The sequence below is a fragment of the Trichomycterus rosablanca genome, chromosome 19 (assembly GCF_030014385.1).
Source record: "Trichomycterus rosablanca isolate fTriRos1 chromosome 19, fTriRos1.hap1, whole genome shotgun sequence".
NCBI lineage: Eukaryota > Metazoa > Chordata > Actinopteri > Siluriformes > Trichomycteridae > Trichomycterus > Trichomycterus rosablanca.
The window spans coordinates 2413729-2522442 of record NC_086006.1 but is presented as its reverse complement, the minus strand read 5'-3'; the positions used below and the strand labels follow the sequence as shown (position 1 = coordinate 2522442).

Genomic DNA, 108714 nt, shown 5'->3' with positions numbered 1-108714 from the left:
GTACTGATATACAAATAGATGCAGAGATGATTATCCATCAGGTTCTTCGATCTCTACAAAAAACACTTTAATCTGACCACTGGGTCTTTTCTTACCTCTCTGTCCCTCCTGCATGGATGCTCGTTTTAAGGTTTATGGTGGTGCCGAGCCTCTTCCATTTCAAAATTATTAAGGCCAGTGTGGTTTTGGTACCACAAATCCTTAGATATTGTTTTATTTCCTTTCCCTGATTTACACCTTGCCACAAATTTCATTTTACAAATCTACAGACGGTTCTTCGGACTTCATGGCTCGGTGTTTGTTCTGACAGTGAAGCGTAAATTGTGGAGCTTGATAGACTTGTGTTTGCGCCTTCTAAAATTATGTCTAATTAATTGAAATCACAACAAGTGAACTTAGACAGTTTTATACACACCTCAAGAAAATAAAATACACTTGATCATAATTTGGAGTGCCAAAGAAAAGGGTCTGAATACTGTCAGTATATACATATACAGTACAATGAAATTCTTTCTTCGCATGTCCCAGCTTGTTTGGAAGATGGGGTCAGAGCGCAGGGTCAGCCATCGTACGGCGCTCCGGAGCAGACAGGGTTAAGGGCCTTGCTCAAGGACCCAACAGTGGCTGCTTAGCAGAGCCTGTATTTGAACCGCCAATCTTCCAGGTAATAGCCCAAATCTCTACCCACTAGGCTACCACTGTCCACTGTTTTGCGAATAAGAGATTGTTTATTTGTCTATTCAAATTGTTTTTTGCATTTTTTGTACTATATTCACACTGTCTCAAACTGTGCTGTACAGTTTCATCTCTAATTGGACAACACGTGACTTTGTGTATAATTAATTGGTTATTTTATTTACTTTTGTGTGGACAGGAGAAATTATATTTTCTTGACCATTCTGATGAACTGTGCATGAATAATCTGAATCAAGTTTTTCTGGATTTCTTTGACCTCTGATGAAATTGTTTTTGTGCACAGAATGGGGAAATTTCTGATGCTAGAGTTAATAAGCATCAGTATCAGTAAATGAAGCTTTAAAGTTCAATTAAAAAAATAGCTGTGTCACAGCCTTATCATAAACGTGGTATTACCAATTACTATGTTATTACATCACCTTAATGCTGGTCATCTTAATCTTGATTTACACATCAGCAAAAAAAAAAAAGCCTTTTTCTTTTGCTTAAGTTCATTAATTTTGCTGTTCAGTTGTACCATTCTAATTATTTAATTTCATTTAATTTAATTTCATGTGTGGCACCAAAACTAGTGCTTAATGTTACTGCTTTAAATGTATATCTTTATTCAACTGCCTGTAAAGTGACGTGTCAATAATAAATATTACACTGACAAAGCCGTCAGTTTGTCCAATTTTAATGACAAAGTGTAAATATTTTAGTAGGAGCACAGAACAACAGCCACACTGTTCTCTTTCATTCACCCATTAGTAGCCAAATAAAACAGGTCTGTCATTTTTTAATGGTTATGTACTAAAGCCTTACAGCAAGAAGGTCCTGGGTTCGATCCCCAGGCGGGATGGTCAGGGTCTTTTCTGTGCGGAGTTTGCATGTTCTCCCCGTGTCTGCGTGGGTTTCCTCGGGGAGCTCCGGTTTCCTCCCACAGTCCAAAACCATGCAGTCGAGTTAATTGGAGACACTGAATTGCCCTATAGGTGAATGGCTGTATTGGTGTATATGTGTGTGTGTGTGTGTGTGTGTGTGTCTTGTGCCCATTAAAAAGCTGGGATAGGCTCCAGCACCATGCGACCCTAACTGGATAAGCGGTTAAGACAGTAAGTGAGTGAGTGAGTGAGTGAGTGAGTGTACTGAAGCATACACTCCCTATAGGGGCACGGTCACGTTCTGCAATTTATAAGGTTGCGAAATCAGAAGGCTGTTTGACACCAAGACTTTGGAAAAATACTTATTTTTCTCTAATATATTTGCAAGAAGAAGCCAGAGAAAGCTTTGTGTGTCTGTAACGTGCGGATAGAGAGAATGGTCTCTGGTTCAGCTTTCAAAAATCAGTATAGTGACATAAAGTATAAAGATTGTGATTTATCTGTAAAAGAAACTGAGAGTCTGAGATACGTAATAGCAGTTGTAGCCTAGCGGTTAAGATACGCTGGTTTAAGTCTCACCACTGCCAGGTTGCTGCTGTTGGGCTCTTGAGCAAGGCCCTTAACCCTCAAATACTCAGACTGTATAAGGTCACAGTACTGTAAGTCGGTTTGGATAAAGGCGTCTGCTAAATACTGAAAATGTAACAGTTTGTTTATTAAGATTTTAACGTCATGTTTTACACTTTGGATACATTCATGACAGGAACGGTAGTTACTCATTACACAAGATTCATCAGTTCACAAGGTTATATCAAACACAGTCCTGGACAATTTAGTGTCTCCAGTTGACCTAACTTGCATGTCTTTGGACTGTGGGGGGCGGCACGGTGGCTAAGTGGGTAGCACTGTTGCCTCACAGCAAGAAGGCCCTGGGTTCGATCACCAGGTGGGGCGGTCCGGGTCCTTTCTGTGTGGAGTTTGCATGTTCTCCCCATGTCTGTGTGGGTTTCCTCCCACTGTCCAAAGACATGCAGGCAAGGTGAATTGGAGATACAAAATTGTCCATGACTGTGTTCGATATAACCTTGTGTAAGTGATGAATCTTGTGTAATGAGTAACTACCGTTCCTGTCATGAATGTAACCAAGCGTGTAAAACATGACGTTATAATCCTAATAAACAAACAAAAGATTGGACTGCGGGAGGAAGCCCACATGGAGAACAAAATATAAAACTCTGGTATTACACAGTTTCTTCTACTCTAAAATAAAGACAACAGAACCTCTTTTAAAGCCATATAATGGTTAAACGATTTAGTGTGAATAATAAATCAAGTGCGAGTGTGAACCCATCCTTGGAAACACAAAATCAAACAAAGTCTCTTTGTTTTGGAATTTCTAAAGTGCAGCTATAAATGATGCACTAACAATTGATGTTGCAAAAGAGAGAAAAATTCCTTTCCACTCCACTCGTAATATCGGTGCTTCCTGTTCAGATGGAGTGTAATGAGTTTATCAGACGGTGTGGTTGCTGTTTGGCAACTTTCCACTGTTAGACAAAAATAAAATGAGAAGTGAATCACTCTAGTTTGATAAGTGGCTTGAGGACGCACATTTTTAATATTATGTCACCTGCTGAGGTCAAAAGGTTTTATGCACTTGTTTAATGTCACGGTGGTCTTTAAATTTCTGTGTCATTTCTGTGACTGTACTTTTCTGTGACTTGATTATTTCCCCGAGATCTCCTCACAAAAGGGACCTTGGCTGCCCGGCTAACAAACCATAGCCTAAAAAATTCATTTAAAATATTTATTTATTAATGTATTAGGATTGTAATATCATGTTTTACACACTTTGGTTCTATTCATGACAGGACAGGTAGTTATTGGTTATACAAGATTCATCCGTTCACAAGTTCACCTTACTTGCACTGGAGCTCCTGAAGGAAACCCACACAGACACGGGGAGAACATGCAAACTCCACACAGAAAGGACCCGAACTGTTCCACCTGGTGATCGAACCCAGGGCCTTCTTGCTGTGAGGCGACAGTGCTACCCAGTGCTGATATGAGTTGCATATGGTGTAATGCATTTTAATTAAATCTTTTAGGCATGTATGTAAGGTGCTGATGTTTAATATTTCATGTCATACATCAAGCATAAGAATTGATTACAGCCTCTGACATCAGGACATCATCAGTAATAATGTTTTAATTAGAAAATGAGGTAAAAAAAAAGTCCAAGCGTTTGGTGATTTAATGTTTAAAACTCATGCCGAATCATCACATTACAGTCAATCCACTTCCCATCTTATTTTCAGAAGTACAACTGAACTGTGTCAAATATTAACCACATTAAATAATGATTTCATTATACTGTTTGTGAAAAGGAAGCGCTGATTTTACGTTTAGACTGAAAAGGAAAATTCCAAAATATATGTACAAGTTTCGAAAAATTCAAAAATAAATGTAAAAATTAAAATAACTTTTTAAAATGAAATGTTCCAGGTTCCTATGTTTGATTTATATATTTCCCTTTATTTATTTAGGTCTATCTTATGTCATTTCCATTTTATGTCACTTTATTCTAGTCAGGTTTGGATTTGGGTTATAGTGTCAATAATTAGGATTTAAAGTTTATTTATAATAGAACATTTGTCTCTTATGTGACACCAGAATTTAAAGGCTTCAATTTGATTTACTTAAATAATATTTTAAACTGAATTTATACTTCAGAACAGTGAATGTGAACTGAATTAATACTTTGAGGTTTAAAAGCATTAAAATCATTAATTGGGCGGCACGGTGGGTCATGGGTAGCACTGTCATCACAGCAAGAAGGTCCTGGGTTCAATCCCCAGATGGGGCGGTCCGGGTGCTTTCTGTGTGGAGTTTGCATGTTCTCCACGTGTCTGCGTGGGTTTCCTCCAGCAGCTCCGGTTTCCTCCCACAGTCCAAAGATGTACAAGTGAGGTGAATTGTTTGACATTATAAACTTGGGAACTGATGAATCTTGTGTAATGAGTAACTACCGTTTCCTGTCATGAATGTAACCAAAGTGTAAAACATGACGTTAAAATCCTAATAATATAAAATAAATAGGAGTCCAAGCGTTTGGTGATTTAATGTTTAAAACTCATGCCAAATCATCATATTACAGTCATTCCACTTCCCATCTCATTCTCAGAAGTACAACTGAACTGTGTCAAATATGAACCACATTAAATAATGATTTCATTATACTGTGGAAGGAAGCGCTGATTTTACGTTTAGACTGAAAAGGACATTTTTGTTTAAAAATTCTAAAGTATATGTACAAGATTAAAAAAAATAAACAATAATCTAAATAACATTTTTAAATGAATATATTTTTTTCAGTTTAACAGTATTTCCCTATATTTAGGTCTATGGCACTTTATTCTAGTCAGGTTTGGACTAAACTATGGTTTAAAGTTTATTTATAAGATAATATTTTTTCTGTGTCACCACAGTTTAAGGGCTACAGTATTCATTCATTCATTCATTTATTTATCCGCTTATCCAATTAGGGTCGCAGGGGGGTGCTGGAGCCTATCCCAGCTTTTCAATGGGCGCAAGGCACACAGTAACACCCTGGACGGGACGCCAGTCCATCGCAGGGCATACACACACATTCACCTCTAGGGCAGTTCAGTGTCTCCAATTAACCTGACTGCATGTTTTTGGACTGTGAGAGGAAACCAGAGCTCCCGGAGGAAACCCACACAGACACAGGGAGAACATGCAAACTCTGGGGATCGAACCCAGGACCTTCTTGCTGTGAGGCGATAGTGCTGCCCACTAAACCATCGTGCTGCCGCAGGGCTTCAATATGATTTACTTAAATTATATTAAACTGAATTTTTATTTCAGAACAGTGAATGTAAAAGAAATTTATACTTTGAGGTTTTACAGCATTAAAATTGTTAATTCATCTGGAAATAAAGTAAAAAGTATTGAAAATTTCAACCCAGCACATTTTTAGAAAACCCATTATTAAACAACCTAAATTTATAAGTATTTATGTGCACATCTGACATTAACTGAAGTTACCCTGAGAAAACACTTATGTTTGATATGTGTTGATAAGCCTGTTGGTGGGTTTCCCATGATGATCAGTCCTGAACAATGAACCTGTCACATTTCCAGTGAAAGAACCGAACTCATCGACAGGCAGCTCATTCAGAATTTCCATCATTGTGCATTGTTTTGTTTTTTTCTGCTTTTCCTACAATCCTGGACCCAAGCACTTTTGGTTTCCTCCTGTAAAAGTTGGCCAAATATTGTTATCTTTCACTGCGGTTCAGATGAAAAGCTCTGGGCTTTGTGTGCGTGGAGGAAGTGAGAGTACAACATGTAAAATGATTACGCTGGAGATCTATTGGTCATGTTTATTACTCAGCACTGAGTCAGCACTACGTTTCCTCTCACTACTCCACAGCCGGATCATTCACACAATAATAGAGCATTAGGGTGAAAATGTAAATATAAAATTCACATCACTGATAAATGTATCGGAACTTGAATGAATGCACCAGTTTATTATTGATACAGATTTGCAGCATTTCACAGATGCTTTTATTCAAGCATTTACTGAATACAATGCAAGCAATTGAGGGTTACAAGGGACAACAGTGGCAGTTTGGCAGCACTGGTTTGCAGTGATTACTAGTCTAATATCTAAGCTACTGAACTACCACAGCACTTTAATTGAAGAAAATGTACTTCCAGACTGTTAGCAGTAAAAGGTACAGAAACCAACAAATATCATGTATCCGGTGGTGCATCAGTGCCTAGAGCATGTTTGACCCACAAATGTGTGAAGATACCATTAATGTGTCAGTGCACAAGGGGATACTGGGAAATTCCACTAGCAAAACTGCGGCGATTATTATCCTCAGTTTCCAAATGCTAAAAAGTGTAATTAATACAAGTGTCAATGTGAGATATTCTGCTGAAAGCATCAGGTTAAACACTGGAAATCTTTTCTTTGTACTTTGTCCGTTTCAAGAGAATGAACAAATCACAGATTCTTCTTTTTATTGTATATTACAAAATGTCCCAAGTTTTCCAGAACTGGGGTTTGTAAATTCCACCCTGCCACTGCATCTCACAGCTCACAGATGCTTCCTCTGTATTTACTATTAGGGGCTATATAGGGGCTTACTATAGGGGCAAATGCACACAGACTTTTATTGTAGTGGTAAAGTAAAACACAACTGCATATGTACAAGGGCCACAAAATTGTTTACAGTTCTCATATAGTTATAGTTCTCATATAGTTATAGTTCTCATATAGTTACAGTTCTCATATAGTTACAGTTCTCATATAGTTACAGTTCTCATATAGTTATAGTTCTCATATAGTTACAGTTCTCATATAGTTATAGTTCTCATATAGTTACAGTTCTCATATAGTTACAGTTCTCATATAGTTATAGTTCTCATATAGTTACAGTTCTCATATAGTTACAGTTCTCATATAGTTATAGTTCTCATATAGTTACAGTTCTCATATAGTTATAGTTCTCATATAGTTACAGTTCTCATATAGTTACAGTTCTCATATAGTTATAGTTCTCATATAGTTACAGTTCTCATATAGTTATAGTTCTCATATAGTTATAGTTCTCATATAGTTATAGTTCTCATATAGTTACAGTTCTCATATAGTTACAGTTCTCATATAGTTATAGTTCTCTTATAGTTACAGTTCTCATATAGTTACAGTTCTCTTATAGTTATAGTTCTCATATAGTTATAGTTCTCATATAGTTACAGTTCTCATATAGTTACAGTTCTCATACAGTTATAGTTCTCATATAGTTATAGTTCCCATATAGTTACAGTTCTCATATAGTTACAGTTCTCATATAGTTACAGTTCTCTTATAGTTATAGTTCTCATATAGTTACAGTTCTCTTATAGTTATAGTTCTCATATAGTTACAGTTCTCTTATAGTTATAGTTCTCATATAGTTACAGTTCTCTTATAGTTATAGTTCTCTTATAGTTATAGTTCTCATATAGTTATAGTTCTCATATAGTTATAGTTCCCATATAGTTACAGTTCTCATATAGTTACAGTTCTCATATAGTTATAGTTCTCATATAGTTATAGTTCTCTTATAGTTACAGTTCTCTTATAGTTATAGTTCTCATATAGTTACAGTTCTCTTATAGTTATAGTTCTCATATAGTTACAGTTCTCATATAGTTATAGTTCTCATATAGTTACAGTTCTCATATAGTTACAGTTCTCATACAGTTATAGTTCTCATATAGTTATAGTTCCCATATAGTTACAGTTCTCATATAGTTACAGTTCTCATATAGTTACAGTTCTCTTATAGTTATAGTTCTCATATAGTTACAGTTCTCTTATAGTTATAGTTCTCATATAGTTACAGTTCTCTTATAGTTATAGTTCTCATATAGTTATAGTTTTTAGAACATTAAAAAGTAATGTTTACTTTAAAATACATTTCTACAAAATATCATTAAAATTATATTTGTGTATAATTGCATGTATTTGTAAAACTGTATTATACAGTGGAGCTTCATTATTACAGATATAATTAATATCAGGTATTTGATGTAGAAGATATGAACAGCCAGTCCTCGGCTTTTAAATGATTAAATATTTGGTTGGTAGGGAACCTAAGCAGGATCATCCAAACCTTAGTAAAATACACAAAACTGATGACGGCATTTTCTCAATGTACCTAATGTGACTTTTTTAAAACTGAGTTTCATTTGATAAGTGATGGAACAGATGAGTGTAATAATCAGTGACTCAAAAAGTACAGCATTAAAACACCAGATTGATTTACTTTGCGTCCCTGCATGAAACTTCAGTATCTAATCTGATGTTTAAATTTTACGTAAGAGGTGGGGAAAGTTTATTTTTTATATGCTGTTTCATTTGACGCTATTGTAAGTTGTGGAGACTACTGAATCACACAACATCCAATCAAGCTGTTGATTTCTATAAAAAAAATATGTAGGGTGGTTACAGACATAATACTACCACTACTACTACTACTACTACTACTACTAATAATAATAATAATAATAATAATATTGTTTGTTGTTTATGTCAACTGTGTTAAGACTGTTTAGGCTTATACAATTCCTAAATGCATAAAACCCCAAAAAAGAGCAGAAAACAAATATGTTTAAGATAAAAAGTATTATGTAATATACTTAGGCCAGGCCTAATGTGTTAAAAAAAAAAAGATAATTATCAATACAAAAAAGTAATAATAAAGAGAAATAACACTGGAAACAATATTGTAGCTATAAAATTGCTTCATTTACATTTTCTGCATTTAGCAGACGCCTTTATCCAAAGCGACTTAAATTACCGTGTACAGTCTGAGCAATTGAGGGTTAAGGGCCTTGCTCAAGGCACCACAGCAGCAGCCGGGCAGTGGTGGGGCTTGAACCAATAACCTTCTGATTACTAGTCCAGTACCTTAACCACTAGGCTATGGCTTGCCCTTTCTAGTCTTTCCAGTAAAAATGGAAACCTTTCCAGTAAAAATGAAGATTTTATACATACAGTATATCACAAAACATAGATTTTAAAATGGATATTTAAGTAAAATAATAAGAAAAATAATAATAAAACGTTTTTAGAAAGGTTACTGGATTAAAATGTTACTGTTAATCAAGAAACAAAGAGATTAGTAGCTTCAATACTCAAACTCGCATGTCTGGTACTAACAACTAAGGCATTTAAATAATTTTTAATTTAAATATAAACAATTCAATTCATTAAAATGTGCAAAATGTTTGCAGGATCACAAAAGCATCACATTTATTATAGAGTACAGTGTGGTGTCAGCATTTGGACATGAAGCTTACAGTGAAAGTTCACTCAAGTAAACGAGTAAAATGTTTTATTTTTGCGTTTTAAATAGCGAAATAAAACAAAGATAAATTAATGCAGTAAAAACTAATTGCACAATTACAGCAAACCGGATACAGTTAAGTTTACAGCGGTTATTGTGTAAGGCGGCGTCTTAAAAAATACTTCTTCTAATATATAGTGCACTGCTATAGAGTATAAACGCGTTTGGTTTATACCCTTCGTAGGGCACCTTTACAGGGAGTCGTACTATATTTGGGATTCAGCCTCAGTGTGTTATTGTTTTGAATGAGAAAATGATGTGCATGCCGGAGCGAGGCTAATCCTGAGTGTTTTATTCTACAAGAGTATGATTGTAGCCTATCCACGTATGTAACTATTTAACTAAAAGTATCGTAGAGATTTCAAATAATAAACATGTGTTAATGTGGATTAAGTTTGTTCTGCTCGGCTTATTCTAACGGTGCTAGCTAGCGATGCTAATTTGCTAATTATTTGTGCTAGCTAGTAAGATAGCGAATATCGGTTTAGAAGAATTATTATAATAATAATTATTATGATCATATGTCGCATTATTTTGGGAGGTTTATTATTGTGAATAAATGTCTGATATATCAGTGGGGGAACGTCGTGGGATTTAAGACTTTAATGAATGCAATCTGAAGTCAAAAGTGTACAAATTCAATCCAAAAATATTGGGACAGTAGGAGAAATATAAATAATATAAAATAAAGTCAGTAATAGCTTTTAAAAACCGTTTTAATCAGTATTTGAAAACAGGACATGTTTAAACACCGTCAGGACAGAGAATTGACTTTAAAACCTTCTGTAAAGGTTTCGGAACTAAATACACCTGTATACAAATACAAATTTAATGAGATTTTTGCCTCATAAAACACATATAAACACGTATATTGCTGTTCTTAATTGGCAGTTGTAGCCTAGCGGTTAAGTTACTGGACTAGTAATCGAAAGGTCGCTGGTTCAAGCCCCGCCACTGCCACTGTTGGGCCCTTGAGCAAGGCCCTTAACCCTCAATTGCTTAGACTGTACACTGTCGCAGTACTGTAAGTCACTTTGGATAAAAGCGTCTGCTAAATACTGAAAACGTAAATAATTGGAGACAGGTCTGGACTACAGACAGGCCAGTCTATCACCTGCTGCCACACTGTTGTACAGTGCTGAATGTGACTTGGTATCGTCTTGAGAAAACAAGCAGGGTCGTCCCTGAACTTCCCTAAAAAGCCTTTGTCTAGGTGGCAGCATGTGTTGCTTTGAAATGTGAATGTTCTTCAAGTATTGATGTAATGACACCTTTATACATAAGTTATTCACGACTGGCTTTTCAACTTTGCATTGGTAACAGCTGGGTGGTCATTTAACGCAAATGTAAACAGTTTTTAATTCGGACCCGTGAAACCACAGCACACGTTTTCACTTTATGTCAGTCCGACTCAAATAAAGTTGCCGGTCCTTCTGGGTTCTGTTGATGTATGAATTTGTGTAGATGTGTTGTTTACTGACGGTCTTTTTCCTAACACATGTGGTTCATTACTGAGGCTTCTTGGATTTTAATGCTGTGCCATGCCATCATGCTTCAGTTTTTAGCATCTTGCTGTATTTGGACAGTGGTAACCTAGTGGGTAGGGCTTTGAGCTAGTAACTGAATGGTTGAGAGTTTGAATCCCAGCTCTGCCATGCAGCCACTGTTGGGCCCTTGAGCAAGGCCCTTGACTCTCTCTGCTCCATGCAGAGACCACTTCCAACCACTTCCAAACAAGCTGGGATATGCAAAGAAAGATCTGTATATGTATAAATGACAAATAAAGGCGTTCTACTGTATTGTTGGGAGTTAAGAGCTGCTTTAAAAAGCAAGCTTAGAATGTAAACCCTGCCCAGACCCCCAAATAACATACTGTTCTAATATATTTAGAGCAAAGATGTGGTTAAATTTAGTGTAGTTGGTGTACCACCTTACAAATGAACAATATTGGACATTTAGACACATGGACACTGTTTTGATGGTTATATATTGGCATAGTTATAGATTATGACTTCTGTCTTCAACAGGATCGTCCCTATGATGAACTTTGAGGGCCTGGATCCAGCCCTGGGCGATTATGCGGCCAGCCTACATGGAGGCCTGGAGCCTGGTCTGGACTCTTCGCTGGACCCGGCCCTGCTTCAGGCCGTGGAGCTAAACCCGGATGGCCTGGCTGTACCCGTGGCAGAACCTGTGCACCTGATGGAGGGCATGTACTCTGAGCTGCACAGCGTGGCCTCTGAGGTCGGAGTGCCGGTCACAGCCACACACTTCGACCTGCACGAGGAGCTGCTGTGGATCGGGAACCATCGGGTACGAAGTGCAAAGTTTAACATTAGGACAACCTAATGAACAACATGGCAAACTAACGTCTCACGATAGAGGTTGTCAGGCACCCCTGTGATCAGCTGCCCTCGTAGGCGTTTTGACCGGTCAGCAGAGGCCGCAGTAGCTTGAGTGACGAGGAACCCTGTGTTAGCCAAAACAGCCCAGCCACTGGGAGGTGCACTTGTCAGTGGGCTCTCAGTGCTACTTCCAAGCCCTGATTTAAACTAGGAGGGTTGCATCAGGAGGGGCAGCTGACATAAAAACTGTGCCAAGTCTTAAATAGGGAGCAACCAAAAGAAGAAAAATGTAAATTGAGGATACATGCACCCTGTCTGTAATAGTCTCCATTTGTTATATTTATTACATATTTGGTATTCTAGGAATATTTAATTCTTCAAACACTTTCATTCTTTGGCTTTATTAATGGTAAAATATAAATGGGTTTCTTCTTCTTTCACAGGGACACGCAAGCTCCTTTTTCGGGCCCACCATGGGGCGTAACTCGTCCTTCCAGGTTCACCTGGCTGATGACATCCGGCACATTCAGAGCATGGACACGGGCGTCCTGTTTCTGACCAAGAGTAACCTGAAGTGCCTTACACGCGGGGGCCTGATCATGTTCGACTACCCGTTAGTTTCACATCAAAACACACACACACACACCATAGCTATGAGTTTGTAAAGGATTTACGATACTAATGAACACAGTAGATTTCCATAAGAAGGTTAAACAGAGGAAAACCCCCATAACATATTAAAGATAGTGTGAAGAAGTAAAGAAGTCACAGAAAGAGAACAGTTTCAAGTCCTAGCACGGTCATGAAATACACAGCCACATAAATGTATGTGTTTGGACGTTTTAGGATGGAGGAGAGTACCGACATGCACAGTCTGCTGCTCACTGACAGTAACACGGTTCTTCTAGGAGGCCTGCAGAATTACGTCTCTGAGGTGGATCTGAACACTGTCCAGGAGACACAGAAAGTAAGATCATCCGACTGCCTTTAACTCTATAACACAAAAACATGATATTTATTCTTTACACCTGCCAGTTCACAATATCATTCAATGATTATCTAAATCCATCAAACTAAATAAAGGGAAACATAAGACTAGTTGTAAATCTGCAGACAAAGCATAAAAAGGGGCCCCGTGGTAGAGTAGTTCCTCAGTTTCCCTTTTGCTGTTCATAAGAGGCGAACGAATGGGGTGCCTTGTATGTCGTGAGGTGCATGAAGAAGATGTCCTGGTGCATGGGGAGCATGATGTGCTGCAGCGGTCATTGCCTTAACATGTTTTTGGCTCCTATCTTGCATAGACAGGCAATTGGAGAAGCATGCTTCAATCAATCTGCTGGTCAGGGCTTGACCCGAGATCTCATCTGAGATCCCTAAAAGGCGTCGGCTCAGGATCAATTGCGAGATCGCTCGATTCCTGGTGCACAACCACTTTCATCAGCTCGTTGCCCTAACAAAGATACCCAACCTCCTCAAATTCTGGTCAGTGACCGACTTCAAAACCACCCTGATCTAGATCCCTGGGCAAAATATAAGTGTGGAATCAATGATGCAGACCCAGCTTAGAAATGACCCTTAGGTTACCATGGCATCAAAAGCAACCAAAACTAAATAAACATTAAAAGTTGGCATGCTTGTGTGCTGCCACGCGGCGTGTTGTAGGTGTTATGTAATTCACCATGGATGTTCCTGGTGTAGTGATCATAATGCACTTCCTCTTTTGTGGCCACATGTCTGGGAACGGGAGAGAAACATAAAACAGGATGTTTGCGTGTGAGGTCATGAGAAAAAAGCAACGTCGCTTTAAGATCCGATGTAAATGTGGGGGCTTTTCATGGGCTCGGATGATTTATCACAAAAGTTTTTAACCTATGGGGTTACGTTGTCTTTATTGTTGCTGAACGTCTAAAAGCCACAAAAGGTAAATTTTAGAAAAATTATTAGCCAATGTTTCTTAACTTACTGCAACTAGGTTCTGCAAAGTGTTATGGATCGACTGAGAACTAAAGAATCAGTGGGCTTGAAGCTGAAACTCAAAATGTCCCAAATTCAAACTTTAATCAATTTTGTTGTGCATGTAAAATGGGTGGAAACAGCAGTGCCTGAGTTCCGGGGGGTTCGAATCCCAGGCTTAAGACAGTATTTGAACCTAGCCATTATGGGGACACGTGTCAGTGCACCCTTAGTGCTGGTCCCAAGCCCAGATAATAGGAGGGTTGTGTCAGGAAGGGCATCCGACGTAAAAACTGTGCCAAATCGAACATGTGGGCGAATTATCTGCTGTGGCGACACCTAACGGGAGCAGCCGAAAGAAAACATCATCATCCTCATAGTGTAAGGATGGATGAATGACCTGCAGTTTAAATATAACCCTAATTAACACATGAACAACACTATAGGACAAATGAGGTTTGCAGACCAGAATGATCCCTCGTGGCGACCCCTATAAATAAACAAAAGTGATCATTATTTAGTAACAGCTTGGCAGTGGTGAGGCTTGAACTTGCAGCCTTCTGATTACTAGTCCAGTACATTAACCACTGAGCCAGCACTGCACTAAATATAATAGTACACCTCACAATGCCATTATAAAGAAACACTTTAGGCTATAATTAGTTAATGCATCTTCAGAATACAACGAGCAGTTGCGGATTAAGGACCTCGTTTAAGGGCCCAACTGTGGCAACCTGGCAGTGGTGGGGCTTGAACCGGCAACCTTCTGATTACTAGTCGTGTAGCTTAAGAAGACACATGAACAAAGGCCGTTCTGCCTGCATAACCAGCAAAGCAACTTTATTTCATCTCTCCAGCACAGGCACGAGAAGGAACCAGTGAAAGAAATGTGTACACCACTAACCGTATCTCGTGTGGGATGCAGCCCTCGTCCTTTAAAACCTGGAAACCATTGAGTAGGGACTGTGCATTTCATTAATTAATTAATGCTGTTGGAAGAACTTACTCATAGGACAAAACAAAAAAATGAACAGTGTGATGTTGCTTTTGCATACAGGCTTCATTTACTAACATAGGCGCTCTGCTGCGTGCACACCCGCCTGTCAGCCGTTTGTACCATTTGTTATTCATTTATTGTTTAATAACCATAGTTACAAAGTCAATACAGATGGTAATACCTGCATTCTAAATGGACTTGCCTTAGGTGGATTACTAATGCAAATGAAGGCTTTACTCTACACGTTCCCCACACATTCACTGTTATACATTGCTTGGATGATTTGCACTATTATTCACACTTGATTGTCAACCAGTGTTTGTTGTTGATGTGTTTGTTTGTTCTGATGTAGTTCACTGTGGAGGTTCCCGGTGTGGCAATCATGAGGCAGTCCAGCCGTTTCTTCTTCTGTGGACACACTTCTGGCAAGGTGAGAGGAAAGTGAAACAGGATGTTGTTTTGTGTGCAGGTTGTGAGAAAGCCTCATACTGTTTATGTAAAGCAGCAACTTTTCAGGACTGAAATGTGAGGGCTTTCCATAGTTATGGTACATTTTTTTACGGGCACAGGTGGCGTATCGGTCTATTACGCCAGCGAACTACTGCAAGATCCGGGTTTGACTCTTAGTGGTGCTGTCGGCCGGCCTGGTATCATGATTGGGGAAGGAGGCTGAAGCCCTGTTATGGATTGGCGCCCTTTCCGGGGTGCTTTCTGCTTTGCCCCCACAGTGTTTCTTGGTGGAATCAGGCCTGCCGCTACCCTGGCGAGGCAGTTAATGAAAAAGGAACAAGAAATAATTATAAAAGCATGTGAGGAATGATTAGCATAATTCTTGTTATTTTAATTTTCAGTGTTTTATCAGTTTATCTTTAAAATTTACTGCAAATTTGAGAAATATCGAATTTCAGACTGAAACTGAATTTAAAAAACAATGCCGGCGCCCAGGTGGCGCAGCGGGATATTCCGCTAGCACAACAGCATCGAGTTTCTGAACTCCTCGGTTCAAAACTCGGTGTTGCCACCGGTCGGCTGGGCGCCATCTAGCGGTCATAATTGGCAGTGCCTGCAGAAGATACTGGTTGGCCGCCGTGTCTGCAGGGTGGGGGCCGGACTGTGTGTGGGTAGGTGGGTCTTCATACGCTGTGTAAGGACCCTGATGGCCAGTGCTGGCAATCGATGCAACTGTGGAACCAGTGCTTGGATGTCGCAGCAGTTTAAAGCACTAGTCCACCACTGTTGAGACCTGACTGAATTTAAGGCCTAGTTCAGTGCTAAACTGAGTAAACTGGATGAGGAGCCTGATCCTGTACATGTGTGAAAGCCCTCTGTAAAAAATCCACTGCTGGCTGTTAAAAAGAAGTGGTCAGCAGGTTATTGTGTCTTGGAGCAGGCATGTGTTAGCCTGCAGCCCTTAATGGCAAGCAAGTGTTGAGTAAACGAAAGGTCTCTCGAGAGTGTATAGGTAAATCGTATCTAATGCAATAGGGCAAAATCCCCCAGAATGACTGAAATATAGCACTTCTTTCTTTCTTTTCTTTTGTGACGTGACAGGTGTCTCTGCGAGACCTGCGCACCTTTAAAACCGAGCACGAGTTCGACGCGTTCTCGGGCAGCCTGTCCGACTTCGACGTGCACGGTAACCTGCTGGCGGCGTGCGGCTTCTCCAGCCGGGGTCTGAACGGCCTGACGTGCGACCGCTTCCTCATGGTGTACGATCTGCGCATGATGCGAGCCGTCACCCCTCTGCAGGTGCACGTGGACCCGCTGTTCCTCCGCTTCATCCCCACGTACACCTCGCGGCTGGCCATCATCTCCCAGACGGGTACGTGACTCCTCGCACGGAGAGCGCGGTGCAGGATACGATTCAAATGCGTGTTTATGAGCGTCAGATTTGAATGTGAACTGATGTAACCTGATGTAACGTTTCAGCGTTATCTAAAGAACGGAATTTATGAGGTCTTTTTCTGCTGCCTGTGTGCGAGGCTATTTAGGAAAAACAAAACGTTGTTCCCGAGGACGTGGGCTGTGAGGAGTTTTGCATGTTTTTATCTCCACATTTGTACGTCCTGAACGTGCAGCAGCTGATGTGCCCCTAGGCGTGAGTGAAAATATGTGTGTGCTGCCCATGTGATGGTTGGCACCCTGTCCAGGGTGTGTTTCCAGGTGGAACCTGACCCACAGTGACCCTGTCCATGATAAAGCAGTTATCAATTATTTATTGGCTCTTCTCCCCCCCTTTTCACCCAGTCCAGTTGTGACCAGTTGGAACTCATTTCTCTCTCTTTCTCTCTCTTGTTACTGCTGCCGCCACGCCCACCCCGATCGAGGAGGGCAACATGCACCCAGCCGATCGCCAATGGATGTGAAGAGCCACGCGCTGCTATCAGGCGTCTCGACCGGTCAGCAGAGATCCTAATTGCCCCAGCGACGAGGAACCCATTCAGACATTGTCCCTCCCCCAACAGGCACACAGCCAATCGTGTCTGTGTAGCGCTCGGCCTTTCCGACGTGTGTTTCCGGGGAAACCGGACCCGCCTCAACCCTGATCAGGATAAAGCATGAAAATGAGACACATTGTGCAACGGAATTGTGCATTTATTTATAAACTAGAGGGTGGCGCTGTCGTCTCACTGTAGGAAGGTCCTGCGTTCCATTCCCCAGGTGGAGTTTGCATGTTCTCTCCATGTCTGCGTGGGTTTCCTCCAGGAGCTCTGGTTTCCTCCCACAGTCCAAAGACATGCAAGTGACCTGAACTGATACAAAATTGTCCATGACTGTTTGATATTAAAAACTGATGGATCTACCTGTCCTGTCATGAATGGAACCAAAGTGTGTAAACCATGATGTTAAAATCCTAATAAATACATAAATTAATCAATTAATTAAGTTTCTCTTGGCTTCCCCGTACAGGTCAGTATCAGTTCTGTGAGCCCACCGGTCTGGCCAGTCTGGCTGATGTTTTCCATGTGAACACGGTCGGCCAGCTGCTCATGAGCTTCGACGTGTCGAGCAGTAAGCAAGCGCTGGCGTTCGGAGACTCGGGCGGCTGCGTGCATCTGTGGTCCAGCGCGCCCGACGTCACCTTCAACGACTACTCCAGAGAGACCGAGCTGGCGCTGCCGTGCCACGTGGACTCGCTGCCCCAGCTGGACTGGAATCACGAGCTGTTGCCACTTTCTCTGGTTCCCATGCATCTCACCAGCACAGAGCCTCTGCTGTCAGACTGGCCCAGCAACCTGATCATTCCCAGCCCCAGGTATGGTGATTTTATGCAGCTGATGCGCTTCTGCCCTCTAGTGTCCACCAATATTGTAAATACTTGCTCTTTAATTCTCACCACAGCTGGCAGTGCATTGTTCTATTGTGTTTATGTCACAGACACGCACCTTCAGTGGACATAGAGATTTTGAGGACGATGAAGACAGTTGGGTTTATTGGATACGCTCCGAACCCTCGTACTCGCCCGAGAAATCAGGTACGCCACCCAAAAAAGTGCTTTAAATTCACAGCCACACTGCAGAACAATTCAAATACACAAAGGAATGAATCCTCTGGGATCCAGCATTTGAATCTCGACGGTGCTGTCAGATGGTAGGGTGTGTAGATCATCACAGACATGATTGGTTATGTCTGAGGCAGTGGGAAAGTGGGCAAGGGGGATAGCCAAACAGCTGGTCCCATGCCTGGATAAAATGGACGGTTGCATTAGAAAAGGCATTCGGCATAAAGATGTGCCAAATCAGGTATGCAGACCAGAATGATCCCCCGTGGCGACCCCTAAAAATAAACGTGAGTAGCGATAAGGAATGGTAATTATCCAATAGCAACTTGGAGGTGATGGGGCTTAAACTGGCAGCCTTAGTCCAGTACCTTATCCTCTGAGCTACCACTGTCCTAAATACAATACTACAGCTCACAATTCCAGTATTGAGGAACATCTTAGGGAATGCCCTAATCTGTTTCAGAATACAACTTAAACAATTAAGGATTAAGGGCCTTGCTCAGGGGCAGGTAAAACCGGCAACCTTAGTCATGTATCTTAACCAAAGAGCTACCACTGAGTAACTGATCATTTACAATTACTTACTTATTCATCACATCCTAACGTCTCTTTTTCATTCCGTCTGTTGCGTTTGTGTTTGTCAGGTCCCGTATAAGATAAAAGAGGTGGAGCTGGAGTACGACAGCTACAGTCAAGTTCCTGAGTCTCCGATTGGTCGAGAAGAGGAGCCTCACCTCTACATGGTGCCAAAGAAGTACAGAAAGGTATCGGGTGCTATTGGCGTCTGAATATTATTTATTCTTGTTGAGTAGATGAGGCAGTGCTGACACTTTTATACCCACCAGGTCACCATCAAATACTCCAAACTGGGGCTGGAGGACTTCGACTTCAAGCACTATAACAGAACTCTGTTTGCTGGCCTGGAGCCTCACATACCCAACGCGTACTGTAACTGCATGATTCAGGTGTGCGAACGTCACTTCAGAATTTCAAAATCAAATTGTGTTAAAGTAAAGGGATTAAATCATCTCATTTTAAATACAGTATAATGTTTCCAAATTGTATAATAAAGTGCTTTATGTGGTGATTTATTAGACAACAATAAAAGTCTTTGAAGTGCTAACATATATACAACCCCAATTTCAAAAAAAGTTGAGACAGTAAGTAAAATGAAAATAAAAACACCAAGCAATTCTGCCCTGCCACAGATTTGATTTGCATTTATTGGACATTTATGCATTTATGTCTCTTGCTGTGGTTTGGTGGAGTCCTAAAACCCTAAAAAATGGATTTGTAACCCTTTCTAGACTGATGTATTCAAACGTTTTCACCTTTTCTGGTGTTTTCTTTCTCCCTGCTATAGTGTTCCTGTAGAATGTTTAAGATGAATGAGATTTGTGTTGTACTGGAATAGATTTGTGACTTTATATCGAACACAGTCATGGACAATTTTGTATCTCCAATTCACCTCACTTGCACGTCTTTGGACTGTGGGAGGAAACCGTAGCACCTGGAGTAAATTCACGCAGACACGGGGAGAACATGCAAACTCCACACAGAAAGGACCCGGACCGCCCCACCTGGGGATCGAACCCAGGACCTTCTTGCTGTGAGGCGACAGTGCTACCCACTTAGCCACCGTACCGCCCTGTGACTCAAATAAAGCAACTTATAATTTTGAATGAGTACAGTACAAGCAAATGAGGGTTAAGCGTCTTGCTTAGGAGCCCAACCTTCTTTGGGTAATGTCATGTTTTGCTTTTGTTTATAAAGCTTATTGTGACTTTAACCCTTGTGTAGTCTTAACATTCTGTACTCACCTTGTCCTATAGGGTTTTATTTCAGTTTAATATCAGGTTGAAGTAATATTAATAGGATCTTATCTGCTGATAATTATATTGGTGGGTCAGTTTTGACCCTTAATTCAACACAAGTGTAAAATACAGGTTGTCTATTCAGCACATAAACGTTCAAATGTAGAAGTTTCCCGTGTCAGAGTTTTATCTAGATTCTCCCTCATGGAATTACCAAGAGGAAACTTAGGATCTTTAATGTATTTAGTATGTTGTCATGGTGATGGTGAACGCTGGCGCATTTGGCTGCCGCTACCGTTGCCGTATTTTATTTTATTTTATTGTATTTTATTTTATTTTTATCGTAATTTTCTTTCATTTTCATCTTTTCGCACACTCCTGTGGTCACTAGCCATTCGTGCATTTTTGGGTCGTGAGAGTTACGCTGGTGTGTTTGGATGCCGCTTCTCCCCCAGTGAAACTGTTTGAACGAAAACATTGCACGAAACATTTTACTGTATTTTATGCATTGGATTTGGGATCTTTTTTACTGTGCTTGTGTTGCTGATGCTTCTATGATGTGGAGCGGTGTATCCGGAGCAGTGAGAGTTAGCGGATAACTCCTTTCTCTGTCAATGTGGATTGTTTTGAATTGCTCCTTTGGCTGCTGGAATTGGATGGCTTGGAGTCTCTGCAACTTTTCTGGTCTAGACAACGTCTGTGGTCTCATCATGACGATGGAGCGCTCTTTCAGTGAACTCTATGCTCTGGGACATTCACGGTATAAACCTCCAACATCTTTACTGCTCCACCGCGACCTTGGTATTTTGCAAAGGCCTAAATATTCCCACCGAGCCTCAGTTCGGACTTTTGTTTACCAACAGCATGCTAACAGCAACATTCCCTCACTCTGGTCACTGCAACGCCGTGAGGTTGCCAAGGTGATGCTAGGCTCCTCCCACCAGAAGTACGGAATTCTCATCTGCAGCAGTGTTCAAAACCCTCAAAACATCTTTTCCAGCTGACTCAGAACTGTGCCACATGTTTGGTGTTTCCTATGTTTGTAAATGTGTATTTTATTTATTTTTGCTTAGTAAATGTGTTTTAAATTTATTTTGCTTAGCTTTTCTATATTTTTATTGTACAGTGTCCTTGGGTGTCATGAAAGGCGCTTTTCAAATAAAATTTTTTATTTATTTATTTTTAAAGCAATTACTAAGGGATTTCACCATTTATATGAAGACATGCTGGAAATGTACAGGCTTCGCTGTCAGCCGTGTTAATGTGTAACGTTTTCTCTCGGCTGAATAGGTGCTGTATTTCTTAGAGCCAATCAGGTGCCTGGTACAGAATCATCTGTGTCAGAAAGAGTTCTGCTTGGCCTGTGAGCTCGGCTTCCTCTTTCATATGCTGGATCTGAGCAGAGGAGACCCCTGCCAGGTACACGCTGGTTATATGATCAATGATATATGACGATACGTCGCATTATTAAGGAAAATAAGTAAAAATACATTTTTGTATGTACCATGCTGTGTTCTCACTCCAGGCCAGTAACTTCCTGAGGGCATTCCGGACGATTCCAGAGGCGTCGGCGCTCGGGCTGATCCTGGCAGACTCTGACGAGCAGACTGGGAAAGCCAGACTGGGCCGCCTAATCCAGAGCTGGAACTGCTTCATCCTAACGCAGCTGCACCAGGAGACCCAGGAACAGGAGGGGCCTCAGGCCTACAGAGGGACGAGCAGGTGAGGCCGACCCATGCCACGCCCTCATGCTGAAAAAGTTATTTAATAAGTTTATTTTTTTATTTTTATATATATATATATAAATATGCTGGGTTAAAAATATACATACGTGGCATTCTAATTCCTAAGTGATTATGATTATATGGGCACAGAGAAGTCATCAGCTGTATATAAAAGGGATTTTTAGATTAACTTCACAACAAAAAATACATGGAACAGTGGTCTTATGCCAAAATTGGGAGTGAGGGATGGGACTGACACTCTTGGTTCTTCTTCCTCCAAGTCCTTTGTAAGTGGCAAACATTTGCCAAGCTTTAAGGTGGCGATTTTAACGCTGATTTTTAAAGCTTGCTTGACGGTGGACAGTCACCTGTTTTTCAGCAGCTTGTAATCCATAATAAGTCAGATTTTTGGTGGTCGTTGAATTACATTTGACCATACAGCTACATTAAAATGATTTGTCTTTTTAATATTTGCTTGCTCATTATTTTGATGTGTGTGTGTGTGTGTGTGTGTGTGTGTGTGTGTATGCATGCAGCACGCCGGGCTCTTCGGTGGAGTCGGTGATCGGCAGGCTGTTTGGCTGCGAGGTGGAGAACAGCAGTCTGTGCCGCTGTGGGAAGGAGACACTGCGCTCCTCTCTCACTCTGCTCTTCACCCTGCACTACCCGGAGTACAGCTCCCTCGGTATCAACACACTAACTCCACGTTTCTCACGTGTATAAATAGAGCGAGCAAGCTTTGATAGCATTAAAGAAATTATAGCTGGTCCTTTTTACTCAGAAACACCATACTGGGATGTGTGTTAACACAGTGTTTAATGCATTCATCTGTGCTGCTTTTTAGAGAAGGTCCCAGAGTATGACTTTGCTGAAATACTGAAAAAAAGCATCTGTCTGGAGCAGAGCACACAGGCCTGGTGTGAAAACTGTGAAAAATATCAGCCTACAGTAAGTCTTTCTATCTTTTTGTGTCTTTATTTTAGCCAGAGCTGCACTTTAGAACTTTATTTATATTTTATTTCTTTCAGATCCTTGCCTACATATTTATAATTTAGGGGTTGCCACAGTGAAAATGGTCCTTGGCTTGGAATCGGCACTGAGAGCGCCCTGACAAGTTTACCTCCCAATGACAGATATGGTGCTTGTTGTTCTGCCCAGAGAGTAGATTTATTGTCTCATTAGACCAGAAAATCTTTGTAAATGATCAAGGCCGCTGTGCTCCTGGGTCACTCCGATCCTCGGATATGGTTTAATATTCTTGCTCTAATCTGTGCCTTGCCAGAATGTGATCACAGAGACGGGGCTTCATGGTTTGGTTTCCATCCTAACAAGGGGTCTGAATTCTTTCGGAATCCACTCTATATTTAAATCTTATGCCTTAGACTTTTTAACATATTTTAGCCAAGATTCCTAGCGCGTTAATCTCTCTCGACAGTTTATATCTGCTGTATTTGTTGTAATGTAGGTGCAGACCCGGAACATTCGTTGTCTGCCGGATGTGCTGGTGATAAACTGTGAGGTGAACAGTGTTAAAGAAATGGAGTTCTGGAAAGCGCAAGCCGAGGTGAGCTATCCCAGATCTAGTTCTCTGTATATGTACTAAAAGTGGTCTGTAACTTATGCATAATTATTTTATCAATGTTGGTTTTTTTTATTTTCATCAGCTGGTCAGGATCACACTGGGTCTGGCTCCAGTCTTACCAGTACTGGGCTAGCGCTTTGTAAACAATGTTCTAAATTGTATTGTTTTATATGAACTATATGTAAAAACAGCACAACAGCTTGTTACCATACAGTCCAGTTGTACTGCTCACCGTTCTGCTTATCTAGGTATTTTTTGTTTAATTGTTTTATTTGAAACTTGTGTCACATGAAGACTTACACTTTTTATATTTATATTAAATAATGGTTTATTTGTAGACTATTGACAACTCATTACTTTTCTCTGCAGTACGCATTTAACAAAGCTCTGAAGAAAGAAGCAGCAGAGCCTCCAAAACCCAAAGAGCCCCTCCCTACAGAGTGGTGTACAGAGTAAGACTTGTCCGTTTACACTGCACCGGTCATCCCACTGTACACACACGGGTCACTTTGCTGAAACAAGCTCTGAATAAAATGTTAATACGATTAGAATGTGAAACATAATACATAGGACAATGAAGAAGAAACAAAGCTTTTATAATAATTAGTTAAACTTGAACGATTATCTTTGTTGATTTAAACAGTGATGAGTTTTACAGCGTGGAGAGTTTAACCTTAGACACGCGGGCCGAGGATTTAAGGCACGTGTGGATTCCGCTCAGTATAAAGGTCTGTATAAGTAAGACGAACGGCCTGGAGGTATCGAGCTGGACTGAGACGGACGAGGTGAGGAGTTTCCTGAAATGCTCTGTGTTTACAGTAATATACACTAATATTTAATTAATGTAAATGTATTTAACAAGTTGACACTAATATTCTTGTGTATTGCGTTTGTATTTCTCAGTTAAGTGCAGAAGAAGAGGCGGAGGGAGCTGCTGTGTATGACCTAGTAGTGTCAGTGCCTCATGTTCTCGACCAGCGCACGGGGGGCAACCTGGTTGCTCATATTAAAGTGGGGGAGACCTACCACCAGAGGAAAGAGGTCAGACGCACAGGGTTTGGAGAATCCAGTGAATGCAGGAATCAAATCACTAAACTGAAACGTTTTGCTTATACATCTAAATGATTTTTTAAATTTAGGGGGTCACGCATCAGCAGTGGTACCTCTTCAACGATTTCTTAATCGAACCCATCGATAAGGTAAAGACATACAGATCACACACACACACACACACACACACACACCTGCTTCCTTCTTTTCTTGTGGATAAAGATGCATTAAAATGTGCTGATTTCTCACAGACTGAAGCGGCTCAGTTCGACGTGACCTGGAAGGTGCCGGCCATCATTTACTACGCCAAGAGGAACTACCACACTAAATATGACCTACGCAGTAAGAAGCAAAATAAAATCTGCTCTGTGTTTCCCTATTAAATCTGTTTCTATTCTGGTTTCAAACCCGCTGCCTCTACCGTCCACAGTTAAAAACCCGATCGAAGCCAACGTGCTGTTGACAGAAGCCTCGCTGGCTCGTAAACAGAGGAAGAGTCACGCCACCTTCATCCCCCTCATGGTGAGTGAGATGCCTCAAGCTGGAGACCTCGTAGGACTGGATGCAGAGTTCGTCACGCTCAACCAGGTCAGTACGACTTTAGTTTCTTCTTCCTTTAAACTTAATATTGTTTCATTTTGTTAACGTGTGCCATGTGAGCCCAGTAATTTAAGATGGGAATCTCCAGAAATGGTACAATTTGTTTTAAGAATTAAAATGATAAAAATCTTTAAAGACAAAATCACATTCAAAAGACAATCATAACAATAATAATAATTAATAATAATAATAATTTGTACTGAAACCTGTTTCTTAACAGCCTATTTATTGATTATTTTTTTGATATGTTAAACGATGTGTTTTTACTACCTTTATTCCTGAACGTGTTCATAACTTGCTCACTTGTAATGATGGTACAGGAAGAGGCCGAGCTACGCAGCGATGGCACAAAGTCTACCATAAAGCCGAGTCAGATGTCTGTGGCTCGCATTACGTGTGTGAGGGGACAGGGGCCCAATGAGGGGGTTCCGTTCATTGATGATTACATCTCTACACAGGAGCAGGTGAGTGTAACTCACTGAGTGTAAGTCTGTCTGTATCAAGTATTACAGACCGCAGTTTTTAAGTGCTATAGAATCGCTGCGATCAAAGCGTGTCTACCGCTATAAAGAGTTACTGTTTAGCTTATTTGATAATAGTGACAAAAAGTGATGAAATGCAATTATTTCTAAGACATTAACTTACAAAAATTGTTCCTGTGTTTTGTTTTAACTTTCGTTTTATATTAAAATAGTCATTTACTGTTATTCCAGAGTTATAGCTCAGGTGGTGCAGCGGCCTAAAACACTTAATAAATGTAGTTAATAATTGTGATATGTTTGTAATTTTAACTACAAAAGAAACAAATAATTTATTTTGCATTTTTTTTTTATTTGTTTCCTCTTTTGTTCCAGGTGGTTGACTACTTGACGCAGTACTCGGGTATCAAACCCGGCGATCTGGATGCCAAGATTTCCTCTAAGCATTTAACGACTCTGAAGTCCACTTATCTCAAACTGCGTTTCCTCATCGACACTGGAGTGCGTTTTGTTGGTCACGGGTTACAGAAGGACTTCCGAGTCATAAACCTGCTGGTGAGTTTGATTTACACCTTTTGTTGGACGCTTGCTGTAGTAAAGTGGAATTTAAATAATCTTCCGATATATAATGTAATATGTTAATATCAGATGTGTATTGACCTGTTAACTGTATATAGGTTCTAAAAGACCAGGTGATCGATACAGTTTACCTCTTCCACATGCCCAGGAAGAGAATGATCTCCCTGAGATTCCTTGCTTGGTATTTCCTTGGTAGGTTCTCTAAACTTATTAGGCTTTTCTTCGGTGCACTTACGATCAGCATTCAGTCCAGTTTAGATGTTTTCTTGGTGCTTTTGTTCAGACTTGAGCATTCAGAGTGAGACCCACGACAGCATCGAGGACGCCCGCACCGCTCTGCAGCTGTACAGGAAGTACTTGGACCTGAGTCACGGGGGGCAGGAGGATTTCCGCAAAGTTCTTAAGGGCCTCTATGAAAAGGGTCGCAAGCTTGACTGGAAGGTGCCAGAAGCAGATCCTGCGGATGGACAGGGTAGCCCAAAAGGTATTTCATTTAGGTGTATTATGATTTCTTATACAGTCATCACATTCTGACTGGTGTCACCGGTTCTGACACACGTGAAGCCACCAAATGCTACTTTACACTAAGAAGTGCTGATGTTCGTCTAGGCTCTGGTTCTTATGAGGAATCTTTGTAGGCCAGACACTTTTAGCCCTGTACACTATAAATATATTTGCTTTTGCTTTAGTTCACTAGAGTCCAGAATTATTTATTTTATTTATTTTCATCTCTTCTAAATTTCTGTAGATATTCTGTAGAATAGTGTGCTGCTTGTTGAGACCTTAAGCTGCTTTATAGGGCGGCACGGTGGCTAAGTGGGTAACACTGTCGGCTCACAGCAAGAAGGTCCTGGGTTCGATTCCCAGGTGGGTCCTTTCTGTGTGGAGTTTGCATGTTCTCCCTGTGTCTGCATGGGTTTACTCCGGGAGCTCCGGTTTCCTCCCACAGTCCAAAGACGTGCAAGTGAGGTGAATTGGAGATACTAAATTGTCCATGACTGTGTTCGATATAACCTTGTGAACTAATAAATCTTGTGTAATGAGTAACTACCGTTCCTGTCGTGAATGTACAAACAAGCTGCTTTATACGAGGGTTTTTAACTCTATTTATTAAGAATTTTAAAAACAAATCACATCACTTTTCTACACAGTCACCTTCCGATGCATTCTTCCAGCGTTGTACCAACTTTTTAATGCCGTCAGCAAAACATGTTTTTGGTTGAGCTCGTAGCCACTGATGGCAGCGCTGCTTTCACATCATCACATGAACATCTTCTTCCTCTTAAAGCTTCTTCGAGCGTCCAAAAAGGTGGAAATCAGATGGAGCTAAATCCCGACTATAAGCGTCTCTCAGTCTCTCGGACACGACCGATTACTCCTCCCACCCTCATCGCTTATAACTTATAAAAATATTAAAGTGCCCATATATTAAAGATCCTTGTATTACTGCGAAGTTTAGATATGTGATCAAACGCGAGTGTGTTGAGTCGATTCAACCAACTATCAATTACATTTGGTTAATTAGTGGAATGATTAACTGGGTGCAGCCACTGTTGAACCCTCGAGCAAGGCCCTTAACCTTCTTGGCTTCAGGGGCATCACACAAGGCACTCTGACCTCAGCTTCCAAAAAAGTTTAATTGTGCTGTACATGTATATATGTAAAATGGCATATAAGGCTATTTTATTCTGTTCTGTAGTATTCTAAAGAGCCCAAAGGCTTCACACATGTCGGACGGTGCTTGTTCTAGTCTGCAGTCCTGCTCAGCCAGTTTGGAAACTTGAATTTTGACTAAATGTGTATTTTGCATTACAATTACACTGATATTACCATTAGTGTGTTTTCTTGCGCTAACAACAATGACAAGACTTGTATATAAAAAAGATCCTTTGTCTTTGTTAGGTACTGCCGTGTTCCCTCCAGTTCTAGGCTTATAAGCAGAGACTGCACCATTCCCACCAGAGAGACGACTCCCGAATCTCTCACCTGTCCAGCACTCTTCAGTATCACTGACCAAACCAGCCGAGGATTCCTCCCTACGATCTTAGTCAGACTCTAAGTGAAGCAGAAAGTAAACCCTGAATGTGTTGGTTTGAGTAAAATGGACATGCAGTGAGGAAATGACTTTCCATCATTTCCTGTCCTGTAGACGTCATACCGCACTGCTTGAACGAACTGAACATTATTATCAAGTGGAGTGTCAGCAGACAGAGACACAAATACTTTTATACCTGCATTTTGTACCCAGTGTTAATGAAGTTACCAGTGTGAAATAAGTACAATTCTGACCAAACATTTCAGACAAGATTAAACGGAGAGTAAATCATGGTGGAATTTTAAAATTGAGGGATGCACGTTTTCGAGTCCAAAATCCACTTGATATTAAAGTTTAGCGCCGCTCAGGTGGCGCAGCGGTAAAAAGAAACGCGCTGCAACCAGGGCTGGATTCTGAGAACGTGGTATCGAATCCAGCCTTGCTTTACCGGTTCGAAGCTGAGTGGCTATATGAGCAACGATTGGCCGGTTGCTCATATGGGGGGTGGGACAAAGAACCGGATGTGGGTCTCTCTCTGTCAGAATGCGATTGCGTTCTCTGCCGGCTGATTGGAGGCGCTTACACAGAGATGGGAGAGGGTGCCCTTAGGGTGTGTCTCTCCGCATGCAACGCTAGGTGGCGCCAAAACTCGTCAATGTGTGGGTGGCAAAGATGCATCTGGCTGCTGCTCGTGTTTCGGAGGGGATACGGGTTAGCTTCAATCACCTCCGTCGGGGCAGGGTTCGGCATAGACAGAGAGGAAGCACGATGCTAATTGAACAATTGGATGCGCTAAAAAAAGGGGAGAAAAAGGGGTAAAAAAAAAAAAAAAAAGTTTAGCAACACATTTTTAAACACACATTCTATCCATGTTTTGGGAGGTTTCTAACCTACCAATGAATCATCAGAAGATTCATCAAGAGATGCCGTGGCAAGTGAGTCTGAATGTTCTTTTCGAGTGGAACAGGACATTGTTGTTATACTGAATACAAATGAAATGTGTTTTTGCATTTATGTGTTTTTGAAATGTTGTTTTTTGCATTTTTGTATCTGTGAGGCAGCTGAATAAAATGTTTTCACTCTAAATGGTCCTGTATCATCAGTGCTCATCATCGAATAGCATCACATTATCACATTATGGGGTGGCACCGTGGATCAGTGGGTCACCTCACAGCAAGAAGGTCCTGGGTTTGATTCCCAGGTGGGGCGGTCCGGTCCGGGTCCTTTCTGGATGGAGTCAGCATGTTTTTCTAGTGTCTGTGTGGATTTCTGTCCAGGAGTTCTGGTTTCCTCCCACAGTACAAAGACGTGTAAGTGAGGTGAATTGGAGCTATAAAATTGAACTTGAACTGATGAATTATGGGTAACCTATACTCTCATGAATGGAACCAGAATGTGTAAAACAATGATGTTAAAATCCATGGTCAAGGTTAACATCTCACCTTTTTAGAACGTATAAACAGATAAATGGGAGACTTGTCAATATCTATGCTATGGCCAAAAGTATGTGGATACCCCTCCTAAATATTTCATAACAGGTACATAAAATTAATTTTAAAAATAAAATTAGATGCTTTTGTAGACAAAGTTTAGGAAGGTCCTTTCCTGTTTCAACATTACAGTGCGTCTGCATTAATAGAGGACCAAAAGGACATGCTTTAATTGGGTTGCTATGAGGGTATTTAAAAAAAAATGTGCTTAAGGTTTTGCAATGGGATATCACACAAGCTCATGGTCAGATGTCCACACACCTTTTGGCTGTATAAGGTGTAAATAGGGGAGCAACAATCAGCCGAAAAGCTAATTTATTGAATTAAATTAAAGCCCTGGTCTGGAGACTACATGTAAAAAATATCAAATCATTCATGTAACTCATCAACTATTACCAACAGCTATTAATGTTTTATAAATGTTTAATAGCACATTTCTGGCAATCAGGTTGTACAAGCACACTATGCAGAAACCTTAGTGTGGTCGAGTGCTCAACAGACACAGTTGGCTGTGTCAGAGGTGGTAAAGATCTTCTTACTGCTGCAACATCGATTACTAGTGTCTGGTCAAGGCTCTGGCACAACCGTTGAAGGACTACAGAAGGAACAGCTTGGTTCTCTGTGTGTTAGAGTTGTCCATTTTAGTGGCCAAGGCTGGAGTGCAAATGGCAGAAGGTGGAAGGTGCACTTGCAATGCCCAAGCTTGGGTAAAAATAAGAGGACTGTGTCAGGAAGGGCATCCGGCGTAAAAACTGTGCAAAGTCTGACATGTGGACCAGATTCTCTCTAATGACCTCTAACATAAATATACGAGCAGCCGAAAAGGAAAAAAAATGCAAGGGGATTTCTGATGTCCACTGTGTTTTGCTCTAGACATCCTCTTGCACCTTTTTTTGGCCATTTTCTCATGACTGATGTCATTTCCTTATTTCCAGTTTCTATTGTTTGTGTTACAGCTTTTCACTGTACAAAACCATGAATATTTTAGAAGCCGGTACAAAGAGCTGCACTGCTGTAGTGTCCTGGACAGATGCATGGATGTGTGTCTGACTGATGGCACAGGTCCAGAAACTCGTCACATACACTACATCAACATACACTACATGGCCAAAAGAATTTGGACACCTGACCATGAGCTTGTTGATAATAACAGTTGGTAGAAAAATGCATGCTATTGAGTAATACTTGATAAAAGAAATGTTATTACACCACAATGTCATGTTATTACCCAAAATCTTAATACTATTGATCAATGACGGAAACATACTTATAATAATAATAATACAAATATTTTATTTAATAAGTGCCTTTCAAGACACCCAAGGACACTTTACAATAAAAATAATCAAATACAAAGACAAGAAACGAATAATTAAGATACAGGTAGATTAAGACACTGTGAGATGAATAAGTAGTAAGAAGAAAATATTATATAATCTAAAAGATAAAGATATAGAATTAAATATTGATAACAAAATACAAAAAGTATATAAAATATTTCTAAATGAAATAAATAAATAAGGATAAAGTACAACTTTGTGTTCACCCAAACACACCCTAGCTGGAATAGGTGTGTTTTTAGGCTGGTTTTGAAGACTCTGAAGGAAGACTGTTCTAATTAAACTTACCTGAATGTAATTTAACAGAATGAAAATGCATTCAAGTAAACTGAACTTATTCAACTGACTTCAATAAAACTGAATTTAACTAAAGTAATTTGAGTACAATTCTACAGAACTGAATTAACACTTTATATAGATTTGAACTGAACTAAAATTAACTAAAACTAAACAGAAGTGAATTTGATTGATTAAAGTTTGACTGAATCCAGTTCAAATTGAACTCACTTATGTTGAATTCGATATAAACTGAATCGAAGTGAAATAGAACTAAAGTGAATAGAAAAGAATGGCATTAAACTGAATTAAACTCACCAGAACGCAATTTAACTGAATGGAACTGCAGTAAAGTAAACTGAACTAATTCAACTGAATTTAACTAAAGTAATTTGAGTAAAATTCTACAGATCTGAATTAACACTTTAAATAGATTTGATTTATTTTGAACAACGGAACTAAAATGAACTAAAACTAAATTTTTTGAGATTAATTTAAATAATCACTTAAAATTAAATCAAACTAAACTGAGTAGAAAATAATTGAATTAAACTGAATTAAACTCACCTGAATGGAATTTAACTAAATGGAACTGCATTAAACTGAACTTATTCAACTGACCTGAGTAAAATTGAATTTAACTAAAGTAAATTGAGTAAAATTGGCAGTTGTAGCCTAATGGTTAAGGTACTGGACTAGTAATCGAAAGGATGCTGATTCAAGCTCCAACACTGCCAGGTTGCCACTGTTGGGCCCTTGAGCAAGGCCCTTAACCTTCAATTGCTTAGACAGTTTAATGTTACAGTACTGGAAGTCGCTTTGGATCTGTTTAATGCTCAAAATGTAAATGTAGATTCTACAGAACTAACTTAACACTTTAAATAGATTTGATTTATTTTGAACAACGGAACTAAAATGAACTAAAACTAAATTATTTGAGATGAATTTAAATAATCACTTAAAATTAAATCAAACTAAACTGAATAGAAAATAATTGAATTAAACTGAATTTAACTCACCTGAATGTAATTTGACTAAATGGAACTGCATTAAACTGAACTTATTCAACTTAAATAAACTTGAATAAAAAACTGAATTTAATTAAAGTAATTTGAGTAAAATTGGCAGTTGTAGCTTAGTGGTTAAGGAGCTGGACTAGTAATCGAAAGGTCACTGATTCAAGCCCCACAACTGCCAGGTTGCCACTGTTGGGCCCTTGAGCAAGGCCCTTAACCTTCAATTGCTTAGATTGTATACTGTCACAGTACTATAAATTACTTTGGATTAAAGCGTTTACTAAATAATGTAAATGTAAATTCTACAGAACTGAATTAACACTTTAAATAGATTTGATTTATTTTGAACAACTGAACTAAAATAAACTAAAACTAAACAGAAGTGAATTTGATTAAAGTTTGACCGAAAACAGTTCAAAATAAACTCAATTATGTTGAACTCGATATAAACTGAATCGAATAAAAATCGAATTAAAGTGAATCGAATAAAAATCGAGCGGCTACTCAAACCTGCGCGCGCTCCCCCTCTCGTGACGTCACGCTCCCACAATGCACGCGCTGCGCGTAGCCGTAGCGGCGCTTGTGTGTTTAGAGGGAAAAAGCCGCAGGCCTGTTGCACCAAATTCTGCTTTAATACTGATTATTAATCCGGATTCGTTTAGTTACGGGCCAGGATCGGGTCTCATCCGTCAGGAGCAAGTGCACAGGGCGAGTTTCTGTTCCAGTAGAGCCTCTGCGTGGTCTGATCTGATCTATCTGGACTGGTGCAGCTTTAAAGTTTGCGGTAAGTGCAACTTTCAGTGCATTTAGGATGAAACCTGATTCATTAAACTTGTACCTTCGGTTTGCATAATTATTTCGCAGGGTTTAGATTGTGCACAGTTTATTTTGTGATTAAATCATGAGAAAGGTGCATGATGGAAGTTTTCCTCTCGAGGTCTGATGGTTGAACAAACAGTTAGCTGCGCCAAACAATACAAGTTGATTTAATGTGTTTTTGCTTGAGCCCTGATGGAGTGAAAGTACATTTCGATCGTACATTAGTGCTAGATGTGCTGTGTGGAGGTTTGGGGGTGATTGTGGGGTGCAGATGGTAGATTTGATGGTAGTTTAGAGGGAGTTTAGCTGCATGTTGTTCCTGCTGCTGCAGCACTGATGAAGTTTTTAATGCTTCTGCTGACTACAGAAAAACTGCAGCTTTACTCTAGAAAACACATTAAAACCTTCAGATAAACCTGATTTTTACTTTTATTAATCACTCACAACCTCTCTTTTATTTTACATCTTATACACAAGAATTTATGTTTAGGGTTTATTATTATTTTCCTTCTTTTAAACCCAGATTGTGTAAATGAATATCATTAAACTGATGGATTTACTAATCTGTAGCTGTTGTTTCATTGTTTACATTTCTATTGTAATAAGAAGCCTTGTTTTTGTATTACTAACATAGTCGTTGAATTTGCTCTAATGTTTAATAGTTTAATTATTTTAATAACAAGCTTAATTTATATTGTATTTATCAATCACATTTTTCATGTCTGGTTTTACATTTTTCTATCAGAATGTTTTTAATAATTATCATTACTTTTATACTATTCCTATAAAAACGTCTAATATTTAGATTTTTTTTATTTTTACTTTTATTAATCACTCACAACCACTCTTTCATCTTATATCTCATTCATAAGAATTTATATTTTGTGTTTATTATTATTTTCTTTCTTTTAAACCCAGATTGTGTAAATAAATATCATTAAACTGATGGATTAATAATCTGTAAACTGCTGTTGTTTCACAGTTAACAAGTTATTTAAATAACAGACCTTGTGTTTGTATTTCTAGCTTCTCTAAATTTTTGCTCGTCTAATGTTTAATAGTTTAATTATTTAAGAGCTTATTACAGTTAATATTTTAGGGCATTTTAATAACAAACTTAATTTTATTGTGTTTATTAATCACATTTGCACTTTTTATGTCTGGTTTTACATTTTTTTTATCAGAGAATGTTTTTAATAATTATCATTATTTTTAACTTTTATACTATTCCTATAAAAAAAGTCTAATTTTCAGATAATTTCATTTTTTTTGATTGATTTACTTATTTAGTGATATATAAGTGATATACAGTGATGAAAAGTTAATGTATTAATTTTTGCAATTTTACCTTTGTAGCTTAAGCTTTTACAAGATTAATTACTGATGTTTTAAAACCAATTTAAAATATATTTGCAATATTATAATACAGTAATCTTAAAATTGGTATTATAAGTCTTATAAATACTTTTGTTCACATTTGTTTACTTCTTATATAAACCGAGTTTGTAGTTCATCCTTTTATTTTAGTCCAGAGTAAGTTTAAATTAATCATTTCAATTGAGTGGAAACTTTGATTAATTTGTAGTTTTATTTTACTAAGATTAGAGTTACAAATAATAAAAAAAACGCTTTCATTTAATTTTAACGAATTCTTAAAGTTTTATTTAAAATGTAAACATTTATTCAGAAAAAGCCTGAATTAATATTGGGTTTTTTTAATTAAGTATCTGTAAATGCTAATTTGAAAATACATTTTTATATCATAATTAATTTACTAATCAGTAAGTAAAAAATGATTAATGCTGGTTTGAAGATGTTTGTTTAAATAATGTATTTTAATATTGTAATCAGAAAAGTTTATTTGATTTTAAAAACACTTTAAAAAATCAGATGAATAATTCTAGTTATATTATTTACAATAGTATTTTAAGGATTATTCAGCAGTTTGTTTTTAGTTATTGCTGTTAAAAAATAAAATATTTTATTGTTTCTTTTATTAAACATTTTTTTGGATTGTTTTGATAATACAAATTTTTAAAATAGAATTAAATTTTAATCTGGATTTTATTTATTTATTTTTTTTTAATAGTGATTGTTTTTAACAATTTGGTCATTATAAAAAAAGTTAATTTTTATTACAGAAAAATGAATAGAAAAATTGTTTATATGAAAGAATATATGCAGTTGTTTAATTCAGTCTGGAAGTGTTTAAAATGTTAATCTGTATATTTATAATTTTTTTGACGCAAACTTTAGATTTCTCAACATTTTAAGTTGTGTTTAAGTCTGTTTTTGTGTAGTTTTACACTTTAGAATGTAATCGCAGCTATTTTTATTGTCCTTGATTTGTTCACTTGGTGTATCCTGGAGGTTTACAGTTGATTGAACAGGTTATTCGATCAGGATATCGATTGATCACGCACATTCATGCTGCTTCCCTAAACTGTATAGTTGGAAGCATGTCATTTCCTTTATATAATTGAATACACCTGTTACCCATAAGCCCTCGCTGCTTACTAATGTAGATGTAACTGTCTTCTGCTTTTCTAGATGTCCAAGCCCACACTCATCGGAAACGTCCCACCCGTATGAGACCATGTTCCATGGACAGGAGCAGCTGAGCAGCCACTTACAGACCCACGACTCCAACAAGCCGGATCTGCAGTGTGAAGAGTGCGGCAAACACTTCAACACTCGATTAGGTCTGAGACGTCATGTGGCCACCCACGCCACGTCCGTGACCGGCGATCTCACCTGCAAGGTCTGCCATCAGATCTTCGAGAGCATGCCTACCCTTCTGGAGCACCTGAGCACACACACCGGGCGTCCTCCTCCGGACGGAGCCGTGCGGGAGAGGAAGCACCAGTGCGATAGCTGCGGCCGCCGTTTCTTCACACGGAAGGATGTGAGGCGCCACGCCGTGGTGCACACGGGCAGGAGGGACTTTCTGTGCCCTCGCTGTGCCCAGCGTTTCGGCCGACGCGACCATCTTACCCGCCACCTCAAGAAGAGCCATGCCCAGGAGCTGGATGCCCTCAGCTTGGTACCCTCTAGTGTTGTGAAGGAAGAGCCTAGCCGCACCCTGTGCATTTCTGGATCACCTAAAGATGCCTCAGAGGCAGTGTCGATGGGCATGTTTAACCCTCAAGGCCTGCAGAGTGTGTCTACCTCAGGGGTCACCCACCATCATTCGATAGTCCCTGCCCCCCTACAAAGCCCCATGAGCGTGGGCTGCTATTTTGAGCCAAGCAAACATCAGCCCCAGCAGTACCACGAGCCTCAGCGCTACCAGCCTGCATCAGCTAGCACATACCTCAAGGCCGAGATGGAAAACTTCCTGAACGAGCTCCAGTGCGGCCCGATGCCCCCTCAGGCCACGGTTGCGACCTCTGCCTCCAGGCCAAACGACCTTGTTCCCGAAAGTCTGGGCAGTCAGAGTGCCCACTTCACCCTCAGGAACTCGGCCTTCGCTACGGCCGAGCCTACAGCCACCGCTGCTAACGTGGACCTCTCGCCTCTGCTGGGCTTCTTGCCGTTCGGGCTGCCGCCGTACAGCGCCCCCTTGAGTTCGGGAGGCATCGTGATGGGGTACTCGACCACTGCTACAGCCTGCTCGCCGACTCCTACCTCTCAGCTCTCCGGGCCTCTGTCCTCGTTCCAGCCGCTGCACGAGCCTCAGGCCTCCGGGCATCTAAATCAGCTGTCTGGTTTCTCTCCTACATTACCTCGATTTCACCAGGCCTTTCAGCAGTGATGCTCGGCTCGTGGATGTGTTCTTTCCAGACAGCGATGATGGAAAGCCGAGTGCTCAGTGAACTCGTTTGATTGAAGGCTTTTGTGTTGCATATACAGGTCACATGATTTCTGTAGAATAGGACGATTTTGCTCTGGATTGAATAGATTTTTAGAATAGACTGAACTGTAGGTTGTTTTTTTTCCTTTGTAGGCCTTTCCTATATTAGATTGTAGTAATTTGTGATTGTGTTTAGATTAATTTAGCAGTGAGAAGTCAGATTTTTACTGAACTGAACAAATGCAGTACTGTGCAAAATAGGGACGCATCCATTCAGTGCTTAGCATGGTTCTGTGGGCATGTGCGGATATGAAAAAGTCATAGTTGATTAGATTTATAAGAATAATATAATGCCATATATTCCAGTTGGTTCTGAAGCTGGGGTCAGATCGCAGGGTCAGCCACAGCAATGGCTGTGTCCCAAGTGCAGCACACTTCCCTCTAAAGTATGCCAGTATAGAAAACACCACCATTGGTTGTGTCTTAATTTAACATAGCAGTATACCATTTGGAATACAACCAGATCATTTTGGTCTTCCCAGCCAGGGAAACAATACATTTAATCACACACTTATACATTTAATAATCAGAAAATATCCTGATGTTCACATGCCATTTCAGCTTATGTTTATATATAATTACACAATGATGTGTAAGTGCATAATTAGTGAGCGACAACTTGTCAGTGTGTTCTAATTTTGCACTAAAAGGCAACAATGAGGAGAAATTACCTCGAATAGATAGATTAGCTAGTATTCACCAGGATTTACTGACTCAGTTCAAGATAACATGCAAAGCTATTAACTGCTTCTTTACACCACCCAGCAGTGGATCATACTGCTCTCTCTGTATTCGGACGATAGGTGTTACTGTCACAGTGACCAGAATTTGGCCTGTGACCAGTGCTCACCGCACCACCCATGCCCCCCAAACCCCTAACACTGTTTTGACTGAACAATTTAATAACCATATTGCTGGGCTTTATTTTGCACAGTACTGTACCTCAGAATATTCTTTACAAATCCAACAGGATTATTACAGTATTTTCTCATCGTACAAGCACTTTCTTCCGTCAGAAGCACTTCTTTGACTTGAGAGTCAGTTTGAACTGTGGTTTTATTTACATTTCAACTCGCAGCTTTCACACCATACAGAACCTACCTCTTTTAGTGAACTTCTCCAGCGGGGAGCTTTAGTGCTCCTTTTATGTGATATTGATTAGAAAAGCAAGCGAATCTCCATAAGCAATTATGTAGTGTACGTGGATGATTGATATTTTGGGGATTTTAAAGAGTTTTGCAGTAGTGATAAGTCATTTGTGAGAAGATTAAACTGTCAAGTGTTCGCAGAATTGTGCTCATGTTGTTTTTAGACTCTTTAAGGTCTTAAAGTGTGTATGTGTGTATGTGTGTCTGTGCGTGTGTTCTGTGTTGCTGATCTGACCTTGTTTAAGGTTACACCACCAACTGAAAGGAAAAATGTTTGTTAGTTTGTGCTTATATGAGGAAAGAAATCAAACCAGCGCAGAAAAATTCAAACAAAGTGGGGAAGGAATTTCCAGCGCTGCTAACTAATTAAATTAGGAAATTAAAGAACTTGATGAACGTTTTATGAAGTCAGAATGTTGTCCATATCTGCTGTGAAACATACTATCAGTCATTAAAATGTAGTTTTCTCAAGAACTACAGTAAACTGACAGTTTTAACACTTTTGGTTCATTATTTGTGGTTTAAAAGTGTTTTTCATGCTGTTACACGTTCATTGTGAATGTTACATGAATCAGTGTCTTTATTCAGAACTACACTCTGAACCAGGGCAGAATTCGGTTCTGTAGATGAATTCAGTTTTCAGAACAAAGTTTGTATAGACTGGAAACCAGTGTTACTGTGATGTGTTTGGACTTAGACGTAACTACCTCAGATGTAACTGCACACTGTACTGTACCTCCCAGTGAGAGGACTTTCTTTTTTTAAGTGGGTATCTCACTGGTGTAAGATGGTTTACATCTTATGTTCAACAGTGGCGCTTGTCTTTCGTTCGACCTTTTGTTCAGTTTTTATACCAACGTTTTATGAACAAAGGTTTCATTTATTGTACTTAACAGTTTCATGGATGATAGAGAAATAAAGTATCTTCTACACTCGCCACTTCTCATGTCTTATTTGTTTTACCAACCTGTTTCTTAATACATATGACATGCATGTCCAGAGTCTGGCTTTGGAGAGAATGTAAAAGTACTGGTACTCACATTGATTTTACTGCTTCATGAAAACAACATTTATTATAAGTGTTTAGTGTATAAAAATATAATGCAACTGTTTAAATAAAAGTTAAATAAAGCACAAATAAAAAAAAATTTAGGCTACTTTTTCACTTTACACAAAGACATGGTCTTGTGGAAAGCCATCTTCGAAATGTGGCAGCCAACTCATTTGACCATGTAAAGATATTCAACAACTCGTTTAACCAAGTAAAGAATGATGGATGAATAGTGTTACAGTGTTATGCAGTGAAATGGTCTTTGTAACTGATTAAAAGAGCCATAGGTTTAAACTGTGATTTATAGTTATAACACTTATTCATTATTTACACTAAATAAGCTCTGGACACTACATAAACAAGTCTGTGGACACTCAACACAAGCATCTAATTTTAGAATCGTGAGCCTTTATTAGGACTTGGTCTTCTTTTGCTTCTTTACATATCCACACTTTTCTGCCAAGGCTTTCCATGAGCTTTAAAATACTGGTTGTGGGGATTCATAATATCCACTAAATATTAGGTAAAGTCTTTCAATACTCGTCCCAATACAACCTGAAAAACAAAGAAAGGGTTACGGTTTTAGATGAGGTTTAGGTCAGGTTTTGTGCACACCAAAGTCATTTCCACACCAGCCTTGCTGGGGTGCTAAATCTAATAAAGATATTTTTTAAATTGGAATCACACAGTCCTTTAGAATTTAATTGTTTCGGTATAATTAAGGTTTTCCTGTGCTATGACCTAAAGGATATTTGGGCTTGTGTGTTTATCAGTATAAATTTTACTACCTATATTTGACATACAAGATTGCAAGGCTGTATGTTTTAATATATGCATCTGTTAGAAATGGTTATGGATGATATTGTTTAATCCATTAGTTAGAATTGGTGTCTGTGTTTGGTTATGCGTATCATAATGAATTATTAATGAATAAAATGTGTAAGCTGTGTTCAGATTTTATTTACATAACTTTGTAAATAATTAGTAGGTGTGTGTTTAGAACAATTGTTTGTTTAGTATAATTTAAAGATAGAGCATTGTCATGTTTTTCTTCTTGGGTTGAAATTTTAATGGAGCATGTCTGAGCATGAGCAAACCATGATCATTTATCAATGCTTGGAAATGCTTGCAGTTACTTCATCTTTACATAAAATGTCCATATATCACGCTAAATATTAATTTAAATGCCACTTTTCATGTGAACAAACTGGCAAAGAAAGGAGCACCTAAAGTGACTGGACGCCAAACCTCTATCCAAAATGGCGCCCTGCTATTTTTTCTCTATACATTTATATATAATTTAAAAAATAATGCCCTTCTTGTTTTGACAAGGACTTTGTAATGTATTTAAAATTCTATAAACATCCCAGACATTACATTTGATGCTTTCAACATTATTTATAAAATGGCGATGGTCCATAATTAGTGCACTCTGTAGTGAATCTAGTTCTGTTTTAGACGCACCCCATCTCAAGGACCTACGGGGTGCATCCTAAATAACTTCCTATTAGCAAAATAGTGCACTAGATATAGTGTACAAGCCATGAATTCATACCAAGAGTAGTGCACCTATGTAGGAAAGAAGACGCTAGTTTGCCGGAGAGGGCGCTGTAGATTTGGTTTACTTTTGACCATAATATAGGAAGCTAAAGAGATGTATTTATTATAGTGGCTGTTTTCGGAAACTTGTAACGTACAGTAGTTATTTTTGTTTGTGTTTTAAGGTTACAGATGATATTTGGCTGTAAAAGCTGAGTGTGTTTATAGCAGACATGGCAGACGAGGCGTTATTTCAGTTCCTCCATAATGAGCTGATTCAGTATGTAAACAGTGCAGAGAGCGGAGAATCTGTAAGATACTTTATTATACTATTACATTCCATTATTATTATATAACTTATTACTAATATATTACGTTACTGATATGTATTTTATTATTTGATGTATTATTATGAATTGTAGGAGCTCTAGTATATGTGACAGCTGGTTGGATGTGTTGTAATTATCAGTTATTGCATTAATCTCCTTTTAAAATAGTTTAAATTTAGGAATGAATGAATGTTTTTGTGTGTACAGGACAATGGACGGTGTGTTTCCAAGCTTGAGAATATGGGATTTCGGGTAGGACAAGGTCTGATAGAAAGGTGGGTATTATTTATCATACACACACACACACACAGCTAAAGTATAAAAATCCATGTACAGTAAAAGGAAACACATTTAACCTTTGTCTTTTGTTTTTAATGTTTAATAAACATCCTATCTATTTATCTGTCTGTCTGTCTGTGTACTTATCCATTTATCTGTACATCAGCACATCTATTTACTTTTACTTGTGAATATGAACTAAAAAGTGTGTATTTTAAGCATATTACTTCACTATAATAAAGTATATGCAAGGTAACAGAAAGAATTAGTGCTGCTATTGTTTAGTTTCTTTAAAATGCATTGCTATTGTTTGTAAAGGTTACACACAACAAGTGGCAGTTGTAGTAAAGGTACAAAAAGCTTCTACATAAAGTTCTTGCGAATAAAATGTTATAACACTTAATTAACAAAGGCTTTCAGGTTGTAAGTATCGGCAGTTCACTGTTATTTTAGAACCTCTGTGCCTTATATTTGTCTAGTCTGATTGTGGAAAGTTGTAAATAATGTACAGCAATGTTTAATGGTTTAGGTACTGGATTTTGGCCCCTGGCCCTTAACCATCAATGTCTCTTGACAATTTTAAGTTGCTTGTTGTGAAAGCCACTGACCTAGACACAAAAAGTTCTATTTACAGTGTGTGCAATCCTTGGAGTGTCTTTCTACCTTAATGTTTTAAGTTTATAAAAAATAACTGACCAGACTTGTGGTCACTGTCCTCACAGGTTCACCAAAGACACGGCACGTTTTAAGGACGAGCTCGATGTCATGAAGTTTGTCTGCAAAGATTTTTGGACCTTCGTGTTCAAAAAGCAGATTGACAACCTGAGAACGAACCATCAGGTACGTGTGCTCTGCCCAACTTCTGTTCTTATCAGTACTGATTTAATACTGATAGCTTCTTATTAAATCTGCAGTCTTATTAAATCTGATTTTAACTATAAACATAGAAACAATGCACCTACTATTGCACATCTTTTTGATGTTTATTATCATATTGCATCAGGTGAGGATGCATTGTCACAGCCATTCTAAACAGCAAAGGCACAAGACATTAGCAGATATCATATATAGAAGTTCTGTATGATTCTGCTGTTTGATGTAATGAGAGAAATAAGAGATACTATGGTATGTAACACATGTTTTTTAATATTTTGCAGGGTATTTATGTGCTACAGGATAACAAGTTCCGTCTACTAAATCAACTGTCTGCTGGTAAACAGTACCTGGAGCATGCCCCAAAGGTACTCTTGCTTTCGAACTTTAACATGATTACTAATGGATTAATTATCCTATTCACATACAATAATTTGATTTCATGTAAAATTCCAGAAATAAAAACAGTGAAGGTACTTTATGTGCCTTTAGCAAGTAACTTTTACACATGTAGTTAAATACAATTGTCATAGCTAGTGAAGGTTGAATTGTAGTCAAATCAAAATCTTCATCATGATGATTTCTAGTGAATAATCAGCTATATAACACAGGCATACAAAACACAGCAGTTTGTGCCATTTAAATTATGTTTTTGTTTTGTTAGAGTTATGTTTATGGCTTTCAGATATTAAACGTGTAGGTTTATTAGGTACGCCTCCCCTGTATTAACTGTAACTGCTTATTTATTCAGGTACACCAATTATATATACAACTACACCACTGACTGCTGCCCATCTGCTGCTTATTATTATTATAAAAACCACAGTCTTTTCCAGGCATATTTGTGCATATTTATCTCCTCTCTAATATCACCTCTTGTTGCCAGAATGTTATTTTTAGCAGTTTGCTTGTCATATTTTGTTAAAGATATGTAGAAATTGATGTTCAAAGCTCTTTGAAGACTTGTTAGGCCAAATACAACCATATGTGATGCATAAACATCTATGTGTTTTGTGTTACTCATTAATAACCTGGCTCACAGGTCACAAAGCCCCAGTTTACATGCTCTGTACATTGCAAAACGTAACTTGTGCTTTTCTTCCTCATTCATACACTATCTGCAGAACACACACACAACCTGGCCATTATCATACCAGTGTCACTACTGAACTGCGAATGGCCACCACCCAAATAATATCTGGATATACACACACACGTGTGAGGCTTCTGTACAGGTTGTATTTTGTTGGCTCATGTGTACTTTTCTTTATTGTGTTGTTTGCTTCTTTATCTGCAGTATTTAGCATTCACCTGTGGCCTGGTGAGAGGGGGGCTGTACAATATTGGTGTGAAGAGCGTTGTCACAGCTGAAGTATCCGTCATGCCTGCTTGTAAGGAAACAATGCATTTAAAGCATTTTACATCATCACATTATTACATATGAATAATAATGTGTATATATTTGGTTTTATCCTCATCATGCTCTTTGTTTTTTCTTTTCTCAGGTAAATTCCAGGTCATGATCCAGAAAGCGTAATACACTGCAAAGAACAACAACTTTATAATATATTTGTTTGTTTTAGTTCTGTTTCCAATTTGCATTTTTATTGTATTGTATAATTAGTTTATTCTTTTAATTTGTACCATAGCTTCAATGTATTATGGCTTTGTCACATTAATCTTGTAAATTGTTTGCACTGGAAATCTTTAAAAAGTCTATAAAGATGTTTGTGTATGTTTTTATTTCCAGCTGTAGTTCACAGGGCTGTCACATATCTAATAACTAGATGATTTAGCAGAAATTAATGTTCCGGTTGTTGTAACCTATAAAATCTGTCCCAACATACAGTTACGCTGTAATCAGGACCAGCTTTATCAACTTAAAGACCATTAATATATGACAAAAGTGAGTCTAAGTCAAGCTGTCATTCCTAAGTGGATGGGACACCTGATAATTGCTAAAAAAAAAAAAATGCTAAAATGTCCAGGACCTGAATTTGCTTTCATATTGAATTGCAGTTATTACAGTTACCACACATAGTGTGTGTGTGTGTGTGTGTGTGTGTTGTTGTTGTTGTTGTTGGAAGAGAGATAAATCCTCAGGAAAGTATAGCTGGTGATTACTCTCATATAAATATCGTAAAGTGTCTGGTGGACTTTTAATGCCAGCTAATCTATTATTGAAGTGGGTGTGAATAATTTGTGATTCTTGAGTTAAGTTTTGTGAGCATTCTTAACTCTGCTACCTGCCGAATTGGATCCTGTTTGGACCCAGTTATGGAGCTGGCCTTCTTAATACCTTAATACAGCCCTGTAAAGAAATGTTCTGCATGTTGGGGCTGTATTTGTTTAGTTTATAAAGGACATGTAAAAGGTTAAATGGAAAAGAAATAAAATGTTGTTGACTTTATTAAAAAATTACAGTATTAAGGTATGATAAAATAGTTGCAGGGGTTTGAAGGCATTTATCAATTTTTTGTCCCACAACATCCACAGAAACTACATTCATCCTCAATCTCTCACCCACTGTACTGCCCAGTGTCCTCTTTCATGCAAAACTAAAAATATTTTTTTCCTAGTGTTATATAAATCCAGTTGGGCGGCACGGTGGCTAAGTGGGTAGCACTGTCGCCTCAAAGCGAGAAGGTCCTGGGTTCGATCCCCAGGTGGGGCGGTCCAGGACCTTTCTGTGTGGAGTTTGCATGTTCTCCCCGTGTCTGCGTGGGTTTACTCCGGGAACTCCGGTTTCCTCCCACAGTACAAAGACGTGCAAGTGAGATGAAATGGAGATACAAAATTGGCCATGACTTGTGTTTGACATTAAACTTGTGAACTGAAGAACCTTGTGTAATCAGTAACAACCGTTTCTGTCATGAATGTAACCAAGTGTGTAAAACATGACGTTAAAATCCTCAATAAATAAATATAAATCCAGTCAGACACGGATTATGGGAGATTTTTGTTTTGAATAATGTAATAAAGACACTAAGCTTTATAAGAAATGAAGCTATAATGCTTTTGTAATTATTTATTTAATTCGTGCATAAAGCTATAGATGATATATAAAGAATGTATGCATATATTATAGTGTTTTTAGTTTTATATACAAGAACAAAAACAATAAACAATACAGCGTTAAACCCAGTTTTTAAATGTCCTGAAATGCTGCAGCTCATGGTTGTAATGGAGAAAGTTAGTCACGTGGTTCAACGTTTGCCTCGGCGTGAAACAACACGGTAGCCAATAGGAACGCGAGCTGGTCTTCATTTGCGCTGCTATTGGCTGTTTTTTAAACTCGGACCAACGGCGCTGATATTCAAACCGTTTTTTCCTCCTCATTCGGTGTAACTGTTGAATTCGGAAGAAGCTCCTGCACAGACGAGATTTCACCCCGTTTTATCGTTTTTGGAGCGAATTTTAGCGGTAAAAGGAAGAATTAGATTTTATACGTAAGTAGAATGAATAAAAACGACCGTTTCTATGGTGTTTATGCAGTTTTGTGTATTGTAGAGTAATCGCTTCTTGTTCGGGCTAACATTCCACTTAGCACAATTAGCATAAAGCTGTTAGCAGTGCTTGTTGTTTAGTTGGACTAATAAACTGTTTTTGTAGAGTTTTATTTATTATATTAGTAATATGCAGTTTCAAGCAGGTAATCTATACACTTATAATAAATATATAAATATATATATCTGCAGCTGTGACCCATACAGGGCCTCTAATCAACATCATTTATTGTTATTATTTTTTCTACTTATTATTGATTAATTATGCTTATTCTGATTACATACACTCGTAAGCGATTTCAGTAATGTCTCTAACTGTTATTTTTCTGTATATGGACGTTTACACGGCTTACATTATTGATTTGGTGATTTAAATGCATCTTTAAAGACTTAATGCAATTTCATTATTATTTATTTTTGGTAGTAGGTATGATGAACTATGTCTAAAGTGTCTTTTTAGCCCTTGTAAATAAGGATAGTTTGGCTACACCCATTAAAGAAGTATTTAAACCGGGACAACAGTCTCATTCGGGTATTATTCAAGGGAGGGGGTGACTGTCCAAAACTGTCACTTTTTATGCTGAGCTGAAATTTGTGTAGATGGTTAAATGTAATAAAATAACTCTGCTGTGAAATAAAATGCTTCAGCATGGGGGTTTAGTCAAGCAATTTTTGTTACCATGCTTAGAAAAACAGGGCTGAGGCTTTCTTTCTTATACTTCTGTAGTTGCAGAAATCATTTACATCCCAAGACTGTAGATGAGATCAAACATATATTCATCTAAAAATAACTCTGGATTTTGACTTTAAGGACGTAATGCCATTTCATTATTATTTATTTTATAGAAGTTATTTATTTATTTGTAGTTATGATGAACTATTTCTAATGTATAGAAATCTTAAAACAGACAACAGTCTCATTCGAGGAGTATTTAAGGGAGGGGGTGGCTGTCCAAAACTGTCACCTTCTTTATGCTGAGCTGAAATGTAATAAAAACAACAAAATTGTTCATTTAAATGTGATTAGTTAAGCAATGCTTATGTAACTATGTGCCTAGAAAAACAGGGCTGAGGCCTTGTATATAGAAATCTTGAAACGGACAACAGTCTCATTCGAGTGTGAACAAAGATGTGTGTTTCACTTCCTTAGTTACAGAAATCATTTAAATCCCAAGACTTGCATAAAATGTGTGTACCTTATTGGTATATGTGGATGTATGTACATGAGATCAAACAGATATTGATATACAAATAATTCTGTGTAATGATCTTAACTTGTTTTCCTTCTTTTAGACTCTGAAAATGGAGGTGCAGCAGCTCGGAGACTCTGCAGATCCATACTCATTTGACGCTCCATCTTACGTAATGCATGATTTTGGTTTAGACTCTGAGGATAATGCAGATCAATGGTTTGGTAAGTGTTTAATATTAACATTTAAATAAGCAGGAAATTTAACACTTAAGGTTTGAAGGTAGGGTTTATTGTGTGCATTGATAGAATCACTTTCAGGTTGGGCCAGTTATTCTTATGACTTATTTTACTGGTAGATTTAAGTTTCCTGCTGACTCTGATACTCATAGCTGATTTTTTTGACCATAATGAAAGTTTCATTAAAAAATAACTGAGGGAACTTGTGTGTCACATTAGCTATTTACTACCATGTTTGCTGAATAACATTGTTTTGTTTGTATTAGACATAATGGTTACTCCCACAAATGGTGAAATGGAGCAGCTTGCAACACCCATGAGGGTCCCAAAGCCTTTTGATGGGACACACAATGAGGATTTGCCAAAAGCTGTAGTCTCACCCATGGTTCAAGCCCCGGCAACTGGTAAAAACCTCTGGTTTTCATCTATTAGTAGTGCATCAGTTGTAACCACTAAGTGTTCCCACAACCCAACTGCTCTGCTTATTATTTTATTTTTCTTAGCTTCATCTTCAGATAAGGACAGTTCTGCCCCTGCACACCCTTCTAACATTGTGACTTCATGGGGTAACAGCCAACCAACAGTTGCTCCTGGCCAGGCTCACAAAAAGAATGTTCCAGCACAGCCCCGCAGGTACAGCGGATATTCTAAGTGATGACTCTGCATAATTGGTTACATTTACATGTTTTTGCTAGCAAATTGTGCCAAGTAGATAATATTTTATGGGGGGTGTTCTGACTCGACCATGATCCTGATTGTGGTGGAGCTAATGCAGAGAATGAATACATTTTTATGGCTGTTTCCTGAAAATACCTTCAAGATTTGTTTGGCTATGTTCTCATTCCAAAGCCTTTTTTTCTTGAAGTCTGTCCTCTTTAGATTGGCTACATTGCTCAAGCAACTTTTTAATTTATTTGTTGAATATATATATATATATATTGATCTCTAATCAATAATATATTCAGCATGGGATGCTTATAGTGGATTCTCTTGTGATTTTATGACATTTAATTGCTAGCACTTGTTGGATATTTGCCAAATCGCAAAAGGATGCAAAGATGCTAATTTAATGTATAATTTTATTCATTAATTACAAACAGATGCTTGTCAAAGTTGTGCTAATAGTAACTTAGTTAAATGTAATGAAACAAGGGACAAAGAAACCCATGTACGCATCTAATCTAAGTGGGGAGATGTGTGTGTGTGTGTGTGTGTTTAATAAACTTCACTTGAAATTGAAGCCTTCAAACCACTGTGACTAAGCCCTGTATATTTATTTGTAATTCTTTTTTTTTTTATACAGGGTTTCAAAACGTGTTGTGGTCAAGACTGACAAACCCCAAGGTCCTTCAACACCACCAGTAAAGAAAAAGAGAAGGTAAGTCCATGTTTGAAGTTTAGACACGTCAAGTCATTTATCTGAGTGTTCAGTCATGTAGCAAGTACATCTTGCTATTTACAGAGTTGTTCCGACTCCTAAAAGGACAGTTTTTCGCCACCAGCGAAGGTAAAACTGATTAATCTGTGCGGGGTTGGTTCACAGTGGTGAAGCTGTATAATTGAACGTCACTTGGCATCACTTTTTTTTTTTTTTTTTTTTTTAATTAAACTTAATTATTTATTCACAGCAATTTAAAATTGAAACATATACATGTCACAAACCTTGGTATATCCTTGTGGGAATATATGTGATGCTAGTGTTGTAATTAAAGTGATGTGAAGAGAACATGGAGGATGAGTGATTAACTGGACATATTTTTCTACAGGAGCTCGACAGGCACAAGGCCCGCTCGCCGCAGTGCTACTACTACCGCCGCCCGCAGCAGCATCAGACTAAAGCATAAAACACCCGCGCCCGTAGCTGTTACATCTGCGTCCACTTCAGCTTCGAACCAGTAAGTGGCGGTTTTTCATTGATTCTGATTGATGCTTGAGTCCCGTATAACTGCATTTTTTGTGTGTGTGCCTTTTACTCAATTTGCTCTTTGCCCTCCAGACACAAGAGCACAGAGCAGCAGGAGATGGAGCGCATCGAGGCTCTGCAGAAGGAGGTGGCCGAGCAGCGCAAGAGGAATGAAGCCAGCTACAAAGCTGCACTGGCAGGAAGTGAGTATCCAGTCTCATTATATTTGCATTATAATCGCTTTGAGTCAAATGAGTAATCGGGTCTCTGGATGTCACAGATTCATGTCATTCATGTCTATGAGATTGTAAAATTAAATAAATAAACCAGGGTGGGGCAGTTTAATGTACTGGACTTACACAGTTGGTCCAGTTTGCAAACGTGAGGTGGGAGTAACTACAGTCTAAGCAAGGCAGGAGCACAAATGATGGAGAAATGCGGAGGCAGTAGTGTGTCTAATGTGTGGTATGGGTGCCACAGAACATCAGGGTTCCAGTTACCAGGGTTCAGTCCTTGCCACTGCTCACTGTCTGAGGAGTTTGTCATGTTCTTACCCTTTTTGCATGCATCTTTCACCTCCCCAAACTCGTACTCCAACTTGAACTAGCTCTCAATTAACCCTAGATGTTAGTGATATAATAATGCATGATGTATTGGAATCCTGTCCAGGGTAAATTCTTGTCCTTCACCATGTTTCCAGGTAGGCTTCAGACCTACCGCAACCCTAATCAACATAATTGTGAATAGGCTAATGTGTATTATTTTGGAAACAGAATCAAGATCCCTAAAACCTTATGTGTTTCTTGAAAGGTCATCCTCCGAAGAAGCAGGTGCTGTCCACCACCATTCCCAAAGAGTTCCATTTCCGCTCAGACAACAGAGTGAAAAACCACACAGATGCTGAGGCTTCTTACAAAGAGACCAACTTTACTTCTCAACTCCGCAAGCACCCTTCCTCGCCTGTAAGTACTGGAACTTTTAAAGTACTATGTTAATATACAGTTCAAACATTGCCATATTCTATTCTAGTGATCTCAGATTTTATACTGATAAGTCTACAGTAGCCTACTTGTGCTGTTTAGAAGCTGTACAGATTTTCTTAACTATAAAATTGTGGATTTACAAATAGTTCCTTGCTGTAGGAGCTTCGTATCCATCAGAATTACTTATTTGTAATCTGATTCTACCCCATTTTGATTCATAGCTGAAGGGACATAAAGGCACCACAATCCCCAAGCCCTTCAACCTCTCCACGGGCAACAAGAGGAAGCTGGAGGACACCGATTCTTCTTCTTATGTGTCTATGGCTGAGCAGATCGAACAGTTTCAGAAGCGCACGCCGACCCGCTATCACCTGCGCAGCCGACAAAGTCAAGAGAGAGGTAAAAAAAATAATTTACTACAGCTTTTTATAGACTTTACAGAGAGCTGTATGGCCACATGCTTGTTATGTATGCATTGTATAAATCATTAAGGTTGAGTTATGTGCAAACTAACTGCAGCATATGCTCAAAAAGTAAATAATAAGAATAATAATGAACTGGTTTCTTAGTTTTCCATGCTTATTAGCAACACTGTCCCAATAACTACAATATAGAACGATGACCAACTTGTTCTTACTGACTTGTTACGTAGGTCCTTCACCAGTAAAGACTGAAAAGCCAAAGATCACTCACCCTCACACTCCTCAGCTGATGACACGCCAAAGGAGCCGACCAGCCCTGGTGAAGAGCACGGCAGAGATCGAGGCTGAAGAAGTGGAGAAAATGCAGCAGTGCGTACAACAAGAAATTGTTCCGAAACTCCAAATCTATTATTCAGATGTCTTGTTTCCGATTGAGCTTTACCTTGTCTTTTTTTTTTTTCTTTTCTTCTTTTAGCTTTAAGTTTAAAGCTCTAGAGCTTAACCGCAAGATCCTCGATGCTGCCCTGCCTCCGAAGAAACCAGCTCCCAAGGAAACCACTCGACCAGAGGGCTTTCAGCTGGAGGTGGAAAAACGACTGCAGGAGCGACACGCCACCAAGAAAGCATCCGAGCCTGAAGATTACAGCTTCCACTCCAGACCCTTACCAACACGCATCCTGGAAGAAGTAGTAGTACGTGTTTCATTTATCTTTAGATTCAGATTTGCGTAGAAGCTGGATGTTTGATTTGTGATAACTGAGTCGTTACGTCTGCTCGTCCAGGGAGTCCCAGAGAAGAAAGTGTTGAATCCCACTGTCCCTGAATCGCCTGCATTTGCACTCAAAAATCGTATTCGTGTGGAACGCAAGATAGAAGAGGTACAAGTTCACTGCCTTGTATTGCTACGTCGTTCTAAATGTCAGGGTGAGCTTTATTAATGCATCAGGCTAAACTGCTCTTCGCTCTCGCACAGGTGAAGCCACCGGCTCCATTGAAGGCACTTCCTGTGCCCCACTACGTACCCTTCCAGCCCAAACCTGTTGTGAAGAATCACGTTGAAGTGTGTCCCTTCTCGTTCGAGCAGCGTGAGCAGGAGCGCAAAGTCCAGAAAGAGAAGCGCCTGGAGGAGCTGAGAAATGAAGAGGTAACTTTTGCACTATTAAATTTTGCTCGCAATCCAAATTGTCCTGCTATACTTATATAATTTCAATTCGATTGATGCATGTTTACATGAAGCAACATTTTAATTTTCCTTCCTAGGTTCCAAAGTTCAAGGCTCGACCACTTCCTGACTTCCACGATGTGAATCTTCCGGAGAAGAAAGTACCTGAACCTACCAAAACTGCTCCCTTCAGGCTGATGGTGGATGAACGTGGATCTGTGAAAAGTGAACGCTGGGAGCAAATGGTATTTTGGAAATGTATTTATGTATTTTATCCTTAGTTTAGTTATGATTAAAAAGTTGCAGAAGTCTCACCAATATAAAAATATGAAATTATATTAGAATGTATATTATTAGGCAGCAGGTGAACATTTTATCCTCAAAGTTGACGTTAGAAGCAGGAAAAATGGGCGAGCGTGAGGATCTAAGGGAGTCTGACGAGGGCCAAATTGTGACGGCTAGACGACTGGGTCAGAGCATCTCCAAAACTGCAGCTCTTGTTGGGTGTTCCTGGTCTGTAGGGGTCAGTATTTATTAAAAGTGGTCCAAGGAAGGAACAGTGGTAAGCCGGCGACAGGGTCATGGGTGGCCAAGGCTCATTGATGCACGTGGGGGGCGAAGGCTGGCCTGTGTGGTCCAGTCCAGCAGAAGTTAATGCTGGTTCTGATGGAAAGGTGTCAATACACAGAGCATCACAGTTGCAGGGCTGTTTTGGCAGCAAAAGGGGGAACAATACAATATTAGGAGGGTGGTCATAATGTTATGCCCTGATGGTGTATATATACACACACCACCAGTGCTGATCTTGAGCTTTTGAGTTTGAATCTCAGCTTTATCAGCTGCAGGGCACCTACACAGACACAATTGACTGTGTGCCTGTAGGGGGAGGGACAATGGCTGAACAGGTTCCTCGTTGCTGGTGCAGTTACACCCTCTGCTGACCGGTTGAGGCGCTTTCTTGTTCAGTATTATACTAGTCAATAAAAATGTGGAACCCTATATATAAAATTAGTTGTGCCTTTGTTTTTGTATATATGATGACTTGCTGACACATTCCCCCACGTTAGGTAAAAGAAGAGCTGAAGCAGCAGACTGAGGCAGCGAGCTTTAAGGCGAGACCTAATGCCGTCGCACACAAGGAGCCTTTTGTGCCCAGGAAGGAAAACCGCTCGATCTTGGGTATGTTACTCACGGTACATCTGGTCACACCAGGGTTGTTGCTGCAGCTGTTTCTGAGCTCATGGCACCTTGCTGCTCCTGCTGCTGCTTCTCTTTACCTTGGTTTAATTTGCAGTTTTTTTTGGTCAGCTTGCTGCACTGCTAACTGTCCACTATATTTTACTCTTTCCATTTTCTCCCATCACCACGGTCACTCCACTCGACCCTGTTTGGTCCTCTTTGAAACCCTCTGGCACTTTCTTAAGTCAATACCACCCATTCTGCAGTTCCCGAGGGTTTCCAGCTGTCGACGGAGCGGCGGGCGAAAGAACGGCTGGAGTTCGAGCGAGCGCTAAAGGAGAAGGAGGCGCTGAGGGCACAAATGGAGGAGCAGCAAGCCAGAGAGCAAGAGGAGCACGACAAGGAAGAGCTCTCTAGGTTACGACATGAACAGGTATGTTCGAGTCGATGCAAAGGTGTTTCAAGTTGAGCTTTCCCCAAGTCCAAAGACATGCAGTCAGGCTTATTGGCGTTACCAAACTTGTGTGTCTGCCTTGTGATGGACTGGCGATATATCCATAGTGTTTCCTGTCTCTCGCCCAATGAATTGGACTCACCCTGACCAAGCTAAAGTGGTGGTAAAACAAGACAGTAAATGTTCGAGTAGCATTTTTTTTTTCTTGATAGAAGTTAATTGACGCATATCTGGTGCAAATTGTTATGATTTAAAGCATAAACAAGGTCCAGGAAAGGATTACATAACACGTTACATGCATGCTGCTGTTTGTTGTTCGTAATATGTAACATTTTTGCAGTCAAAACAAATAAAAAGCTCAGAATAGAGGACCGTGTTAGCTAATGCTTAAACTATGCAGAACATGACTGTTCAGCACCTCAGAAATTAATGTGCGTTCACGAGGGCCATATTTTTGTTCACAACAGTAATAATGAAATGTCTACATTTTTTTTTTCTCATTTTGTATATATGATTATATAACTCTCAGTACTCCAATTGGCTTTTCAGCTCAGCGATCACATAACGGTGAATTCTGTCTCACTAAAGACTGAACCCACTCTCTGATCCTGTGACATGCTTTACATTTATCAGAGTAGACTTAATAGATGAATTTGAATAGGGATTTGTGTGATCTGAATATCTGAAAGTGTGATCTCGTTTGCAGGTGCATAAAGCCCAGCCCGTCAGACGCTACAAGCCGATAGAGCTGAAGCACAGCGAGACCACTCTCACCGTGCCTCAGTCACCAAAGTTCTCCGACCGCTTCCGTCTCTAAAGACTCCTGGAGATTTAACTTGTGAATAATTTAAGTTTTGCTTTTAATGTGTTCACGGTGTCTTTAATACCGCTAGGCTGTAAAAGTGCGCTTTTTTGATTGCGTAAAAGCCTTAAAAAAAATTTTGGCTATAGATTGTGTTCATAAACATGGACACTCGTCTGCATTCGTGGTCCCACCGCATTATGAAACTGTTGTACCATATATTTCCTTTCATTCTTTTCCATGTAACCTTAATCATTTTTCTTGTCTCATTTTTCCCTACTTTGTTCTTTTTTTGTAATAAATTTGTCAAAGGTGAAGTAGTCCAGAGTGTTTTTATTAAGCATTGTATCAATTTGTATTAAAACATTGTGGACAGAAATTTCCTGTGATTCACTACCAGCAGTACTGATCCAATTTCAGCATGCTTTCTTCAGAAAACTATAGTGACTAAATCAATATGTTCATTTTCATCAACCTTAAACTTTTACTAGATTTCAAATATACAATTATAATGCATATATAGTGCAAAACGCAAATGGGTTGTGCTATATGAAGGTGCCTGTTTTTACAGTACCAGCAAAGCATTTTTTGGTACAGTGTTAATGTTTCACCGCCAGTTGACCCTGGAGTAAAATGTACAGTATATGGATGTTAACATTTTGCGTTCACCAATTTAACCAATCAACCGTAAATCATTATTCATGCCTGTTTTCATGTGTTCTATGGATAAAGGTTGTATTGGAATGTTTAATTGTTCCAAATTTGGCATCTAGGTAATAGCGGAGGTAAAAGAGAACCCCTGTCGATCTAAAGGGGTTTGAATGGTAATGTACAGAGATTGGAAAACCTATTAAGTGACATGACTGAAGACATTTCTAAGTAAAAAGTGTACGACAGCACATCCGGAGTTTGCCAGGAGAGATGTAAATTGAGTTCTTGGGTCTGAGCAGCAAGTGCTATTGTAAAAATGAGCACTGACCATCACCTGGTTCACAGTGTTGGGGCTAAATATTTATGTTTATTAAATGTCGGGCTAATGGTTGGTCATAGTGTTTGTGTTGACTGCAGCAGAACTGCAAGCATAAAACCCTGAGTGACTTTGACAAAGGTCAGATCATTATGGCCAAACAACTGGTTCAAGTATCTGCCTCAAACGCTGCTCACAGGCACCCGTGGTAAAAACGTACCAACAGTTGCCTGACTAAAGACAAGTCACAAATGACTGACAGTTTGTTGGGTGGTCATGATTCATTGATGCCAGATTGGCTCAAATTGCAGATAATTTTATACTGTTGATGAGTGAATGTTACTCATGTCCACTGACAAGCGCACCCACAATAGACACACAAGCAATGGAACAATCTCAACAAATACTGTTTTCATAAAAATAATGTGGACAGCTAAGCATTTGCATAATTTACCTGTGGAAGAGATGGGATAGGCTTTGTTCACCATGTTCACCACATCGGTGAGCCAATGACTAGGTCGAAGTGGGTAGGTTCCAACCACTGTATGTCAGAAACGCCTCACAAGACTCGTCGTTTTGGAGATGCTCTAACCCAGTCGTCTAGCCAATAAGAGTTGTCAAAGTCACTCAGCTCTTTATGCTTAATCATTTTTCCTGCTTCAAATATGTCAACTTCAAGAATTGACTTACCTTATATATTACACCCCTTAACAGTGCTATTGTAGTGAGATTATTGAATGTCGTATATGTCACCTGTCAGTGGGATTAATGTTAGTTACCACAAATTTATAACAGGGACTTTCTTGGCAAGTACAGCTATGAGGTGTCTACAGTACATTCACCCCATTCATGTTTCCTCTGATGACCTGTAGTGGCCCAGAGAAGCAGCCCTGTATCATAATGCTTCCCTTAATCTATCAATTAATCACCAACGTTTCATATTTCAAAGTGTTACCAGAACAAGACTTGATTCATAGAGAATGAACAGATTATTTTCACATGTATCCATATGTATAACGATGTTTTCAGAAAGTCTGTAGACTCGTAGTTGACTGTGGCCAGCTTTACATACCATGTTTATCAGTTATTATTCGACACTTCTCTCCCCTCCTACCCCTCTGACTAGCCTGGCTATTTCTAGTGTGGTGGCCATAGGCTCCAGATAAAGGACGAATCTGACAGGCTGTTCCTTTGGCAGCTACGACGGAACCAGGCATTGTTTCTCATTGTTCCTCTTTGCACCTCTGCTGTTCTCAATAAGTCCATGCTTTTTTCACTCTGAACATCTGCCATTACTTGACTGCAGGTAGGTGAACTGGTTTTGGGAGTGTGTGCTTCTGTTTATCATTATTATTATTATTTTTTTAATTATGGATCTTGATTAAAGTTTGGTGCAGTTGGATGTATATGTTTTGTAGATGATTTGCTGTCATGTTTTATTAAACGCATCAGAATTATTTCTGATATTTTTTTAAATATAGCCTACCTATTTACGATATGACCTTCATGAAAAAAACAAAACAGTATTGTAGAATCCAGCTCAAATATTTCTGTACTCTGAAATGAATTTCTTTAGGGTTAAAGATCAAAAGGTTAGGATTTATATCTTCACACCATCACATCCCTAATTAGATTTGAACGTGTTTTGAGGTTGAAAGGTTAGAAGTAATAAAACATGTCTCCAGCACCTGTTCACTTCTTTATTGCCTCCACAACGCTGGAGCAGATTGCTGCCAGTTCTGGCTACTAGTTCTGGCTAAGTTTGGTTGAACGCGGTCTGTGAAGTTCCCTGCTCCTGCTGTCCATGACCCAGCCATCCTGGAGGTTAAGATGGATGACATGCAGCGTAAACTAGATCAGCTTTTAGTGCGCAGCTCTGGAGGAGGCTGTCCCATGTGTGGGCTCTGTACCCAACACAGCAGCCAGCTTTTGGCTCAGACAAAGCTGCTGGAGGCTCTGGAGAGGAAAGTGACTGAGCTGAGAACAGCGGTGGAGCAGTTGGCCCAAGGTAAGTTCATTTATATTGAGTGATCTTTTGCATAAGAGTCTGTTAAGGAGATGCTTAAGAATATTCAATCATTCATTCATTTACACTAAATGCTCCGTCTTCTTTAGGGTCATATTGGGTCCGTTATCCCCTGGTAACAACTGGGTACATGGCAGAAACTACACCCTAGACAGTAGGTGGCTGCACTAAAATGTCCCTGGGTGTAAATGGGCATGGTTGGGTTTGGAGGTTTGGGCTAGTTAAAGTTGCAAAAAGAAAAATAACGTCAGTGTTTGAGGTTTTGACATGCCGAACAGAAATGTAAGAAAAAGTTGGTCCACCAATCAGCATCCAGGACATTACTACCTACCTAGTAGGCAGGTAGGAAAAAAGGAAACACTGCAAAACATATGAACGTCCAGGGACGTAACAGGTTTCCAGGGTGTTTTCCTGCCATGTCAACAGTGTTTCTGGGTGGCCATGGACCCACTGTGATGCTAAATAGAATGAAACTGTTACTGAAGATTAAAAAAAGAAATTACATTGAAAATCACCAAAGAAATTTAAACTGAAATGTAATCTCTTAAACTAACTAAATCCAGACTAAAAGCAAAATGAATTAATTCTAGTACAACTAGTGTATGCGTAAAAATGATTAAATGAACAATACTAATACTAACAATAATAATAACAACAATAACAACATACAATAACACTGCTCTGAAATAATATTTTTGATATTTATTATATTAAATTATATAGATTGTTACATTTAGTTAGCTTGTTTGTTTTCATTTGTTGTAGGTCTAGATGATAAAATGTCTGTGCCATTAGTGGCTCTGCAGAGGAGAAAATCTTTGCCAGTACGGACATCAGTGGTGAGTAGAGATTCAGTCAATAATATTAAAGCTTGTGTATTCATGCTTCAAATAGTTAAGTCTGTAAAGACTGTCTTCATTTTCATTATTATAATACAAGAATTAGACATCATATTGCAGTGCTTGTATTATTCATAATTTATGGTTACTTGAAGTTCTAACGTGTGTAACTATATCTCATTTATTGGTCTATCCAGGAAGAAGTCTATGTGCACTTGGATCGACTCAGGGATCAAAAAATTAGCCAGCACACCCTTAACGTGCCCTGTGGGAAAGGTCAGGCAGGTACCCACTTCTGGTCTGTTTAACACTATGTCTCGGAGGCCCCAACAGCTCAGAAAGTTGGCATGGATCCATTCCATGAGCGAGCTGTTGAGTAGATGTTGTAAGTTTGATTGACAGACGTGTTTAATAATAGTTCCTGAGACTGAAACACACCTGTCAGAGATTTAAAAAGGAAATGATCTCATTAATTGTCGTTATAGAGTTATAATTCGCTACAGGAAAGTGAAGATCCCACAGTGGAAGTAGAGAAAAACCCTCTTAGGTTTGTGTTAGCCAAACTGGCCTATCGGTTTAAAAAAGTATTACATAATTTCTTTGGAAACCTTAAAATGGCATCGGCTCTCCCCCGGCCACCCCCCGATCAACATAAATGTCTCTGTAATCACCACTACATTTGGCAGCCAACACATATAGGGCTGAAGATTAGCATAATTAGCCTCCTGAAAAATAACATAAAAAGAGCACTACAATTTCTGAAAAATAAACTACCAATGTGATTTTTGTTTTTATTATTTTTGATGTATTTAAATTAATTTGAATTTTAGATTAGATTTTTTTGTGTTTATTAGTTTCTGCATAGTTTTAATGATTTGGTTATACAGATAATATCTTTATAAAACAATAAAATTCTTGTATAATTATGTTTATAAAACTATTTTAGAGACTGATTATATTTTTTTGTAGAAATGTTTATGAATACACACAACAGATTCTGTAATATTACTAGAACACATATTTAAAACATTATAATATTATTAAACTAATGTTAACACGTCTGATTAAGGAAATATTTTATTTATTATTAATGTTAGCATGTTGTTGAGTTAATAAAATGTACATTTGTGGTTGTCTTGTTAGTGGAATAGAAACGGAGTGCATTAGCTGTACACCAGGAGGCAGCGATTATCAAGTAAACAAACCCAGAAACGTATAGCTCTTATTTTCTTAAATAAGTGGCCCAAAACTTTCTAAAAGCTGGTCACATCCATAAAAAATAGGTTTAACCACAAGCTGGGACTTGGCATTTTAGATGTGGTCAAATTTGCATCAGTGTTTTACTTTATAAATGCAATTTTACCCTGAATCAGCTGCTAGCAAGCTAGCTTATTTACCATCAGTAACATAGACGTTCTCAACATCTGTGCAGTTTATTTTTCGTCTAGTGTAGTAATTGTCATTTAATTAGTACAAATTGATGTGAACTGGGACAAAGTACTGGATAATGTGGATATAAGAACTAAAAGATGTATAAATATACCCAATTAAGAAACACCAATTTATCTTCTAGCCTGTGACTGACTGAGTCAAGTCAAGTCAAGTCAACTTTATTTATATAGCGCTTTTTACAATATACATTGTCTCAAAGCAACTTTACAAAATCCAGGACCGACAGATACAAAAACCCCTGTTGAGCAAGCCGAGGGCGACTGTGGCAAGGAAAAACTCCCTGAAAATTACAGGAAGAAACCTTGAGAGGAACCAGACTCAGCAGGGCCCATCCTTCTTGGGTGGCCTGGAGGATACTTTAAATAAATACACGATTTACACAAATCATACAAACACAGAATTAAATGATCTAAAAAGAAAGATATCCTTTTAAAAGTCATAACTGGTAATAAATAGATAAATAAACAATTAAATAATAATAGAGTTGTTATCCGCTCTAGTCTTCAATAAAGTCTGTAGTGATTTCTTGTCGTTGCAATTACTCCAGACCCGTCACATCTGACAGGAGCAGCATCGTTGTCCCGGCAGTCTCGACTTTAATCCTTAACCTCGGCGGGTAAACAGGTTTCCATCAGAATGCCCTCGGGGTAAAACAACAGAGAATGTAGTTAATAATGTACAATGCTAGTTGACAAACAGTTTTACAGAGAGTTTTAGACTCCGGCAGCCCTAATTATTACAGCATAACTAAAAGGGAGAGCAAGCAGGTAACAAGGTCATGAAGGCTTTCACAGGACATCAGCGCCCATCTCCCCACCGTCATCAAACCTGAGATGCTGTCTCTGCAGTGTCTTCTATCAAAAGTTCAAACCTGGTGCAGAAGTCTAATGTGGTAGCTCAACACTTCAGAGATTCGACTGGCCGGGCACTTAAACAGATATGATATCTGTTGGGGGTTGGAAAATAGTCAAACAGGGTTTCCTCCTTGCTACTACAGTCTCTGCTGGATGGTTAAGGCACCTGCGCAACACACGGGATGGTTGATTTTAAAGAATAGTGCTTGGCTCTGTACGCCATAGTGCATTTTGTAAGACCCCACCTCTGGCAGGTGAAAAGAAGCTGTCATAAGAAGTGATTGTACACTGTTTTAAAATAGGGTGTCCAACAAGCTCATGGTCAGATGTCAAAAGTTATGGCCATATAGTGTAGTTTCAGCATTGCCAATGTACATGAATGCATGCATAGTAGAAAGCTATTGTTTTTCTCTTTAGGTGTACTGATTGAGGACACTGAAGACGAGATTCCAAGGGAAGGGTCACCACTCCAGAATGATCATAAAGTGGGAAAAGCTTCAAGCAAGCAAGTCACCAAAGACCCGCTAACAGTGGTCCAACATTTGGCACCATCACTGCCGGGACATGTACCACCAACAACAGCCAAAGTGGATCAAGCAAAATTACAAGTTAGCCAAAAAAGTTGCAAAGCATCAGGAGTGGCCATTTCTCCAAATGTCAGTGCCTCAAAGACAAATACTGGTCCATCAAAAAGCCACACACCACCAAAGATACTTCTCCCTTCATCAAAGATTACACCCACACCAACCATTACCACTCCACCATCGGTTACCTCTACATCAAAGATGCCTACTCCACAATCAGAAATGGTTACTCCTTCAAAAAAGACAACCAATTCCTCAACAGAACGAAGAAAACCTCCACCAGAGGAGCTTAACCCTTCGTCAGATGTTAAGCCTCCATCACAGACAAATTCTTCTCCGCCAAGCATAATTAAACCTCCACACAAAGATGTGCCAAAGATAGCAGCTACCAAAACTACCACAGCAACATCTCAAAACCAAACAGCAGTGTCCGGATCTAATCAGGAGCCTACAAGAACATCTGATCCGAAATCGCCAGCTGTGGTCACTTCCACATCCAGTACTCATCCAAAGTTTAATGTAACAAAGTTCACAGCACCAGCATCATCAACCCAGCTTCAAAAGACAAAACTGGGTATTTCTGTAGCATCACAAAGTGTAGAAGGGTCTTTATCCAAACCATCATCGCAAACATCAACACATGATACAAAATCACCCCAGCTTAATGGTACCATCACAAAACCAGTAACATCAGGAGACGAAACGCTACCACTTAAAACTGGACTCACAACTTCTGTCACCCAAATTCCCAGCTCTCCACCAGCATCATCTGTAATACAGGGTGTACCGGCAGGGCATAACCCTCCAAAAGTACAGGGCACTGGTGTTCCACAGTCAACATCACAAAGCTTAGCAAAGCCAATAACAAACTCACAGACAAAAAATTCAACATTATCACCCCCAAAAACACTTGCTTCTCCCAAAACGTCAGCAGCAACCCCTTTCCTCAAGCAAGTATACAGTTGTCCAGACTCCCTACAAAGGTAAGCTGAAAAATTAAGAAAGAAATGTTTACAGTAAATGTACCAGTCTTACTCCAAAATTATGCCTTTTGCTGGTACCCAGTCTCCAAGGCCCCATAGGAAAGGCTGTGGGAAAGTCTGGTACCTCTTCAGCAGGAGCTGCGTACCCTGGATCGCTGACATCTGCAGGAATACAGATTAAAATAAGTCCAGCTACAGAGAAATGCACAGCACAGACCAAAACATCACCTAAAACCTGCTTCAAAATAATAGGTAAAGGACTAACGACGTGTTGCAAAACATTTGTATTCATTCACTGGGTATTTTGACACAACATTGTTAAATATTAAGATGACTTGACTATTAAGAACTTGACAGGCAGTAGCTAAACACAGTACATAAAGCAAGCGTGAGACGTGTGGTATCCAGAGCAGGCCAATCCCAGGCCACAGTTCAGCCCCAATCATTACTATCAGCTGTTCTTACCCTGACATTACACTGGACCACATGAAGAGCTGTAGGTCAGGTGTCACCAAAACTGACATGCTTTCTCTCTTTGTTGTGTGATGCAGCTTTGAAAAATGAATTTCATTAACTGAAGGTGGTGGGGGGATTATTTTGAAAATGCAGTCTCTGTAGATTGCACCAGGAGTTAATCATTTATAAACAAATGAGTCTACATGTTTTGTCTATGTAAATATTTTTTACCTCTTTGTAGTTAAAAAAAGTTGTGGAAAGACTTTCTTGTGCTCTCTGCAGATGACATTTCTCCTCAGCCGGCTCCTTTTCCTCATCGATGTGTATCTCTGAGGTCAAGTCCATCCTGCGACTTCAGCATCCATACCAGAGACGTGCTGGGAGGGTGAGCCTGAGAATTATGTATTTTATTTTTAATAACACTGTGTTACTTTCACTGTGATTAATTAGCAAAGTTTTTTGGTTTTATAGCAATATAATACAATTTTAATTTCTCTTAAAAATACCCAGCATTTTTAGCTGTTTACATATTTTACTTTTAGTTTAGTCTGTCTGTACCACATTCTGAAGCTACTGTCTGCATGCCAGAGCAGAAATCGAGATTTAACAGACCAGGCAATGTTTTTCCAATCTGTAACTGTCTAGTTTTGTGAGCCTGTGCCCACTGTAGCCTCAGATTCCTGTTCTTTGCTGACAAAAGTGGACCCTGATGTAGTCTATACTAAGGTTTAAGATGTAGCTACTCACCACAGTTGTACATAGTGGAATTACCACAGCTCGTCTGTTAGTTTTGGCCATGTGTTTTACCCACAGAAAGGCTGCTTAGTGGATTTTTTTTGTATTTAACAATAATCTTTACAAACTCTCAGTCCATCTGCCAACAACAATTACATAGGGGTCAAAGTCCATCATATCACATTTTTCAGATCACTGATGTCACTATTTTCTTTTATTTTAGTTCTTGTAGTTATCTGATTAAAAAAAATATATATATATTTTACTGGTTTTTTTTCAGTGGACGTTTTGGCAAAGTGCACAAATGCACAGACATTAAATCTGGACTCAGACTTGCAGCAAAGATCCTGAGTGGAAGAAGTGCTAAAGAGAAGGTGGGTTCTGTTTCCTCTGGGTCATGTGTTTTTGTCAGGATGAAAAATGTTTTGGTGAAGAGAATGACGAATGCTGACTTTAATTTTTTGCAGGAAATGGCAGTGAATGAGATCGAGGTGATGAACCAGCTGAACCATCCAAACATCCTGCAGCTTTTTGATGCCTTCGAGAGCAAAAATCAAGTGGTGCTGATCCTGGAGTAGTGAGCCTCACACAGTGTTAAAATCTGCGAATAATTTTTTACAGCATTGTATAAAATCTGTGGAGGTTCATTATAAATCTCACATTAACAATTCTAGCTATGTTTTTTATACTGACCATAGTGTGGAGGGAGGGGAGCTGTTGGAGAGGATAGTGGATGAGAGCTGTCCCCTGACTGAAGTGGATGCTATGGTATATGTGAAGCAGATTTGTGAGGGAGTGCAGTACATGCACCACATGTATGTCCTTCACCTGGATCTAAAGGTACCACCTATGGATCTAAAAGTCACACCATTCAAAAGCTTTACACCTCCATTGTTCATTCCAGTCCGAATTAGTTGCCAGAATTTAACAGCTTGACTTTGCTGAGCCACATAAGTGGGAGAGCATTCCTATAACAGAATCTCTGCTCTCTGTTTTTAGCCAGAGAACATCCTCTGTGTCAATCGAACAAGCCATCAGATCAAGATTATTGACTTTGGACTCGCCAGAAGGTGCATGTGTTCATTATTTTAAACATTACTGTTTATCACAGTGTGTATGACAAAAACACCAAGAAATCCTGCATTTTCTTCCATAGATATAAACCACGAGAGAAGCTCAAAGTTTCATTTGGGACACCAGAGTTTCTGGCTCCAGAGGTGGTGAACTTTGACTTTGTTTCCTTCCCGACAGACATGTGGACTCTAGGAGTTGTAACATACATGCTGTAGGTAGCACGTACACATGAACTATCTTTCAGTACTCATTTAAAATAAATGTTGTTCATTATTAAATAACATCGTAGTTAATTGTTATAAAAGACTGGAATCTGGAATTTCTAATGTATGTTTATTTATTCATTCCTTACAATATCTGCAGGACAATAGTGTCCGTTCATTCATTCATTGTTTGTTTTACCACCGCTTTATCTTGATCAGGGTTGCGATGGGTCTGAGTCATTGGGCGTAATGTAGGAAACACCGCAGACAGGTTGCCAGTCCATTACAGGGCACACTCACACACAGTTAGGGCGATTTCTGTAGCTCCAACTGACCCGACTGCATGTCTTTGGACATCTTTGCCCTCAATGGTGTGAGGAGACAGCGCTACCCACTGCATCACCATGCCGTTCCTCAATGTTATTCAGTCACTGCACTGTTTCCACTCTGAACCAGCAAGGGTTTGTACATTAAGCACGCAGCTAAGCTAAAACAGTCCTTACGCCACGCAAAAGAGTCACGGGTCGCATAAATTGTTACTAACTGCTCTATCACACAGGAAGAACACGCACTTATTGTGGGTGTTGTGCCACCCTTGAAAATTAACCTCACGGCTCTCACTAGGATGCATTGTTGTCGATATGGCTCAAACCTGTTGTCCTGTCCTCCACAGTTTAAGTGGTCTATCTCCATTCCTGGGTGATGATGACAGCGAGACCCTGAACAATGTGCTGACTGTCAACTGGTACTGTTTCATCTGTCCTGCACGAGCTTTTACAATTCACACAGTAAAAATAATAAATGTATTTCAATATTTTTCTCTGGTACTAACATTTACAAACGTTACAGGTATTTTGATGAAGAGACATTCGAGCATGTCTCTGATGAGGCCAAAGACTTTGTCTCTAATCTGCTTATCAGAGAAAGAAGGTGAGGGATAGAATCTCATGGTGGGAAGTGATCATATTTATACCTCTGTACTATGCTTAGTTTGGATCAGAATGATAAATGAAAACATTTTTGTCCCGTTTTGTTTTAGTGGGCGTCTCAGTGCTGCTCAGTGTCTTAAGCATCCATGGCTGAACAACATCTCAGAGAAAGCAAAGCGGAGTAACATTGTTCTGAAGTCACAGGTTCTTCTCAGAAAATACATGGCCAGACGATTATGGAAGGTAAGAAATAATTCTACATATTTATAGTTATCTCACATGTTAAATTGTAACACTGATTACACAAAAGACAACATTAAATGTTTAAAGATGATTTGATTTATTTACTAAACATTCTTCTTTTATTTTTCTACAACAGAAAAACTACATTGCAATAGCAGCAGCCAACAGGTTTAAGAAGATTGGCAGTTCAGGATCCCTCACTTCGCTGGGAGTTTAAAATGTTACTGGTCACTGTATTGTGTAATCATCTCCACTTTGTTACTGGTTATAATCATATCTGCTCTGTTACAAGTTATACTGATCTCAACTCAGTTACTGGTCATAATGATCTGCACACTGTTACTGGTTATAATGATCTCCACTCTGTTACTGTCTAATCATATCTGCTCTGTTACTGGTTATAATCATGTCCCCTCTGTTACTGGTTATAATCATGTCCCCTCTGTTACTGGTTATAATCATGTCCCCTCTGTTACTGGTTATAATCATGTCCCCTCTGTTACTGGTTATAATCATGTCCCCTCTGTTACTGGTTATAATCATATCTGCTCTGTTACTGGTTATAATCATATCTGCTCTGTTACTGGTTATAATCATGTCCACTCTGTTACTGGTTTTAATCATGTCCCCTCTGTTACTGGTTATAATCATGTCCCCTCTGTTACTGGTTATAATCATGTCCCCTCTGTTACTGGTTATAATCATGTCCCCTCTGTTACTGGTTATAATCATATCTGCTCTGTTACTGGTTATAATCATATCTGCTCTGTTGTTATAATCATATCTGCTCTGTTACTGGTTATAATCATGTCCACTCTGTTACTGGTTATAATCATGTCCCCTCTGTTACTGGTTATAATCATGTCCCCTCTGTTACTGGTTATAATGATCTCCACTCTGTTACTGGTTATAATCATATCTGCTCTGTTACTGGTTATAATCATATGGTTATAATTATATCTGCTCTGTTACTGGTTATAATAATGTCCCCTCTGTTACTGATTATAATCATGTCCACTTTGATACTGATTACCATCATCTGCTCTATTACAGGTTATAATAATGCTTGCTCTGTTACTGATTACAATCAGATTTTTTCTATTATGGGTTATTATTTTGTCCAAATTTTATTTCTGATTATAATAAAATTCTGCTTACTTTTCTGCTTATGTTGTAAATTAATACCAGTCATTAAAGCTGGATTTAAACATGGGGTGTTATTACTTCTATTGTCTTGAGTTCTTTTTGTGAAAGTTGTTCCCCAATTTCTCTTTTAATATATTTAGTGCCTGTTCATCTCCACCAGATCTCCACCAGATACATTTCCTCTGTTACATAAGTCTGGTGACATGTGCTTCCTTTGAAAAACAGTGGAATGAGGGCAACTAATTGCAGCAACTGCATAGTCAAAAGTATACTGACATTGTACCCCATATCTCTCTCCATGTTTTCACTGCATGTTTCTCCCCATGAGTCAGGTCTCATTTATCACATGACAGTTATCAGTCTGAAAGGGTGAGGAGCGCCATGTGATTTTTTTAAAGACACATGCTGCTCATGCAGTGTAATAAGGGCAGCTGAATAAAGCTGGAGGGGAAACATACAGCCATTCTGTATAGACTCAAAAAGACTAATGATGGGTTTGTGTCATTTTAACTGAAACGGAAGACAATACTGCCAATTATACTCTCTTGGACTTCCAGGAACAGGATCAGTATACGTCATCCAAGTCTAGCTTGATGCATCAATTCACAGTTTTACAATGGGATTTGGGATGGCATGGTGGCTCAGTGGGTAGCACTGTCGCCTCACAGCAAGAAGGTCCTGGACTGTGTTTGGTGTTAAAACTTGTGAACTGATGAACCTTGTGTATCAAATAACTAATGTTTCTGTCATGAATGTAACCAAAGTGTAAAACATAATGTTTAAATCCTATTAAACAAACAATGATATTTGCCTACATGTTTATCAAATAAATTATGGTTCCCACAATCATTGAGAAACTGAGAAAGTTACAGTCCAGGCAACAGTCCAAAGCTGGTCATTTAATATATTGTAAGATGCGATGCTTGCTTTTTTAGACTGCAAGTACTTATTTCACTTTTTTTTTTTGTGGATGGTGGGCGACTCAGCAGCACAGCATTTAGTGTGGGTGCTGGAGAGCACCATGTTGATCTTAGTTACTGTCAGTGAGAAGTTTCACTTACCATCCCCACCTCTGCCTGGGTTTCCATCAGATACATAGGTCACCTCCCACCTCCTAAAACATGTGGATTGGCTTTTTGAAATTGCCCCTTAGTATACAATGCATGGTAAGTAAATGGTAAGTATACCATGTGACAGACTGTGACTACTACTACTACTTCAACTATTACTAATAATGTCTTATGATTATCTATTATTATCTGGTTCCAATGGGAAACACTGGACTGATGAATCCAGTAAGTACCTGTCATGTCATGAATGTAATCAAAGTGTGTAAAACATGATGTTAAAATTCTAATAAATAAATAATTCTAGGTACATAGTCTACATACAGTAGTTAGGCACACTGGTGACTGTCCTGTAGATGGCATAGGTGTATGGTCACATAGACCTACATTATCAGTATCAAAACAATATTAAGGATCACCCTTATACTTATTATTCCTGTTTTTTTGTTGATATGTATTAGGATTTAAAAGTTAATTTCAGTAATGAGTATAAAAGTAGGACAGTTGTAGCATAGTGGTTAAGGTACTGGACTAGTAATCGAAAGGTCGCTGGTTCAAGCACCACCACTACTAGGTTGCCACTGTTGGGCCCCTGAGCAAGGCCCTTAACCCTCAATTGCTTAGACACAATATACACTGATTAGCCATAACATTAAAACCACCTCCTTGTTTCTACATTTACTGTCCATTATATCAGCTCTACTTACCATATAGAAGCACTTTGTAGTTCTACAATTACTGACTGTAGTACATTTGTTTCTCTGCATGCTTTGTGAGCCCCCTTTCATGCTGTTCTTCAATGGTCAGGACCACCACAGAGCAGGTATTATTTGGGTGGTGGGTCATTCTCAGCACTGCAGTGACACTGACATGGTGGTGGTGTGTTAGTGTGTGTTGTGCTGGTATGAGTGGATCAGACACAGCAATGCTGCTGGAGTTTAAAACACCTCACTGTCACTGCTGGACTGAGAACAGTCCACCAACCAAAAACATCCAGCCAACAGCGCCCCGTGTGCAGCGTCCTGTGATCACTGATGAAGGTCTAGAAGATGACCGACTCAAACAGCAGCAATAGATGAGCGATCGTCTCTGACTTTACATCTACGAGGTGGACCAACTAGGTAGGAGTGTCTAATAGAGTGGACACCGTATTTAAAAATCTGATCCACTCATACCAGCACAACACACACTAACACACAGTCCTGTGGGGGTCCTGACCATTGAAGAACAGGGTGAAAGCAGGTTAAAAAGATGTAGAGAAACAGATGGACTACAGTCAGTAATTGTAGAACTACAAAGTGCTCCTATGTGGTAAGTGGAGATGATAAAATGGACAGTGAGTGTAGAAACAAGGAGGTGGTTTTAATGTTATGGCTGATCGGTGTATACTTTCACAGTAGTGTAAGTAACACTACAGATTGCGTTATAAAAAACCCCTTTAAGTGTGACTAAGCAAACAGCCCCATGACGACGTGCAACAGGATTTAGGAGGATGAGGGTGGAGTAAATGTGAGTGAGTAAGTTAGTGACCAGTATAAGGATATAGCAGCAGCATAACCAGCATAAGGAACCATTACAGTTCAGTATCACCGTTACTGTTCCACTGCAGCTTGGTATCACTAAAGGTAAATGTTTAATGTACCTTTGTTTAGATTATTTATTATTAAGTAACGTCTTATTAAATAAGCTCTAATGTAATAAGATTTTCGGTGATAATCCATCGATCTCGGCTGTTATGATGTAAACTAACACTTTGGTTGGGTGTTAATTTAATTCTGAATAAATCGTGCTGTTGTTGGAAGTTGAACGCACGGTTTGTTTACGGTGCGTTTATGAATAGCCGCGTTGTGTCTCGTCCTCGACTGTAATTCGGTTATTTATGGAAAATGTGATTATCCTCCACTTCTAGTAAACTTTATTAGCCTTATGAATGTTTCCTGCCAGTCATGAATCCTTAAATTGAACGTTTTTAATAATAAAGAAGAAACTTTAACTCGGTTTGTGAGCTGCACTGTGTGAGGTTGGATAGGGGATTTCTTTCCACAGGTAGAAACGGTCGGGTTTAACCAAAACATGGATTATTTCAAGATGGTGGACACTTTTAACCCTTCATCTGGATGTGGACTCTATATTAATACTCTATTTTGTTCTGAGTTTGACTTAAAATAGATATAAACTTAAAAAGGCAGAACGGGGTGGTGGTTGTTATACTGTTGGCACTAAGCGTGCTACGTTCGCTTTACCCTGGATTTCTGAATTGTTTAATTTACAGCCACTTGAACTGTGTTCAAGATACATAATGAGTAAGACTCAGCTGAAGCTTCTATTGTTTAGTCTCAGTTTGGGCAGCAATAGTTCATGAGTATTTGTATATTCCACATGATATAGCTGTCAACTGTCTGCCTGTGTGCACAAAACCACCTTGGCTTGACCCATGGTTGATAAGACAGCCCTGAGTTCTCTAGAAGGAATTCCCCTAGTTCAGGGCTTGTTTTGTTTCTTGTCTGAGGTCTGAAATTCAGATCATAACAGGAGTTCAGGTTAAGCCGCTGATTGTTCCATTTTTTGTGGTTCATTTCACACTAGGAAGAAGGAATTTGGAATTAATTTATTACCTCTGGACTTCCACACCTCAAAGCGTAAACAATATGGACTTTATGGTCTTTACTGAAGCTTGACTGGTCCAAAAGATTTGGATGTTGACTGATGTGACATAAATCTCTTTAAAAGAATGACTGCAACGTTATTTTGGCTTCTCATCACATGAGAAGACAGTCCTTGGTTCCTAGAACAAACTGGCTGTCTGGCTGAACATTAACAGATCACGAGTTGGCGTATAGTCCACCTTACAGATGTAACCAGTTGTAAATAAATACGTATGTCATTAGAAGAAGAAGAGCCACAGAGCAGGTATTATTTAGGTGGTGGATGATTCTCAGGAGTCAGCACTGCAGTGACACTGACATGGTGGTGGTGTGTTAGTGTGTGTTGTGCTGGTATGAGTGGATCAGACACAGCAGCGCTGCTGGAGTTTTTAAATACCGTGTCCACTCACTGTCCACTCTATTAGACACTCCTACCTAGTTGGTCCACCTCGTAGATGTAAAGTCAGAGACGATCGCTCATCTATTGCTGCTGTTTGAGTCGGTCATCTTCTAGACCTTCATCGGTGGTCACAGGACGCTGCCCACGGGGCGCTGTTGGCTGGATGTTTTTGGTTGGTGGACGATTCTCAGTCCATCAGTGACAGCGAGGTGTTTAAAAACTCCAGCAGCGATGCTGTGTCTGATCCACTCATACCAGCACAACACACACTAACACACCACCACCATGTCAGTGTCTGCAGTGCTGAGAATGATCCACCACCTAAATAATACCTGCTCTGTGGGGGTCCGTGGCCATCGTACGGCGCCCCTGGAGCAGAGAGGGTTAAGGGCCTTGCTCAAGGACCCAACAAACAGTGGCTGCATAGCAGAGCCTGGATTTGAACCGCCAATCTTCCGGTTGATAGCCCAAAGCTCTACCCACTAGGCTACCACTGTCCCTTGGCATTAAAAAGTAGATTAATTCTGCTTCATTGTTGTTGACTGCTTGGGCAACTGTGTTGTTATGACATCAGGTGCCTCACACAAGGTTGAGTTTCCTAGTCGGAACTAAAATTTTGGCGATCTTGTCCTAATCAGAGGTGGAAAATTCCATTTCGGACATTCTGACTAACATGATGTGAATGGGTGATGCTGTTTAAGGTTTAAATTGTGTAATGTATGACCTCTGTGTGTTCGACTTATTAAGGAACTTAGGAGTTGTGTAATTAACGACCTCCACACAATCTTTTAGTTTAACTGAGTAACTTTGACCCCCTTTTTGATAGATGAAGGACTGACCTGTTTCAGAACTCACTTATTATGGAAGTTTATTAACGGTCAGTTAGCGTCTGTGTCTTTTAACCTTGCCCTGTGTTTACATTAGCATTCAGGCAGTCAAGACGCTTCACTTTTGTGTCCTTTGGTTGTGTGGTGAGCTGCTGTTGAGTCATTACTGTTACTCAGTTTACACTCATTTTACTGCTGTAATAAACCCTAAAAGGAAGAGGTGGTAGAGGTTCTTGGGAAATCTGGATAACTTGATGCTGTAGTGCAGTTCTAAGGAATTAACTGGAGCGAATATAAGAGGCGAGAGCATTTAATCCAAACATTCGAGATATTGACAGCGAACAAACCTGGTATAAGTATGTTTATATAAGTATAAGGCTTCTTTTATGTTTGGAGAGAGTGTGTTCATCTCCGCACTGTCATGGCTAAACACTATATGGACAAAAGTATTGGAACACCACTTAATTATTTTTAAATTCATGTGTTTCAGCCAAATCAATTATATAAAGGAAACAATATTCTTCCCAATTTGCAGCAACAGTTTAGGGAAGACCGTAGCTCTATAAAGATCTACATAGAGCCCTGACCTCAGCCCCACTGATCACATGATCACATAAGGCTTTCCTGGTCATCATTAAAGCCCAGTCATACAAATCAGCTCTTTTGACTGAATGGACACTAATCCCCACAGAAATACTTCAAAGTCTTGTAAGAAGCGTTCTTAGATTGAAGGGCTGGAAAGATTACATGGTGGGCATTTTATTTTAATAAGCTTATTTTAATAAGTCAGGTGTCATATACACTGGGCAGTCATATATACTGGGCAGTTGTAGCCTAGTGGTTAAGGTACGGGTCTAGTAATCCAAAGGTCGCTGGTTCAAGCCCCACCACTGCCAGGTTGCCACTGTTGGGCCCTTGAGCAAGGCCCTTAACCTTCAATTGCTTGGACAGTATACTGTCACAGAACTGTAAATGCCTAAAATGTAAATATAGTGTATTTTGTAGAAAACGATACTCAAAATAGTGTTTGTTTACACGTCTGTACTCGTTTCATTTCAGAATCCGAACTAAAGGCACCATGGCTTTGGACGGTGGAATGAAATGTGTGAAGTTTCTGCTTTTCTTCTTCAACTTCATTTTCTGGGTAAGTGTTCACCCCTTTTAACACCTTTCACCCGGTTTAGTAGTTTTACTCCAGCTACAAGTCTGGGAGCTTGACGGCTAGCACGTGCTTCCTCCTCTCCATATAAGGACGGTCATTAGTTCCTCAAACACGCCGCAAGCATGACAATGCCCAAGTGTTGCTCTGATCGAAAGGGAAAACATGAATGCCATCCCTTCCACCCAGAAACAGGGACTACTAGGCTCTTCTAGACTCCTGGGTGAAATACACAGTGTTTAAACAATAAGGCATTTCACCACTCATGAGCCCTGGATTGTTATTATTTTGAAGGACTACTAATTTATTACATTTCTTACATTATTAGCTGTTTCCTTTAGCTTTCCACCTTTTCACCTTTTCATTTATAAGCAATTAGTCTGTTAGTCTGAGTATTTACACATAATATCCACACCGCATTGCAATTAATCGATTCGAGTCTTGATGACGAGCTATCATGACTTCTTACAGATTACTCTGAGCAGATCTCATGGACTATAGGGGATGTTGAGAAATTAACAAAACCACTTCCCCTTTTGGATGTGATGAAATGGTTGCAGTCAGAGTTGCTGGATGTTGTAACTGATTTACTGAAAGAAACACAAACTGTTTAAAAAAGCAGATCAGACTAAACACAGATAAAATGTGAATGAGGGATCGTGTGATACATGAGCTCGGCTCACTACTGCTGAGGTCTGGGGATTCAGGGTTCGAATGTCAGTGGTGCTATTGTCCGGTCGGGCGTCTCCATGGATGTGATTGCCTAATGTCCAAAGAGGGTGGATGGCGGAAAGACCTAGCAGTTGGGAGGTGCATTTGGCAGTGCGCTCCCAGCGACGGCCCCATGTAAGGGTACCGTATGGTATAAATACCTGTGCTTGACTACAATACCATTGTGTTTCATAGATTTGGTAATTTCATTTAATTAACATGAATGGTTTATCTAAATGAGTCATTTAGATGTTAAAGCTTCTTCCAGCCTGTGAGGGGAAGTTACATTTTACATCTGAAGTGAAGCAACGCAGACCAGCTTCCCTATAGAAACAAACAGGAATCCACCACGTCGCCCGTTCTGTTCAATTCTGCTTTCACAGCCGCGTATTTGTAATGCAAATAGAGAACACATGAAGCTCATGCAGGCGGCCAGTTTATTTTTGGGTTATTTACATTTTGTTTAATTATAGAATATCATCACTCAAATACAAATGTATTGTTCAGTGAATATGCTAATATTTGTTCTAATCTAGTTGCGTCACTGGTGCTTGTATAGTCTTGTTTTCGCAAATGGATTAAGGAACATTACCTCTAACAAACCCCACTGTGCTCCTCTTCTCTAGCGTACACTTCTGTTTGCCTATAGAACACAGTTAAATAGTGATCAAGGTGTTTGGTGTACATTATACTTAAAATTTGGCCTTCAAATACCCACATTTCCTGCATTACTATGATAAATTAGGTTTTTTATCTGTGATTCTGTCCGTGAGGCTCTTGGGTGGCACAAAGGTCTATTACACTAAGCCACCACCACCCCGAGATCTGGCTGTGAATCTCAGCGCTGCTACACAGACTTGATTGGATTCTGTGTGAGGCGCTGCGCTGGATTGCCAGCCAGCCCAAGGTATTCCTGCCTTGCCTTGGGTGAACTGGACCCATCGCAGCCCTGACCAGGGTGAGCGGATGATGAAAATGAAATGCCTCTGTCTGTGTTGTCCACAATGCAGATTTTAATGCACATTTCTGAATCTATTCCACTCTAACCTTCAGAAAATATGTGGACAATCTTATACGACATGAAAAAATTGATTAACACTAATGGTCCGTTATGGGTTATAAGAATTCGGAAACGTTGATGTTCCAGTACCTAATAACGTGTCCACCAATGTGCAGCTTAGGGTGTCGGTGGGAATGAATTCAATTCAATTCAATTCAACTTTACTGTCATTATACAATACAGGGTTGTACAGTATAACGAAACACTGTCAGGCTACATCTCCAGGGCAGACAATGAAAGACAATAGTGCAAAGACAATGGGGGAGGGGATGGGGGAAGTTACCAAAAATTACCATACATAAGGTGCATAGACAAGGTGCAAAGACAAAACAAGGTGCAAGAACATAAGAAAATAAGAGATGTCTTAGATTCATAAAGCACCCATGTTTTTTGGTGACCTAGACAGTATTTGAATTTATTTAATAAAAAAAAATACATAGATCAAGAGAAATCAGACTGATTGGAAGCATAATGTATACACCTAGACATTTTCCAATGTCTTTATCCCAACACCATCAGCAAACATGAGAGATTGATGTGAGAGGCAGGACCACACTGTTAGACACTTCTGACACACTAATTACATGGTAATTAGCAGTTTTGATACGGAAGGTTGCCAGATCTTTGAATACCAAGTAAGACATGATCTGTAAAGTTGGACCTCCTGAGTCTGATGCAGCGTCGAAAGCAAGAATCACCGGCTGATATACTAAGTGCAGCTCGGCTTCCTATTATCGCTGTTTGCATGGGTGTTAGTCAGCTGATACAGTGGCAAAGTGCAGCACCTCGCCCACGCGGCTGTAACGACGCACCTCCTCTTCCTGTCGAGATCTGATGATATTCCAGTGTGTAAACTGTGCTCGAGTTTTATTGTGGCGGCTCGGTGGGTAGCACTGTCCTGGGTTCGATTCCCAGGCGGGGCGGTCCGGGTCCTTTCTGTGCGGAGTTTGCATGGTCTCCCCATGTCTGCGTGGGTTTTCTCCGGGAGCTCTGGTTTCCTCCAACAGTCCAAAAAACATGCAGTCAGGTTAATTTGAGACACTGAATTGCCCTATAGGTAAATGTGTGTGTGTTACTGTGTGCCTTGCGCCCATTGAAAAGCTGGGATAGGCTCCAGCACCAGAAAGTGATTGAGTGAGTTTTATTGTCATGTGCAGAGTAGAAACAGCATTTACACTCTAGAATGAAATTCTTACTTTGCTTGTCCTTAAGGCAGCAATAAAAAAATAAAATAAGAAACTAAGACAAACTAGAACTAACTACTAAAACTAAACCAAATTACTACAACTAAAAAAAGCTAAAACTAATAACTGTAATTACTGTACAGGATGAAAATTTCTGGTAAACCTGGACCCACTGTGACCCTGAGCAGGTTAAAACGGTTGATGAAATAAAAGGAATGCTAACCAATGGAAGAATGAATCAGCATTCCTTTACGCTGGGGTTTTTTCCTAAGTGTGTGGGAATGAGAGTGTGATGTAACGGCGTGACTGAGTTTCCTGAGCTGTCGTGAGCATCATGTGATCGTGTCATGTGAGGATTTAAATTTTTCCAAAGGCACTAATCACAGATTCTATCTGTAAAAAAAGAAGCTGAAAAAGAACTGCCAACAGCGGTGTTTATTACAGACGCCCAGCCACTGCCTTCTCCTCTCGTTTTACTTTTTTTCTTTCCATCCTGGAACCTCTTATCACTTATTTATATTTTCACCGAGTCACACCAGTTTCAATATTTGAATATCACACACACCCATGCCAAGATACAACCGTGCCGTATCGGCCACGCCAGGCTGACACATCTGTACTCAATAAGAAGTGTGAAGTGCCAGATACCCCGTCCATCAAGCATCTGTTAATCGAATGTCCCGGATACACGCACCCGACAGATGCTCCGAATATTGAAATCGATCGAAGGAAACATTTAAACAAGAAAATGCCCAAAAAGTGCTCAGATTCCTGACAGATACGAGACTGAAACTGAAAATCTAAAGCCCTATAGTTAAGGATTTTTAAAGAAAAGAGCCACAGTTCACTGCAGTCATTAAATCACACTTATAAACTGAATGATAGAATAAATAGAAGCTACAACACACTGCACAGCCGACCTTAATAGTCGAATGTAAACCTAGAACGTCCAGCGACGGTGTGAGGCCTCATGTTCTGTCTCATTTATTTATTTATTAGGATTTTAACGTCATATTTTACACATTTTGGTTACATTCATGACAGGACAGGTCATCAATTCACAAGTTTAATATCAAACACAGTCATGGACAATTTCGCATCTCCAAATAACCTCACTTGCACGTCTTTGTACTGTGGGAGGAAACCGGAGCTCCCGGAGGAAACCCACACAGACACGGGGAGAACATGCAAACTCTACACAGAAAGGTCCCGGACCGCTCCACCTGGGGATCGAACCCAGAACCTTTTTGCTGTGAGGCGACAGTGCTACCCACCGAGCCACCGAGCCACCCCTGTTCTGTAGCTGCTGTACACTTCGACATCTTGGACATTTTTACCAACCGATTGCTAACTGAATTGCCGTAGGATTGCTAGGACGCCTCATAGTGCAGATTAACTAATAGGTAGGCTTTATCCTGATGTACCCTGCCATAAACAGAACCTCAGTGTAGCCACAGTGTTACAAACTCAAACAAACAAACAATTAATAAGCAAAAATAATAAAAAACCTATTTCAACACAGATTGGAAGCAAACAAAGGAACACACGAGTCTGTATCAAGTTGTTTCAAACCAGCTAACATTAACCACACTGATATGAAGATTTTAAATACTGTACATATTTCAGATCTGTGGCCCTTCCATTCACGCTTCATTCTTCTATTCTTGACCACACCAAATGCTCAGCAAAGCTGCAAATATTTGAAAAGGCCTTTTAGCCTGGCTGTGTTTGTTTTCCACAACATTAGATTAAGATAATGAGCAGTCAGGAGGGTAGGTAGCACCTAGGTGCACCAAGACGTTGCATTACCTTAAAAAGAGACAGTTATGAGTTTGGGAAACTGCATCAATTATGAAAGACGGCAGATATATTGAATACAAGACCAATAAAACTACCATAAAACACAGATTCCTGCTGTGAAGATCATAAATGTGATAACATGGCGTTATAAAAATGAACAAAAGACAGCAGTCTGGCTGTGGCCCAAACCACACTAAAAGACACGGGGAGAACATGCCAACTCCACACAGAAAGGACCCGGACCGTTCCATCTGAAGATCGAACCCGGGACCTTCCTGCTGTGAGGCGACCCTCTACAGTGGTTGTAACATGGCGGTTTTGACTTGCTATTTAAAGCGTAGTTTGTCGCCTGCTCAGCTTGCGTGTGAACAGTCGCAACACATCGAGCTACAGAAATGAAAAAAAAAAGCCCCTTATTTAGGTAGCGTGTTTGATACGTGTGTTTTGATACAGTCTCAGTGTTTCACAGTTCGTGTGATGTGAAACTAAAACAGCATTTTCACCGATGTACAGATAAATACGGACGAGATCTTGAACTTATGAGTTAAAAACGTACGTTCACAGATTTTACTGGTGTGATGTTTGTAGTAAATGTGTACCGAGGTGTGTCTGGCGGAGCTTTCCTGATAACTAAGAAGGATGTGACAGGTCTAAAACACAACTCCTTTAGCAAATATGTGGATTAAGCTGCTAGAATAATGAGGAAAAACGCTTGTTTTTATTTACTCCACCTCAGATGTGCATAAAAATATGATGTATTTATAAACACGTAATGAAACTCAGTTAAAAGAGGAAGTCATTGTTGGCTTGAAAACATTCAGTCATTGTTGGTTTTACCACCAGTTTATTCTGGTCAGGTTTGTGGTGGGCCTGAATAATTGGGTGAAAGGCAGCAAACACCCTGCACAGGTCGCCAATCCATCACAGTGCACACACACACACACACACACACAGCTATTTTTGCAGGTCCAGTTGTCCTGATTGCACGTCTTTGGACTTTTGGGAGGAAACCCACACAGACACAAGGAGAACATGCAAATTCCACACAGCCTATAGAGCCAATACTACAAATATAAATGAAACTATTATAAAATCATCTGTAAAAACCATAAAATAAATGTTCTATTTGACCTCCAGCACACTTTTGTTAGCTGTCAAAATAATGATGTACAATAGGTACTGTAGCCTAGTGGTTAAGGTACTGGACTAGTAATCAGAGGGTCGCTGGTTCAAGCCCAACCACTGCTAGGTTGCTGCTGTTGGGCCCTTGAGCAAGGTCCTTAACCCTCAATTGCTCAGACTGCATACTGTCACTGTAAGTCGCTTTGGATAAAGGCGTCCGCTAAATGCCAAAAATGTAAATGTAAACCACACCCGTTGCTAAAAGGTGTGCAGAATTAGGTGTAGCAACAGTTTGGGGAAGGTTCTGTCCTGTCACAGCATGACTGATGCCTGATACACAAAGCAAGTACAACACAGACATGGTTTCTCTCTAACATCAATGCTTGACCTTACAAATGTTTTTCTTTGTTCTTTTCACTAAATTGGGACAAATTCCCACAGATGCACTATATAACCCCATGGAAAGAAAGGTGGAGGCTGTTCTAGCTGCACTGGGTTCTGAAATGGTGTGACGTATTGGACTTATTTTGGGGAGTTCGAATCTTGGGCAGGGCTCTTAAATGCAGAACCCACAATCATGCCTTACTGTGAACTTAGCCATGGACTGGACGCATATCAGTGCACCCCTAGTGTCGGTCCCAAGCCCGGCTAAATAGGAGGGTTGTTTCAGGAAGAGCATCTAAAGGAAAACTGGACTAAAGCAGTCGAGCTGCTCGAAAGGAAAGCGAATGATCAGGTGTCCACATTCTTCTGGCCAGCGTATGAGGAAGACATAATATACAGTAAATAATAATGTACCAAAATTACCATCTAAATAAAAATACCATTGTTGGTAGCTCAGTGGTTAAGGTACTGGACTAGTGATCTGAAGGTTGCCGGTTCAAGCCCCACCACTACCGGGTTGCCACTGTTGGGCCCCTGAGCAAGGCCCTTAACTCTTAATTGCTCAAAAAATTTGTTCACTCATAATTGTAAGTCGCTTTGGATAAAAGCGTGTACTAAATGCAGAAAATGTAAATTGTTCTTCACTGATACAGAATTTTGATTACCTGTCCCTCCTCTGTTCTTGGCTTTTTTTTATTTGTAGTTTTTTATCAGTTCTAGACTGAAGCTGCTACAGTAGCGCTTAGATTGGTCCACCAAGATCATGGTCAGGGGTACAAATACTTTCGACCAGAGTTTTTCCATATTTAAAGTAATGAAGTATTAATACATTGTGTGGACTGGAAGTATATTAAATAAAAAGAAACGTGGTTGAATACCTGGTTCCCTGTATTGTAAGCAGTTCATCTTTAGTTGTGTAGGGTTTTACTTTCGCTTCTCTGTGATCATATTCCACATTTCTCGTGTTCGCTCCGCTTCAGCACGGCGGGATTATCTGATTTATACCCGGCGGAAAGTCGTTTACAGATAGGGAAACGCTCTGCAGCGTGTGATACGCTTTATTACACTATGTACTGTGTTCATGTGTTAAGTGCTTCTGAGGACGTGTTGATCCTGGTGCTTTTGTTGTGTCTTTGACATGCACAACATTAAAACATCGAGTTTGACCTTTAAATTGTGCAGAATGACCTTGAATCCCAGCCACTCGAGTTTACATATTTATTTATTATTTATTAGGATTTGAAGGGGATGTTTTACACTTCGTTTAATTCATGACAGGACAGGTAGTTACAGGTTACACAAGATTCATTAGGTCAAGGCCAATGTTGTATCTCCAGTTCACCTCACTTGCACGTTTTTGAAGTGTGGGAGGAAACCGGAGCTCCCGGGAGAAAGAAAGAACCCGGACCGCTCCACTTGGGAACAGAACCAAGGACCTTCTCGCCGTGAGGCGACAGTGCTACTCACCGAGCCCTGTGCCACTCCTTTTAAGTGCATAAGGGCAATGATAAGCCTAAATCCCAACACCTGTGTTGTTGTCTTTTGCTCCCTGTATGTACTTTATTTTCAGGTGGCGCAGTGGTTTATTACCCTATTCCACCACCACTGGGTGTGGAGCTATTAGACTGCCGGCCGTCTATACAGACATGATGAGCTATGTCTGTTGGCTTATTCCTGTCCAGGTTGTTCCTGCCTTGTGTCTAGCGGTGGGTCTGGTCATAAGGCAATAGGTAGGAAACGCCCCGGACAGGCTTCCAGTCCATCACAGGGCACACACACACATTTACACACACTTAAAGCAATTTTGAGTACATTTGGTTAGCCTGACTGCATGTTTTTGGACTTGGGAGGAAACCGGAGCACCTGGAGGAAACACGGCGCAACCGTGTCACCCTCGAATGATGGACTAGTAATCAGAAGGTTGCCGGTTCAAGCCCCACCTTTGCCAGGCTGCAACTGTTAGGCCTTTGAGCAAAGTCCTTAACCCTCAATTGCTTAGATTGTATACTGTCACAGTACTTTGACAGTACTGGATAAAAGTGTCTCTAAATGCCGTAAATGTAAATGAATGATCATGTGATGATTTTTCTGATGTTTCTTGGATTCTCTCTCTGTGTGTGTTTGGGTGTGTAGCTGTGCGGTCTGGCGCTCATTGTGGTGGGAATTTTGGCGCTGACATCCATCAAGAGCATTCCAGCGCTGTCCGGCTCTTCGGCCCCGGTCGTGATCATCGTGGTGGGCGTGGTCATTTTCTTCATCGCCTTCTTCGGCTGCTGCGGAGCCTGGAAGGAGAACCACTGCATGGTGTCCACGGTAATCTCAGATACATTTTTACTTTTATTTTTACGTTTTACGAATTTTAACATGCTTATTAGTTTAATTAGCGACTTTCCCTGGTGACCTGCTGGATTTACGACCCCTGCAGGCTTAATTATTTTCCTAAATGATGAATTACCATGTGGCTCGAGCAGGTCGAGCGGCTGAAGATACTTAGATTAGATCTTAGTAGCACATATAAAAGTGATCCTGATTAGAAGTGAATGACAGACTGCATGTGATTATTTATTATGTCGTTCTTTGTCAAGTATGTGGAAAAAATGATCAGATTTGGGCCCTTTTTACCTTTTTTATAAGCATATTATTATTAAAACCTCACCTCTTATTATATAAGGTGATAATTTAATAAAGAATGTGTATACATTCCTTCTGTTTCAGTTTTATATAAGTTGTCCTGAACTTATAGAACTATAGAACTATTTATAGCGAAACATACCAGTAAGAGGGGTCACTTTAACAAATTTGCTTTCAGAACCAAGCTAGTAAAGTTTTTAGCTTCATAATTTCTTATAAACGTTAAATTTAGCAAGCTAGCTAGTGTAAATACTGCATATGACCCCCCATGCAGCTACTACAGTAGGTCCACACTGTGTTAGCCTGACGTGTTCTTCTCAGCAGGTATTGACCCCCCTAAAACTAGGTTCCCACTGCTGGGGACCCCAATGGCGTCCAAGGAGGGTGTATATTCGCCTGACACACACTCCCTCTGATGTGCGTGCAGTCCGCTAATCACTTCTTATTCTCCCATGAGGTCGGCTCCATGTACGGAGAGCCACGCCCCGATCTCTGCACTCCTCCACTTCTGTCTGGGCGCCCTGGGCAACCAAGGTAGCAGAGCTGAGATTCGAACCCGGGACGTCTCCATGCATCCTCTTATTATCTGATTTATACTGGAGCTCTTTTTTTGGAAGGGATTCCAGGATTTGGTTTTGCTTCCGTGTTGACATTTGCAGATCACCATACATTCGTGTACGTGGTTTTGCATAGACCACTGAAGTCGTGCGTCATTCTGTAGTCCTCGTTATGCCCATATTCGGAGACCCGGGTCTAACTCAGATTTCCTGTGGGAAATTTGAACGGGGTTTTCAAAAAATCGACTCTAACGCAACCTGTGCTGAATAAACATGTTCAGAACCCTGTACGTTTTGTCCTGTGTACATTTTTCTTCTGTACATCACTGGATCCCCTGAATTACGAGGTTGTTAAAGGGTCGTAATACTAACAATGCTACACAAAAGCTAATGCTACTGCGCATTAATTAGACGTCACTGAACTACACCAATCGAATTGACTGAAAGAGCGGGCCGCTTTCTACTTGAATGTAGCTAGCTACTAAAAATATCAACCAAAACGTGTGAATATCACTCCACTGTAACTCTGGTGAATCGCGCTGCTTCGTGTGGTTATTTAAGAGGCTTATTAAAGAAAAAAAAAGAAACATTAAGAGGCTTCCAGTTTAGTGACGTCAATTCAGTGCGCAGTAGCATTAGCTTACATGTAGCAATATTCATATTTTGACTCTTTAACGACTTCATAATTCAGAGGATCCAGTGATAATAGACAGAAGAATCTCCATAAAACAAAACGTAACAGCTTTGAAACATTTTTTATGACTACAGGATGCGAGAGAGGCAATTTGTGATATTTGTCATATTTCCCATTCAAAATTTCTCTTAGACCCGGGTTACCAAATATGGGCATAACAACATGGCGTGGCCGACAAAATGACGACACGACTTCAGTGGTCTATTGCTTCACACTTCTCTGTAAGTCCCGGCCTCTCCCACTCAATGATTGGTCAATCATCAAACCCAACGTGCAACCATTGGTTGAATCACTTTTCAATAATTCTATTCGGTACAATGACAGAAAGCAGAAGCTCACGTAGTGAGTGTAGTGCAGGAACAAAGTTTAGGTAAATAGAATTATTGTTTTACTCTGAGCTGCAGAACATTTTAAAGACTCTGACTCTCTCTGAAACTTTGCTTACATTTCCCCCTTAAAAAGTTAAATAACCAACACTGGAAATGTTTTAAACAACTTTCAGAATCTCAACCAACTGGTCCGACCGGATACTTTAGCCTCACCGCTTGTGTTTGTGTCTCACTTGAGCGTAACCAGAGATGGCTGTTTATTCTTATTACTGTAGGGCTTTTTGTGTTTACATAAAGCAGATGACTGACTACACAGCCACTGACTTGTAGGACTTTTGGAAACTTACAAGCAGGTCCAGTATTATAATCGTGACATTTAATACATTCTAATTGACTTGCAAATTGTGTGTGTTTCAGCCTGCACACACTCGGCATGAGTGTTTACGCTGGTTTATCTTTAAAGGGAGCAGGAAATTGTTTTACATCACAAATATTTGTTACTGACATTTCTAATGAGTTATTTCCCTAAACAGGAAAACGAGCCATCACAGGGGCTCAAGAATTTATTATTATTTGTTATTTTTTTACTTGTAATAAAAAACTTACTTTAGTCTGGGTTCGAATCTCCTCTGGCCAGCCAGCAGCACCGCTATGATTAGGAAAGGGGGGTGGATGGCCATAGCAAAGGATTTTCACCCTATCCAAGGTATTCCTGCCATGCACCCAGAGCTTCTGGACCTGCTGCGACCCTGACCAGGATAAAGCAGTTGATAAAAATGAAAAGAATCCTACAATGGATAGGCATTGTTTAAAACAAGTATGTAAGGATAATGCCAGTGGAGTGTACAGACACTGTCGAATCACAGATTGTAAGATTCACTCACAGTCTTGTGTAAACTGTGTTTTCAGTTAAATATATACTGTCCTTAAAATGAACCAGATTTAAAAAGATTTAAAACTTAAATGTATGTTTTACTTTGTTCTGAGAAAGGAAAGTGTTATGAGTTTATTAAATATATCAAACAATTTTACATTTTCCCCCAATCCTCATGACTGTGGAGGGCTGTGACTAATACGCCCCCCTCCGACATGTGTACAGTAGCCGACCGCTTCATTATCACCTGCAGACGAGTTTGAATGAAGATCCGCATTGCACACGGAGAGTCTCGCCCCGATCTCCATTATCCCCCGTCTTATTCTGCATTCGCCATCGATTAGCCAGCAGTCATAAGAAATCCCCTCTGACAACCACACCCTCGGACTGTAGCAGAGCTGAGATACGAACTCAACCAGACTTCGCATATTTTGTTTTTAGAACTGCTCACAGATTTTAATCCACTGTGTTCTGCCTTGCTACAGCCAATCAAATTTTTTTCAGACACGTAATATTACAAACTTTTCCGGTGCAAATTGCCTGCAGTTCCTCGTTTCTACCAGTGGGGTCGCCAAATACCCACGTCTTAACAAGCTGCGTATCGCGTCTTTAAATGACAATTTAAAAGTGATTTTTATTTAATGCTGTCACATATTTTTAAGTATTGTACTTAAACTAAGCAGCATTCGAAGAAAATATTTGACTATTTCTGCACTAATAACATTTTTTAATAGAAACATATAGTTTCTGTATTGCACAAAACACTGCACCCTTTAAACCCGTAATGGGAATTGCACATGCCAGTGTTTACAACATTTACAGGTATGAATGTGTGGAGAGAGTGAGCTGTGTGAATAAGATTGTTTTTATTGTATATTTCATGCACTGCAAGCATCTGCGTAACCAAAAACGAATTCCTTGTATGTGTGAGCATACTTAGCCAATAAAGCCTGATTCTGATTTTGACTTTGCTTTTAATTGCTCCTCTCTAGTTCGCTGTCCTGCTCTCCATCATCATCCTGGTTGAAATCGGAACAGCCATCGCTGCTTACATCTACAAGGACAAGGTAGGAACATCATTAGCATTACAGACATGTACTGGCTCCATGTGAACCTCAGTCCAGTCCAAATGAATTCACTGAATTAACTGAAGGACTGAACTAAAGAGGACAGGAACTTCTGTATAAGTGAGGTGTCTTTTATATATATATTATAATATTTGTGAATGTTTTTTTCCAGCTTCCAAAACTTGTGGACGAAGGACTCATGCCAATGATCAGAGACTACAATACTAATAAGGAATTTCAGGCGGAAGTGGACAATCTACAGAAGGAGGTTCGTCTCCCACACGCTCACAGCAAACATACAGCATGCAGTTTGCTTTTAGCATTCAAGTAAATGTTAGGAATGTAATATCTTGTAATAAATCACTTCAATTGTCTGGAAAATAATGAATTGTTCATCCAGCTTTATCCAGAATTTAAAGAAAATGTATTGTTGTAAAAACCTTTTCTATTTCTTATAGAAAAATGCTTGTTTTTACGTGACATTACTGTGTTGATTGACATCAAGCTTTTTCTGTTGTCTCTTCTTTGTGAGAAAGTTAATTTGCTTTTAAATTAGTCTAAAATTTGCCAAAATTTTTTGTTTACAAGAGTCTTTGGCATCATTTTCAGGGACTTTTATTAAGTTTCATTCCAGTAAATAGCATCATAAGTCTTGCTGGAATTTACACTCAGGCTTACGTTCACACCTACTATCTTTCTGAATAAATACAGTTTAATTCCTGTCTAAAAATAAGCATTCATGTGCGATTGTGATTGGCTTCGGTGTAGCTGCACTGCTGTGGACTGAAGAACTCCACCGACTGGAAGAATTACACTACAGACAGCATCACCGTCCCCGACTCCTGCTGCAGGAACATCACCAAGAACTGTGGAGTCAAAGCCATGAACGACAACACAAAGATCTACACACAGGTGAGTGGAGAGAAACACTCGGCTCTTTTTCTTTTCCTCATTTGGATTTATGGATTTCACAGAAGTTCTAATTACAGGAGCATTTAAAGACCAATTTAAATTTTAAACACTTTAGGTTATCAGGTTTGTTGTATGCGTCTACTCTTATACATGCCAAATACCTGTTGCTATCAAACACGTACTGAATGAATGTCCTAAATACTTACAGGAACGACAATCTATAGCAACACCTGAGCCAGAATGAAAGCAATCCTCAATTTCCTGAAAAATATTGATCTAAAATATCTAAACAAATGAATTGTCTTGCGATTTACTGAACTGGTTTATTTCTAAATCTCTCAATCTATTATAATGAATGTCGATATCTGATTATTATCCCATAACCCTCATGCTGCACCCTTGAAGGGCCCTTGAAAGCGGACCATTTGTTTTCGTGCTGCATATTGGATGCCGTGGGTCTCTTTCATTCTAATCAACTGCTTTATCCTGGTCAGGGTCACGGTGGCTCCTGTTTTCTTGGAAACACTAGGTGCAAGGCAGGAACACCCTGGTCAGGGACTTAATCCTTTTTTCCTGAGACATGGCCAGTCGTGTCTGTGTAGACGCCCAGTTGTCCAATAGCACCGCTGACATTTAAACCCGGATCTCGGCAGTAGTGAGCTGCTGCTCCACCTGAGCACTTTTATTTAAATATGTTTATAAAATACAAGTCATGTAAATCAGAACCTTACTTAGGTCTGTCAGGAGTTTGGCACGTTCTTCACACATTTGTATGTATTTCCTCTGAGGACTCCAGTGTGACGAGTGTGTATATTATGTATTTGCTCTGTAGGGTTGTAGCTCTGTTATTGAGGAGGCCCTGAGGAAAAATATTATCTGGGTTGGAATAGCGGTTCTGGTTATCGCCTTCATCGAGGTAGGACTGGAATTTTACGCAACACAGACGTACAGTCATACGTGTGGTTTTACATGAACGCTGACCTACTTTACTGCTTTTCTCTAGATCATGGGTGTGGTGTTCGCCTGTGTGCTGATGAGAGGGCTTCGCAAAGGCTACGAGGTCATGTGATCCCTCTTTTGGAACCCCCCCTTCCTCCCCAAAAAATAGTGCTGACCATTAATAAATGCCTTGTTGTTCAGCCAAATTTTAAACCATCTACATACAAAAATGTGCATAAGTGCCTGGATTTCTGCTAAAACAACAAACTAAATATCCATTTAATCATAGATATTCATAGGTAAGGGGGATTTCTGCCCATATTTTTCACGTGATCTTATATATTTATAGTTTTAATGGCATTCTTATACTTTTAGATATCTGCTTCTATGTTTAGATATATTAGACACTGTTGTACGTTTATCAGTGCATATATTTTACTCTCAGCCTTGTAAGTGAAGCTTAATGCTTAACAGAATGTTAAAAAGACGATCAATAAACTTTTTCACTTTTCCCTAAGTGTTTGTTTTGAGTTTTAATTGAAACGTTTAATGATTATTTATGAATAGATTGACTGGGGATCCCTGATTGCATTAGTGGTGGGTATATTGCTGCTCACGCCTCCTCCGACCCGCGTGCAGCCATTAACGGAACCCATGCACTCTGCACAGGTGCTTCTCTATCTGCCAATCAGGGTCCTTACACAGCGTTTGAAGACCCCAGCCACGTAGTCCGGTCATCCCGCCCTAGCAGGACCGTGTCTGCTGCAGGCACTGCAAATTGTGCCCACTAGATGGTAGATGGTATCCAGCCGACTGGTTTCGAACTGAAGTGTACAGAATCTCTGCGCTGGTGTGCTAGCGGAATATCCCGCTGCGCCATTTATGCTGGGCTCTATTAATAAGGATAACCATATGCCGAACCAACTAGTCCCACCAAGACCAATTCACAGCCTCACCGGATTCTGTATGATTTAGAACTGTTTAGGGTGGCACGTTGGCTCAGTGGGTAGCACAGTCACCCTACAGCAAGAAGGCCCTGGAGTTTGCATGTTCTCCCGTGTCTGCGTGGGTTTCCTCCCACAGTCCAAACACGTGCAAGTGAGGTGAACTGGAGATACAAAATTATCCATGACTGTGTTTGATATTGAAGACTTGAACTGATGATTCTTGTGTAAGCAGTAACTACCTGTTTTGTCATGAATGTAAACAATGTGTGTAAAACATGACATCAAAGTCCTAATAAAATACAATCAAAACAAAGAATTGTATAGAACGGTATTTATTCAGGACGTGCACCTATATGGACAACGACTGGCTGTGCAATATAAATCTCCACATGAACTCGCCTCATGCAGGTGAAAAGAAGCGGTCGGCTACTGCACACGTATCTGTGGATTCGACTAGAAAAGGAGGAAAATTAAAACAAAAAAGAAATGTTATGGACTGGATCCAGTGCTTTCAGTTACAGTAGCCTAATTACCACAGCGACACAACTTCCTGTTATTGTTTTACTGGAATCTGTTGTTTTTCTTGCCATCTTGCAAAAATCAACACAATTCCCACACGTCCTTTTGATCGTTCTGCTCGCGTCAACAGATACGGACATGTTCCTAACGATTAATAACACCACCACTGATCATTTACAGAAGTTCCCCTTGTCTCAGGATGTACCGGCTGATTCGGGTGTGGCTCTGGCAGGTCCCTGATTGCAGCAGCCGTCGTTTTGTTTATAGTTTGTCGTGCTCAGATGTTTAGTGCCGATGGTAAAAGCAGGTCTTATCAGCTGCGTGGGAGTTTGGGGTAGTTCACTGTCAGCAGCATCATACCGTGGAGATACAGCGAGGTCTCCGATTCTGTATGAGAACATCGAGAAAAGAAAGCAAAGCTTAAATAATACACATATGTCGCAATCCAGATGCACGTTTTCCACCGTATTTGCAGGGGAGTTGATGCATCACTCACGTTTAAGATGTGCGGAGAACTGCAACCATTGTGAGAGCCAGTCACGACACTGAGCAGGACTCAACTTCTCCACGTTCAGCCCTCTCAAATAACAAGCCTGAAATAATAATAATAAGATAGTAATAATTAATAATGTTTTTATATGGGGGGTCACATTGCAATTCACACTAGTAATTAAATACAGGGCGCTTGGGTGGTGCAGCGATAAAGTATGCTATACAGTGGTAGACTAGTGGGGAGAGCTTTGAGCTATAAACTAAAAGGTTGAGAGTTCGAATCCCAGCTCTGCCATGCAGCCACTGTTGGGCCCTTGAGCAAAGCCCTTAACCCTCTCTGCTCCAGAACGGCCATACAATGGCTGACCCTGCGCTCTGACCCCTGCTTGCAAACAAGCTGGGATATGTGAAGAAAGAATTTCATTATACTGTACACGTGTATATGTATACATGACAAATAAAGGCGTTCTGTTCTACTACTGCTGAAATCTGTGGATCCAGAGTTTTAATCTCAGCTGTGCTATTGGCCAGTCGGGCTTCTGCATGGACACGATTGGCCATTGTCCGAGGGATGGGGTGGCCGAAACAGCCCAGCTATTGTGAAGTGCACTTGGCACCACTTAGAAAGCAGGAATAAACCCTGGACATGGTGACAATCCTTCCCATGGCACCTCACACCTGCCTGTTTACTTTTTCCAACCAAAGGGGCAAAAAAACAACCTTGTGCATTTTTAAAAGGTAGGGAGGAAGCAGGAGAACTGTAAAGTAAGTAAGTAAAGTCCTCAGAGACTATACCAGAGATGAGATTAGAACCCAAGTCCAAAAGACCCTGAAGATATGCAGCACTTGCATTGTCTCCTGCACTCTTGGAAGGATGTAAAGTGATTACTACCAAATATGGGTGCTAGAGTAGCGCAGTTATCCATGACGCTAATACACCACTGCTGTGTAACTCACTTGAGGTGCACAAACTTTTGCATAAGACCGTATTTACTTATATATTTGGCCAGTTAGTAGAAGAACAAGGTAGATGTGTTTAATAAAGTCAAATGAATGTATAAATGACTAAAGGATGAATACAAGAGACTCTCTCACCTCTTTAAGCTCCTCGTCGTTGAGCTGGTGCAGGCCCAGGCGGATGATGGCACGATCCAGCAGCATGAGCTCTATGGCATAGCCGTTTAAGCGCGTACCAATCCAGAAGGCTGGTAGGCGGCGTGTTAGGAAGAGCAGAGGGCAGAGGCGTCTCTGACAGCAAATCCATGATGAGCGTGACGAGAAAACGAGCGCTCGTTAACTTCACTGCATCAAATGTGTTCTGGAATTAAATCAACAACTTATAAAAGTATAAACTAACCATCTGATCTGGATCCATCCGTCTGATCCCGAGTGGAGGTCCTGAAAATAAAGTCCTGACCGCATGGAGGTCAGAGACAACCGGGTGAGCGCCACTTTGGACCTGGAAACGGATGCAAACATTCAGACACAGAGGGGCACCACCCGACACAGAGGGGCACCACCCGACGCAGAGGGGCACCACCCGACGCAGTGCGACAAACATTTTAAGGGCAGGAAGCACATCACTTGGATATAGACACTCACTTTAGTGCAGAGTTCCAGCAGACGGCTCTTCAGTCGTTCATCTGTAAGCTGCGACGCTGCCGTCTTCAGTCCGGTGAGCAGCGGCTGATGGTGGCTCGCCCTCTGTGCATGGTACACTCCCTGAAACTCCACCAGCTGCTGCGGGGACCAGAAGTGCCGAATCAGGAGCTGGCGAGGGTAAAGGTACCTGGTAAAACCGTGAGGGAATAACCAGGACGTCAGGACGCTCGGTCGGACACGGTGCTTTTATGCTAGATGAAAAACGTTCTTGTGTTCAGTTTACATGTATATTGTGGCTTCAAGCTGAATTCGATACTCACATAAGAACAAAGACGATGTAGTTGGCAAATGGAGGTAAGGAGATGATGACCAGAGGAATGGCTTTAATCATGTCTCTGTGGAACTGTCGGAACAAAGATGTATTATCTCGATACAATACACTTTACCTTTTATCCATAACCACCTAATTGCAATTAATTAAGATAATCGTGATCATCTGGATTATTTGCAGTTAATCAACAGTATAGTTTTAGCACAGACAGAATCAGCTTAACATCACTGGACGAGCTTACTTTCGGGTTCTTTTCCTATACTTCTCATCCTTCCGCTTTTGTTTGTTTATTTATTCGGATTTTAACATCATTTTCTACACTTCGATTCCATTCATGACATGACAGGTAGTTACTTTTTCCCATGATTCATCAGTTCAAGGCCAATTTTGTATCTCCAGTTCACCTCACACGTCTTTGTACTGTGGGGTTTAATCCGGAAGCTCTGGTTTCCTCCCACAGTACAGACACGGGGAGAACATGCAAACTCCACACAGAAGGGACCCCTGACTGCTTCACGTAGGAATCAAACCCTGGATCTTCCTGCTGTGGGGCGACAGTGCTACCCACCGAGCCATCGTGCCGCCCTTTTTTAGGGTTAAGAAAGCTGCTGGTGCTCTGCTGTGTGTTTTGGTTGTATGGACTGATAAATCTTCACACAGTTTCACACTGATTATTAAAATACAAATTTTAATTAATTTAACACTTTTAATTAATTAATGTAGCCACAGCTTGTTATGCAGGTTTAAAGGGTTCCATTAAAAAAGCACATTGTTTAACACATTGTTATATGTAAACTTATAACTGAATATGTATAACTGATGTCAATTACAGTACATTTAAGTACTCTCTGAGTAAATACTACAACCATAAGTGTGTATATAGATTGTGTATGTCTGTGCTATATGTGATAATAATAATAATAATACAAGTTTTCAGGTTGTCAGGGGTTATATTACTCTAGGTTTACCATCCACCCTCATGTTTAATGAACCGCCTTCTGTTCTGAATAACTATACAGGATGCCCAATTTTCGTTTTGAGCAGCTCTTTGACACCCCTACAGGTAAATATGGACCATCTGATAAAAGGACGAGAAATACTGTAGTGGAAGCACCACTCCACCCTCTAATTTCAGTCTGCTGTACTGCAGGTCACACCTGAGCTCTGAAACTAGAATACGTTATGCTTTGGTTTGAAATGAATATCATTGTTATAATACAGCTGATCCAGGTAATATTATAAAATTTTAACACAAACCGCTGCCAGGTTGTTAAATGTTATAAGACTATATCGACCTGACCGCTGGTTAAACATTCTAAACATGAACCAACAACATTCTACAGCTAATTCATTAGGGATCAAAATTGTGATCAAACAGAATGAAACTATTACTGTAACTCACCTGTCTAAGCTTCTCCATCTCACGGTAAGGCAGCTGATGGAAATCCATGCTGTTTTTGATCATGTGAATTCTGATCCTGTGCACGGCCCTGGCGTCCTCAAAAAAGTGCCGAAACCCTACAAAGACGTTTCAAACCATTTCTGAGAGACTAAAAGCATTTACATGGTGATCTACCTCTCGTGTACACCGCAGGGTCTGGAAAAGTTCAACCTAAAACTAGAAACTAGTGTATATGTGCTGGGAAACTTAATAAGGGAACTGTCACAGCTGGCATTTGTAAAGGTGGAAAGTGTCAAATGTTTTCTTGGAAAAAAAAAGAGAGAGAGAAAGAAATAAGCAACTACTGAGCTTAATCTGCTTTCTAAATAGACAGTAGTTGTTATACAGCATTATTAATACATAAAGCATAAATGCAGTACAGTATGTTAGATCTGATCCTTTTATTCTCAAATAAAGGATTTTGTTCTGTATTTGGAGCCACTATGTGCTTAGTTTTTTAATTATTTAGATTTTCTGATTTGAAGCAATTTAAAGACAGCTTAATACTCTGTAAGTTAGTTTTCTCTAATTTATTAATTAATTATTTAGAAAAACTCAAGATAAAGTGATAAAATTGTTTACATTCTAACACTATACCAAACTGTCATCATGTTATTATTGCAAAACATTTCATTGTTGGATTGTTAATCACACAAATATATCAGCATGTAACCAGCCTCTAACTAAAGTAAAAATATATCGAACAAAAACTCCTACGTTTTTTCTTATACCCTCTTATTGGGACCCTTCTCTCTCCGTTCCTTTCATTTGGAAGAAATTGTATTTGTAAATGTGCATGTGTGTATTATGTGACATGTGTCTTAATAAAAAGTTAATAACAAAAAAAAAAAACTCCTACGTTCCTGGTCATAATATAAATCCTGGACATAATTTTATGTCACATTTTATAAAAATATTGACCATTTACCATTTAGGATGGATTTTTCTATGAGGACCATTTACATACAAGTTACTAAAATGTGAAGTCAAATTAAAATATAATAATATTTTGTATATGTTGTATGTTTTATAGAGGGAGATCTTAAGCACCTCAAATACAGAAATGTTTTCATATCCAGGCTCCTGACAATGGATAGTGGTAAAACTTACCTCTCATAAATGTGTGATAGAGGACATAGAAACGAGGAAAGCGCCGCTGCAGAAACTTCTCGTACTTTTCACTGGCCCATTTCAGTCTTGACACAATGTTCTGGCCAAGGCCGTACCTCGCTTCCGAAGGTGAATACTGCCTAATTAAACATAACCTACAAAACATATGTGGAAAAATACTGGTTGCTGTCTGATCACAATAAACTTTATTTATTTGTTAATGTAATACAAATGTAATATAATTAAACATTAAATATTTGGACTACAGATAAAGCCCTTCAAGGTGGAACTAATTATTACTTCTTGTCAAACTGGAACTAACCAGCTGGTAATTATTTAAACTTTATATTGGTTTTTGGTGGTTATTCATTTAGTTTTTTTACTATATTGGAAACGGGATCACAATGTAAAGGGTCCTAATGATCTGTTCCTATCTAGACACATTTGGACATTCGGGATTTAGACTGTGTCTGAAAGGAATCTAGACAGTGACTGAGTTATGGGAATATGTAAAATTCTTACCTGTTATTTATTTACAATACCTACAAAGAAATGTGATGTATACATACTGTATATTTATGCATTTATCGGACACGTCACCAGTTATAGTTAACAAGAAATGAAGAAAACATGCCATAAAGCTTTATATGACATTATAGAACTTACTACACCTAATCGGGCGGCCCGGTGGCTCAGTGGGTAGCACTATCACCTCACAGCAAGAAGGTCCGGGGTTCGATCCCCAGGTTGGGCGGTCCGGGTCCTTTCTGTGTGGAGTTTGCATGTTCTCCCCGTGTCTGTGTGGGTTTCCTCCGGGAGCTCCGGTTTCCTCCCACAGTACAAAGACGTGCAAGTGAGGTGAATTGGAGATACAAAATTGTCCATGACTGAGTTTAACATTAAACTTGAACTGATGAATCTTGTGTAAGCAATAACTACCTGCCCTGTCATGAATGAAACCACAGTGTCTAAAACATGACTAATAAATAAATACTACACCTAATCTAGGTTACTGTATTTACATTATGACACAGAATATTTTAACCAGATTTATAAAAATCTGGATAAAAGTGTCATTCAATCACAGAAAACATTACAATCCCAGGACATGCATAAGTGTATGTAAACCTTTGCACATGGTAGCATTTGTGATGAGGCTCTTCCTGTTTCTCAGTGTCAGTGCTGGAAAAGAATACTTTGGCTATGAATAATCTATAAATAATAATGATAATCTACAAACATTTATCTAGTGGTGTGATCAGGGGAACTGAAGCAATACTAACCCAACCACTGAAACAGAAGTTCTCAGCAATAATGATGTTTAAAATATCTCCCTTTGCTTGCCATGCCATCTTTCTGCACACACTGCAGCTTGAATGTCTCTGTTATCTTAATATTGTCATTTTATTCTCTGGAGTGCTATTGACCTCTCATGGCTCCCCTGACATCCACAGCAGATGTGACTGTGACTTACAGCCTGTCATTCACCAGATGTAGCATGACTTCAGGTTTACACTGTTAACAGCACGCAGAGTGTTAGAAATGAATTAAACAATATTACCTGGCTTGTTTATGGGATAGTTTAGGTGTAAAGAGGCATGTGGTGAGCCTCAAGGGTTTAATTCCGCACCAGAAACTCGCAGAAAAGTTGCAGCTCAGCCGCACACAGGACAGCGCCATCTTACCGAGGACTGTCAACCCTGAGTGGGCGGAGTCAAGGGATTGTCGGTGTGGCCTAGGTTCTATCCCAAATGGAGCTCTGACCCCTGTTCCCTACACCCTACGAAGTGTACTAAACGTCAGGGACTTCCAATTTATTTATTTATTAGGATTTTAACGTCATGTTTTACACATTTTGGTTACATTCATGACGGAAATGGTAGCTACTCGTTACACAACGTTCTTCAGTTCACAAGTTTAATGTCAAACACAGTCATGGACAATTAAGTGTCTCTAATTCACCTCACTTGCACGGAAACCGGCGCTCCCGGAGGAAACCCACACAGACACAGGGAGGACCTTGCAAACTACACACAGAAAGGACCCAGACCGCCCCACCTAAGGGCTGAACCCAGGACCCTTTTGCTGTGAGGTGACAGTGTTACCCACTAAGCCACCGTGCCACCTCCCAGGGAGTCCCAAATGTTTTATATTTAAACATTAAAATATTCCGTAAAATTACGGAAGTCCAGAAGGGCCATGTGCTTTTTTTAATCTTGTGAACTCAAGATCACAAAACTTTTTTTTGAGATCACAACTATTTTTCTTGTGATCTCAAGATAGCGAGTTGTTTTCTTGACATCACTACAATTATTCTTGTGATCAAGATTACGAAAGTTGTTTTCTTGAAATCACGATGGTAAAGGGCTAGCATAACAGACAGAGCGCCTTAAGTTCTTTGGTATTTTTGTGAATCCATGATGCCAGTCACATGGTTAAGATTGCAGCAAAAAAACATAACTGATGCTTGACTTTGTGGATATTATTTATCTGCTCATAAGCTTTGCCTTTCAGAAATACCACCAATCTACATGGCCAAAAAGTTCCATGCTAGTGAGTGGAATGTGTTTATTTACAATTTATATAGGGCTTATATGCTGAATATACACTGATGAGGCATAACATTATGACCACCTTCTTGTTTCTACACTCACTGTCCATTTTATCAGCTCCACTTACCATATAGAAGCACTTTGTAGTTCTACAATTACGGACTGTAGTCCATCTGGTTTCCCCACAGGACCCCCACAGAGCAGGTATTATTTAGGTGGTGGATCATTCTCAGCACTGCAGTGACACTGACATGGTGGTGGTGTGTTAGTGTGTGTTCTGCTGGTATGAGTGGATCAGACACAGCAGCGCTGCTGGAGTTTTTAAAACACCTCACTGTCACTGCTGGACTGAGAATAGTCCACCAACCAAAAATATCCAGCCAACAGCACGCCGTGGGCAGCGTCCTGTGTCCACCTGGGTCTAGAAGATGACCAACTCAAACAGCAGCAATAGATGAGCGATCGTCTCTGACTTTACATCTACAAGGTGGACCGACTAGGTAGGAGTGTCTAAAAGAGTGGACAGTGAGTGGAAACTCCAGCAGCGCTGCTGTGTCTGACTAACACACCACCACCATGTCATTGTCACTGCAGTGCTGAGAATCATCCACCACCTAAATAATACCTGCTCTGTGGTGGTCCTGTGGGGGTCCTGACCATTGAAGAACAGGATGAAAGCAGGATAAAAAGGTATGTAGAGAAATAGATGGACTACAGTCAGTAATTGTAGAACTATAAAGTTCTTCTATGTGGTAAGTGGAGCTGATTAAATGGACAGTGAGTGTAGAAACAAGGAGGTGGTTTTAATATTATGGCTGATCAGTGTATACAGTAGTGTAAGACCTTGCCAAATGGTTCATCATGTTGTAAACCAACTTTAGGCCATACAGACAGTGCTGTATAATACACCTAATAAAGACAAACATTTATTAAATGCTTTAAATGTCAAGTTATCAGATATTCTGAGCTAAATGTTTTAATTTCTAAATTAAATGCAGCGGCTCAATGTTACAACATGGCAACACAGTGGGCGTGGCTTAATGGGGCCTCTTAACCACGTGATCTGTAAGCTTTATGAAAACACATTTAAACAGCCACACTTAGAATTAAAGCTGGTTGCAGAGAGGCGAGGTGAGTTAATCACTTCATTTTACTTTGTACATTAAACTCTTTAGTTTAACAAACATTTACACCCGAATATAATCAGCATTAGTGCATTTATTTAACCAACTAAACGAACAGCACACTGCAGTTAAGCTTGAGCTTTTGTTCATTTTGTTTAAGTTGTATTTCATTAGTGAGGTGCAGGCACATGTTCTCATATTTACAAGCATTAAATTTGCATAAAATAAAATGCAAATCGAAGTAAAAACATCTGCGTTTTATAGCTATTAGATCTGAAGAACAGCTCAGGGCGGTTGGGTGAAAGATGTCCACCATCAGGTATGGGAGCAGTGTTGGACCTGCAGGAGTCCAGTCTGTAGGAAATGCTCAGAATGGTTTGGAGGAGGTGGAAGGTGAGAAAAAGTGAAATAAAACACAAATCAAAGCTTTAATGCATTCACTGCACACCAGAAACATGTCTGGAGGAAAAGTGCTATTTTATAAAGGTAATTTTCATTCGATTTTAATGGGAAAAGAAGTCTTCCTTAAATGTCACTTAAATACTTCATTTCAGGTCTTACCTGACAAACAAAACAAGCCTAACCTTCACACTAAACTATATTTTATTCTTTACATTTTCAGCATACGCTTTCATCCAAAGCGACTTACAGTGCTGTGACAGTATATTGTTTAAGCAATTGATGGTTAAGGGCCTTAACCATCCTAAAGGTGGGGTTTGAACCAGCAACCTTTTGATAACTAGTCCAGTACCTTAACCATTAGGCTATAACTGCCCTGCCTTATTCACTTTAAATCAAGCAAACTAGGAGACTGAGCATGTAACCACTTCACATTTAAGCACATGATGTATTGACTTCTAAATGTATTAAAAACAAATATGTATTTATTAACAAATGGTGATTTTCTTCACAAACCATTTCATTATTTTGGTGAAGATAACCAAAATGTGGGTGCAAATTCACCATGAAGAATTGTATCTAACGGCTACATTAAAAGGTTCCCGTTTTATTTAACAAAATAATTAGTTTAAATTCACCCATCATCTCAACATTTATTAAAAATTATATTAGTGTTTCTAAATAATTTTTGGAATTAATATAACTCTAGCAGGTTTGTCTTGTTTAGCGTTTTAAGTCACAAGTATGTACTGTATCTACGTGATGTTTAATTCTCAGGAAACTAGTTTATATTGTGATGGTTTATAGACTATGTATAGTTAAATGTATAGTTAAAAAGCAGAAGTAGAGGGCTTTACACATGTAAAAGCATATTTGTACAGTGCCTTCATGCTGGATTTCTCTCTCCATTTCACAAATGAGGCCTTATTTGGATTATGTAATGTCCCTATAGAGACTTGTTGTCTTTACTTTTTGTTCATAAGTTGGCCTTAATGCCACATGTTTTTGATTCTTTAGCCAAACCAGTCGATCCCGCTGATTCTGATAAGCTGTTACAGTGCCCCTATGACAAGAATCATCAGATTCGAGCCTGTCGCTTCCCCTTTCACATACTCAAATGTGCCAAGGTCAGTATTGGTCTAATCGTAGACTACAGCTTTTCCTCATATGCTGCTTGTTTGTCTCAATAAGCTTCCTGCCTATTTACAGAATCACCCCAAACTAGCAAGCGAACTTAAGACGTGCCCCTATAATGCCAAACACATAATGCCTAAGCATGAACTGGCACATCACATTGAGAACTGTGAGGATAAAGGACTGGTCACTTTAGAGGATGGTAAGATTATTAGCTTTTAACATCTTTAATTGAGCATGCTTTGACCAACAAATATGATTCAGTGCTTGGTTTGTTATATTTACGTTTATGATGTAGAAAGCAACACAGATGTGCACAGAAAATTCCGTGTGCCAGTGACTACGTGGACAAACCATGCAAGTGAGGAGGACTGGGAAAACGGTCAGTGAATAATGCGAAGGCTTAGATTCCTGTATGCACAGTAGCATAAAGCATACTTTAGGGTGACCACGATTTATACATACCTTTTGGTTAATACAGAGGCTGATAACCAAGCTGAAACCTTTGTGTGGGGAGTGTCTACTAATCAGCTTGCCGAAAGCAAGTGAGTCGTGTTTGTATTTCTGCAGTTAGTTTAAATATATTGAATTATTTTAATGCAGATTGCTTCCCCCATTTCTCTTAGACCTGAACCACATGTCACTAACAATCTGACCCCTGGGCTTCGGGCACCTCGAACCCTACCATGGAAGCTTTGAGTTCTGGTATGAACATTGGTACAGTTTTTGATGGTATTTGTTAATGCATCAACTGCTATTTTGATTGTTGGTGGTTTATAATAAAGAAAATAAACTTTTAAACTTTTAAACTTTACCATGTGTTCTATAAATAATTGACACAAAGTGAGTACAAAGAACACATGATTTACTTAGCTTTTACAGTTAACTGGCTAAATAAAACTTGTTTTTACAATAGCATGTCTACTTGAATTAAAATGCATCTTCATAACAGGCACATCATGTGCTGTAATGTCAGGTTGTTGCACTCGGTGGCAGCACTGGTCTGTCTGTCGTTAGTTGAAGGCATTGCAAATTAAAGTTTGGCATGCTTTATGAAGAAAACAAGGCAGCAAGGACCACATGTAGCCATAGAAATGATGCAGAATGAAGATTCATATTTATGAAATTAAATTTAAGGATTCTATATACTGCAGTTTGTCCCAAATATATCTTTACATAACTATGATTACTACATTATACAACGGTGTATCCCAAGTGACTTACTGTTGTGATTGAAGTTATGCAAGCAATTAAGGGCTAAGGGCCTTGTTCAGGGGTTGAAGATTCGCTGTTTGGCAGTGATGGGGATTGAACCAGTGACCTTCCAATCAATAGTCCTGTACCTTAAGTGTTGAGCACTCACTTCACTTTTGATTTAATTTTATTTAACCACGTTATCTCGACTAGGGTCACTGCAAACGGCACCAATCCATCGCAGAACTTTTAATATGGTCAATTAGTAGTAACAGTAGTAACAAAAAAAAAACAAAAAAAAACAGGTGTGCTTTATTTTTAAATAAATATAACGTATGAATGTTTTATAAATGTATGCATTATTTAAGTGGGGTTTTGTGTGCACTCCATACATTTACCCCCTGACATGCAAGAACGAGTAGCCTAATTATGTTTTTATTAATAGACTTTGCTTTTCTTTTCTTTTTTTTTTACAGGAGATATTCCTTGAAAAACTGGACTTTGTTCTTCAATCACTGACGCATTAAAGAATTTTATTAACCTTTTAAACTCATTTGCTTTTGTTACTTGTCTAGGACCTTAATGTACTTTTCTTTTAATGTTTGTACTCCTTTTAGCATTTCATGTTTGCAAGCCTTAAAATTCCCTGTGTAGGACTTCATCATACTCCATTTTTGATCCATTTGATGAGTGACAAGGAAAAAATAAGGTTGTTTTTGGAACACTACCTCTGAAGAGAGTACCTTATTGTTCATTAAAGATTTTCTGTCTTCAGGTCTGGTGTGAAACAATGATTTCTTGAGCAGAAAAGAGCAAGACCAGAATACAAGACAATCTAATTTTCTATTCTTTGACCAGTCTGGTCTGGATTCTACCTAGGGTTCAGTGTACAGTTGTGGTGTTTTACCTAACCATTACTTTTAATACAGACATTCTAGTGCATTACTGAGAACGTCATAGAATTATAATCGAATATTAGCTTAATTGAATTAAGATAACCAAAGTACAGCTTAGTGTTCATGTAAACACACAATGATCTACTAAAGACTACGTGCTGATTCAATATAACAGCACGGCATTGAGTGCAAGATTGCTTTTATACCTCAGTTGTATTTTAAGTTTTATTTATTAGCAGTAATAACCAACAACAGTTTATCATTTCATTCTTTCTTTAATCATTTATTTCACTCCGCGAGCACAAATAGTCCTGTTCTGTTGCCAGACAACATTCCTGCACGTTAGATAGATCCTACTTTGTTTGCTTAAGTTTACACATTACCACAAACTTGTACTTTTGTAGCATGTACATTTTATTTATTTTAGTACGTTTACATTTACTGTGCAGTCGGAAAAATAAGTCTATTAATGGTCACTTTAAGGACATGGGTGAATTTTATGAATCAGTATTGTCATACAAAACATTGCGCCATCGTTTACTGCTCTACATAGATGGTCTTTAGTCAGTTTTTGACTTTATTCCTTACATTTGTCGTGTCCTGACCACAAATTATTGTTTAAATGAAGTTATTTGTGGAACTCTAAACACTGCGGTCAAGCCAGCCTCCACTTCGAAATGCTCAGTCAAATCAGCCCCCACGTTGTTTCTAAGGATGTGCGTATACTAAACATTACGGTAATAGCGTCTGGTAACACTGATAAAAAAAAAAGTCACTGACGACCTGAACGTGACTACATCAGTTATAAATATAGAAATATATCAGTTAAAATATATATAAATGTATCAGTTAAAATATATAAATATATCCGTTAAAAATATATACATTTATCAATTAAAAAATATATACATTTATCAATTAAAAAAATATATACATATATCAGTTAAAAATGAAAAAAATAAATAAACCCATTTCTTCCTGCAAACTGTATTAGGGATACAATTTCAAGCTTTGAAAAAAAGAGTTGGTAATAACCTGACAGCAATTCTGATGTGCAATTTCTAAATAAAGGCTTTTATATTGCCACATTTCTATTATTTTCACTCTAGACTGTTATTAAAAGGAATTCTCTAGTTTCCACAGAACAATTCCACTTCATAATGATAGTACACCATCTGTAGATTACACTCAGTTAATATCAAGCAATTCTGATGTGTAATTTCTAAATAAAGGCCTTTATATTGTCAAATTTCCATTATTTTAAATATAGACTGTTATTAAAAAGAATTATCTAGTTTCCACACAATAATTCCACTTCATAATGATAGTACACCTTCTGTAGATTACACTCAGTTAATATCAAGCAATTCTGATGTATCATTTCTAAATAAAGGACTTTATATTGTAATATTTGTATTATTTTCACTCTAGACTGTTATTAAAAAGAATTCTCTAGTTTCCACACAATAATTCCACTTCATAATGATAGTACACCATCTGTAGATGTCACTCAGTTAATATCAAGCAATTCTGATAAATTATTTCTAAATAAAGGCCTTTTATATTGTAATATTTCTATTATTTCGATCTATACTGTTATTAAAAGGAATTTTCTAGTTTCCACACAATCATTTAAAAATGACACATCAGAATGTGTTGATATTAACTGAGTGTAAACTACAGATGGTGTACTATCATTATGAAGTGAAATTGTTGTGTGGAAACTAGAGAATTCTTTTTAATAACAGTCTAGAGTGAAAATAATACAAATATTACAATATAAAGTCCTTTATTTAGAAATGATACATCAGAATTGCTTGATATTAACTGAGTGATATGTACAAATGGTGTACTATCATTATGAAGTGGAATTATTGTGTGGAAACTAGAGAATTCCTTTTAATAACAGTCTAGATTTAAAATAATAAAAATTTGACAATATAAAGGCCTTTATTTTAAAATGATACATCAGCATTGCTTAATATAAACTGAGTGTAAACTACAGATGGTGTACTATCATTATGAAGTGAAATTGTTGTGTGGAAACAAGTCCTTTTAATAACAATAAAAATTAAAGAGCTAAGATTAAATTTTAGTTTACTTTAAATTTAAAGTAAAATCATAATGTCAGGTTATTAGCAACTCTTTTTTTTAAAGCTTGAAATTGTATCTCAAATACAGTTTGCAGAAAGAAATTGGTTTATTTAACTATTCAATTTTTAACTGATATATTTACATATTTTTTAACTGATACATTTATATTTTTTAACTAATATATATATATATATATATATATATATATATATATATATATAACTAATATATTTATAAATTTTTTACTGATATATTTACATATTTTTTACTGATATATTTACATATTTTTTACTGATATATTTATATATTTTTAACTGATATATTTATAACTGATGTAGTCACGTTCAGGTCGTCAGTGACTTTTTTTAATCAGTTTTAGCAGACGCTATTACCGTAATGTTTAGTATACGCACATCCTTAGAAACAACGTGGGGTCTGATTTGACTGAGCATTTCTAAGTGGAGGCTGGCTTGACCGCAGTGTCTAAACGGTTATTACGCCTGTGATGCGGAGTGATACATATGGTAAAAAGTCCCAGTGTGTATACTGTACTAGCACCCGGATGCATCTTGTCGAAACACCCTGATAAATACAGTAATGTGGTGAAATAACATACAGAAGCTTTGCTCACTTAGTTCTTTTATATTAAAATATTCATTTAAATGTTTATGTTTAAAGAGAAAACTGAAAGAGCTTGGGCAGAAAAGAACATTTCCTAATAAAACCACAATGTGTCTGTGATTTGTGCTGCTGCAATGTTGAGTAAATCAGTGTTTATATGAACTAAGTGTTTGTGTGGCAGAGCTATGGTTCTGCCCTTTTTGCCTCGTCTCCACCGCCTCATTTAACCCGTACAGACAGCTGGACCCAGCAGATGGTCCCTGCTGGCTGCGCTGACCACAGATTCGAGAAAGTGTGGGTCTCAGATGCACTGAACATTCCCTTTCATACTCTTATGCACATTTAGATAACATTGTGCAAAACTAAAATAGGTTATGAAACATTATCACCAGCTTTGCTACAGTGAATCTGTCGAAAGTAATACAAGTACCATGACTTACAATGTGGAATCTGAGTAACACTGTCCATAGTGCTTGCTTCAATATTTGCATTATGAAAGTTTGCTGCTGATCTCTGGACAAAAAGAGTTTTTTAGGTGATTTTGTACTTGGTTTATTATTCTGATGGATGAAAGATGAGTTGTTCAAACTGGGGATGTACAGATGCACTTGAACATTTTTTCAGCCCCTGGTTTTGCAATAGGACGTCCAACATGATCATGGTCAGGTGTCCACATAGTTTTATTGACGTTTTATTCCACATTCTGGTATCTTATAATAATACAGTATATCTTCAGCTTTAAAAACCCTTTGTGGCTGCTTTGGAAAAATATATCAGGCAATATTCAACCAAAGAGGTATTTTGCTATCAATCATGTTTAGATGCATGTGTGATTGGGGTGTGAAGGAAACCTTAACTAAGTGTGTGTGTGTGTGTGTGTGTGTGTGTGTGTGTGTGTGTATTTTGAATATTGTCTGAATATACAGTATATTACAATACATTTTGTGAATACAGCTTTGCTTTAAATCGAAACACTTATCAAACAAGTGATTGTATATCTGTTAACCTAAAAGCCCTCATTTAAGTCCTAGAGCTTCTAATCTCACTGGATTCACGTACACAGCAGTGTCGATTGCTAGTGTGATTAGCATTTCTCACTGACCTTTTCAAAATATAGTTCCTGCTTATTACTCAAAGCAAAACAGAAAAACAGTAAAAGAATACAACACAAGTCAAAAGTTTAAATACACTTGTCAATATAAACTTTAACTATATCTAAGGCTGATAAGACAACCCAAACAGTCAAACTATGTTGGAATAAAATTGGCCTGGATTGGCAGATGTAATCCAAATCACAAAAAAAGAGAAACCAATTGTACCATGATGTAGAAGCTAAGCAAACTTTGTTCAATTGTTTCCACATTTATAATACTTCGGCATTAAAACATCAAGGTATGAAATTTCTAAATTAATAACTGTATGAATATTTATACACTTTGCTTTATGTGCACATTGATCCTCAGGCCAATAATAAGAAATAAATATCAAATAAGTACAAAATACCAAAAACCCCAAAGATTTGTTCAAAACAGTTGTTATTATCCACAGTAATTTTACTTACACACTTGCCTCTTGCCTTACCTCGTCAAAATCCACCAAACTCACAATTTCTATTTATTAAAAAGTGCTGTTACATGTTAAGGCATTAAATGTGTTCAAGTGTTTCTTTAAAAGGAGGCACAAAAGAATTAATAAGCTGATGCTCTGTAAATTGAATTTCTGGACCAGTCAAATGCGAAGAATGGGATGGATCTAAACAAACAAACTGCTTCAGTACCTAATGACACCGAGATGTTTAAGCAAGCATAGAGTGAAGCTTTGTGCTAAAATAAGCATAGCTGGGAGTGGAATACTTTGTTATACAGTAGATCATAAATATTCATTGTTTCTTAGGCTTCGAGGAATTTGTGTGTGTGTGTGTGTGTGTGTGGGGGGGGGGGGGGGGGGTTGTAGTAGTTGGTGCTATCAGCTAAACTTCAAGAAATTCTAAGTTACTGCAAATACTGTAGGGTGATGGGTCCATTGTCATCCAAAACACTCAGCGCATGGCAAAATACATCTTGGACATTGCACCAATCCTAAACATAAGTGCATCAGGAAATGTGGGAAATTCCTTACAGACAATGAACAGAGCTAAGACACCTATACCTCCTGTTGCATCAGCAAGCAATAGGAATACAAGGTCAGGAAAAGCAAGTGAGTAAAATCACTTATCTCATACAGCACTGCTTTCATGTCGCCTTAAGAACTGCACTAAACCTTCCATAGAAAAACATGGAAGTCTATTATTGTAATATTTTGCTTGTGGCTCATCATGTCAATTCCCATAACCGTCTGGTTATGCAATATTCCGTCTCCTGTACCACGGATGTGCTATGCTGTGGCTGGGCTCAGAATGCCTTTAGCTGTCAGTCATGGGTCAGAGTCGGTGGTTGAAAAAAAAGGAAGGGACGAGCTAAAAGCGCCTGTCACTTCCTGTTCCTCACACATGGCTGGATTGAGGGGACATTCTGCTCTGTAAATGATGAAACAATACTGATGCAGATAGGACCGAGGCTCTGGGGACGTGAGGGATGTCCAAGGAAAAACAGAGACACATTTTGTTAATTTAGCAAAGTTATCTAACACATCTCTCACCATTGTAAAGAAGCAATTAATTAATAAATAAATTATTAACGGGTTGCTTTAGCAGCAATGAACACTTTGACTATGATCTTTCTTTCTAACTCTAATTGATAGTCCACATAAAGTTAAATGACTTTTATTATTCTGTCAATCATATATTGACAGAAAAGAGAAGTTTAAGAAATCATTGAAATTCAAAGACCGCTTTAACATGCACTATTTGGCCAAAAGTATGTGGACACATGGACCAACTTGTAAAACATTTAACTTCAAAACAATAGCCATTAATATGAAGCCCGTTCCCCCACCATGTGGCTCAAACAGCATTAGTCCTCTGAGAAGGCTTAATGGGCTTTGCTTGTTTCACAAGGAACCAGTCATGTTGGAATGGGAAACGGACCTTCCCAAATTGTCAATGCAAAATTCTAAGCATTTTATGTACTTTATAATTGCAATTAAAATTGCTGTCCACATACTTTTGGCCATTAGAGTGCATTCCTTACAAGTGTATGTAAACTTTCTGTACCTTCAACTGTAAATTACAGCTTATTAGTTCTGTACAAAATTACAGTGTTTTAATTAAAACAATGACTTTGATTGATTAAGTGTTTGGCTTAAACTGTTACACCTCTCTCTCTCTCTCTCTCTCTCTCTCTCTCTCTCTCTCTCTCTCTCTCTCTGTGTGTGTGTGTGTGTGTGCGCACTAATCTTATTAAAGACAAGGCTCTAAATTATTTTCCTGTGGCATGTTTGACCTGCTTATGACAGTGAGTTTTTGGCATCATGAAGTAACGTCGCCTCAGACTCGCATGAAGCACCTGATTAGAAACAAAAATAAGGCTGATTTTACAAAAAGCTATGAAGTACTGTCATACATCAGTCCTTCCACCATCCAAAGCATGCAGAAGGAAAATTTAATTAGTTACTCCAACTCTGCATGGTGCCATTTAATGTATTGTGTTATAATGGTGCCCTATCCTGTTTGTATTCCTGTCTTGCACCCAGTGTCTCTGATTAACATCAGACCCACAGCAACCCTGATTAGGATGATTTAGTTACTGAAGAGAATGAATAAAGAATATTAAGGAAATTTTATAGCTTTATCACAGTGTTATATGTAACGGATCCTTCAGCTGAAGTTCGGTTTGAAAAACAATAGTGAGTTCCAGCAGGTTCTGTAGCTATCTCATCTTTGCATTCAGTAATGCTTTTCCGTTATGTTAGCATGTGTGTGTGTGTGTGTGTGTGTGTGTGTGTGTGTGTGTGTGTGTGTTCTGTTACTTCTGACCTGACATTTTCACTGTTTTGGTGACTCTCTGTGGCTCTGTCAGCTCCTAATGCCACATCACTCCTCAGGACGGTGCTCCTGCCTGACAGCTCCTACCAGTGGAAGTGACCTTTTCCTCCAACCTCGCATTTTCTGCTACTTCTTTCTGCAGAACTGAAGCTTTCCAGCGTCAGTCATTCACTGTGGAGGGTGCGGCGTTTAGGGGCGGCCCAGCTCTCCCATAACGTTCCCATCTTCTTTTCAATCTCCATCTTGATTATGGTGATATTTTCAGACAAATCTTTTCTCATTCTGGGCTTTTTCTGTACAAGACCGAGATTTTGTCAGTCAGAAAGACTCCAATTAACCTAACTGCATGTATTTAGACAGTGGATGGAAACCGGAGCTTCCGGAGGAAACCCACACAGACATTGGGAGAACATGCAAACTACCTGGTAATCAAACCTATCACTGTCTTCTGTGCTGCCCAATTTAAATAATTGTTTTCACAAAATAAATCTATCAAAGCTCTTGAAATTTGTTTCGTCTTGCTTCAAACTGTTTAGGCACCACTGCTATTTTGTTTCCTCCCGTAGAAAGTATTACGGTTTGTACATGCAGTTTCTGGTGAGATCTGATTAAATCAAGTTATTTGAAGGACCTGTTGAGTAACCTTTAGCTTATGACTGGTCCCAGTATGCCAAACTCTAACAGAACTTACACCAGCCCTGTTCTGTTTCTTTAGTGTTGTTGAAGAGGATTGTTTGTAGACAGTGTTGTCAGACACTCCGGTGGGGCCTATAAAACCTCTTTAACCCTCGACCGTTGTACCTATACACCTAAATGTACCTATTATATTGCTCTGTCTTTATGGCTTGGTCTGGCCTGGGATTGAGGTCAGTCATATAGCGTGTAGCTCTAATCTCTAATTTGGATTACTGTCTTTTGCCTTCCATTACAAAGATCTTTTTCTTCCGCCACCATCTGTTTTACTCCCTGATTAAAGACAAATCACGTTTTTTACTTGTCACATGACCATTAGTTGTTCAGTAAACCAAGTTACTATTTTTAAAAGGCATGTATTTTTACACTTAGGCTCATATAACACTTCACAGGTCCCTGATTCTATAGCAGCACCCAAGCCTGTGGCTAAAACACCACCCACTCTTTTGGGAAGTTTTTTTACAACATTTTAAAGTCTGTGTGTGCAAATGTGAGCCCAATTAGTCAAATGAAAGTTTGCAAAGTAACACACAGACGATTGGCTTGCGATCAATAATCCTATTTATCCCAAAGGAGTTTAGTCAGGTTGAGGTCATGGGCTCAGTGCAGGACCTATATGGACCTTGCTTTGTAAGGAAAGGTCCTTCTCCAAATTGTTGCCAGAAAGTTGGAGCAAACACCTTAACATGGGTATCTACTAATTTCAGCTATACAGTGTATAATAATTTCTCATGCAACTAACAGCACCTAATGACCCTCCTTTAGCCTTCAGGAAGCTTTAGCTTCA

At 39.3% G+C, this 108714-nt stretch overlaps 8 protein-coding genes across 8 annotated transcripts; 7 read left to right on the top strand and 1 right to left on the bottom strand.

Moving 5' to 3' along the window:
* Positions 1-9737: 9737 nt before the first annotated feature.
* Positions 9738-29236, top strand: pan2 (poly(A) specific ribonuclease subunit PAN2). The gene is made up of 26 exons (XM_063015312.1): positions 9738-9815; positions 11518-11803; positions 12279-12448; positions 12682-12802; positions 15138-15215; positions 16337-16607; positions 17696-18041; positions 18164-18260; positions 18932-19051; positions 19133-19252; positions 21392-21520; positions 21627-21823; positions 22362-22510; positions 22670-22773; positions 23291-23389; positions 23777-23859; positions 24051-24192; positions 24311-24448; positions 24547-24606; positions 24709-24799; positions 24888-25045; positions 25378-25521; positions 25912-26091; positions 26214-26307; positions 26399-26599; positions 28018-29236. The coding sequence occupies exons 2-26, from the start codon at positions 11528-11530 to the stop codon at positions 28050-28052; spliced, it is 3603 nt and encodes a 1200-aa protein (XP_062871382.1). The 5' UTR covers positions 9738-9815; positions 11518-11527; the 3' UTR covers positions 28053-29236.
* Positions 29237-35662: 6426 nt separating this feature from the next.
* plagx (pleiomorphic adenoma gene X) lies at positions 35663-37000 on the top strand. Its single transcript, XM_063014940.1, has one exon. It carries the CDS (start codon positions 35688-35690, stop codon positions 36843-36845), a length of 1158 nt encoding a protein of 385 aa, XP_062871010.1. The 5' UTR covers positions 35663-35687; the 3' UTR covers positions 36846-37000.
* Positions 37001-40726: 3726 nt separating this feature from the next.
* trappc6b (trafficking protein particle complex subunit 6B) lies at positions 40727-43888 on the top strand. Its single transcript, XM_063015485.1, has 6 exons — positions 40727-40993; positions 41219-41286; positions 42013-42130; positions 42448-42531; positions 43461-43554; positions 43669-43888. The coding sequence occupies exons 1-6, from the start codon at positions 40916-40918 to the stop codon at positions 43698-43700; spliced, it is 474 nt and encodes a 157-aa protein (XP_062871555.1). The 5' UTR covers positions 40727-40915; the 3' UTR covers positions 43701-43888.
* Positions 43889-45500: 1612 nt separating this feature from the next.
* On the top strand, positions 45501-54320 carry tpx2 (TPX2 microtubule nucleation factor). The gene is made up of 17 exons (XM_063015434.1): positions 45501-45612; positions 46963-47083; positions 47365-47502; positions 47602-47731; positions 48402-48476; positions 48865-48993; positions 49095-49204; positions 49812-49963; positions 50206-50383; positions 50637-50775; positions 50882-51098; positions 51189-51284; positions 51380-51550; positions 51667-51813; positions 52636-52747; positions 52993-53180; positions 53908-54320. Exons 2-17 carry the CDS (start codon positions 46972-46974, stop codon positions 54016-54018), a joined length of 2205 nt encoding a protein of 734 aa, XP_062871504.1. The 5' UTR covers positions 45501-45612; positions 46963-46971; the 3' UTR covers positions 54019-54320.
* Positions 54321-56800: 2480 nt separating this feature from the next.
* On the top strand, positions 56801-65847 carry mylk2 (myosin light chain kinase 2). The gene is made up of 15 exons (XM_063016005.1): positions 56801-56978; positions 57762-57835; positions 58033-58120; positions 61204-61708; positions 61791-61960; positions 62447-62549; positions 63180-63273; positions 63367-63476; positions 63598-63739; positions 63899-63969; positions 64056-64184; positions 64850-64921; positions 65026-65106; positions 65216-65348; positions 65485-65847. Exons 1-15 carry the CDS (start codon positions 56801-56803, stop codon positions 65563-65565), a joined length of 2031 nt encoding a protein of 676 aa, XP_062872075.1. The 3' UTR covers positions 65566-65847.
* A 3230-nt stretch (positions 65848-69077) lies between these two features.
* Positions 69078-87373, top strand: cd63 (CD63 molecule). Its single transcript, XM_063015005.1, has 8 exons — positions 69078-69186; positions 72493-72577; positions 80987-81166; positions 84931-85005; positions 85178-85273; positions 85774-85917; positions 86750-86833; positions 86921-87373. Exons 2-8 carry the CDS (start codon positions 72512-72514, stop codon positions 86984-86986), a joined length of 711 nt encoding a protein of 236 aa, XP_062871075.1. The 5' UTR covers positions 69078-69186; positions 72493-72511; the 3' UTR covers positions 86987-87373.
* Positions 87374-88119: 746 nt separating this feature from the next.
* On the bottom strand, positions 88120-93374 carry letmd1 (LETM1 domain containing 1). Its single transcript, XM_063015004.1, has 9 exons — positions 93299-93374; positions 92150-92265; positions 90737-90819; positions 90417-90603; positions 90172-90273; positions 89910-90062; positions 88819-88915; positions 88528-88709; positions 88120-88256 (listed from the first exon to the last, which is right to left on the bottom strand). The coding sequence occupies exons 1-8, from the start codon at positions 93303-93305 to the stop codon at positions 88636-88638; spliced, it is 819 nt and encodes a 272-aa protein (XP_062871074.1). The 5' UTR covers positions 93306-93374; the 3' UTR covers positions 88120-88256; positions 88528-88635.
* A 3533-nt stretch (positions 93375-96907) lies between these two features.
* zgc:56699 (uncharacterized protein LOC405758 homolog) lies at positions 96908-100475 on the top strand. The gene is made up of 8 exons (XM_063015784.1): positions 96908-96981; positions 97239-97367; positions 98391-98500; positions 98583-98709; positions 98806-98889; positions 98989-99052; positions 99134-99212; positions 100178-100475. Exons 2-7 carry the CDS (start codon positions 97280-97282, stop codon positions 99204-99206), a joined length of 546 nt encoding a protein of 181 aa, XP_062871854.1. The 5' UTR covers positions 96908-96981; positions 97239-97279; the 3' UTR covers positions 99207-99212; positions 100178-100475.
* The last annotated feature ends 8239 nt before the right edge of the window (positions 100476-108714 follow it).

Coding starts and splice junctions, on each gene's coding strand:
- pan2 (XM_063015312.1), top strand. CDS start 11,528: ATGATGAACTTTGAGGGCCTGGATCCAGCCCTGGGCGATTATGCGGCC. Junction 18,042..18,163: donor CTGATCATTCCCAGCCCCAG/GTATGGTGATTT, acceptor TTTATGTCACAG/ACACGCACCTTCAGTGGACA. Junction 21,521..21,626: donor GCAGAGGAGACCCCTGCCAG/GTACACGCTGGT, acceptor TTCTCACTCCAG/GCCAGTAACTTCCTGAGGGC.
- plagx (XM_063014940.1), top strand. CDS start 35,688: ATGTTCCATGGACAGGAGCAGCTGAGCAGCCACTTACAGACCCACGAC.
- trappc6b (XM_063015485.1), top strand. CDS start 40,916: ATGGCAGACGAGGCGTTATTTCAGTTCCTCCATAATGAGCTGATTCAG. Junction 40,994..41,218: donor GTGCAGAGAGCGGAGAATCT/GTAAGATACTTT, acceptor TTGTGTGTACAG/GACAATGGACGGTGTGTTTC. Junction 41,287..42,012: donor GGACAAGGTCTGATAGAAAG/GTGGGTATTATT, acceptor CTGTCCTCACAG/GTTCACCAAAGACACGGCAC.
- tpx2 (XM_063015434.1), top strand. CDS start 46,972: ATGGAGGTGCAGCAGCTCGGAGACTCTGCAGATCCATACTCATTTGAC. Junction 47,503..47,601: donor GGTTCAAGCCCCGGCAACTG/GTAAAAACCTCT, acceptor TATTTTTCTTAG/CTTCATCTTCAGATAAGGAC. Junction 48,477..48,864: donor CCAGTAAAGAAAAAGAGAAG/GTAAGTCCATGT, acceptor ATTTTTCTACAG/GAGCTCGACAGGCACAAGGC.
- mylk2 (XM_063016005.1), top strand. CDS start 56,801: ATGGATGACATGCAGCGTAAACTAGATCAGCTTTTAGTGCGCAGCTCT. Junction 61,709..61,790: donor TGTCCAGACTCCCTACAAAG/GTAAGCTGAAAA, acceptor GCTGGTACCCAG/TCTCCAAGGCCCCATAGGAA. Junction 64,185..64,849: donor GGAGTTGTAACATACATGCT/GTAGGTAGCACG, acceptor TGTCCTCCACAG/TTTAAGTGGTCTATCTCCAT.
- cd63 (XM_063015005.1), top strand. CDS start 72,512: ATGGCTTTGGACGGTGGAATGAAATGTGTGAAGTTTCTGCTTTTCTTC. Junction 72,578..80,986: donor TCTTCAACTTCATTTTCTGG/GTAAGTGTTCAC, acceptor TTGGGTGTGTAG/CTGTGCGGTCTGGCGCTCAT. Junction 85,918..86,749: donor ACACAAAGATCTACACACAG/GTGAGTGGAGAG, acceptor TTTGCTCTGTAG/GGTTGTAGCTCTGTTATTGA.
- letmd1 (XM_063015004.1), bottom strand. Junction 90,604..90,736: donor TACATCGTCTTTGTTCTTAT/GTGAGTATCGAA, acceptor CGGTTTTACCAG/GTACCTTTACCCTCGCCAGC. Junction 88,916..89,909: donor ACGACGAGGAGCTTAAAGAG/GTGAGAGAGTCT, acceptor TTATTATTTCAG/GCTTGTTATTTGAGAGGGCT.
- zgc:56699 (XM_063015784.1), top strand. CDS start 97,280: ATGTCCACCATCAGGTATGGGAGCAGTGTTGGACCTGCAGGAGTCCAG. Junction 98,501..98,582: donor ACATACTCAAATGTGCCAAG/GTCAGTATTGGT, acceptor GCCTATTTACAG/AATCACCCCAAACTAGCAAG. Junction 99,053..99,133: donor AATCAGCTTGCCGAAAGCAA/GTGAGTCGTGTT, acceptor CATTTCTCTTAG/ACCTGAACCACATGTCACTA.